The sequence below is a fragment of the Pipistrellus hanaki genome (genome assembly GCF_964339955.1).
Source record: "Pipistrellus hanaki genome assembly, chromosome: 11".
In the NCBI taxonomy this organism is placed as follows: Eukaryota; Metazoa; Chordata; class Mammalia; order Chiroptera; family Vespertilionidae; genus Pipistrellus; species Pipistrellus hanaki.
Window position 1 is genome coordinate 70,912,158 of NC_140513.1, and position 113,902 is coordinate 71,026,059.

A 113,902-nucleotide genomic window follows, 5' to 3' on the forward strand; every position below is an offset into this window, starting at 1 on the left:
ACCTCCCTTTCGCAATCTGTCAGAAAGCCAGTTTCGGCCTGATCGCCACAGGCCAGGCTGAGGGGCCCCACCTGCTGGAGGGACCCCACTCACTCTGCAGACACCCTTCAAACCATGGTGCCACCCCAGGTGCGCTGGCCAGGGATGGATGGCAGGAGGTTGGCTCCAGGGTGTGTCCAGCCCATCTCGCCCAGTCCTGCCCTGCCAGCCACCTTTTAATTAATTTCCTTTCAACGTGCATGAATCCGTGCACCGGGTCACAAGCAGAAATATACTTGGCCTGTGCCATTAAAGAGAGCCATAAACCAAAAGGTGTCTTGGTCTGAACAATTAAAGTGACCATACGTTAGGCCTTTAAAGTAGCCCTGACCTGAGTAGCTGGGAGGGCCATAGGTAGGGTCTCTCTGCTAACACAGCTGGGAGAGCTGTAAGATAAGTCATAGTGACTCCACCAGCTAGATAAGGAGGGGAGGAGGCGGGGACACCACGTGGGCTTTGAGCTGTGGAAACTAACTATGTGGCACAATGACCAACAACAAGGGGTCAGGTTCAGACAAAGAGCTGCAGGCTATTTAATGCCTCAAGACAAAGCAGCAGTGGTACCTACCCTTTCCAGGGGCCCCTCTGGCCGTCCAGGAAGGACAGAGTCTCAGGCTCAGAGTTTAGAATTAGGTGTTCGATGGAGTGTCTGCCTGCAATAAAGTTTCTGTACTTTTCACCTCTCACCTTTTGTCCATGGCTTCATTCTTCAATCCATCAGAACAAGAATCCAGGAATTCAGGGCATTCCAGCTCAATTTTCACATTTCACTATCTATGCTTTAAATACTTGACAGTAATATTTAAATGTTTTCTAACAAATTTGATCACAGTATGTGGCCCACATAAGTGCTCAGTTAAAACAATTGTGTCCCACAGAGAGCAGACTGATGGTTGTTAGAGAGGCGAGGAATTGGGGGGCTGGTGAAAAGGTGACAGGGTTAAGAAGTACCAATTGGTAGTTACAAAATACTCTTAGGGATGTAAAGTTCAACACGGAGTATCGCCAATCACATTGTAAGAACTATGTATTGTGCCAGGTGGGTGCTGGAAATGCCAGGGATGCTTTGTAAAGCATATGATTGTCCAACTGTTATTGGACAAAGTAGGGTTCTTTTGCCCACTGGGTGCTAGGGATGCAGTCCTTACCATTCCTTGAGAAAAATAATTGTTTGAGACTTGCACAGGAGAAGGAGTGACTTTGTTACGCCCAGACTTCGTGATCCCCAAGGACCACCATTCCGGCAGCATGGCGGAAGAGAGAGCAAACTTCGCCAAGCCCTGGGGTTTTACTCCGGTCAGTGGTGATGTCACTGCCTCGGCTGACCCTGATTGGTTGAGTGAGGGCTAGGGTTCAGTTACAAAATGGAGGAGTCAGGAGTTTGTCCTCGCCCCACCCTGCCCTCTCAACTTCTATTTGCGCGGAATTACACCCCCAGGTTCCCTAAGTCCCACTTCCTTAGTCAGGTCCTAGAAGCACAGCTGGGCTTCCAGCAAAGTCAGTGTCCAGAGCTTCTGCTCCATGGTGGGGCCGGGCCCGGGGTCCAGGTCAGCATCAGGCTAGTTACAGTCCATCAGTCCACTGTGTGCGGGGCCTGCGTGGGGACGAACACAGGAGAGCCCCACAGCTGAGAGGACACAGGTCCCAAGAGCAGCAAGAGGAACCAAGAGAGAATTCCTTTGCTCAGGGGATGAACATCCCCAATTTCCTGGGGCTTACCGTGACCACGCCCCTCTTGTTAATGGGAAAAAAAACATAGAAACCTGTAAAGAATTTTTGTGAGTTTATTTGAGCCTAACTGTCGACATATGCTGGGAAGCAGAACCTCAACGGATTGAGATAATGCTCCGGAGAATGGCGGGTTACGTTTCTATATTTATACATTGCAATCAAAGAAAAGGGACGTAGGTGAGTTACATGAAATTCATTGGTGATAGATTAGGGAGGTGGGACAGAGCGAAGCAGGGAAACCTCTGGGATAGGGTAAAAGGTGAAATAATGGACATGAGCTTCTTTCACAGAGATGGATACAGGATACTCTAACGTAATTAACAGTTGACAATGAACTTGATAACAATAACAATGAGGGAATGTCTCAAGGCCATTTGTTGTGCCCTGAGGGGTTGGGGTAAAAGGAAGTTACAAGTTACCCAGACATCTCACAGATGTGTTATCTTAGATGCAGGAAGACAGAGGGGCTCAGTAAAAGATCTAAGTTGATCTTTGTCAGGTGAAATATCTGGGACATGACTACCTACTATAACCTGTTAGATATTTAATTTTCAAATAATCTTTTGTGGTTATCTTAGGTCTCTGGTTTGCAAGACTGCCACGCAGGCCTCCCCTGAGCTGTCAGGTCAGCATGTGGCTCTTTTCTGTCACACTCTGGACGATGACTTTTGTTCCCAGGTGTGACTGACAGACTCATATCTTTCCTATGTCACCTGAACTTCACTGGGCATGCGCTAACTTCTCATCATTCAGTCCACTGGGGAGCATAAAGTGACAGCTTCCTGTGAAGCTGTCCACATGGCATGCCTAGAGCAGCTGGCCTTGCCTTTGTTCCTTTCCTGTTAGTAATAAACAGGTTAATTACAATGGCACCATAACCACTGTGTTGTATACTTAAAACTAATACAAAATAATATTGGATGTAAACTGTAATTAGAAAAAAACAATGGTGTCAGCAGGTGTCTACATTTAAATGATGGTCCTGGTGACATAAAGGAACAAATGGGCTCTTGCAGAATTTCCAGAAAGCCCATAGGTGATTGCAGCTCCAGAATCTGGGAGGTGGGGAGGGAGGAGCAGAGTCTGAGGAGGAGGAAAGGCGCTGAGATGTGCCTGGCGCCTTGTGTGACCAAGGCCAGGGAGAGCACCGCTCCTTTGGCTTGTCTGAGCACGGAGCCTGGGCTCCTATTTTTAAGGTATGAGGGAGGGCTGCAGCTAAATCAAAGGCCAGTTTCACCTGGCAGGCAATACCGTGAGTCATCAGGTACTGTTAGCTACATTCATTATCTATCTATCTATCTATCTATCTATATAAAAGCCTAATATGCAAAGTGTCCCCTAAGGAGTTTGACCAATCGGGAGTTTGATCACTCACTATGTCATTCACTGACCACCAGCAGGCAGCGGGGAACAGAGGAAGGCCCGGGCTGGCAGCCACTAGGGACCCTCCCCGTGCACAAATTTCATGCACTGGGCGTCTAGTGTAATTATAAACACTACATGTGGGATCCCTTAACACGACCCGCGTGGTTCAGGGCCCACTCAGGGTCCGGTTTCTGGAGAAGGCCGCACACTAAAATGAAACAACTGGAAAGAGTTAATTTGGGAGAATGGGGGCCAGGCAAAAAGTCTACCTCTAGCGGTAAGACTAACCCATGCTCTGGCCTTTTACCATTCCTTTTATTGAGATTCTGAGACAAAGACATCTCTTAGGCGGGAAGTTCCAACAACAGAAAATCAACAAGAATTTACATCTACATATGATCAACAAATTAAAGCCGCCTCAACCACCACTATCTCAACTAGATGATGAGTTAACAGCTCCAACCATTCGGAGCCATCAAGCCTGGCTAGCTCTTTTTACATTTTACCACCAGTGACTCAACTTAGAGTCAATGAATTAATAGCTCTGACCATTTAGAGCCATCAAGGTTGGCCAGCTCCCTTTACATTTTATTACCAGTGACAATGTTAGGTTTCGGTTCCCAGCCTGGGAACTGCAGGCCTGGGACCATGGATCTCATGTCCAAAGAATATATGGAAATCAAGAACGTGAAAAAAAAGAGCCACATGCTAACCTGACAAGCTCAGGGAAGGCCTGCCTGGCAGTCTTGCAAACCCAGAGACCTAAGATGGTTTGAAAATTAAATATCTAACAGGTTATAGTAGGTAGTCATGTCCCAGATATTCTCCCAAAGATCAGCTTCGATCTTTTTACTGAGCCCATTTGCCTTTTTGCCTCTAAGATAACATATCTGTGAGATGTCTGGGTAACTTGTAACTTCCCCTTTTCTGGAGCCCCTGGGGCACAACCAGATGTGGTGGGCGCCAGGACAGATGTCTCAAATTCCTTCTTTATCATGTTAATTGTTCCTGCCCTCACCTGAGTACACCTCCATCATTTTACTTTTTATCCAATCCCAGGGATTTCCCACCGTTTTGCTTTCTCCCGCCTCCTTACTCCATCACCAATGAATTTCACGTAACCCACCTATGTCCCTCCTTTGATTTCAGTGTATAAATAGAGAAATGTAACCTGCCATTCTTCGGAGCATTATCTCAGTCCGTTGAGGTTCTGCTTCCCGGCATATGTCGAAAGTTTGGCTCAAATAAACTCACAAAAAATTCTTTACATGTTTCAATGGTCTTTTCGTTAATAAACACAAATAGAATTATCCCTGTAAACATGAGTTTAAACTTTGTAGATGACCGAATTGCTCTGGTGTGCAGGTGGGCCCCGCATGGGGACCAGCATGGCCCCGTCAGCGTAGTGACGGCCATAATTCCCCTCGCATGGTGTGAACGCAGAGCCCAGGAAGGCCGTTGTCTCTGGAGCCCAAGAACAAGCCCTGGGAAGGCCGGTGGATGGGAAGGGGGAGTGGGGACCAGCTGAAATCCAGAGAGGGGCTGGCCCACCTCCCACTCACTTCCCACAGCCAGCCTCCAGGGAGTGGGTCATCCCAGATGGAGTTGTGCACCCGGCCCATGGAATGGGGAGCTGAGGAGGTCCCCAGGCTGAGCAGCCCAGGCCTGGCCACTGCCCCTCGGCGGTGAGGCCGGGACCAGCGAGTGCAGCGGTGTACACCTCTGTGCTTCCTGTTCGGCTCCCAAACAGTGTGGCCCACGCAACCCCACAGTGTGGAGAAGCTTAGCCCCAGGGGCTCCGTAGCATCCACATCACCCCACTCTAGGTCTCAGGAGCTCAGCCTAAGGCCCCTACCCACTCCACGGCACACCCACGGCCCAGGCCTGCAGAATCCACATCACAGCTCCCGTGGGGAAGACAGACTCCTGCCGGGGAGGGAAGAGGGCAGCGCCGCTTGCTCCGCTATGTCGGTGCTTCTGCTCAGTCTGGCTGCTTTTGGTTTTCCTGCAGAGTCATTTATAGCACAACAGATGTAGTTCTACATCATGGAGTGCTTTCTGCTCAAACCAAGGGTTCAGATAGTATCTCCTTCTAAATGTCTGATTTACTCTTGTATTTTGCTTCAATGATAGAAAATTTCACCTTAGTTTTTTGTTAAAACTCAATCTTTGCAAACATACTCTCTTTCCAACTGGGATTGGTTCTTTTGAATAAATACCAGCTCAGGGCTTGGCAAGCAAGCATGGCATGTTAGCGTTGGCACTGGGGAGGTTGTCTGTCTCCTAGGGATGGGACGGCATGCTGGGGCCGGCGGGGGCGTCTCGGGTTTATGATGTGAGACAAAGGCCTGATTGGAAAACACGTCTGAAGCCAGCCACGCAGAGTGTTCAGGGAAGAACCTCTCATTAGGCTTCTTCATAAAATCTTCCAAAACTGGACCATAAGCGTGGGCTACAGGCACTTGCGGGGATGCGATGCTTGCATTCAATGCAGACTGCTGGCTCTCTCCCGCCGGAAGCTAACAACACAGTCCTCCGGGGGGCGGTTAGTGCCTCCACCACCTGTGACAAAGGGTCTTCAACGAAGCGAGAGGCAGGCGCAGAGGCCCTCGCGGCACTGCGGGGAAGAAGCTGTCTGTCGCCAGAGGCGGGAAGGAAGTGGTCAGCGGGGTGGGACCTTCCACTGGCCTCTGTGAAGAATCCAGCTCTTGGTGGTCCCCACGGCCTTGGCTAACAGGAAGGGAGTCTGGACCACTGAGTTCCCCATCCCACGTCCAGCCAGCAGGTGAACTGGCAACTGAGGCGGTGAGGGTGAGGGGCCTGTGGTCCCTGGGCAGCTGGCTTGCCCTCACGCTGTCTGATCACTGCCTGAGCTTGCACAAACCTTCGCCTGTCTGTGTGTGGAGAGCACCCTTGGGTCCCCACACCGGTCAGATCCCGCTGCAGAAGGACACGAGCAGGGAGTGCATACATGGCCACCCTGACCCAGCTTCTGACCTGGAGAGCCAGGCCAGCACGCCTGCCTGCACACAGGTGTTGGGACACTCAAGTCCTGTGGTGTCAGGGACCCAGCTCCCCCTGCTGGCAGCCTCTGCTCCCACCCCCGGGAGTGCTCCCTGTGGGGAGGTTACACACACACACACACACACACACACACACCCGGGAGCTGAGCACACCATGGTTTTTATCGATGTAACACTTTCCTTTGGGGCATATTTGTCTTTTCTGACCGAACGTTAACTCGCACAGAAGCACAGCCGTCCTCGGTGCGGGCGGGTTCTAGATTTCACCCTGAATGAATGCAGGCATGCGGCCCACTCAGCTAACCACCATGGAGCCACAGCCAGACGGATGGCGCCTCTGCACCTTCTCTCAGCAGAACCTGCCCCGTGAAGGAGCAGCTGGCCACTGCGCACAGCCGCCGTCTCCGGCCGCCTCACGTGGGCGTGCAGTGGGGCTGTGTCCGCGTCTGTGCTCAGCCCGATGTGAAGGACAAACCCATCTGCTGCGTGGGGCGCTCCCTCTCCCGTTGCCAAGAAGTCCTTCTCTCTGAGCACACCGGAGTCCCTGCTCTCTTCCCTGGGCCCCTGGGCTTGTCCCTGGTTTGGGGAATATCCAGAAGGCGCCTGGGAGAGACTGTACATGTCTCCTGGCAAACAAGCGCACTTCACTGGTCACATACACGCCTAGAAGAGGGACCGCCAGGTCACAGGGCACGTGTTTCAGCTTTCACGGGCTGTAGTTTCCAACGCGGGCGCGCCGTGTCCCACTCCGGCCAGCGTGTCTGAGCACTCCATGGCTGCACCTCCTCACCCACACCCGGTATTTCCACCCGAGACGGTCCAGTGGGGGAGCATTGTCCCACTCAACTGACTGCGGCGCTATTTCCATGGCAGGTGACGGCCGTCCAGATCCGCTTCCCCTTTCTGGATGAGCAGACTCTCAGCGGTCAGCCACGCCCAGGCCCCCCTGGGAATTCCCTGCAGCCCTGAGTGGGTGCTAGTCAGAGGGCCGTGACAGGGCGGAGGGTGACGCATGCTGGTCTTGCCCTTGAACCCGTGAGCATGTCCTTCTGTCCGGCAGGGGCTGGGGGTAACGTCCGGTGGAGGACGCACAGCTGTCTCAGTGCTGGCCTCCTGTGTGTCTGGCGATCTTACACGGACACAAAGGAGCTGCACCTTGGTTAACCACAGTGTGTGTGGCCTCCTTACAGAGAAGGCTCTGTCATCACTCACCCGCTGGCTCAGTTCCACTCTGTGGGGTTGTTTTGTCTGCTCAACACCACCTGTGCACAGGGGCACCCTCACCCAGCCCCGGGTCCTGTGAGGGAGCAACGACCCCACCACAGCCTGGCCCGCGTCCCAGATCTGCTGGTCATGACTCCCAATCCCTGTCCAAGAGAACCGACTGAGGCCCGCAGTGCGGGGAGGAGGGCCTTTCCACAGGGCCCGCAGTGCGGGGAGGAGGGCCCTTCCACAGGGCCCGCAGTGCGGGGAGGGGCCTTCCACAGGGCCCGCAGTGCGGGGAGGAGGGGCCTTCCACAGGGCCCGCAGTGAGGGGAGGAGCCTTCCACAGAGCCCGCAGTGCGGGGAGGGGCCTTCCACAGGGCCCGCAGTGCGGGGAGGAGGGCCCTTCCACAGGGCCCGCAGTGCGGGGAGGAGGGCCCTTCCACAGGGCCCGCAGTGCGGGGAGGAGGGGCCTTCCACAGGGCCCACAGTGCGGGGAGGAGGGCCCTTCCACAGGACCCGCAGTGCGGGGAGGAGGGGCCTTCCACAGGACCCGCAGTGCGGGGAGGAGGGGCCTTCCACAGGGCCCGCAGTGCGGGGAGCAGCCTTCCACAGGGCCCGCAGTGTGGGGAGGAGGGGCCTTCCACAGGGCCCGCAGTGCGGGGAGGGGCCTTCCACAGGGCCCGCAGTGCGGGGGGGAGGGGCCTTCCACAGGGCCCGCAGTGCGGGGAGGAGGGGCCTTCCACAGGACCCGCAGTGCGGGGAGGGGCCTTCCACAGGGCCCGCAGTGCGGGGAGGAGGGGCCTTCCACAGGGCCCGCAGTGCGGGGAGGGGCCTTCCACAGGGCCCGCAGTGCGGGGTGGAGGGCCCTTCCACAGGACCCGCAGTGCGGGGAGGAGGGGCCTTCCACAGGGCCCGCAGTGCGGGGAGGAGCCCCTGTCATGGTTTTGGTTTCAGACTGCCCAGCCTTGTGGCACAAGTGAGTGAAATCCTAGCCATGCAGAACTAAGCCAATCAGAGAGGAAGGAGCAGAGAAGTCAGCAAGAGGAAGACCTAACAACAGCAGTTCAGTGCCCTGATCCAACTGTGCCTGCACCTCCAGGTGGGAGGAGCCAAGGTGGGAGCGAACTCTGTCACAGACGCCTGAGTTCTGTCTCCTTCATTAGAGCAATAAGCTTGTTGGGCCACTGCATACAGCCTTGTGCTGGGTGCTGGCACCCAAAGTCCCTTCCCTTCCAAATCTGATTCTTACCCAGGATGCATTTGGATACTCCACCCAGGTGGATGGGAGAATTACATGTCCCCCGAGTGACCTCTAACTACCATTAAGCTTTTCCTTCCAGCACCGAAGCAGGTGACAGGATGAGCCGGTCACGTGAGCCAGACATGCCCCTGCCCCAGCAGAAGTCACAGATGTTTTCACAGCTTGTCTTCAGACACCAGGCAGCTTGTCCTGACTCCAGATTTACTAGTCACCAGACCTGCTAGCGCATGTTGTTCAATATGTAAATAAAGCAAACATGTGACAGTTTAAGATATTTTGATAATGGGATTTCAGCATAATCGGTTTCCTTCCTAATCCTGTATTTTATATTATGCATGTAAAAGCATGACTCTGAAAAGAGGTCAGTAGACTTCACCGGGCACTAGAAGCTCACAATGAAGGCCATGCCGACCAGAGGGAGCGGGAGAGAGGAGAGCAGGGGCCCTGGTGAGGCCCCACAGCGGGAGGGCGGGCCGCTGTGCTGGGCTGGGCTGTGCTGGGCTGGAGAAGTGATGCCAGGGCTGAGCAGGGTCTGCAAGGCCTGAGGCCTTGGCAAAGGCAGGGGCACGGGAAGTGCGGCAGCTCTGGAGCAGGCAGCACGGGTGGCCTCTGGGGATGCCCGCTCCGCTTAAGCTAACAGGCAGCTGGGCAGCATGCCAGCATCCGCTCTGCCTCCCCCATAGCTCCAGCTCGGCTCCAGCCGGGGCACTGCTCAGCCCTCTGCAGCCTCTGCCTGCAGCCGGCTTCCCAGTAAGCGAGGGGGCTCGGTGAGTGCGCTGTGCGCTCTGCCACAGGGACGCCTAGGAGAGCGTGCGGAGACCGCCAGAGAGCCAGCTTAGGCCCCAGCTGGAAAACCAGCAGGAGCCGGACAACAGGCCAGCTCCCACTTCACCTGCCTGCCAGAACGGGGCTTGCAAGCAGAGAGCCCTGGCATCCACTGGGGCACCCAGACGCCTCCCTCTCCAGCTGGAGAGACTGCTCTGCCAGGGGCCTGGGGGAGCGAGGGCTGCGGGAGGCGGGCCTTTTCTGGGGAGGTGAGGGAGGGGCTGGGGGCTGCGGGAGGCGGGCCTTTTCTGGGGGGGGGGGTGAGAGAGGGGCTGGGGTTGCGGAAGGCGGGCCTTTTCTGGGGGGGTGAGGGAGGGGCTGGGGGCTGCGGGAGGCGGGCCTTTTCTGGGGGGGTGAGGGAGGGGCTGGGGGCTGTGGGAGGCGGGCCTTTTCTGGGGGAGGTGAGGGAGGGGCTGGGGGCTGCGGGAGGTGGGCCTTTTCTGGGGGGGTGAGGGCGGGGCTGGGGGCTGTGGGAGGCGGGCCTTTTCTGGGGGAGGTGAGGGAGGGGCTGGGGGCTGCGGGAGGTGGGCCTTTTCTGGGGGGGTGAGGGAGGGGCTGGGGGCTGTGGGAGGCGGGCCTTTTCTGGGGGAGGTGAGGGAGGGGCTGGGGGCTGCGGGAGGTGGGCCTTTTCTGGGGGGGTGAGGGAGGGGCTGGGGGCTGTGGGAGGCGGGCCTTTTCTGGGGGGGTGAGGGAGGGGCTGGGGGCTGCGGGAGGCGGGCCTTTTCTGGGGGGGGTGAGGGAGGAGCTGGGGGCTGCGGGAGGTGGGCCTTTTCTGGGGGGGGTGAGGGTGAGGGAGGGTCTGGGGGTTGCGGGAGGCGGGCCTTTTCTGGGGGGGGGTGAGGGCGGGGCTGGGGGCTGCGGGAGGTGGGCCTTTTCTGCGGTGGGGAGGGGGGTGCAGCCACAGCAGCACTCGCAGCGGCCCTGGTCCCACATGTTCAGAGCACTTCGTGGTCACCGTTGAAAGACATTCCCCAGATCTGGGAGGCACACGGGCCCCCAGGCCCTGCCTCACCCCGGAGCCCGTTTCTCCGGGGGCTGCTTCCCGTCGCCGTGCAGCCTGCTAAGTAAGCCCTGTCCTCCCTTTGCTCAGATGCCCGCTGTGGACAACCCAGAACGGCCACGCACACCACACGCTCACTGCACACGGAGGAGCGGAGGCCAGAACCAGGGTGCTCCCCGCCCCACCCGTCCACCGGGCGATGGTGGAAGCTGCGCCGCCCGTGCAGGCCCCGCTGCCACGCGTGTACCCGTCACAGGAATGGGGGCGGCCCCCAGCGGCCCCGGGAAGCTGGAGACTAACGGGTTCCTCCCGGTCCTTGGTGTTTCAAACTCTCCCTGGGGGAGCGGAGGGGGACACCAGCCCGCCGCCCGTGAGTGCGTGGGGGAGCGGAGTCCAGGCACGTGTTTAAATGCCCCGCAGTGGAGGGGGGAACGTGACAGGGAGAAGACACGGTCCCTCTGTGCCCGGTGGGGGGCGCAGGGCCTCCCAGAGCCCTCCCGGCCCCTGCAGGAGGGCACGGCAGGAGGGCATGGCCAGCCCCTCCTTGCCAGGCCGCCTGCTCTGAGCGGGCGCGGGCGCGGGGCTGCCGCCGGCGGGTTCTGAGAAAGCAGGCCTGGCCTCCGAGCAGAGGGCCCAGCCGCCAGCCCGCCGCGGGGCAGCCAGGCCTGCCCAGACGCTGGCCCTGAAGGACACTTCTCCGAGGATGCAGACAGACGTGCCAGAAGGGCTCCCGGTGGGCGGAGCTCTCATCTGACGCCCAGCCAGCCGTCCTCCGTCTGCCCTCCTGCCTCTCAGGTGATCCTTCTCCCAGACAGACCTGCAAACGCCTGGTCCACCACCCGTGCTGCGCACAGCCGTTTCCGGTGGAGGCTGCAGGGGCCAGTGACACGCCACGGCCTGCGGTGGCGGTCCTCACACACCGAGCACGGACCACGTTCCACACGGGAGGGTGCCGCCCGCCTGCCTTCGCCCCTCTGACAGCGGGCCCCTCGTTGGGGAACGGTGCGTTCAAACAGCGCTGCCCTGATCCTTGCCGCGGCATTTAACCCCCTGGGGGGACAGGCCCGCGGGCTCCTCCAGCTGGAAGGAAGCTCGGGGAGAACAGCACCACTTCCCGCACGGCGGGCCCCGTGGACTAAGGCATGTGGCTGACCTGGAGGCGACACCCCCTTCCCGGGAGCTGAGGGGGTGGGTCCCGGGCTCACCCTGGAAGCAGCAGAGCCAAGGCCAAGGGCAGTCAGCTCCCAGGAGGACCCGCCAGAGGGAGGAGGCGTTTCCATGCCTGTCTGCGCCTGTGCACTAGCTTAACCTCCGGGGCTTTTCTGGCCTGTGGTTCCCTGGCCCTGCAGCCCCAAGCCCTGGCTCTGCGGCTGGGGGGGTGGGGGGGGGCAGCACCGACAGGCAGGAGAGAACTGAGGCTCCGGGCCATCACTGACCGTGGGAACGCCTCCCGCAGCCCGCGGCCTTCAGGAAAGTGGCGGGCCGATAGCACGACCCCTGACCCTGACTCAGGCCAGTGTCCCTCAGGCCTGCCACAGGCAGCGTGGCCCAGCACCGCGGCCTCAGGAGGAAGCACGCAGCAGGGCCCACACCCAGGGGTTCGCGCACACCTGTAAAAGGTGGTGAGCGTGTGAACAGCTGGCAGAGGGCGCAGCGGCCTCGGGAAACCTAACAGGAGAAGGGCCTGCTGTGCTCACCAGAGAAAGTGCGGGGTGTGTGTGTGTGTGTGAACTGCTCTCACCCAGTCACATCTGATTGGAAGCAAACGCAGTGTCCTGGCTGCCCCGTGCTCTGTTCATGCTGTGCTGGAGGTTCTCGCAGAGCCTCCCAGGCCTGGGGTGTCCCACCTCAGGGACTGGGGGGCGGGGCTGGAGAGGGTGGGTACAGATGGGTTCCCAGTTCCAGGAGGGGCAAGCTTCCATCAGCAGGGGCAGGGAGGCAAGTAGGTACTTCATCAGAGTTAGTGCTGGACCAGCAGAGGCCTGGGGGGGGGGGGGGGCGCGAGGGGAGGGGTTTGGGGGGAAGTTAAGGTGAAGGGCAGGGAAGGGGTGGGAGGAGGGGAGGAAGGGGAGGGGAGGGAGGGGAGGGGTGGGAGGTGCAGGGAGGGAGGGGAGGGAGGTGCAGGGAGGGAGGGGAGGGAGGAGGAGGGGGGAGCCGGCGGGAGGGGAGGAAGGGGCGGCGGCAGGAAGGAGGAGCGGGGCGGAGCCTGCGCGCTCTCTGGCTCTCCCCGCCCCTCCTCTCCCGCCGCCCGCGCCCGGCACCGGCGCCTCCGCCTCCGCGGCCGCCATTCCTGCGCTCCCGGGCCGGCAGGTGCCAGGTAAGGGGGCGGCGGGGCGGCGGGGCGGGCGGGGCGGGCGGCGGCCCCGGTCCCGGTCCCTCCGGGCGGGGGCGCAGGTGGCGGCGGGCGGACGGGGCCGCGCTCCGGGCTCCGCGCTCCGGGCTCGGGAGGCCGCGCTGTGCGCCCGGATCGGAGGCCGCTGCCCGGCCGCTCGGCCCTGCGGCGGGCCGGCCCGGGGCGCCTCCCGGGCTCCGGCCTGTGGGTTCGGGCTGAGCGGTTCGGGGCTCTGGCCCGGTGGGTTTGGGTTCGGGTCGGGCGGTTCCACAGCTGCCCGGACCCCAGCCTGGAGGCCGCACCTGTTGCCGCCCGGTGAGCGCCCCGGGCTGAGTGTGTGTTGGGAGGGGGGGTGCAGACGTGGAGCAGAGCGGCCCGCCCCGTGTCTCGCTGGGTGCAGTGCGGGGTGGGTGCTGGGTGCAGTGTTGTGGTGGGTGCTGGGTGCAGTGTGGGGTGGGTGCTGGGTGCAGTGTGGGGTGGGTGCTGGGTGCAGTGTGGGGTGGGTGCTGGGTGCAGTGTTGTGGTGGGTGCTGGGTGCAGTGCGGGGTGGGTGCTGGGTGCAGTGTTGTGGTGGGTGCTGGGTGCAGTGTGGGGTGGGTGCTGGGTGCCGTGTGTGGTGGGTGCTGGGTGCAGTGTGGGGTGGGTGCTGGGTGCAGTGTGTGGTGGGCGCTGGGTGCAGTGTGGGGTGGGTGCTGGGTGCAGTGTGGGGTGGGTGCTGGGAGCCCCAGCAGGTGGCTCACCGACCAGGAGGCCTGCGGTGGCCGGCGCAGGCGGGCCTGCTGCCTGGAGGGGGTGCCGCCCGGAGGGGCTCTGCTCCGGGGGTGTAACCTCCAGGGCACCCAGCACCTCCAGGTCCTGCGGCCCGTGGGCCCTGCGGGCAGATCGCACCAGGGCCAGCAGCCTCCGCCTGCCTGAGCCTGCTCACCCACCGGGTGCCGCTGAGCGGGAGTCCCCAGGGGCGAGGTGACATGGGGCACGCCTGTCTGCCCGGCCCGGCAGGCTGCGGGCTGGCGGCCGCTGTGGGCGACGGTGTCTGAGTCCCAGAAACAGGCCTGCGGGGCCGCGTGGGGCCAGCGCCGGAGGAGATAATGCCCGATTGTCACTGGGACTGCTGGTGTCTGTGCGCGGCCTGCGGGCTGGAGAGGGGAGGGCGGCCTGCGGGCTGGAGAGGGGAGGGCGGCCTGCTCTGAGGACCGCTCCCTGTGCTGCCGGCAGCAAGGGCAGGAGGGAGGGGCTCACGGGCATTTCTGGGGCAAGAACTGCCCCCCTGGGGCCACGTGCCTAGGCTGCCGTGCTTGTAGCACACCCAGCAGGTGAATCAAATCAAGAAATTAAACCACTGGCTGAACGGAGGCCGCTCTGTGGGCCCCGCCCCCGGGGCCCCTCCCTGGCAGGGTGTGGCAGCACCGGAGCTGTTGTGGGAGGGGACCGACCCCTGTGATGGGCTCTGCCACGGTCCTGTGCCCTCTGAAATGAGTGCCCCTGCCCAGCCTCCCGGCCGGCACGGGGCCTGTGGGAAGATGGAACCTTGCAGAGATCTCTCCTCGGGGGACGGGGTCTGGTGGCCTGGCCAGAGCCCTGGGCTGAGGTGTGGGTGCAAGGCCAGCGACACAGTGTGCCTGGGGAAGAGAGCAGCCCCCACCTGCGGGCAGACTGAGGCTAGTTCTGCTCAGGTGCCGTCTCCACACCAGGCAGGGACCCAGGCTGGTGCTGGGGGTGCACGCTAATGGCCGGCTCCGAGGGGAGGGCGCACACAGCGCAATCAATAATGCATCGCACAGATCACTGGCTGTCTCTGCCTCCGGAGGGAGTCCACCCCCTACACCCAGGGTGTGACAGGCCAGGCCCCCACCCTCCCTCTGTGTCCCATTCGGTGATAGGGGAGGGTGGGTGGTAGGGGAGGGGTGGGCAGGCTGGGAGGCGGCGGGAGAGGCCTGCAGAGCCGCCTCCTGGCCTGAGCCTCCTGGCCCGGAGCTCATGGACCTGTCTGGGTGTCCCCGCGTCCCTGGACTCGGCCCTGCGGCTGCACAAGGGAGTTAGCCTCCTGCTGTTCATGATTCACAGCGACTCTCCGTCATGCTCAGGATGCTTGGTGAGAAGACTTCCCAGGAAGGTGAGGTGCAGGCAGGGCTCTGTGCTCTGCCCCCGGTGTTTCTGGGAGCAGCGTGGTGGCTGTTCCCTGCCCGGGCGAGCAGGGTGGTGGCGCTGTGTCAGGATGTACAAATGAATCCATCGTCGGTGGCTGTGGAGGGCTGTCCCTGAGAGAAAGCTTTGGTCCTTGAAATCCTCAGCTGGGACGGCTGGTCCTCCCTGACCGTCCACCATCCGCAGGGAGGATCGGGGAGAGGGACAGGCCCGGAAGTGACAGGCGTGGGGGAAGGTCCTCTCCCGTCTCCTGGCTGTCTGGAGCGAGTCCGGGCGAGAGCAGGCAGGCGGGTGGTTGCCCTGCACTCAGGAGGCAGACTCAGCCGTTTCCAGCCTGCCTGCCGGGGCTGCGCCCAGGCTGGGGGGCTTCCGCACGCCCGTCCAGGCCTCCGTGGGACCCGCGCCCGCTGAGCCCACTCCTCCGAGTGGTCCCTTCCAGCCGCCTGGCCCTCCTCCTGCAGGCCTGCCCGGCTTCCCGCCGCTGCCCGGCTCCCCCAGCGGCCAGGTGCTGTGTCCCGTCCTCAGCTGGGGTGAGTCTCCCTCTGGTGGGACGGGCTCCATTATTTGGCTTAAAATCTCAGGTGCTGCCATGAAAGCAGAGGCCGAGCCTCTCTGATCACTTCCTCGCAGCACGCTGGCCCCGCCGCTCTGACTGAGCGATTGGCCCCAGAATCACTCCTTTCGAAGATTATGGCAGTGAAGAGACAGTGGGCACCTGCTGGGCAAACGATGATTCTAAAGGACACTCACATTCCTCAGTGACAGCACTGTGGTTGTGAGAGATCTTTACCTTTTGGCTGTGGGTGCCGGAGTGTTTGCAGAGGAAATGGTGTTTTGTTTGGGATCCATCCACGTGTGGACGCTGTTGGGTCTGGTGAGGGTGCTGAGGGCTGGTTATGCCGTTCTGTCCACTTCCATTTGTTTCTCAAATTCTCCGTAATGAAACGTTACTATAATAATAACCTAAGGACCCACTTCCCGCCCACGGGAGAGCCCAGAGGTTTCTCCAAACCACGCGCAGACGCCCTCCTCTCGCCGGCGCGAAGCGACCCCGGGTCCCTGTGTGGGTCCTTCGCACAGAAGCTGGCCTGGAAGGTGACACACTAACGGAAGAGATAACTGCGGAGTGCCCGCTGCAGACTGTGGGGCGGGCACTGCTCCAGCCTCCAGGGACACAGCTCGGAGCAGAGGTGCCCGTTAGAGACGGGGCGAGGGACGGGTGTGTGGTGTGTGCCTGTGTGTTGGGGGAGGGGCAGGGAGTGGGCGGGGGAGGGGCAGGGAGTGGGCGGGGGAGGGGAGAAACCTATACTTTTCCCCTCATATGCATATCTGTTTGTTTTGTTTCTTATAAATGGAATTACTTTTGTAAGAAGGGTAATATAATATCCTGTTTTAAAATTCCAAATTTCTGTAGCTGAATTTAAACTTGTTTTAAACGGCTTTGGATTTGTAGGCTCCCCTCGGTGAGAGGTGACGCGCTCACAGGAGGCAGGGGCAGCGAGCAGGCTCCGGGAGCCCTGACCACACAGGCTCCGGATCTGCCCTCCGAGGTGGCAGGCCCAGGCCCCGAGTCCCACAGCGGGAGCCGCCCGCAGCGGGAGCGAGCAGGCCGGAGCTGCGGGCTCCGCTGCCGGGAGCCTGCTCCCCCTTCCCTGCTGTAGAGGGGGGTCACGGAACCGCAATCTGCACCAACAGGAAAAGCATGAACATGGTAAGGCCGCAAAGTAGCAGGTGCCTGGAGTTCCAGTGAGTGTTTTCTGGCCGGGAGTGCGCGTGGCTCTCCCCTCAGCACAGGGCGCTTGTCTGGCAGTGTGGGGGCTGGATGTGCCGCTGGGTTTTGTCAGGACCCGGCCGCCTGCAGCGGCCTCCACTCTCTCGTCCCGGGAGTTCTCAGTGTTGTGGGGCACTGTCCCCGGGGCCGGGGAGGCACAGCTGGGCCAGGCCCTGCGCCTGCACGCCGCTGTAGGACTCCGGGGCCTGGGCCTGCCACCTCGGAGGGCAGGACCGCGGAGCTGTGTGGTCAGGGCTCGGAGTACTGCCCCCTGCGGGCTCCTGGGAGCGCGTCACCTCACCGAGGGGAGTCTGAAGAGGAATGCCATTTAAAACCGGGCACAGGGGCTAGCCCAGCTGTGCCTCCCCCGCCACAGTGCTCAGCAACAACAACGAAGGCCGTGAGCCGCCCTGGAGGATGTGGGCGCACTCCGCTCCTGCTCCGGCTCGGCCTGAACCAGCTCTCTGAGGGGCTTGGGGGTCGGGCGGAAGCAGAGCCACCCAGGCAGCCAGGGGACTTGGCAGGCTCTGACCTTGTGCCCTTCGGGGGCCTCCCTGCCTTTCCATTAATGTTCACTGAGCACCAATGACAGCGAGAAACCAGGAGACAGAAGGCTGCCCTGTGGGAGCTCACGGTCAAGTTGAGGAGACGGACAACTCCAGAGAGAAATGTACTAGATCGTGTCACCTGCGAAGTCTTGGTGTCTGGAGAGAGAAAGTGTGGGGTCCAGACCAAGGGAGCCAAGAGTTGGGGGTGTCTGGGATTTGAGATCGGGTGGTGCAGGGGGCGGGGCCAGAGGGTGCAGTGGCCACCGGGTGTGGCGTGCGAGCGGAGCCGCCTGGGTGGCGGGAGCAGTAGGGGAGCAGGTGACCCTGAGATTCTTGGCTCAGACATCCCCAGGCAGAGAGTTCCAGAGGATGGCCGGCTCTCAGGCAGCGCCGGTAAGCTCCGTCACCGACCAGGAGGAGGCAGTGTGGGGCTCACCCACAAGGGAAAGGAGCTGGGAAAGCGGCCTGGGCGGGAGAAGCCGGACGGAGGGGTGTTTTCAAAGCTGTGCTTCAGACGCCAGGGAGGTGGGTGAGTCGAGGAGGAAAAGGGGTCGCAGGCTGGTGGGCCAGGGAGCAGGAGAAAGCCAGGGCATGTGTGTGAGCACCGCGGAAGGTGCCGGGGGAGGACTGCGGGCCAGGCCCAGTGCGGGGGGACTGAGAACTGGTGGCCTGTGCTTGGAGGGCACTGGGGACCTGCGGAGTGGTCGGGGGTGGGGTGGACCAAGACTTTATGAGAAGGGGAGGGCCTGATGGACAAAGGGAAGAAGGCGGTGGGAGGAGGGCCTGGCCAGGGTCCTCCCACCTAGGAGAGGAATAGGCGGATGGGAGGGGTGTCTGGGTCAGGCCTGCTGTCCCCCGCGAGCTGATTGGCTGAAGTGTCAGGCTGTTTCTCTGGGCCCAGAGGTCTGGAGGCAGGGGCGGGCCAGGGTGGCTGCGAATGGTTATGGGAGCCCTGAGCACAGTGGTGGGCACTCAGGGGTGGGCTCAGGGGTCCTGGAGGACCCAGTGTGCCAGGCCCCCGGGCAGGGGAGGTGCGGAGCCCTGAGCACAGTGGTGGGCACTCAGGGGTGGGCTCGGGGGCCCTGGAGGACCCAGCGTGCCAGGCCCTGGCAGGGGAGGTGCGGAGCCCTGAGCACAGTGGTGGGCACTCAGGGGTGGGCTCGGGGGTCCTGGAGGACCCAGCGTGCCAGGCCCCCGGGCAGGGGAGTTGCGGAGCCCTGAGCACAGTGGTGGCACTCAGGGGTGGGCTCGGGGGTCCTGGAGGACCCAGCGTGCCAGGCCCTGGCAGGGGAGGTGCCCTCCCTAAGGAGAGCACAGCGTGTGGGGAGGAGAGGGGCAGGCCCGCGGGGAGGGGTGGGAAGCGGGCTGAAGTGAGGCCTTGGCCTGCTGCCAGTGGGGCTGTGAACACCCCTTCTGCACGAGCCAGTCATTTCCTGCGTGAGGCTGCAGTCCCCGGCAAGGGCCAGGCTTTATCTCGACTCCTCCGACTTCATCCACACCCACTGAACCGAGGGAGGGAGCACTCCGGGTGGGGTCCCTGCCAGCGGCTCCGCGGGAGGAGCAGGTCCTCGCTCCTCCACAGCGCCCTTCCTGATCCGATCCGAACCCAGAACTTCCAGCCCCGGGCTTCCAGGGATTCCAGGGCACCGGGCGGGTGAGATCCCGGGCTGAGCACAGGAGGGCGAGGCGGGGCGGGCCTCACTCTGGGTTCCCCTAATAATCAGACTGTGATGCCGGTCTGTAAAGCAATGTTTCATCAGCCACTTTTATTGAGCTGTAATTCGCATACAATACAGGGACTTGCTTTACGTGTACTGTTCAGTGAGTTTTGAGGAATGCGTACAGCCGTGCACCTGCCGCCGTAACCGTGAGAGAGGCAGTGACAGACGCCGGCTGCAGGTCAGCTGCGCCGCGGCTCACCCAGCCATTTTTCGGCCGGCCACTTGGATTCTAGTGCACCAGCGCTGAGCCTTGGAGTCAGATTGTCCGTCCTGTGAGCCCTCCCAGATTCCCTCGGCCCCGCACTCACCTCCCCAGGGCCACTGATCTGTGGAGATTAGGTTATTGTAGGTGAGATTTGTTTCTTCAACAGTTTCCTACGTCCAGCTTCTTTCACTCACACGGTGTTCCTACACTCTTCCCTGTTGTTGAGCATATCTTGTCGATAAACTGTATTTCTTTTTCTTTTTTTATTTAAAAAAAATATTTTATTGATTTTGTACAGAGAGGAAGGGAGAGAGATAGAAAGCTGGAAACATCAATGAGAGAGTGTCATCGATCAGCTGCCTCTTGCACACCCCCCACTGGGGATATGCCTGCAACCAAGGTACATGCCCTTGACCGGAATCGAACCTGGGTCCCTTCAGTCCCCAAGCCGACGCTCTATCCATTGAGCCAAACCGGTCTCGGCTCTTTATTTTTTATTTTTTATTTTTTATTTCAGAGAGGAAGGGAGAGGGAGAATCATGGATTGGCTGCCTCCTGCACATCCCCTAAGGGGATTGAGCCCGCACCCCGGGCATGTGCCCTTGCTCAGAACTGAACCACAGGCCGACACTCTAGCCACTGAGCCAAACTGGCCAGGGCCTCTGTGTCTTTTCATTGCTGACGCCTGTATTGTTTCTGGGTGTGCGATGGCTTTTTGATTCGTTCACCTGTTGGTGGGTGTTTGGATTGCTTCCTGTTCAGTGTTGTGAGTGTAAGTGCTGTGAGCTACAAGCCAACTGGGAAGGACAAATAGCCAGCTAACTGAGAAAGGATGCTTCACATTGTTAGTCACTGGGAACATGTAACTCAGAACCACGGTGAGAGACCACGTCCCACGTCCCACGTCCCACGTCCCACGTCCCAGAATGACGTTTATTAAAAAAAAAAAAAAGGAACTAAGTGTTGGTGAGCACACGGGGACGTCGGAGCCTCCTGCACTGCTGGGGCGAACATAAATGGTCCAGCGACTTTGGAAACCCCTGAGAGGCTCCTCCAGAAGCACAGCCTGGGGCCCTGTGCCCCAGCAGCCCCTCAGGGGCATCTGCGCCAAAGAACTGAAGACAGATATTCAGATAAACCCTTCGCACAAGCAGGCACGGCAGCACCATTAACACCAGCCAGAAGCCGGAAGGACGTGACAGCTGCCTCATGGCCCTCCCTGGGCGCCGGGCCCGCCGGCGTGGCCCGCCAGGCAGTGAACACCACTTGGCCGAACAGGCACGGGGCACTGGCACACCTACAGCCGGTGGCCCTGAGCACGTGCCGGGCGAAAACACATAGCTACGATTTAATTTGTATGAAATGTCCAGAACAGGCAAATTCAGAGACCGAAAGCAGGCTGCCAGCGTTAGGAGGAGGGACATTGGGAGGCTGCTTACTAGGCACAGGGTTTCCTTTCCAGGTGATGAAAATGTTCTAGCAATAGACCGTGGTGGTGGCTGTGTAACATTGGGGATGTACTCAGAGTCACCGATTATACACTTAAATCAGGGGTCCTCAAACTTTTTAAAGTGGGGGCCAGATCACGGTCCCTCAGAGAGCTGGAGGGCCGGACTATATGAACTACTAATTCCTACTGTAACACCTCGGCTGCGCTCACTGCCCAAAAAACCTGGCGGGCAGGATCAGACTCCCCTGGGGGCCGCATGTGGCCCACGGGCCGTAGTTTGAAGACCCCTGTCTTAAATGGTTGAGATGGTCAATCTTACGTGCTTCTCATCACAATAGAAATGACCTGTGCACCTGTGTGCAAAGCTTAGGTGGACATGCGTTTCCTTTTCTCGCCAGCCCCTCCCAGGAGGCGGGTTGTGTGGGAGCTGCCTATGTAACTCCCAAGAAACTGCGAACTGGTTTCCACAGCCGACGTATCGATTTCCCCGCTGCTCATGTGTGAGGGCAGCTGCTCACCTCGCCAACACTCGCTGTCGTCAGCCGTTAATTTTAGCTGTTCTAGTGGACATGCTATGGTGCTGTATCGTTGAGGTCTAGTGGAGGGTCTTTTCCTGTGTTTATTAGCTGTTTGTATATATCCCTTTAAGTATCTGATAAATCTTCCCCTGTCTTTAAATTGGGCTGTCTTCTTATGTTTGAGTTGTAAGTGTTGTTCACAGTCTGAATTCAAATCTTTTGCCAGATATTTTTGTGGCAGGCATATTCTCTGAGTCTCTGGCTTGCCTTTTTAGTTTTATTAACGCTATCTTTTTTTTTTTTTAATATATATATTTTATTGATTTTTTACAGAGAGGAAGAGAGAGGGATAGAGAGTTAGAAACATCAATGAGAGAGAGTCATTGATTGGCTGCCTCCTGCACACCCCCTACTGGGGATGTGCCTGCAACCAAGGTACATGCCCTTGACCGGAATCGAACCTGGGACCCTTCAGTCCGCAGGCTGACGCTCTATCCACTGAGCCAAACCGGTTTCGGCATTAACGCTATCTTTTTTTTTTTTTTTTTTTTTTTTTAATGTATTTTATTGATTTTTTTACAGAGAGGAAGGGAGAGAGATAGAGAGCTAGAAATGTCGATGAGAGAGAAACATCGACCAGCTGCCTCTTGCACACCCCCTACCAGGGATGTGCCCGCAACCAATGTACATGCCCTGACAGGAATCGAACCTGGGACCTTTCAGTCCACAGACCGACGCTCTACCGCTGAGCCAAACCGGCTTTGGCATTAACGCTATCTTTTAAGGACAGACTAATTCTGACTGAATCCAGTTTTATCAACTGTTTTCAGTAGATGGTGCGTTTTGTGCCCGTTTAAGAAATCCTGGCCTAACACATAGTCTTAGTTTCCTGTTTCTTCCTGAAAATGTTTGCTTTCACATTTAGATCTGATATCTACTGTGATTGATGTTTACTGCGGAGCTAAGGATTCAGGTTCGTGTTTTGCCTACGGGCACCTTTATGAAGGAGACTCCTTCCCCGTTACCCCTCTCGGCGGGTTTGGAAGGGAGTGTCTGTGGCGTTGTTTGGGGACTCGGTCTGGTCCACACGCGTACTCCCCGTCAGCCCCCACCACGCCTCTTCAGGGCGGTTGCTTTATCATAACTTGGAGTGGGGATGTGTGAGCTCGCAGCTCTGCCTCGTTTTTAGTTATTGTCTGTTCTAGATCCTTTGCATTTCCTTACACATTTAATACCAGCTGGTCGGCTTCTGCAGGAGGGCCCGCTGGTTCTGACCGGCCTGGCGTTCACTCCTGAGCTCGGTGTGGAGAGCGCTGACTGCCAGCAGCGGAGTCTCAGCAGTGAGCGGGCTGTCCGCCGCCATTCCCCGTCACGCCTCCTGGCGTGTGCAGTGGGCGGCGTACAGGTCGCACACAGTCTTATCACATTTACTCATACGTATTTTATGTTTTGAATGTTATTATAAATGGATATAATGTATGTTTGTTTTCCAAGTTATATTGCTACTGTATAGAAATATAATCGATTTTTATTTTTTTTTATTTTATTTATTTTCTTTTAAAATATATTTTATTGATTTTTTACAGAGAGGAAGGGAGATAGATAGAGAGCTAGAAACATCGATGAGAGAGAAACATCGGACCAGCTGCCTCTTGCACACCCCCTACCAGGGATGTGCCCTCAACCAACGTACATGCCCTTGACCGGAATCGAACCTGGGACCTTTCAGTCCGCAGACCGACGCTCTACCACTGAGCCAAACCGGTTTCGGCTATAATCGATTTTTAAATATTGTTGCTTATGTGACCTTTCTAAATTCATTTATTTGTGTGAGACAGTTATGAATAGGGACTGTTTTACTAATTTCTTTCCAATTCCAATGCTTTTTATTTCTTTTTCTTCTTTTATCTCATTGTCCAGGATTTTCTATTCACTGTTTAACAGAAGTGGTAATCGACATTCTTACCTGTTTCCGGCCTTAGGAAGAAAAATCCTAATGTTTTTATGTTTTTTTCATTAAATAAGATGTTAGGTGAATGTTTTATACAGATGCCTTTGATGGGGTTGAGGAAGTTTTCTGAAAGTTCTTATTATTAATGGACATTGAATCTTGTCATACACTTTTTCTTTAACTATTGAGATGTTCATACGGTTTTTCATAAATGTTGATTGATTTTTGAATGTTAGACAACCTTGTGTTCCTGGCACAGCCACCCTTAGGAGAGAGAGAGACAGTGAGACAGAGACACACACATCGCTTTGTTGTGCCACTTATTCACGCATTCAGCGGTGAGTCCTGTGTGTGCCCGCCTGGCCACTGAACCACAGCCTGTGCATCGGAGCGAAGCTTGCACCAGCTGAGCTACCGCTTGGATTCTCTTCTTGTGACATTTCTTTCTGCTTTGGTATCGGGGTAATGTTGGCCCCCACAATGATTTAGGAAGTGTTCCCTCTCCGTTTATTTATTTATTTATTTTTAAAGAGTTTGTGTAGTCTGGTATTGATTCTTCCTTAAATGTTTGCTAGAATTCGCTCGTGAAGCCATGTGGGGTCTTCTATGGGGAGGCTTTTACTGAGGAATTCCTTTTCTTGACGTAGGACTGCTAAGATTTACTGTTTCTTGAGTCAGTCCTCATGATTTGTGTGCTTCAAGGAATCTGTCCATTTCATCTGTTATCAAACTTGTTAGCGTGAAGTTGTTCATAATATTTCTTTATTATCCTTTTAATGTCTGTAGGAACTGTGATCACACTTCCCTCTCGTTTTTGAGCCTGGGGTCCTTTAAAAACAGCAAAGCAAATCCCCGGTTTCTCCCCACGCGCGCCCCGTTACCAATGCACCTCCGGGAAGTGCATCAGTGGTTCTGACAAGCAGCTTGGGCCAGAGTTGAGAGCCTTTGAGGTGGAGCAGGAGGGAAATACCCCGTTCCTGGTGGTCCAGGCAGGTCTCCCCAAGGGGAGAAGCAGAGGAAAGAGGCGGAGGAGGCTGTGGGCCCTCAGGCTGAACGCGGGCTCTGTCTGGAGAAGGCCGGCTGGTGGTGGCACTCACACAGGCTGTGGTTGGACTTGTGCCTATAGAGGGTGTTGACTTAATGCTTACATGGACGTGGAGTGAGCTCGAGACGGGAAGGGCAGCAGGTGGGCTGGTGACCAGTCCTAGGACGCCACATCATACCTCGTAGACTTCCTTCGTGCGGGATTGTTTGTTTTCAAGTCAGATGTAATGAGGTATAATTTGTATAAAGAGCAATTCACCCTTTTAAATGGCCCGTTCTAGTCATGTAACCACCACCAAATCAAGATACGGGAAATCTCCACATTCCTGTGTGCCCCTCCAGAGCCAGATCCTTTCCCCAACCCCTAGGCCACGGCTCTGAGCCTACTTCTTCAGTCAGCCTTACTGCCCAAGTGTCTGAATGGTAACCAGCACGGTCAGGCCCTGCTCAGACGTGACGGTGCCTCTGGAGTTGGGCGGCAGGGATGGAGCCGGGGGCTATTATAGGAAAGGATGATGGCGGAGGGCATGGTGCCCTCGTTGTAAGTGGTGTGTTTCTGCCTTTTCTGGAGTCCTAACCATAACCCTGTCATTTCTCCTGGTGAGGAGGCCAGGCATGCTGTGAGCCCAGGGCTGTGGCTTGAAGCCTGCAGAAAGGCACGCTTTCCAGCTCATAGCATCTGGCAGGCACACTGAGCGTGGCCACGGGCCAGGGCATTTTAAATATTTTAAACGTGTGTGGACCATTGGCCATTTTGGGATCAACATCTAGAATTTTGCCCTGAGGAATCATGGATGTAAAGGAGCATCCAATAGAGACTGGTAGGAACGATGGAAGTACGAAAGGCTGGCCACAGACAGCAGCTGAAGTACTGGAGAGAGATCTCAGCTGGGGGGGTTGCCACTGAGAACCCTGGTCTAATCCCCAAGCTGGGCCCCCAGCAGAGAGCACCAGAACTGACAAAGGTGCCCACTAAACCTCTCTGGCTGTGAAAAGCAGCAGTGTTGCTGTCTGCCAGGGAGACACGGCTGAGAATGCAGGCACCCTCTTAAAGGGCCAATGCACAAAATTGTCTGTGCAGCCACTCACCTTGGGCTCCAGCAAAGGGAGGGCAGAATGGACTGGAGCTATGTGAGCAGAAGCCAGGGCTAGTGGCTGTGGGGTTAGAGCTCAGAAGGCAGACACTCCGGTTTCCATCTTTCTCAGGAAGACCTTTGTTTTCCAGGCAGTTTCACCTGGAAGGGCAGATAGTTCACCCACCCTCTTGGGAAACACTTTGCCCCATGTTCTAGAGTCGTGGTCGGCAAACTGTGGCTCACAAACCACATGCAGCTCTTTGGTCCCTTGAGTGTGGCTCTTCCACAAAATACCACGGCCTGGGCTAGTCTATTTTGAAGAAGTGGCTTTAGAAGAAGATCAAGTTAAAAAAATTTGGCTCACGAGAAATTTCAATCGTTGCCCTGTTGATATTTGGCTCTGTTGACTAATGAGTTTGCCGACCAGTGGTCTAGAGTTTCTGAGGCCCATTAAGAAACAGAATAACAATTAGCCTCCAGGCAGGAGCAATTGTCCATCTTTTTGGAAAACCTCTCACCACACTTGTGGACGATTGCCTGAGGGCTACTCAAGACTGAACCCAGACAATCTGCAGGCAGAGGCTGGTCTCTGGAGGCTTTGTGTTTTTGCTGATCTAATTCGTCAGAATCAGCGTTGGATATTGTCCTTCACTAGAGATTGAGAGGCACAGTAGAACTACATAATACATAGTCACAAACTCAAATAGGCAGCCAAAATGGGGAGACAAAAAAACCAAATGAAAGACAAAGAAAATTCTCCAGAAGAAGAGATAAATGAAATAGAGAAATGAAATTTATCTGATATAGAGTTCAGAATGGTGATGGTAAAGATGCTCAACAGCATGAAGATATAGCAACTATAAGAAAAGAACAGTTGGAAATAAAGAATGAATAGCACTAATAAAGAACACATTGGAAGGAATACAAAGCAGATTAGGGGAAGCTGAGGATCAGATCGGTGAGTTAGAAGAAGGGTAGAAAAATTCATGCAATCAAAGAACCAAAAAAGAAAAAACAACAACAATTGAACAGGAGGACAGCTTAAGGGACAACGTGAAATGTAACAATATTCACATAATATATATGCCAGAAGGGGAAGAAAGTGAGCAAGGGATAGAGAATGTGTTTGAAAAAGTAATGGTAGAAAACTTCCCTAACCTGGTGAAGGGAAAAAATCACACAAGTTCAGGAGGCACAGAGAGTCCCAAGTAAGAAGAACCCAAACAGGCCCACAACCAGACACATCATAATTAAAATGTCAAAAAAATTAAGCCAAAGGAGAGTCTCTTAAAGGCAGCAAGAGAAAAGCAATTTGTTACCTACAAAGGAGCTCCCATAAGGCTGTCAAATGATTTCTCATCAGAAACTACAGGCCAGAAGGGAATGGCATGAAGTACTCAAGGTAATGGAAAACAAAGATCTGAAACCAAGATTACTGTATCTAGAAAGACTGTCATTCAAAAATATTTAGTGAAATAAAGAGATTCCCAGACACACAAAAAAAGGATAAAGGAGTTTATCACCACCAAACCAGCACTGCAAAGAATACTGAAAGGACTGCTATAATAACAAGAAGAAATAGAGAAACATAGACACACAGAATTAAAATGGCAATAAATAAGTACCTATCAATAATAACCTAAAATGTAATTACAAAAGGCATAGGATAGCTAAATGGATAATATATGTGCTGTCTATAAGAGACCTACCTCAGGACAAAAGACTCATGGAAGATGAGAGTAAAAGGATGGAGGGAAAAATTTCCATGCAAATGGAAACACAAAAAAAGCTGGGGTATCAATACTCATACTAGTATCTGACAAAATAGACTTCAAAAGGATGACCATCACAAGAAACAGCAAAGGTCACTACATAATACTAAAGGGATTGATCCAGCAAGGTAAACATATATTCACTCATTATAGGAGCACCTAAATATAAAAAAACAAACAAACAAACAAACAAACAAAAAAACCTTATAGAGGACTTGAAGGAAGAGATCGACAACAATACAGTCATTGTAGGGGACTTGAACACCCCGCTGACCTCAGCGGATAGATATTCTAGACAAAAAATTAAGGAAACAGTGACTCTAGAGGACACACTGGATCAGATGGATTTAATTGACATTTATAGAACATTTCACCCCCAAGTTGCAGAATATACGTTCCTCTCAACTGCTCATGAGTCATTCACAAAGGTAGACCACATGTTAGGACACAAGTTCAGGAAGATGGAAATCATATCAAGCATCTTCTCAGGTCATAGTGGAATGAAATTAGAAATCAACTACAGTAAAAACACCTCAAAACATTCATACATGTGGCAGATAAATAGCATGTTATTAAAGAATGAATGGTTACCAATGAGAGTAAGAAAGAAATCAGAAACTTCCTGGAAACAAATGAAAATGAACACACAACAACCCAAAATCTCTGGGACACAGCAAAAGCAGTCCCGAGAGGGAAGTTCATAGCACAACAGGCCTACCTAAAAAAAATAAGAAAAGTCAGCAATAAACTATTTAACCCTACAACCTAAAGAATTAGAAAGAGAGCAATAAGAAAAGCCCAGAGTAAGTGGAAGGAATGAAATATTATACACTGAGTGGCCAGATTATTATGATCTCTGAATGCATGATAATCTGGGCACTCAGTTTATGTGTGTGTGAGTGTGTGTGTGTGTGTATGCATGAATTTATGCATGGGTGGGGTCAACCTGCTTGGCCAGGGAGAGGGGACATGGATGGTTGGCCAGCCTGCCTGCTGGTCAAACTACTGTTCGAGGAGACAATTTGCATATTAGCCTTTTATTATATAGGATATACACTGAGTGCCAGATTATTATGCATTCAGAGATCATAATAATCTGACCACTCAGTGAGGATTAGAGCAGAAATAAATGACACAGAGACAAAAATACAGTACAAAAAATCAATGAAACCAAGAGCTGGCCTAGACCAGTTTGGCTCAATGGATAGAGCGTCGGCTTGGGGACTGAAGGGTCCCGGGTTCGATTCCTGTCAAGGGCATGTACCTTGGTTGCGGGCATATCCCCAGTAGGGGGTGTGCAAGAGGCAACTGATCGATGACTCTCTCATCAATGTTTCTAACTCTCTATCTCTCTCCCTTCCTCTCTCTACAAAATCAATAAAATATATATTAAAAAATAAAAATAAAAAAAAATGTTTAAAAAAAAAAACAAACAACAACAACAACAAAAAAAAAAAACCAAGAGCTGGTTCTTTGAAAAGATAAACAAGATTGATGAACTGTTAGCCAGACTCATCAAGAAACAGAGCACTAAAATAAATAACGTCAGAAACAAAAGGGAGAAGTAACCATTGACTCCACAGAAGTACAAAGGATCGTAAGAAAATACTATGAACAACTATGTGCCAATAAGCTGGACAACGAGGATAAAATGAACAAATTCCTAGAAAAATACAGTCTCCCAAAACTGAACCAGGAAGAATCAGAAAACCTGAATAGGCCACTGACAACTGATGAAATAGAAGCAGTAATAAAACTCCCAGCATAAAAGCCCTGGTCCGGATGTCTTCACAGGGGAATTTTGCCAAACATTCAAAGAATAACTAACACCCATCCTCCTCAAACTATTCCATAAAATCTAAGAGGAAGGAACACTTCCAAGCTCTTTATATGAGGCTAGCATTGTCCTGATTCCAAAACCAAATAAAGACACTACAAAGAAAGAGAATTACAGGCCAATATCCCTGATGAAAATACTAAAATCAACAAATTTTTAGCAAATCGGGTCATAGTGTATGGTCATATTAAAATGACCATACACTATGACCAAGGATGCAAGCCTGGTACAATATTTGCAAATTAATAAACGTGATACATCACATAAGCAAATTGGAAGACAAAAATCACATGATCGTATCAATGGATGCAGAAAAAGCATTTGACAAAATCCAATACCCATCCTATATAATAAAAGAGTAATATGCAAATTGACCATCACTCCAACACACAAAATGGCTGCCCCCATGTGGACACAAGATGGCTGTCACAAGATGATCTGCAGGGGAGGACAATTAGAAGAGACCAGGCCTGCAGGGGAGGGAAGTTGGGGGTGACCAGGCCTGCAGGGGAGGGCATTTGGGGGCAATCAAGCCTGCAGGGGAAGGCAGTTAGGAGTGACAAGGCTGGCAAAGGAGGGAAATTGGGGGAAACCAGGCCTTCAAGGGAGGGCAGTTTGGGGAGACCAGACCAGCAGGGGAGAGCAGTTAGGGGTGATGAGGCTGGCAGGGGAGGGCAGTTAAAGGTGACCAGGTTGGCAGGAGAGGGAAGTTGGGGGGTACCAGGCCAGAAGGGGAGGGAAATTAGGGGTGACCAGGCTGACAGGCAGTTAGGAGTGACCAGGTCAGCGGGGGAGGGCATTTTGGGGGAACCAGGTTGGCAGAGGAGAGCAGTTAGGGGTAGCCAGGCTGGCAGGGGAGGGCTGTGTGTGTGTGTGTGGGGGGGGGCAGGCCAGCAGGGGAGGGCAGTTGGGGGAACCAGGCCGGCAGGGAACAGTTAGGCATCAATCAAGCTGGCAGGGGAGTGGTTAGGGGGTGACCAGGCTGGCAGGCAGAAACGGTTAGTGGCAGGCAGATGAGCAGTTGAGAGCCAGCAGTCCTGAATCTGGCCTAAACAGGCAGTCAGACATCCCTCGAGGGGTCCCATATTGGAGAGGGTACAAACTGGGCTGAGGGACACACACCCCTGTGTACGAATTTCATTCACTTGGCCTCTAGTTTTTTTTTATAAAAACTTTCAGCAAAGTGGGAATAGAGGGAGCATACTTCAACATAATAATGGCCATATATGACAAACCTAAAGCCAACATCGTACTATGGGCAAGGCAAAAATGAAAACCATTTCCCCTAAGAACAGGAACAAGACAGGATGTCCGCTTTTACAACTCCTGTTCTACGTAACACTGGAAGTCCTAGCCATAGCAATCAGACAAGAAGAAGAAATAAAGACATCCAAAGTGGAAAGGAGGAAGTAAAACTCATTATTCACAGATGACATGATATTGTACCTAGAACATTCTAAAAACTCCACCAAAAAACTACTACTTCAATAGATTTAATAAATGCATTTCACAACGTAGCAGGATACAAAATCAACACCCCAAAAAATCAGTGCCTTTTTTATACACTAGTAATGAATTCTGAGAATGAGAAACTAAGAAAACAATCCCATTTACCATTGCAACAAAAAAATTAAGATACCTTCCAATAAACTTAACCCAGGAGATAAAAGCCTTGTATTGGACAAACTACAGGACGTTGGAAAAAGAGATAGAGGAAGATATAAACAAGTGGAAGAATATACTGTGTTCATGGATTGGTAGAATCAACATCATTAAAATGTCCATACTATCCAAAGCAATCTATAGATTCAGTGCAATTCCTATTTAAATACCAACAGCATACTTCACAGATCTAGAACAAATAATCCAAAAATTTACATGGAACAAAAAAATGACCTCCAAATAGCCTCAGCAATCTTGAGAAAAAAGAATAAAGTGGGAGGGATCATAATACCAGATATCAAGTTATACCATAATCAAAACAGCCTGGTATTGGCACAAGAACAGACACGAGCCCAGTGGAACACAGAGCGCCCAGAAATGGACCCCGCTATTATGCTCTGTTTATATTTGACAGAGGAGGCAGAGCCCACGGTGGAGTCAATAGTCTCTTCAGTAAAAGGTGTTTATTGAGTAAGTGGTGGAAAATTAGATACATGCAAAATAATGAAACTCCCTTCTTACCCCATACACAAGAACAAACTCAGAATGGGTAAGAGACTTACATGTCAGCCATGAAACCATAAAAACCCTGGGAGAAGCCACAGGTAGCAGTCTCAGCCATCTCGGCTATGGATACACCACCTCGGGCCAAGGACGCTAAGGGAGCCGCAGGGAGCGTGCACCTGAGGGGCAGGGACCCAGCTCAGCGCGCCGCCGGCTCCCGCTGCCCTCCTCCCACGCTGCCCACCGCCACCCCTTCGCCCACCTGGCAGTGCCCCTGTGCTTCCTGTTCCGTTTGGAGACGCTGGGGGAGGTCACCCCACCCGACGGCCTGCCCGGCCCCGCTCCTCCATGTCGTCTTCCGTGACCTCCACCCTCAGGGAGGTGTTCGCACACGCTGCAGGGACACGCACAGAGTCTGGCTCTGCTCACCAGCGGAGCCCAGCCATGGGGCGCCAGCCCCCCCCCCTGCAGGCGGGCACGTGGCAGCCACCCGTGGCACCTGGGCAGCAGTAGAGCAGCCTGGGGGAGGCTGGTGGCGGGCAGGGCTGGCAGGCCTTCGCCGTGGCCAGGATGTATTCCCCCCGCGGGCTTTACCAGCAGGAAAATGGGGCCAGCGCTGCCCTGTGGAGGGAGTCAGAGGGGACATGGTGGGAACTCGCTGCGGTTTGATAATTCTGCACTGACTCACTCGGGGAGGCAGGAAGGGCCTCTCTCTCTCTGGGAGTTTTATCTCTGCGGGTGGGGCCTTTCAGTCACATTTCTGCAACAATACTCGTGGAATCTTCAGTGTGAACAGGAAGTCAGACGTGCCGACTCACCCTTCCTCTATTTTTAATGGCGTTTTCATTGTTTAGAGAATAAACAGAACCGAGTAGAAGCCTGGGTCCGAGGTATGTCTGTGCTCTGATTGCCGTGTTTCTCGGGTGTTCTCCGTGCAGTCTGGACACGTGTGTACGTGACAGGACATGTTCATGTGGATGCTGCTTTCCCCAAGGCGTGGTGCCACCCTGGAGGGCTTGCAGCTTGCTTTCCTCGCTGGGCACTGTGCACAGACAGGCGTGCCTCGTGTGCTGGGCACAGCCCCGTGAGGGCTGCTGCCACAGAGGGCGCGTGCCCGCCCGAGCCCCTCAGCCGCGGGGGCTTTGGGTGTCTCCCCAGCCTGTCACAGCCCTGACCTTTTCCTTGGTGTGCCTCCGGGAATGTTTCTGTAAAACGGCGTTTGGGGGTTGGAACGTTGGAGTTGAGGTGTGTGCGTGTTCAGTTTGCCCCGCGGGCTGGGCTGTGGAGGGCGGCAGGTGCCGCTGCACGGCGCCGGTGAGTGGCCCTCCGGTGTGATCAGGAGCGGGAGGGCACAGGCCGGCCCTGGGGCCCCATCACTTGTTTGTGTGCATTGTCGCTCGTATTTCCCCCAAAGCACCTGTCCTTGGCTTCGCCCTCCATAGTTACTATAAACCAGGGGTTCCTCTTTCACTAATTTTATTGATTTGAAGAATTTCTTGCATTTTAGAATGTTCTAAAAATAGGCTTTCCTTTTGCGAACACTCATTTTAGGGTTTTTAAAATTATCTGTGAGTTTTTAAATAGGCATGAGGGACCTCTGACTGAAGACCAGGGGGCTGTCACCTGCTTCCTGGGGCTGGGGGGGGGGGTAGGGCTGGGGGTCTCCTGAGGGGCAGCCCTTCAGTGACCGGCGCTCAGACGGCCCTGCACAGCCCGTGGCGGCCCCTGGGAGTGGAGGGCTGGAGAAGGGACTGGTGAGATTGGCAGCCGACTGTGTGTGTGTGTGTGTGTGTACACGTGTGTGCACTGCATGTGTGTGCACACACAGCTCCAGTTCTGCATTACCAAAGGCTTCCGTGGACTGACTGAGAAGTTTGCCGTGAGGAGGCTTCCAGAACTATCCTCATTAAGTCTTCACCGGTTTTTAGCTGATCGGTAAAACTTGGTCCACTCCCTCCGCCGCTCACCGGTCTGGCATGGTGACTGGGTGTGATTCCAGAACGTTTCCCGGGAGTGTCTGTGCCCGCGGTGGCGTGTCGCAGTACTGCCCGTCCTGGCCTTCCCGGGGACCCTCCTGGGTGCCCGTGCTCTGAGGGGGGCTTCTCTGCAGCGAGGGCCAGGGTCTGCTCGCAGCCCAGGCTGCGGCCTCTCCTCTCGGAAGCTGCGTCCCTGGTTGTATGAGTCACGTGGCGGGAGGCGGGGAGGTCTGCAGTCCGCAGGCACCTGCACACTTACCGCCTGTGGTGTAAATGTTAATGTCACTCCCAGAAGCCTCTGGAGTGATGTTTGACCAACCCCTGGGCACGAGATGACGGGGAATTAGCCCGCGTGCCGATCACCACGCCAATGCCTGACCCTGGCCGCAGGCGAGGGCGCGGGGCGTGAGGGTGGGCGTGGCCGCTCCCCGAGAGGGAGGGCTCTGGCTGGTCCTGGAGGCCGCGGGCCGGCCTGTGCCCCCCACCCCCGCGCTGGGACTGCAGCTGCGTTCCCGTCGCCCCACCCGGTAGGCTGGGCCTCTGGGCGAGCCGGTCCTCCCTCCAGAGATCCCTCTCCTTGCTCCACGCGCCAGAGGTGTTAGTGAGCAGAACGCTGTGTCCGTCTCCCTCTGTCTTTCCATCCTGGCCTTGCACCAGGTCTGCCTTGTGAGCCGCTGGCGTCCTGTCCGCCTGGCGCTGCGCTCGGCCGGGGGAGCGGGCCGTGCTGGGGCGGCGGGCTCGCCCTTGCGGGTGGAAACGGGTCTCGTGGGTCAGCGACGAAGCGGAGAGGCCTCCAGCAGCGTGTCTGAGGGCAGCGACGCGTGGCCGAGCGGCTGCGTGCACGGGGCGTGGAGCAGTCCCAGGGCTGGGAGGTCCCGTGTGGCTGGCAGAGCGGGCGGGTGGGGGACATGCGTGTGAGGCTGTGACTCGGAGAGCATCGGTTTCTGGGCCTGAAGCAGCTCTAGCCTCCCTGCTGGCTGAGCGCAGAGGGCACCTGGCCGCAGGCCTGACCTGGCCGCCCTCGCCCTGCCCGGCCGGCGGGGCCTCCGGTTTCTGAGAAGAGCGAGGCCTGGCTGCCTGGTGTTCGCCCTCCGTCCGGTCCGGTCCTCCCGTGAGGCTCTGCGGCACCCGCGCCTGAAGCCTAGGCGCCGTTGGCATCCAGAGCTGCTTTGCTGGTGGCCTGGCGCTGGAGGCGGGCCCGCTGACAAGGCGTGCCAGGGCAGGGTGGCAGCGCCAGGCCCGCTGCTCTCAGGAGTGCCACTGCCCAGGCTGCACTGCGGGCAGCCAGGCCTCCAGGCCGAGCCCTGCGCCCGGGCACAGGCCCGGGCCGGGGTGTCTGGCTCACAGCGGGAAGGCGTGGCCAAGAGGAGCACGCAGGTGAAGCACGCATCCTCTGACTCCCTCCCGGAGGGACACGGGCCTGTCAGGGACCCGGTCTTCAGCCAGGGTGGCCTTGGAGCCACAAAACTGGAGATAACGAAGTCCACATAGTTTTTAAAAAACGGCACCTGGAAAGTCCGGCGGTTTGAGGCCTACGCACAGGGGAGAAAGGGCAGCGAGTTTCAATGTTTACAGCTCGCTTACTCGGTTCCTCACCTGTGCACACGGGCATGTTGCTAGGAGTTCAGGACAGGGAGACATTCGGGTGGGTTTATATTTTACTAGTCGCCCTGCGCGGGAATCCGTGCCAGCAGCTCACTGCCGCTCCCCTGTAGCTCCCCTGCCCGCCCTCCTGGAGCTCCCTCCACCCCCCACCCCCTCCCATAGCTACTGCCCTGCCCTCTCCTGGAGCTCTCTGCCAGCTGCCCTGCCCTCTATCCCCCCACCCCCTCCCATAGCTACGGCCCCGCCCTCTCCTGGAGCTCTCTGCCAGCTGCCCTGCCCTCTATCCCCCCACCCCCTCCCATAGCTACGGCCCCGCCCTCTCCTGGAGCTCTCTGCCTTCAGCTTGTAGATTGCTGCCCCACCCTCCCACGGTCTGTGATCCAGTCTCACGCGGTCAGCGTAAGGACCATTTGCATATTACATCTTTATTATATAGGATTTGTCCAGCATAATCTTTGTGATGTTCTTATTTGGATTAAAATGCCAGTGATTGCTTGACTCAACCAGCAACACGAAGTTTAAACGAAGGTTAATTGCTGCCAAGATGCGTGGGGTGGCAGGGCTGGCGAGGGAGGGATGTGTTTGTCTTTGGAGTCTGTGGATGCCAGCTGTCTAGACTGAGTCTGCATGTGGACATCCCTGGGGCTGGGGCTGTGGGCAGCCGGGGGCAGGAGGTGGGAGGATGTGTGCCCAGGAGCTGGTGCCCATCTGTCCTCAGAGCGGCTGAAACGCCTCTGAATTGGGAGTGGACAGTGCAGCGCCGGACCCACAAGCACGGCGGGGGTCACTTCCTTCTCTGGGGAGCCCTCAGGGAGGGAGGAGGAGGTGGGTCCACACCCCCGGCACTGATCGTCTGGCCCAGCGACCCCGTGGCCCTCTGAGCCTGTGGTCTGAGGCTCTGGCTGCTCGGGGACGGCTCCATCTGCAAGCTGTGCCCCAGCCCAGGATGCACCTTACACCGTGGTCCCTCTCCTACCACGTGCTTCTTGGAAAGCCCGGGGTGGACGGCTGCGCCCGGCGCCGCTCCGCGCTGGCCGGGGACGGGCGGCCGCCCTGCGGCACGGCCAGGTGCCGGGACGTCCGCTCTGGGACACGCGGGCCAGCCCGGCTCAGCCAGTGCGAGCCGCAGCCCAGGGCTTTGGTTTCTCACTTTCAGAACTCCCCTTTGTTGTATTGTTTTTATACAAATAGAGTTTGTACACTACTTTTCTGATGAGGAATAAAGGCGTTGGTTGTGGTAAGATATGCATAACGTAAAACCAGCACATAGCTCAGGGCATTGAGCCACTCACACTGCTGTGTGCCCACCCGCCCGCCCTCTCCGGAGCTGGTCTTCATCCAGACTGAGCCAGCCCTGAGGGGAGCCACACACCCACACACACACACACACACACACACACACCCCTCCCCCAGTGAATCACACAGAATTGGTCCTTTTGTGATGGGCTAAAAGTAAGGTGACCAGACGTCCCGCTTTTGGCGGGACAGTCCCGATTTTTAATAATTTCTTTCCAAAAATTGGGACTTTTTAAAAACGCCGCTGGACGCTGGACAAATTGTTAAAAATTGGGACTGTCCCGCCAAAAGCGGGAAGTCTGGTCACCTTAGCTAAAAGTAAAGATTTTTTTTAAACATTTCAATCCAGTTGGTGTAGTCCTCTTACTCTTCTTTCCTTCGATTTAAATGTGCACACAGAGAAATGCCTGTGTTGGGGCGCAGGTCCTTGAGTGTAACGCAGGCATGGATCTGGGAGCCACCTGCACGGTCAGGACATTCTGTCCCCCAGAGTGCTGTGCGCCTGTATGTCCCCCGCTACACGGGGAGGGCAGAGCAGGTGCACAGTGGCGTGTGGGAAAGATTACAGTCTGTAATGATAAAGCGTAACATGCTAGTTAGACTGGACGTCCTCCGGACGAAGCCAGGCTGCGAGGGAAGCCCGGGTCCCGGTGCCAGAGGGAAGCCGTGCCGGCCGCGGGGGGCGGGGGCCTGCCCGTGTGTGAATTCTGTGCATCGGGCCTCTAGTAGGAATGAGCAGTAAGACAAGAACACTCACCACTGTACACCTGCTTCTGCCTGCCCGCACGCTGCTGCCCCTCTGTCCCCAAGGTTACCTTTTCAAGACAGTCCTGTAGATGGCGTCTTTCCAGGTGGCCTCTCACTTGGCATCATGCTTTCAGGGCTCAAGTAGTTGGTTCTTTTGACCTGAGTAGTGTGTCACTCTACACAGTAAAGCTGCCGTAAACACCCCAGGTGGGCTTGCTGGGCCGCACGGTATGTGGGTGCATGTTTAACCTTATAAGAAAGCGCCACAAGTCCACCATGTTCCTGGATTGGCTGTCCTGGGTCACATCATCACCAACGACGTCAGCTACACGTCACATTAGTGAGGGTTCTACTTTTAGCTATTTAATGTGTGTGCAGTGTCTCGTTGAGAGTTTAATTTGCATTTCCTGGTGGCTAATCACGTTAAATATCTTCTCATGTGCTTATTTGCCACCATTTATCCACGTTGGTTAAACATCTGCCCAGGCCTTTTCCTCGTATTTTAGTTGGTGGTTTATTTCCTTCCTGTTGAGTCTCTCGCATTTTTTGTACGTTGAATGCAAGTTCTTCGTCAGGCTTGTGGTTTGCAGACATTCTCTCTGCCTGTGGCTGGCTTCCTTCTCACAGCGGGCTCTCACGGAGGGCAGGTCTGGCGGCGAGCTGCTCCGTTCGCCGCTCCCCCGCGCTGTCAGAGCGCCGGCCGGCGCCACGCCTCACCCAGGGCACGCCCCTGAGAAGAGCTTTCTCCTTCAGCGTGTTCCTCAGCGCATCCTTACGGGCTAATTTTTACACAGGCAATCGTGTTGTCTGGGAAAGGCTGCTTTATCGCTCCTTGCTAACCTGTATGCTGTTGATACCTTCTTCTTTCTTCACTCAGTAGCCAGGCCTTCAGTGCAGTAGCAGGGAGGGGTCTGGTTTCCGGGAAGGCCCCCAGTCCCCTACCACTGAGACCCTGTCGGCTGTGGGGTTTCCATGGACGTGGGCTCCTCTGTTCCTAGTTCGCTGAGAGTTTTTATCATACGTAAGTGGATGCCAATGGTTTTCAAATGCTTTTTCTTCAGAAATCGATAGGCTCCTGTGTGTTTTTAGTCTTTAAACCAGTGGTGCTCCACCTTTCTAATGCCGCGGCCCTTTAACACAGCTCCTCATGTTGTGGTATCTGTGTTTTCCGATGGTCTCAGGCTCTACAGCAGCCGTTTTCTCCAACCACAGGTTGAGAACCGCTAGCAGGGTCGCCTAAGACCATTGGAAAACACAGATATTTACATTACGGTTCATTAACAGTAGCAAAATTACAGTATGAAGTAGCAACGAAAATAATTTTATCTTTGGGGGTCACCACCACATGAGCAGCTGTATTAAAGGGTTTCAGCATTAACAAGGTTTAGAACCACTGCTTTAAACTATTGATATGTGGATTGTATGTATTGATTGTTGCAGGTTGCACATTTGCCTTGCATTCTGGGATAAACCCCTTTGGTTGCGGGATAACATCCTATATAAAAAAAAAGTCAAACATGCAAATCAACTGAACGGCAGTGCGACCAGTTGCTATGACATACACTGACCACCAGGGGGCAGATGCTCAACACAGGAGCTGGTAGTGCACTCCCACAGCAGGAGCGCCTCTCAGCTGACAGATGGGCGCCAGATGTCAGGCTCATGGCTGGCGAGCACAGCTGAGGCGGCGTAGGCCTCTCCTGCGGACACTTCCCCTGCGCACCTGAGGGTGGTGGAGGCAGGTGCAGTGGGGCTGGGATGAGCAGGATTGGTATGGTGCCCGGTCTGGGCTCGGGCTCCCCCTGGCGGCATGCAGCTTTGTGCGCTACTTTGTCCTGTGCCGATCAGCGTGGACAGCAGGCTGGAGCCTGACAAGCAAGGCCGGGCTGTGGCGGTGCAGGGGTCCACTGATCCCCGCAGGCCAGGCCGAGGGACCTCCAGTGCATGAATCGCGCACCGGGCCTCTAGTGTGCATATCCGTATATATCAGTCACCGGCCGCTGTGTAGGTGTGCTGTTGAGGATTTTGGTCTGTTCAGAGGCGTGTTGGTCTGGTGCGGGCTCCGTGGCTTTGCTGTCAGGGCGGTGCGGGCCACGGTGAAGCTGGGAAACATTTCCCTCCTGTTTTCTGTGTAGAATTGTCAGTTCTGTGTTCGGCAGAGTTTGCTGGCAGAGCCGTCTGGCCCGGGATCTCCTTTCCAGAAGGTTTTTGGCGGTGAACTGGGTGTCTTTAATCAGAGGTTGCTCAGGCTATCGGTTTCCTCCTGGGGGCGGGGCGGGGGTTGGGGAAACCGGGCGTTCCCTCTGAGGTTTCGGCTGCACTCCGTGGTGGCAGCGTCTGCTGTCTGCGGTGGGCGCCCTCCCGAAACGGAGTGGGAATGAGCAGCCCCGGTTTGAAGGCAGCCTCTGGCGCGGTGGCCGGCACCGCCAAGGGCACGGCCTGAGGCCGGATCCCAGGGCTCTCGGAGGTCCCCGGGGAGCACAGATGAGACGTGTTAGAGCAGCATTAGGGCGCCCAGCCGCCAGGGCAGCGTTCGGTGCCCAGCGAGGGAAGCTGATCCGAGCAGCCGGTGCCTGCCGGAAGGAAGCATCGGGTTGCGCCAGGGACCGTCCCGCACAGGAGACTCCCTGAGGTGGGAGAGGGCCGCCCGTCCGTGCTGTCTGAGCGCCGTGTCCCAGTGTTCCCGCGGCGGCGGGCAGCACCGATGCTCTCCGTCCGGCTGCCATCAGGCCACACGCTGCCCGCCTCCTGGCGCTGGGTAAGCCGAGGTGGGTGGGCGTTTGCCTGGTGGACTGAGGGTGGACGAGGTCAGTGTGTTGTCTGACACGTTGTCCCCCGCGGCGTGAGCCCTGATGGAGGCGTGTGGGAGCGGCGGGTGGCGGTGGCTTCCTAGCTGAGCGGGTGTGGTAACAGCACCAGCCTGTCTCATACCAGCACACATGCCGCCGTGTGGTGGCCGGACGCAGCTCCGCGTCCTGGGAGGTGGCGGGACGGGCCTCCGGGGGCCCCGCACCGGCGCGGAGGCACCTTGCTGTCTGAGCCATTCTCAGTAAGCGCGTGGCTGCCCTGTTAGAAAAGCGTGTCACCGGGCTTTGGAACGGAGAGGGGTGTGAGCAATGGACGGAGAGCAGGTTTTCCAACAGGAGGGGGAGGGAATACCTGTTTGGGGAGCGTGTCCTGTGTGAGCCCTGGCCGTGTGCACGTGGTGTCCAGGCGATGGGGCACCGGATGGCAGCCTGGCACAGGACGGGAGGGGAAGGATCGGGCGGGTTTGGACGCAGCCTTCGGAGCAGTGACCGCGGTGTGACTGCTGCCATCTCACCGTCCCGCGCGGCTCAGTCTCAGCGCTGCTCGTCCGCCACAGGCCAGGCTGTGCGGCGTGGCTGGTGGGACAGCTCAGGGGAGGTTGCCAGGTGCGGACAGCTCAAGTGGTGAGGATGATTCTATCCATGGGCTGAGGGCTGTGCTCCCTACGGGACATCCTTGCAGCAATGGATAAGACTCGTGACCTTCCTAGGTCCAGAAAGAAGGGAAATTCAAGCCCGCCTTCCAGTGAGCGAGATTGGGGTCCGTCCTCCCAGGCCTCTCCGTCCGCGTCTCCTGCGGGCCCGGTTCTGGGGTGAGTGCTGCCTGGAACTGCAGGTCACCGGTTCTGGGGCCTCAGGAGCCGGCAGCCAGGCTGGGGGGCGGGAGGGCCTGGAGCAGCTCGCCCAGGAAGACCAGGAGGCGGGCGAGGCGAGGCCTCGGGACCATTCTCGGAGGGCTGCCAGCCGTGACAGCCTGCAGTGCAATCATGCAGTTCCCTGGTAGGAGATGGGTGACTTTTTGGTTTCTGTTCTGATCGCTTGTAGAAGGGTAACAAACCCTCCGGAGCTCCCGGCTTACAGCCTGGCAGTCACAGAGTAACCAGAGGAGCTCCCGGCTTACGGCCTGGCAGTCACAGAGTAACCAGAGGAGCTCCCGGCTTACGGCCTGGCAGTCACAGAGTAACCAGAGGCAGCAGGAGCAGGAGGGTGAGGCGTCCTTGTAGAAGGTCACAGATTGGAGCTCACAAGTGTCATTGTCATGTGAACCGAGTGAGGACCCCATGGCCGGGCGGTCACAGCCCCCTCCCTCACACGGAAGCAGCTCAGCTGACCACGCTGACAGTGGGGCCCGTAGACCGCGGAGGGCCGAGCGTGTGGGCCTGGCCAGTCACACTGACCGCAGCAAGGGGCGCGGCTGGGCTGGCGAGGAGCTCCGCGCCACGTGACTGACCTGGGCCCTGGGAGGTTCCCTGAGTGTGCCCCTGCGGACGGAGCACGTGCTCTCAGCGGGCACCGAGCCCTTCCTCCTGAGTCTCGCCCCTCCCTCCGGGGTTTGGAGTGAGCGGCTTCCAGCGGAGGTTAGAGCCTCCGGAGCTCTGAGGGCGGCACATGGACAGCCTTGCGCAGTTGCGTCTGCCTTACCTTTCCTGGGTCAGGGGAAGCGCCTCCTGCTCCGCCTGCTGTTGGGGTCCCGTGAGAACACCCCGGCCGCCGCTCCTGCAGAGGAGGCTGTCCGCCTCAGAGCGGGCAGGCAGCGCCTCTGCAGCTGGGGGAGCGGGAAGGCGCGGGCCTGAGGCCTGGGCAGGGTCCGGGGCACATGGTCCTGCAGAGCCCTGCCCGCCTCCTGGAGGGAGAGCGTCTCTGGGGCCGTGGGCTCAGGACACGAGTCGGTATGTGGGCCCAGGAGCAGCTGTGACAGGGATGCTCTGCGCTACACCTCGAACCCGTCCCTGTTTGTACCGACCCTGATCTGGTGAGACCTGCAGGAGGCGGAAGTCACAGGTCACCTGTCCATCAGGCCTTCGCTGGTTGGTGTTGGGGCTTGAAGTCGTGTGTGACCACTTGTCAAATGAAGACAGACAGGGCTCCGTATCAGAAGGCCCTGTGGGGAGGGGCCCTACCAGGCGTGTGGCTGTGAGCTCGCCCCGAGGTGAGTCGGCACCGGGTTCCCTCCGTGGGTGTGGGCAGGCCCCGGCGGGGCAGGGGGCCAGCGCACAGCGAAGGGCAGTCACCGAGGACGTGCCCGGGCCGGTCTGTTCCCAGGGCGTCCGAGCTCGGGCCGGTGGTGGGGCAGGTTCTGGGTGGGAGTGAAGTGGAACCAGAGTTTGGGTAACTAGCATTTTGTCCCCGTTGGCCTCGGGATGTGCCGTTCCGCTCCTGCCTGAGGAGGCACAGGGAGAACTTGGGTGGTCTGCTCATGCCCTGGTCCGTGGTAGGCAAACTGCGGCTCACTTGCCACATGCGGGCTCTTTGGCCCCTTGAGTGTGGCTCTTCCACAGAATACCAGGTGCGGGCGCACACGTACAGTACGACTGAAACTTCGTGGCCCATGTGCCAAAGTCGGTTTTCGGCTCTCAAAAGAAATTTCAGTCGTTGTACTGTTGATATTTGGCTCTGTTGACCTATGAGTTTGCCGACCACTGCCCTAGGTGCAGGGGGGAGGGCCGTGAGGCCGTCCCCGTCACTGCAGTGAGCCTTTTCTGGAGCCCAGGGGCCGGGATGTCCTGCTGCCCCTGCAGGGCCAGGTCCCGCCCAGGCTGCCCCGCAGTCTGAGGCAGTGCAGCCGAGCTGCCGCGTGGCTGCCCTGGGTGGTCCTCGTGCTCCCACCACCGCCGTCCTGAAGCCTCAGCTGGGCCCCCTGGCCAGGCCTGTCCCGGGCGCCCCCTCCAGGAGGGCCCTTCTCCGGGAGGTGGCATTGGAGCGGGCTGTGATGCCGGGAAGGACCCGCAGCACACAGGAGCAGTTCTGGGGGCTGCTGGGGGCGCCGGGCCCTGTTGGGGTCCTGGGGTGCTGGCCGGGAGTCTGCGGAGGGAGGAAGGGCCCCGTCCAGGCTCCTCGCCCTCGCTGGGCGGTGTCAGAGCTTCGGGCCAGTCAGACCCTCACAAATCCTGGTGCCTGTGTGGTTCCTGCGGCCGTGCGGCTCCCTTTGACCCGCCCCGCCCCCTCTTCCTCTCTGATCGGGGTTTTACAACGTACTTGCTGCTGAAATAGCTCGGACAGCAGCTTCTCTGACTGCAGCTCCGGCTCGGCCACTGAGGCAGCTGGTGTGAGCAGGTGTCTGTGCTCTGACTCAGCCATCGGAGCTGCGAGCTCCGAGCCGGAGGCTCCCCGGGCCCCTGAGCTCCCACTCCGCATCCATGTCACAGGAACTGGGCCAGGAGGGCGTACGGATGGAACCAGGGTGCAGACACCCTCACTCCCAGTTCGCGCAGGTGTGGCCTGGCGTGCCTGGCCAGGTGAGCTGCACCCTGTGACTTGGCCTGTTAGGTGGTCAGGTGGCCCAGCCGTCCAGCGGGGGCTGTGGGCAGGAGTAGGAGGGGTTCTGGCTCCACGGGCCTCACTCACCGCCTCGGACCCTGTGTCAGCAGGCCGGCCGCGGAGGCGTGGGTCCGGGCAGCAGTCTGCCTGCGGGTCTGCCCGCGGTGTGGGCTTAGAGCTGGCTCCCGAGTGGGCCTTGTGGCACGGAGGACGGTGCCTCGGGTGGCGAGGGTGAAAGGCCCCCAGGGCAGTGCTGGGTTTGAGCCCGTGACTGGTGCCCAGGGCCGGCGGCGGCCTCCCGGGTGGCGGGGAGGGGTAGGTGCTGCGGGACGGGACCGCTGCCATGCCAGCGTGAGCACAGGCTGAGCCTCCTCGGTCCTCCGCCTCTGCCTTCGCTGCTGCCTCTGCGCGGGGTCAGCGGCCAGGGGGTCGAGCTCAGTGCCATAGCTGCAGCTGCTGCGAGGGCGTCAGACGTCAGCTGGGTTGGCAGTCCTGACGGAGCGTCCCCGTGCCCGCAGCGGCTCGGGACACACAGGCCTCCTCCAGCTTCCACGGCGTCTGAGAGGAGGGCAGAGGGAGCGGCCTCCTGGTTTGGGTGGGGTGGGGGCCGCAGTGAGGCCGTAGCTTCCGGAAGAGAAGGGGAAGCGGCAGGCCGTTCCCGGTAGCTCTGGGTGCAGTGGTGGGGGGAGGGGTGTCTGTGTGAGAGTGCCCTGTGCCTGTCGGTCACGCCCGGAGCTGGGAGGGACTCGGCCCCTCGAGGAGGAGGCCCAGGAGGGATCTGCTCTCGCTGTGATCCGCCCCCCAGAGGGAGGGGGTGTTTGGAGTTCCGTGCGGGTCAGAAGCTCCGGTGGCTTTCCCTCTCCCGATGTGAGGAATGTGCGTGCACACGGCGATTTAAAACCAAGTGCTTGGGGATAAATGTGTTCCGGAACTGGCAGCCACGCGGGGACCGCCCCTGCCGCCGCCCACGCAGCGGCGTCCACGGGGGGCGGCGTCCACGGAGGGAGGGCGGTGCCCACGGAGGGCGGCGCCCACGGAGGGCCACGGGAGGGCGGCGTCCACGGAGGGCCACGGGGGGCGGCGCCCACGGAGGGCCACGGAGGGCGGCGTCCACGGAGGGCGGCGTCCGGCTCTGGTGAGGACGAGTGGCTCGCGTGCCGCCGCCACAGCGAGTGGCTGTCGTGGGCCTGCGTGTCCTTCCGAATCACAGGGTGCGGTGCCCCCCGCCAGGCCGCCACCTGCTGAGCTCCACGGTCTCCCAGGACGGTTCACGCGGCCGTGTGTCTGCGGAGCCAGAGCCACAGGATGGAGTTAGGCCTCCCTGCACCTTCTCAGGCCCACGTCCTGGAGCCCGGACCCCTGTGCGGAGGGCCCCCTGCAGGAAGGGCGCGGCTGCGAGCGGTGGCCTGCAGCGGCCTCAGCCGGGCTTGTGCCCGCGCTGCCCACCGTAGGCAGCGTGCCGTGTCCTCGGCGAATGGCCGCCAGGGCCTGGCAGAGCTGCAGGTGTGAGTAGGCGGCACTGGGAGGAGTTTATGGCTTCCGCCTGTGCCAGGACCTGGGCGGCTGCCAGGTCTCACCACTGGTGAGGGGTCTGAGCTGAGCCGTGAAGATGGCATGGGGCACTGAACGCTCGCGACGTGTGGATGTAAAGCCCGTGTCACCCTCACGCCGCTCTGTGTGATGGATGAGCCAACACCGTCCACGGCCTCCGGTCCGGATGGTGTGACGAGAGCCGCAGCCGGGCACAGCAGGAGCCCCCATGGCCGCAGAGGACAGAGCCCGGCAGGCCCTGGGACAGACCCGTCGGCGGGAGCCGGGCACGGAGGAGCCTGGACGCGGGAGGAGGGCTGCCGTCCGGGACCGCGGTCCCTACAGTCGGCAGCTGGGCTGGTTGGGCCCATTTGCCATGACGGGAGCTGCCACAGCTGGACCTGCCCCGGCTCCGCGTCCGAGCCTCTGGCATTGCCGCAGCTGGTGGCGCCGCCGTGGTGTGTGCCGCCCACGGCTGAGGCTGCCGCCAGCCTGGCGGGGCCGCCGTGTGGCACGCGAGGGCAACACGAGGCAGCAGGCGGCCTCGGGACCGGCCACCCTTCGTGCTCGATCCTCACGTGAGGGAAAGCAGCGCTGTGGCTTCGTGTTGGGCGAAACGCAATATGTTTTGACTTCCCCTTTGTTTTTACTCTCCGACTGGCTTCCAGGAAGAACTGAAATCTCGCCTGGGACTCGCATGTGCGGCTCCGCAGGTGCTTCTGCTGGGAACGAAAGCAGGCGGTCCTCCGTGCTCTCTGCCTGATCGCCCCTTCCCTCCAGGCCGGCCCTGGGTCCCTTCCCTCCAGCCCTGGGCCCCTTCCCTCCAGCCCTGAGCCCCTTCCCTCCTGCCAGGCCCTGGGTGGGGTGGGGTGGGGAGGCTGATGGAGCACACACACCAGCTCTGAGCCCACCTGCAAGCCCCCAGGCACTGCTGCTCTCTTCCACGTCCACAGACAGCTGCTACCTGACAGCCGGCCTTGTCGGACGGGGTGCCCTGCTCGGATGATTCTCTCTGCTGGGGGTGGGGGTGCCTCCCCGGATGACTCCCCTTCTCCGGCACCCGTCACCTGCTTTCTGTGAGCGTCGTGCGGTCTGCAGCCCGGCGTTCCTGCGGCGGGGCCTGCACGTGCCGGTGGCCGGAGCCTGCATGGCCAGGCCTTGTCCATGGAGAGCAGGCTCCACCCGTTAACCCTCTGCTGCCCCGTGCAGCTGCTTCCCGGGCCTGCTGTGGGCGCACCGTGGGCACGTGGGAGGCCTGGCAGGCACCGCAGCCCCTATTTATAGCCACAAAGGCCGTTTTTCTCCGCAGGGAGCGGCATGGCGCTGCTGTCATCACCGGGAGCCCGGGAGCGAGCTCCATCGGACGGCGTTCTGGCGCCCGCAGCGCGTCTTCACCCCGTGCAGCAGCCCGGTCTGGTCTGCCCTGCTGCCCTCTGGCTGCAGTGCGGAGCCAGGCGGCCTCAGGCCCCCGCGCCCTCCCCCTGGCATGCTCTGGGCACGGGGCCTCCACAGGAAAGCAGTTTCTAGCGGCCTGGAAGACAGCTGTCAGTGGATGAGTAAGTCAGATGCAGGGAGTGAGAGGTGAGGGTGCAAATGAGAGAACCAGTGGAGAAGGGGCAGCAGAAGGCCCTGCGGGGAGGGGCAGTGACTGAGGACAAGCAGGAGCCGGCTGGGTTTGGGAGGAGCATCAGGTAGAAGGCATGGCCGGTGCAAAGGCCCAGCTGTCAGGTAGCAGCTGTCTGTGGACGTGGAAGACAGCAGCAGTGCCTGGGGGCTTGCAGGTGGGCTCAGAGCTGGTGTGTGTGCTCCATCGGCCTCCCCACCCCATCCCACCCCACCCAGGGCCGGGCAGGAGGGAAGGGGCCCAGGGCTGGCCTGGAGGGAAGGGACCGGGCAGAGAGCACTGAGGACCGCCTGCTTTCGCTCCCAGCAGAAGCACCTCTTGGTGCTCCGTGCAGTCCAGGTTTGGACGGGACTGCAGGCTCCTGGGAGAATGGACCTGGGAGGTGCGGGGAGCCTGTGCAGAGCTGCGAAGGGGTGCAGGAGGGGGTGCGGGCCTGGGTGCCGCAGCGGGAGGAGAGCCCTTTGGGTGTTTATTAGGAGGCGGAGCCCGGGGACTTGCTGCCACAGGGGGTCTGAGTTGGCGGGGGGGGGGGGGGGGGGGGGCGTTGAGCCTGGGTTTGGCTGAGCGCCTGGAAGGGTGAGGATCCGCATTCAGACCAGCTCCCGGGTTGTCGGGGAGGCCTCCAGTGGGGCAGCAGGGCCTGGGGCACGTGGCCTGTGGCCGGGAGGAGGCCTTAGGACTGGAGACATTGGAGGACCAGCCCAGGCGAGTCCCTGCCGGGGCATGAGCCACCAGAGGGCAGATGGCGGCCCCTCCCCGGGAACAGGCCTCGTTAGGTGAGTGAGGCCGCTGTGAGGACAGAGGGGCGCAGCCCCCGAGCCTCTGCCGAGCTTGCAGGGACGAGGACGAAGGCGTACGGGGTGGGGAGGGGGAGGTTCGCGTGGCTGCCAGGCGGCTCGGGGTGAGGACAGCCTTGGACGGGTGGAGACTGACGGTGGCAGCAGGGAAGGAGAGGATGCAGCGGCCCTCAGGGACACGGGTCTTGGGGTGCGCCCCACTAAACCCTGTGGGTACCCCTGAGTAGCAGGCGCTCAGGCAGCCGGAGGCCGGGGTCAGAGTGTGGGCGCGCAGAGCCCCCATGCCGGAGGACTCACACACACGGTGTGGGGAGCGGGAGTGGGTTTGGGAAGGGGGCACCGCCCTCCTCCCATGCCCGCCTCAGAAGGACACTGCCCGCCTTCGCCGCGCCCTCCCGCTGCCTCGCGGAAAGGCATGGAGGCCCAGGGTCAGGACGCCCCCACCTTGGCGTCAAGGGGGACACTCGTTTTTGCAGGAAAATGCTGTGGACAGCAAAGGTTACCCCGAGAGACCCCGTGTGTTCACTACAGAGACAGGACCACGTGTGTCACCTTCTTGGCCACATTGGGCAAGGGCCTCGGTGAGGGATCTTGAGACGGGGAGGTGATGGGGAGTTACGGGATGGGCCCCAAATGCCACCACAGGTGCCCCTGGAGCGGGAGCAGGCGGAGAGTGAGATGAGGAGAAGGTGATGGGAAGACGAAGTAGAGGTTAGAGTGGTGTGGGCGAGGAGGTTGGTTTTATGTGTCAGCTTGACTGGGCACAGGTGCCCAGATACCCGGTCAGACACGATCTGGTGTGTCTGTGAGGGTGCTTCTGGAGGAGGTCAGCATTGGAGTCTGTGGGCGGAGTAAGCAGATGTCCTCCCTCCTGTGGGGGGCCGCATCCCATCAGTGGACGGCCGATCGAGCAGGAGAGCCGAGGCGGGGAGCGTTACTCCGTCTGTCCTGCTGCCTGTGAGCTGGCCCGTGGGTCCTCCTGCCTCAGACCTGGGCTCCAGCCGGGATTTGCACCATTAGCTGCCCCGAGTCTGCAGTTTGCTCACTGCAGATGCCAAGGCTTGCCGGCCTCCGTGATCACATGATCTGATTCATTAGAGTAAATCTTTCTATTTAACGGACCATCAGTGGATCCAGGCTGCCTGTCACTACTTCAGCCCATTCAGCAGAGCCTTAATTCCGGTGATCCCGGCAGCACGGAGAGCAGCCGGTCAGCCACGTAAGCCTGCTCCACACCCTGTGTCAGCCGCTGCTTATAGTGGGCAGAAGGGTGACGATTGAATAGGGACGTAGGCAAAAGGGGTCAGGAGGGGTGTGCCAGGGGCAGCTTACAGGCAGTGCAGGCGGGGGGTTTGCAAAGGGCTGTGGGTGTGCAGAGGGCTGAGGGTCTTCAAAGGACTGGCGTCTCTGGTTTTGCCACAAGGTTGTCAGTCTCTCCGTGACCGTGGCAGATGGCCGCACGTCCAGGTGAGCTCCCAGGTCCACGTGCACTCCCAGCAGGTCAGCGTGTGCCTGTGAGCAGAACCAGAGAGTCACGGTTAACAGAGCAGGAAGAATGTGTCTTACGTTATAGCTGGTCCCCGGATTCTGTTTCTGCCCTGACCTCCGTACCCACACCCCCTTGACTCTGTTCCACTGGGGTCCTGGCCAATGACAGGGCCAGAAGCCAGGAGTGCCGCCGCCCCGCAGCTGGAAGAGGCCTCGGAGGGCGTTCAGGGCGCTGCGACCGCCGGCCCGGACTGGAGGGGTGGCCGCTGTTCCCGCCCCCCTGGTGGCCACTCCGCAGCACGGCCACAGCCTCCGGCGTCGCCAGCCGCGGCATGAGGCCGCTCTTCCGTGCCCGTGACTGTGGCCGGGGCACCTGTTTACGGGCGCTGCCAGAACGGTTCCGGAAAGATCTAAGCGCTGGCCTTTCCCTACGTGGATCCTGCTCCCAGCTCGCCCTGGGAGGCGCCCTCTCCCCGGCACGCGTCTCCGGCGTCCTGGGCGTCCGGTCTCCACTGCGAGGTCCCTCGCGGTTTGCGTTCCTCGTCCGTGGCTCGCCTGCGTGTGTTCCCGGACCGCTTCTCTCAGAATGTCTCCACTCACCATGCCAGCGGCCGTCGGTTGGGAAATGGATGGCTCTCTTGAGCCTCGAGGTCGCCTAGAGTGCTGTGTCGTGTGGAGTCAGACCCGAGGGAGGGAGGTCCGGTGCGGTCTCCTGGGCCGGCACTGCTGCTCGGAGCCGCTCTGCGGAGCACGAGCTCCGCTCTGGAGGACGTGTCTCGGGGCGCCGGTCCTCGGGCTTCTCGCTGCAGCCGCCACAGCGGCCGGAGGGCGGCCCGGAAGGGGCCGCGTCTCTGTGGCTGCAGGAAGTTCCGAGCCTCCTGTACGTGCCCTCTGGCTTCGTGTTTCACGCTCCCGGCAGAGAAGGATGGGGGGGCACACGGTGGCAGGTGTGTGACGGGGAGAGAGGACGACACTGCACAGCTCGGCCTGGGCCCCTCGGACAGGGTGCTCTGCTCCGCGCATGGTGGGCGTGCAGATGTGGCGGGTGCATGTAGCCTTGGCATGTGCAGGTGTTGCTGTTGCAGGTGCCCGTGTCTGACCTTGGCTGCCCTCAGGAGCTCACACCTGAACACTGACTCAGGCTCCCTGGGTGGCAGCCCCCTTGTCTGCTAGTGTCCTCTGTGTCCCCCAAATGCCCTCTGTGTCCCCCAAATGCCCTCTTTGCCCGAGCTCCCACTGTGCTGCCCAAGCTGGACTGGCCCCACCCACGCTGAGAGCCAGTGAGGTCAGGTTCCCCTCTGGCCTTGCCCTGCCCACGCTGCAGGGGGGGGATGTGGTGGTAGGGGGGTGTCCCTGGAGGCGCACACACTCAGCCACACCGGGGACTGACAGCTAACAGCCTCAGGGGGCGGGGCGGGGTGGGCGGGGTGGGCGGGTCCTGCCAGCCTGGGCTGTCCATCATCTGTCCCCAGCAGGTGGCCCCGCCTGTGCAGGCGGCAGTGATGGACGGGTGGGTCCAGGAGGCACTTGGCAGAGCAGGCTCACCTGTTCACCTGTCTCACCGACACCCGTGTGACACCCCTGCCCCTGCCATCCCCCCAGGTGGTTCCCGCCGTGTGTGGGTGCTGCCATCTCCTTGCTGTGCCTCCCCTCAGGCCCTGCCGGTGACCGTGGACTGAACCCTGTGTGATGGTCCCTGGGCTCGGCCCACTTAGGGAGGACAGACGTGCCAGCGGGCAGCGGGCAGCGGAGAGAAGAGGCGCCGTAGCCAGCACGGCTTCCTGTTTTGGTTTCCCTGCGCCAGCTGTGCTGGGAGCTCGGCGGGAAGCACTCGGCACCCTCTGCCAAGGGCGACGGGGCGCTGCACTCCTCCGCCTTCAGGCTGCACTGCCGCTCCCAGGGCCCGTGGCTGCTCAGGCTGCAGCCGAGCCGGGGGAGCGGGGCAGCTCACCGCTTTCTCCCTGGAGCCCTGAGGCCTGGGTCCCTTCTTCCTGCCGGCTCCGAGCCCCTTTCTGAGGCACAGCAGCACCTCCACCCACCCTCCTCCTCCCCTGCTCCTCCTCCCCCTCCCCTGCCTTCCCCGCCCCCCGCCCCTGGCCCTGCCCGGCTGGCCCTGCCCTGCTGCCCTGAATGCGCCACACAGGAGGACCGTCAGCCACGTCTGGCACAGCCTGCCACTGAAAGGGACAGAATGGGGCCAGCCTGTCCCGAGCCCAGGGAGGCTCACTGCGGGGCCTTGTCCACTCTGAACAGAGCCTTGTCCGGCCGATGGCCCCACTGCCCGGGCCTGGCTGCACGGCCCCGCCAGGCCGTGCCGGAGTCCCAGGCGTAGGATAGGCACGGAGCAGCGAGGTCCTACGAGGAGAGATGGCCGGGCAGGCCAGCCTGCCTGCGCGCCGTCGTCCCCGTGGCCGGAGATCAGCATGGCCAGCAGGGAGGTGAGGCCCGGGCCCGGCCGCAGGGGTGTGGCCAGAGGCCCGGCGTTGCTTGTTTTCTTTGCAGGTGGTATCATGTGTTGTTTTTACTAGAAAAATCCAGGGGAACCTACAGACCAGCGGGCACTGCTGGAGAAGTCGGTGTGAGTTCTGTCCGAGTGCTTGAGGTGGGGACCTCATCACCCTCCAGCGACGGAATCGCCGCCACTGGCCAGGACCCCGCACCAGCGCGTGGTTCGGGAGTAATAAGTGTTTCCTTCCTGTTCACACGACAGCTTTTCTCTCCCAGTTCTCCGGGCTCAGTGCACAGGCTGTGAGGAAGCAAGCAGGCGTCCTTCTGTCCCCAGCCCCGTCCCCAGGACCAGGGCGTGTCCGGGAGCTGTCTGTGGGCAGTGGCCGGCGGGGCGGCGGGGCTGAGGCCGGCTGCCCTGGCCTGGGCTGCTCGGGCCTTTCCTGGGCAGCGACGGCAGCCCAGCGACGTGGCGGCTGCCGCGGGGGCAGCCTTCCTTCTTGTCTGGATTGCTCCCATCGCGGTTTCTCCGTGCCCTGCACTCCGGGAGGAAGCAGGCGGGGCGGTGGGGTGCACCCTCCGGCGAGGCGGGTGGGGTGGGGTTGTGGGACCGACGGCTTCGTTTAAAGGGGCAGGTGTGCTCGCCGCGGTCCCTCTGGCCCGTGGTTCGCAGTGAGGTGTGTGCCGGGCAGCCCATGCGTGTCCGTGGGAGCGGGTGGTGCTGTGCGCGGTTCCTCGGGAAAGGCCGGTGAGTGAGGAAGAAACCGCACAGAGACGTGCAGCCCGCCTCTCGGCCGCCGCCGGGAGGGGCTCCTGAAAGAAAGAGCAGAGCCGTGGGCCGGGCTCTGAACAGGGGTGCTTGTGATCCTTCCCAAATTGGGGTAAAATTTGCATCTGAATGAGCAATCTAATCAAGTGCCATGGAATGTTCTGGTTTCCTTGTTGTCTCCTGTCTCTGTTCACGGTGATTTGCATTTTATCCAGCCAGCATTTTGAAGTCAGTGCTACTCAGGTTGCCTTCAAACCCGCTCCCAGCACGGTTTCTCGCTGTGCCCGGAGGGGCAGCGTCTCCTGCCGGCCCTCCCCGCACGGGGCTCGGACTCCTCCAGCTCACGCCCGCAGGAGCAGCAGGTTTTGTTTGGACTTCCCTGGACGAGACATCATGCTACATCAGTTACTGCTCAGCATCAGGGCGTCGGGAGCCGCCTGACAATCTGTCTGTTGTAAGAACATGAATCAGCACCGGCCCACACCGAGCCGCGTCCCTGAACGCAGCAGGGCCAGCGAGGGGCCTGCAGGAGGCAGAGCAGCGACGCCCGTCCCGGAGCCTCCGGGAGCGGCTCTCTCCCTGGCAGAGGCCGGGGCAGGCGGTCCCGGGTCTCGCGGGAGGCGGGGAGGATTGCCTGTGGGCCTGGAACCAAAAACGGCCGTGTCTGAGCCCGAGCTCACTGTCCGTGAAACTGAAGAGTGAAGTCACAGACACACGGTCCAGACCTGGAACAGGGCAGCGGGGTTCCCGGAGCAGCCAGGCCAGGCTCCCTCCCCTGTGACAGCGGAGCCGTTCCCAGCCCAGCCAACAGGCTGTGAGCCCGTGTGGAGCCCGCGGCCATAGCCACGTGGGCGGGGGAAGTGCATCTTCTGCCACCAGCCGAGAACCCAGCGCCGGGAGAGGGCAGGGAAGTGGGTGTGCTTTATATAGGCCGGTATACTAGAGGCACGACATTCATGCCCGGTGGGTCCCTAGGCTTGGGCGGCCATCAGGGCCGGGTGGGGCCTTCCTTTGTTCTGTGCCGCCTCCTGGTGGTCAGCACACGTCATAGCGTGCAATCGAACTCCTGGTCTGCAGGTCGAACTCCTGAGGGGACACTTTGCATATTAGCCATATATGCTTGTTAGTTCCTGATTGGTCCTTTCAAAGAATGTTGCCTTAGTGACATCCTTGGGATTGGTTTATATGCCTTACAGCCCTGTAATTGATTATCTGCAAGCTGCCTGTCTTAGCAACATTCATACATTTTAAATCTCATGCCTCTCACACACACCCTCTTCCCCTCCCTGTTGGGGCGTCTTACTAACTCTGCCGAGTTGGGTTCCTGGGCTAGTTTTTCTCCACCCTGGCCGCCATCCCTGACCACCCAGCCCCTCTGCCTCCGCACTGCGGGTGGGGGGGGAGGGCGGCGGGGGGCAGTGCTGCTGGTGTGGGAGGAGCTTTCCCGCCCCTCCCGCAGGTGGTCAGCGGGCCTGTACCGGAAACCGACACGAGAGAGAGGGCCGCCATGCCTGTGTAACGTTGTCCCTGCTCGGGCCGCCCAGGAGACAGTGGAAAGGCTGCTGCTGTGTCATTGTGACGGGGGCGGGGCTTGGGCCGGGCAGGCACCTGGGCAGGTGGCTGGGAGACGTGGTGGGAAGGGTGGTGTGTAGGTTTGCGTGCGGACCTCTCGCTCGCGTGTGTGTGCGTGTGTGTGAGTGTGTGTCTCACCTTCACAAAGCCAGCAGGCAGCCTGCACATGGCGGGGCAGGGAGCTTTCTGTCTGGTTGCCTGCAGCTCAGAAGACCCTCTGCAGTGTGGCCTGTGCCGTGCGGGGCCTTGCAGGAGGAGGAATGCAGGCCGCGGAGAAGCGAGAGCCAGGTCCCCCCAGGGCCTCCTGAGGGAGCTCCGCCATCTCTGGGGCTGGAGCCCCACGTCTGGCCTCCAGAGTTCAGATAATAAGTGTGTGTTGTTTTAAGCCACTGAGTTTGTGCTGCTTTGTACGGCAGCCGACGGAAACTCACAAGGACCATTAAGCTGTGGTCTTGTGCTCAGGGAGCTTCAGGACGGCTTAGAGAGACACACAGTGAGGCCCCTGGGCAGGGGGTGCAGATGGAGGGGGACTCGCAGCTGCAGGCGCTCAGGCTTAGCTGTGTGCCAGTCAGCGGGGGCGGGGCGGGGCGGGCGTGTGCCCCGCACAGGCCGCCTGCTGCCCCTGGCAGGTCTGGGAGGAGCCTGTGTCACACCCTCGGGGCGAGGCCTGGCGTCCTGTGGCGGGCGTGGCCGCGTGCTCTCAGCCACGGGAGGTGGCTCGCTCTCAGGAGGAGCTGCTACCATTGGCCTGGAGGGTACTTTTCGGGTAAAGACCGTCCTGGACCCTGTGCTGAGGACAGAGCTCCCAGCACACTGGTCCATGAAGGTTCTAGAAGGGGAGCAAGCTGCTGTCACCCCAGTGCTGCCTCAGACACCCCGGCCGCCGCCGGCCGCCCGCCTGCTCCGTGTGCACCGGCCTGTGGCGCTCCTGTCAGCCGGGAGGACACGGGCGTGGGAGGTCCCACACGCCGGTGCTTTCCTGTTGTGGCCGCTCTGTGCACCCTGAGGGGCCCGAGGGTGGTGCCGCTGAAGCTGGGCCAGTGGTGAGGCTGTGGGCCGCCGTGGCGGGTGGCTGGCAGGGCAGCGGCGGCAGCGTGGTGAGGGATGTTCCCTTCCCTGCGGCGGGAGTGGCACTGCGCGGTGTGTCCAGACCCCGTTCTGGTTATCCCTCATTCACCCACTGGGTGACGCTGTGGCTCCCACCTTTTGATGCTGCGGATGCTGCTGCTGTGAACGTGGGTGTGAGGTCTGAGGCTGCGGTTCCTGGGGGCAGCTGCCTGGAGGTGGGGTCCGTGGATCCTGTGGCCGCTCAGCACTCACCACGTGGAGGAGCCACTGGGCTGTGCCCACGGCGGCGGCTGCACCATTTACCCCGCCCCCGCAGGGCGGCCGGGCTCCTGGCTCCGCCGCCGCCGTGTTCCGTGCTGTGACAGCAGCCTCCTCAGGGTGGGTGCTTGTCTGTGTCTGAGCCTCCGTTTGGAAACACTCACATCCCGTGTGGCTGCTCACCATCCTCTGAGCGCTGCGCGTCTGGTTTGGATCTGCGCGTCCCAGGGGCATCTCACGCTGGTCGGTGGCCAGCATTGAGGGGAAGCACGTGGAAGTCTCAGCCCGATGCCCGGCCACGGCCAGGGGGTGAGGCCAGAGTGACCTTGGCCTGTGACCTCACCCACTGGGCCCGGCCTGGCCGCCGCCTGGTGTGGCCACTGCTTCAGGACGTGGCTGAAGGAGGGTCAGGGTGCTGATCCCCCAGGACCTTCAGGATGAGAGTCTGGGCTGGATGGGTGCCCCCCGCGTGCTCTCCGGGACCTCGGCCTGCTGCCCAGCGCCGCCGTCACGGTCCCTGCGTGAGGAGCGTGCAGGCGCCGGGCCCGGCCACGCCTGCTCCACGCTGACTGGCCCCCTGGCCTCTGTGCATGCGTGTGCATGTGTGGGTGTGTGAGTACAGTGATGTGTGCGTGTGCATGTGTGTGTGGTGTGTGTGATATATGCATTGTGGTGTATGTGTGCATTGTGTGATGTGTTTTGTTGTGCATGTGTGTAATGTGTGTGCACATGTGATGTGTGTGTGCACGTGCTATGTTTGTGTGTGCATGCTGTCATGGGCGCATGCGTTGTGTTCACATGCACGTGTGATGTACGTGTGTGTGGGTTTGTGGGTGGTTGTGTGTGCACACGTGTGTGAAGCCCTTTGTGTCTGCATCTGCCGGCGCGTGTCACGGCCTCCGGGAGGGGTCGCAGTGCTTCTTCCCAGCTCCGGCCCGGGGGCGGCTCGGGGCTCCCGGGGGCTCGGCCTGGCAGCTGCAGGGAGGTCCGAGGTGGACCAGCCCAGTTCCCTGGGTCCTTCCCTCGTTTGAGCAGGAAGTGAACCCCTCGTCACCCCAGCACCGTGCTCCTGCGGGAAGGACTGTCCCCGGAGCCGAGACCTGCGAGGAGGCTGAGCCGGGGGGGGGGGGCTGAGCCCGGGGGAGCTCACAGCAGAAGAGGGAGCAGGGAGGACCCTCGCTGTGCTCAGGCGGGGTGCTGGGGGGCGCAGCCGGCCCTCTTCCTGCTCAGCCTGGCGGGGGGGAGGGGGGGTAGAGCCGAGCCTGGTGGGACAGGACACACCGTGGTTGGGTGCAGTTGCTCAGGTTTGGGGTGACATTTGCAGGCTTTGTGCTTCCGGGTTCACCTGTCTCTCTTATCTGTTCCTCTTACTGTTGTCATCAGGAAGGAGTGCTGGAGGGCAGCCACTCGCGGGTCCTCATGCCTCAGCCTCACTAAGGTCTGGTGTCCCCTCCGGCTGCGGGGTCCCCTCCCTCCCTCCCTCCCTCCCTCCCTCCCTCCCTCCCTCCCTCCCTCCGGCTGTGGGGTCCCCTCCCTCCCTCCGGCTGCGGGGTCCCCTCCCTCCCTCCCTCCCTCCGGCTGCGGGGTCCCCTCCCTCCGGCTGCGGGGTCCCCTCGGACTGCGGGTGTCCAGGGCCGCCGGGGGTCCCGCCTGGCTATCCCGGCGCGGCACGGACTGCTGTCTGCCGGTGCCACCTGGTTCTGTGTTGTCTGCGCACAGCCCTGTGTGCACCTGCGTGCTGTGCTCAGACGCTGTGCTCAGTGCCGGGGGGCGGGGGCGGGGCCAGGCTGCGGCAGGCGTTCAGGACCAGAGTGAGAGGGGCAGGCGAGGCCAGCGGGGCGGGGACGAGGTGACGGGGCAGGTGCCCTGGCCGGCGTCCCTCTCTGTCGTTTCTTCGGGGAAAGTCCTGCGGAAAAGCACTGTAGGCCCGGACGGTGTGTGACGACTAGTTGGGGCTCTGTGGCGGCTGCTCTGGGGAGGCCAGGCGTTGCTCACACTGGCATCGCGAGCGGGCGAGGAGCAGCCCACGCTCCAGGTCTGCTCCGTCGTGCGGCGCAGACGCCGGGGCAGCGGCTGAGGAGCTGGCCTGGTCCCCTCTGACTGGTGTCTGGGTCGGACCCTGGCCAGCAGGCGCACGGGCGGGGCGAAGGGGGTGCCCTGCGGGGCCAGAGCCTGCTGGAGACCTGGGAGTGCGGGGCCTGTCGGCTGAGGGGGCCTCGGGCTGCCTTCCCTCCTTGTGGGGTGGCCTGGGGATCAGGAAGGCCCAAGAGAGAATCTGGGGAAACTGCTGGTATCTGGGGACAACAGGATTGTTTTGTAAGGAGAATACTGGGAGGGGGGAGAAAAGAGAAAAAGCTGAAAATCATTTTCTAAAGGGAAGAAATAGAGGACGTGGAGTGTCCGAGAGGGTGTTTGAGGATGCCCCGAAGCCCCGCCCGGCTGAGCGCTGCGCCCCGCGCCCTCTCCCGCCTCTGACGGGGCCTCCGGTGCTCCCCGGGGGCAGGACGAGGGAGGGTGCTGGGTGCTCGGAGCGTGTGCCCCCGGGGCAGCCCTTCGGGGCCAGTGGTCCTGACGGTGTGCCTGAGTGAGCTCCGCTCCCTGCCCGTCTCCCGGCGCTGGAAGCACGCTGTGACCTCCGGCCTCCGTGCTGGCAGGAGGCGCCCGGGGGCTGTGCTCGCAGCCTTCCCCGGGCGGCGTTATGTGAGCGGCCAGGCAGCTGCCCGCGAACGTTCGGCTGACTTCCCCGTGAACCCGGCTGCTGAGCCTGCACAGCGCGGCCGGCCGGGCAGGCTCTTCCGGAAGGCCCGCTGGTCCCCGCCCGGCCCCGCCCTCCGGCCCTGCGCCCTCACTGTGCCCGCCCTCACTGTGCCCCTGGAGACGGAGGACCCGGAGGAGGCGGGTGCGGTGCGGGCTCTGTGGGAGGGGCCGGCGGGCAGGCCAGCAGCTGGTGCAGGTGCTTCGAGTCCAGGTTTGCAAGCGCAGAGTTCCGCAGAAGCATGCCAGCTCTGAGGTTTTGTGGGGCATGTCCTTGCTTCTGAGTAGTCCCCCTCCCCGGGGCTAGATGTTTCTAGAACCTCCCGCCATTTGCGGGCCTGTCCCGGGCCGCTGGGTGAGCAGCCCCCTCCCACGCCGGCCAGAGGGCAGCAGCACCTTCGGAAACGTCCTGGCAGGCGCCTCCATCCGTGTTCGGTGAGGGCTCGCCGTCATTTACGGTTTGCGTTTGTCGTCGTCCAAGGAGCCCGCTGGGAGTGGAGGCCGGGAGGCCTGGGCCCTGCCTCCTCTGTTTGCGCTGCGCTCCTGTGGATTCTCCCCTCTGGGAGCTCTGTGCACGCCGCAGGGAAGTGAGTGGTGTGCAGGCTTGCCCGGCTGCTGGGCGGTGCTGCGTGTGCCTGACAGGGCCTCCAGACTTCCGGAGCACGTCCCAACCACACAGTCCCTGGGCTCCCCGGAGCAGGCTGGAGAATCTGGTAAGAAACTGGGAACTGACCCACATGTGTTACCTGCCTGGTGGTCCCGACGTCAGGTCCCCCACACAGGAAGGCAAGCACTGGGACAGCTCCCGGCCCCCAGGAGCTGGGAGCAGGCCCTGGCCAGGCAGTGGGTTTGGACACTGACTCCTCTGCGGGTGTGACTTCTGGCAGTTCCTAAGCCTGGTGTTCGTGTCTGGGAAGCGGGGATGATGATGAGTGGTTCCTGGATCATCAAGTTGCTACAAGAGCCTCTGAGAGGAGTCAGCAATCCCCGTGCCGCTGGGTGACCTGACTCACTCTTCCCGCCCGGGAGGCTCTGCTGCAGTGACGGGAAGTCCGTGCTCCCTGCATGTGTCCGTGACGGCGTGTCCGTGACGGCAGGTCCGTGCTCCCTGCATGTGTCCGTGACGGCAGGTCCATGCTCCCTGCATGTGTCCGAGACGGGAGGTCCGTGCTCCCTGCATGTGTCCGTGACGGCAGGTCCGTGCTCCCTGCATGTGTCCGTGATGGCAGGTCCGTGCTCCCTGCATGTGTCCGTGATGGCAGGTCCGTGCTCCCTGCATGTGTCCGTGACGGCAGGTCCGTGCTCCCTGCATGTGTCCGTGATGGCAGGTCCGTGCTCCCTGCATGTGTCCGTGACGGCAGGTCCGTGCTCCCTGCATGTGTCCGTGACGGGAGGTCCGTGCTCCCTGCATGTGTCCGGTGACGGCAGGTCCGTGCTCCCTGCATGTGTCCGGTGACGGCAGGTCCGTGCTCCCTGCATGTGTCTGTGACGGGAGGTCCGTGCTCCCTGCATGTGTCCGGTGATGGCAGGTCCGTGCTCCCTGTATGTGTCCGGTGACAGGAGGTCCGTGCTCCCTGCATGTGTCCGTGATGGCAGGTCCGTGCTCCCTGTATGTGTCCGGTGACGGGAGGTCCGTGCTCCCTGCATGTGTCCGGTGATGGCAGGTCCGTGCTCCCTGCATGTGTCCGGTGATGGCAGGTCCGTGCTCCCTGTATGTGTCCGGTGACGGGAGGTCCGTGCTCCCTGCATGTGTCCGGTGACGGCAGGTCCGTGCTCCCTGCATGTGTCCGGTGATGGCAGGTCCGTGCTCCCTGTATGTGTCCGGTGATGGCAGGTCCGTGCTCCCTGCATGTGTCCATGATGGCAGGTCCGTGCTCCCTGCATGTGTCCGTGACGGCAGGTCCGTGTTCCCTAGATGGCCCAATGATGGGGAGTCCGTGCTGCCTGGATTATCTCTGGAGCTCACAGGGCTGAGTGAGGCCAGGCCTGCAGGAAGCAGAGAGGCAGGGTTGGGTGGGGGAGTGGCTCCTTTTGGGTGCAGGCACTTCCTGCATCCCGGTCAGGTGGCCAGGTGCCTGGTCTTTGTCTCGGAAGGCACTGGCTGTGCCCTGGCTGTGTGCTTCCTGGGCTGAGACAGGGAGACGTGCACCCAGGTCCCTGCATGTCCTCCTGCCGACCCTCCCGGCTGCAGATCAGCTCCCCGGCCCGGAGCTCCTGGCGGTCAGGTAGGGGCATGGAGGGAGGGAAGTAGCAGGGAGAGGCACTGACCGCTGGCAAGGCCAGACGTAAGGACGAGCATCCTGCTTTTCCTGGCCACCCCCAGTGGGCCCGGTCCCATCCCATTCTGGGTGGCGCTTCCTCTCCAGGGTGTCCACCACCCCCTCCTGACATCAGGCTGGTGTGCGTGCTGTCAGGTCCCAGTGCAGGCTGGGTCCCAGTGCTGGAGCAGTGCATCCTGGAGGGTGGAGGTGGAGGGCAGACAGGGCTGAGAGCTCTTTGCCTCAGTGTCTTCCTGTCTGAAACAAAGGCAGGGCTGAGGGTTCGAGGATCGCTGAGCGACACGAGCGCCTGTGCCTGGCCGAGGACTCGCTGTCCCTGCAGCCGGCGCCCACCTGGGCGGCCCGGCACGGCCTGCCCACCCGCAGACCGGCCACGCCCTGCCTGTGCGCGTGCCGGGCTCGGGCCTCAGCAGGGACGTGACTGGTGGCCTTGGTTGGCACTGAGTGTGGGGCCCCGAGGGAAGCGAGACAGTGGGCGGCCCCATCCTGAGCCCGTGACCGCGAGCAGCATAAGGAAGTGCCCTTGCAGGAAGTAGTGCCCCCGGTTCCGTCTCGGCCTCGTCCTGCCACATGGTCCCCGGGAACGTCCTCCGTGGACGGTGTGGGCTGCTGCGGCCTGGCCGTGGTTCAGAGGCAGCAGTCTCGGCTACGAGGGGCCCAGCGGCACCAGGGGCCGCGCCGGTTCCCGGAGGTCGCCGTGGCGTCCGATACAGGTGTGTGCCGATAGCCTGTGCACCAGACAGGAGCGGCCCGCGTCTGACATCGTCTGAGCTGGGACGCTCTTTGTCTTGCCGGGAGGGAGTGACCGGGGGCCTGGCCTGTGGGTTCTGGCCACGTCCCGGGGAGGCTGGATGGAGCGCGAGGCTGGTGCTGGCACCTGCTGAGTAGTTGTAAGGAATTACCGGAGATGAAGACACAGAGAGTGGTGTTTTGTGGTTTTGAGACTAAAAAACCCTGTCTCCGGCCCGGGCTTGTCGAGGCTCCGCGGCCACCGGGGGGACTTCCTGGTCCGTCCGCAGCCGGGCGGGGGCTGGGGCCGAGCCGCAGGAGGAGGCCGGTCCCGCGGCCCAGCTGTGGCCACCGGAGGGGGAGGTCACCTGGGGCGCAGGCGCTGCCACAGGCGGCCGCAGTGCAGTCCCGCACGGCCCGGCTTCCAGATGGCTCTGGGCAGACGGACGCCGTCACCACCTGGCAAACAGGAGGAGGAAGGAGCCTCCGTTTCTGAAGCGCCTGCCGTGGGGCCGGACCTCCTCCTCTCTGCCGTGAGCTCCCGGCGAAGGAGGTGGGGCTGCCGGGCACCAGGCCCACCAGCGGGAAGCGCCGTGGAGACAAGTGCACAGGGAGGGTGCCTGCCCTGCCCCCAGGCCCCGCCCCAGAGCCCAGGTGGCCTGCAGGCAACTGCAAGACCCTGGCGGCGAGTCTCAGCCGGAAGTGGCTCTCACGGTCCCGGGGTCTCCACTGGACAGCAGCCCCTCATGGGTCTCATCAGGCTGCAGGGCCCAGGTGCTGAGAAAGCCGCTCTCCCCTCCTCCACTGGTCCCTGTTGGGAGGTGGCCGTGGCCGTGAGATTCCGGTCAGACCTCTTTCTGCACTGGGGAGTGTCGCGTGTGTCAGAGGGCCGTGGTGTGGCTGCGTTTCCCCACACCACTGCAGCGAGCCCCCTTCTGTAGCACGTGGGCTCAGCCGCACAGCTCTCTCCCCGGGAATTTCTCTCAGAGACGGGGGGTGGGGGGGGGGCTGGGGAGGTGGATAGCTTAGAAAGTGGTGGGGGTTAAGGGAGTGGTTCAGGAGGTGGAATACCTGGGGAAGAGGAGGGGCTGAGGGAGTAGCTGGAGAGGTGGAGTGGCGAGGGAACAGGGGGGCTGAGAGGTAGAGGGGCAGAGGGAATAGTTGGAGGAGGATGAAGGCTGAGGGAGTAGCTGGGGGCGGTGGATGGTCTGGGGGAGTATCTGGGGGCGGTGGAGAGGCAGTGACCTGTTTTAGGTCACACAGCTGGGAAGGGGCAGACCCGGACCTAAACCGGGCAGGCTGGCCTCAGAGCCCCCCTCTGGCCAGGACCCTAGGCTGCCTCCCCTGTTAGGGAGAATAAACACAGACTGAATTAGAGCATTGAATTGACTTGAAATAAGTACAGAATGTGTTCGTGCTACATGGCTTGATTGTGCTTTATAGCAGACAGCCTGTGTGTATGCCTTTTCAAAAACAGCCCCACTGACTGGGAAAGCTGAGAGGAGGCTGCGTGAACGTCGTCCGGGAAGTTGTAGGACAAACCCCAGAGCAGGGAGCGGAGCGGTCGCTGACCAGTCCGGGTTCGGAGCCTGTCCCCGGGGACCGAGCCTCGCCACCGTCCCCGGCGACCCTGGTGACCCCAGTCTCTGCGTTAGGCTCTGCATCTGGACGGAAAAGCTTCGTGGCTGTTCTGCGGTGGCTAAAATCCGTCTTAAAATGAATCCTACATTGTAAATGGGCAATGATCTGAACTCCAGCGTTGTCAGGTTTCATCGGACATCACGCAGCCATGAAATCGTGCGTGGGAGCCTGGGCAGTGGGTGGTGTCGCATCAGACGGCAGGAGCTCCGCACAGTTCACGCAGGTCCCGCCCGGCTCCCGCCTCCGTCCGCAGTGAGTGCCGGCTTCCATCCTGGGCTCAGGTGTCTGTTCTGCTCCGTGTGCTCCTGCCTCCCCAGGGCCTGTGCACCACACGTTGTCCCCGCCCCCTGGAGGTGGTCGTGAGTGAACACACTGTTCCAGTTATTTAGAAGGAGAAGTCCCAACAGAACCGCAGAAGGGCCAGAAATGGTGTTGTCTGTCTGCTGTTAAAACTTCCATTGTGGCCGGGACCGGTTTGGCTCAGTGGATAGAGAGTCAGCCTGGGGACTGAAGGGTCCCGGGTTCGATTCCGGTCAAGGGCATGTACCTTGGTTGCAGGCACATCCCCAGTGGGGGGTGTGCAGGAGGCAGCTGATCGATGATTCTCTCTCATCGATGTTTCTAGCTCTCTATCCCTCTCTCTTCCTCTCTGTGAAAAATCAATAAAATATATTTTAAAAAAAACAACAAAAACTTCCATTGTGGCCAAAACCGGTTTGGCTCAATGGATAGAGCGTCGGCCTGCGGACTGAGAGGTCCCGGGTTCGATTCCAGTCAAGGGCATGTACATTGGTTGCAGGCACATCCCCAATGGGGGGTGTGTAGGTGGCAGCTTATCAATGATTCTCTCTCATTGATGTTTCTGGCTCTCTATCCCTCTCTTTTCCTCTCTGTAAAAAATCAATAAAATAAAATTTTAAAAAAAGAATAGGGGAAAAAAAAAACTTCCATTGTGATGAAATCCATGTCATAAACTTAAAAATGACAATTAAATTTATAAATATCCTATATAATAAAAGCCTAATATGCTAAGTGCCCGACCGTTTGTCCAACTATTCAACCGTTTGACCAGTCGTTATGACATGCACTGACCACCAGGGTTAGCTTGCTGCTGGGGTCTGGCCAGTTGGGACTGGGTAAGATGGGACGGACATGCCCTGGAACCCTCCTGCGGTCCCTTCTCGGCCGGCCAATCTCCCGCAGTCCCTCCCCAGCCTCTAAAATAGTTCTTCTCATTAATTTCCTTTCAGTGTGCATGAATCCTTGTACCAGGCCTCTCATTAATAATAAAGTTATAAAAGCCCCTTTTTTTGAAATTGTCAGAAATGTGTTCTCTGTATTTTCCAAGTTTTTTTTCACTTAAAGTATCTTACTTTTAATATCAGGTTGAAAATAACTTATTTAGGAAACCGTGTGCTTAAGGCAAGAGTTCAGATACCCTGTCTCCCCGAAAATAAGACAGTGTCTTATATTAATTTTTTATCCCAAAGTTGCGCTAGGTCTTATTTTCAGGGGATGTCTTATCTTTCCATGCGCTAGGTCTTATTTTCGGAGGATGTCTTATTTTCGGGGAAACACGGTAGTACTAAAACATGCAAACAGTAAAAAACGAAGCACACTCCAACTCCAGACCAGAGCCACTGTCGGCGGCAGCAGGCCCAGGTTAGATTGCGACCTCGTCACTTGGTGCCTTTGAAGGGTGGGCTTGCACAGAAGGTCACACCACGTGCCTGTGCAAATGGAGCACACTGTAACCGCTGAGGCACTGGACATCCTTCCATCCCAGGGGCTGCTGTATTCTTTTTAACAGTACGTGGTATTCTAACCTAGGATGTGCCACAATTCATACATAAAAAATGTGCTCATCTGTGAGAGGCCCCGTGCATGAATTTGTGCATGGGTGGGGTCCGGCCGGCCCGCCCCATCCCAATTGGGCCCATCAGGCTGGGCGGGTTGAGGGGAGGGGCCAAAGGCGGTTGGCCAGCTGGCCCCGCCTGCTTGTCGAACTCCCAGTTGAGGGGAGAATTTGCATACTAACCTTTTACTAATAGGATTATACATGTGTGTGTGTGTGTGTGTGTGTGTGTCTACACACATACACATCCCCACACACAGAAATGGCCTCTAGTTGTTCCAGTTTTCCGTGAACTTGGGTATCTTACACGCGTGTGGAGTATGTCCCCCCTGGTCCCTGGCAGAGAATGGCTGGGGCAGAGGCTCCTGCTGGCGTTGCCCAGGCCGCCAGGATGTGCCCGGGCAGGGAGCCTCTCTCTGCGCACCGATGGCGGCTGTCTCGTGCCGCCTTCAAGGTAGGGTGGCATCTGAAGGAAGGTCCAGCTCAGCCACACAGGCCAGCGGGGTAGAGTGTCAGCTGGCTCTGAGGATCTCCGTTTCCCTGACGGGGCCCTGTGTGCGGTCTGGGCTGGGAGGTTGGACAGAAGGGGCCTGAGGCCTCCCGGTCCATAATGCAGTGTGCCCGTGGGCTTGGGGGCTCTGGGCACTGAGCTCGAGCTACCGTGGGTGAGGGCCTGGTGGAGCCCCAAGAGGGGTTAAGGTGTGGCAGCCAATCCTGCTTTATACCCTGCGGAGCCGGCTTAGCAAGGGCGGGCAGGTTCCTGGCAGGGCTGCAGGCCAGAGGCTGCGGTGAGCTCCTCACAGGCCCCCCGGTGCTCAGAACAGCAGGTGTCTTGGCCACTGTTATCATGCCCACTTTCTGGATGAGGAAATTGGCACAGAGAGGCCCGTGAACTTCCCCAAGGACACACAGCTGGTCAGGGGAAGCCAGGCCCATACCCCAGGTCATTCCCACCCTGGGCCTTCTCTGCCTGCGAAAGCGAAGACCTGGCTGCTGCGGGTAAGGCGCCTGCAGAGGGGAGGCCCTGCAGAGCTCGGGAAAGGTGCCCAGAAGGCAAAGGCCCGCTCACCTGGCTGTGCTGCCGGGAGTGGCCGCCAGCGTGGGCGTTGAGGCTCCCACGCTCCCTGCTGACAGAGGCATGTTTCTCAACCTGGAGGGAGAAACACTTATTTCCTGGTTTAATTTCATTCCTTTGTTTTGCAAATGGACCTTGCATTCTGTCCTAGACACCAGGCTAAGTTAGGAACAGCCTGGTGAAAGCTACGTGGTGGTAGTTGTGTGAGAAATGTGTACTTTGCAGTCTTTAGTTGGAGAGAGAACTAATTATAGCTCGTGGTTACCTTGAGGAGGAAGAAGATTGTGCTGATGAAGGCTGCAGACAGTGGGCCGAGGCCTCTGTGGTCGGTTGAGGCCGGAAGTGTGTATTTGCACCCCGAACCACGGGGCCAGGGCTGCTTGGCCGGGGGAGGCATGGGGACTTGCTCGGAGGAGGAACGGGGTGCGGGGCTGGTGCTGAGTGAGGCTGAGAGTGCCAGCCCCTAACCTGCCGCCGTGGGTGCGTGCCGGGACATTTTGGTGAACTGGGTGCGTGCTTGTCCAGCCGCCAGCCAGCAGCTGGCTTTTCCTGTGAGAGCGGCCCAGGCTCGCTGACCTTCCGAAGAGACGGTTCCTCTGTGATTCTTGGTATTGGTGTTGTCTACCTTCACCTCTTCTCTGGCGTGAACCACCCTTCTTCCCACAGTGTTTCCGGCCGCCCCGGCGGGGGACAGGAAACCATGGTTTCTCAGGTTCCCACGTGTCCACCCACTAAGCCAGCGCCTCCACAGCGGAGAAACAGGAGACGGGCTTCCTGTGCTCCGTGTGCTCCGTGTGCTGTGTGTGCTACATGTGCTGTGTGTGCTCTTTGTGCTCTGGGTGCTGTGTGCTCCGTGTGCTGTGTGTGCTGCGTGTGCTCCATGTGCTCTGTGTGCTGTGTGTGCTCTTTGTGCTCTGGGTGCTGTGTGCTCCGTGTGCTGTGTGTGCTGCATGTGCTGTGTGTGCTCTTTGTGCTCTGGGTGCTGTGTGCTCCATGTGCTGCCTGTGCTGCCTGTGCTCGATGTGCTATGTGTGGTGTGTGCTCCAAGTGCTGTGTGGGCTCTGTGTGCTATGTGTGCTCCATGTGCTCCGTGTGCTGTGTGTGCTCCATGTGCTCCATGTGCTCCTTGTGCTGTGTGACAGGGCCTCGTCTAGACAGCCCTGCTTGCCCAGGCGGGAGGCTGCTTTGCTGACACGTGGCTCAGAAGCAGCCTCCTGCAGGGTGCCAGGCAGGTCCTGGCGAGTCCTAACCATTCCCACCTGCCTCTTCGGGGTCTCATTTGCTGACCTGAGGTGTTTGCTCAGGATTCAGGGAGCATGTCAGGCCCCGGTGACCCAGGAAATTGTGTGCTGTGGGTGGTGTGTAAGAGTGGGGACCCCCTACTTCTCTGCTGTCTTCAGGGAAATGGCAAGGATTGCAGAAGCTCTTAAACCAGTGGTTCACCTTCCTGATGCCGCGGCCCTTTAATCCAGCTCCTCATGTTGTGGTGACCCCAACCACATTATTTTCGTTGCTTCTTCATAACTGTAATTTTGCTACTGTTATGAATCGTAATGTAAACATCTGTGTTTTCCGATGGTCTTAGGCTACCCTGCTAGTGGTTCTCAACCGCTGCTGTAGAGCCTAATCCCATCGGAAAACAGATATTTACATTACGATTCATAACAGTAGCAAAGTTACAGTTACGATTGCAACGAAAATAATGTTATGGTTGGGGGTCACCACCACATGAGGAGCTGGATTAAAGGGTCTCGGCATTAGGAAGGTTGAGAACCACTGTCTTAAGGAAAAGAAGGTGATGCTCCAACTACAAAAAACTCTGGAGTTTGATTCTGAAGTTTAAAAAATCTGTAGGATCGTTTGCTGCCACAGACAGTGTCCCCGCCGCCAGGCGTCTGACCCTGCAGGGGCGCGGGGACCACCAACAAACACCAGGAAACTCGCTGCTCAGTGTGAGACCCTCCGGTCCAGACAGCAGCGCAGCGGGAGGTGGGACTAGCAGGCTCAGGAAGTCCCCTCCTCCTCAACATTGTGTGCGTGTCCTGCTTCCTCCTGCTTCGGCTCCGCCTTTTGGTGTCAGGGAGGCTGAGTGCTGCGGCTGGCTCTGCAGCCACCGGCCCTGCAGCCCGAGGAAGGTCAGGACTTCCTTTTCTGATGAGTGACTGGACCGCGGCTCAGCGCTGAGTGGCGGCCATCAGCCATGGGGGACCAGCTCCTCTACCCGGTGAGCAGCGACTCGCGTGTCTGTCCGTGGGTGATTGCACACTCATGCCCTCCTGCTCGCACGAATGCCACCCTGATCCCGGGTCCGAGTCGGCTGCCAGGGGCCCAGCAGTTGGAAAGAACCACAGGTTTCCTTTCTGTGGCATTTCAGAACGGGTGCTGAGTTTATGTGACAGACAATTTGAGTGTTTAATGTTCTTGTTTCCCATTTTTTCCAGAGCAGAGCTTTCTGAAGACTTCCTCCTAGAGACGACTGGGAAGTTTCGAGACCCCAGACACAGGTACAGTCACTTTTTCTCAGGCTGTGTCCAGTGAGTCAGAGGTGACATCGGGGGAAGTCTCGCTGAGGGTCAGCAGCACGTTGGCTGTTGGTCACAGCGCGCTCTGGGGGCAAGGCCCCCCGGCCGCCGGGCCTGGAGCGGAGGGGGAGCCCGAGGGCAGTGGATGCCGGCGCTGGGCCTCGGCATCGCCTGCTTTTCTCCCTCCGACCGCGCCCCCCGGCCTGTGCCCCTGCTCTCCGAGCCGGAGCCCGGGTTAGCCCTGAAGGGCACCTTCTCTTCGGGGCACGGGGGTCGTCTGTGAGGCCAGGGCAGGAGGAGGGTTCTCAGGGTCACCCGGACGGGGGTCGTTTGTGACTGGTTTTCATTCTGGTCAGGTGATACCTGGTCAGCCATGTGTGTTCGGTTTTGGAGGGAAGAGAAATGCCAGTTTAATTTGTAAAAACGGGAGGAAAGCCCCACGGGGCCGTCCCGCCACAGGGCGGGTATTGGCCGTGCCCGTTTGGTAGGCGGGTGAGCGAGATGCACTTTACTTCCGGCACGTGGCACTGTCAGGTGGCCGGTCACAGACACCCGCCTTCTGTTACCGCCTGGTGTGCTGGTCGCTGCATTAGCTAGGAGTTCCCATTTGTGATCCAGGGCTTTTTCCTGTTTTCTCCCCGATCACTTGTCTCTGGATCTTGCGTGCCACGCCTGTTAGCTTACAGGCCAGGAGGGTCCCGCTGCCCCGGGAATGCCCTTCTCAGCACCTGCCCGTCATCACTGCTGGTCGATTCATGGCCGAGCGGTCAGTGTGTGTCCGTCCCTCACCTGCTGCCCCCTGACCCTTCCCAGCTCCGCTCAGCACTCACGCACACGTGTGCCAGGTCGGGTGAGGGTCTGGTTGAGGTGTGGCTGGAGGGAGCAGGTGTCCGGGACAGAGTCCGGGCTTTTCTGCAGAGTGGGTCCGGCCCCTCCAGGGCAGGGCACGTCCCGCGCCGCCGGCGTGCTGCTCCGCGCGGTTCTGCGGAGACGGCAGCTGGGACAGCAAGCTCGTGGTGGGGCCTCTGACCCAGCCCCTGACACCCATCCTGGTTCCCGGGCGAGCCCATTTCTTGGCGGTGGTGACGTCAGCACCTTAGCCAGGGCCGGGCGGGTGGGGAACGGTGTGGGGACAGGCTGGGTGGCATCAGGAGGGCCTGGCGGCTGCGTCACTCTGTGCTCCCCGCTGGGAGGGGAAGAGTGGCCGGGTGCCCTCCGTGTCCCACCTCGTGGCCGGGGAAAGAGGGCTCAGCGTCAGGTTTGTGTGTAAAGCCCATGGACAAGAAGCCGTTGCGGCTGCCCACGCAGTGCCCACGCTGTCACCCAGATCCCCTCTCACGGTCCCTGGGAATCTGGTGAGGGCGCCGTCAGCACTGGCTGGCATCCTGCTGCTCACAGGAGCACTGACGCTCCTGGGTGGTCCTGGGTGGTCCCCTCTGTGACCCCCCTGTCCCGGGCAGCTGGTCCAGGAAGGGAAGCCACGCCCAAGCGGGGTGACAGACCCCAGACAGCACCTGCAGTCCACGGTCACATCTGATCACACCAGATCATAATTTGTATGCTGATCAGAATAGAGTGCATGCATACCACACATGTGTGTAGACATGTGTGCATGTGTGCACAGATGAACCCATACATGAATGTACACGAGTACACACAAGCGCAGGTACTCAAATACACACGCCATGCCTATTCAAAAGGAAATAAACACAGAAACTCGTATACATGCATGTGTGTGCGCAGACATGTGTGTATGCCATCTGGTGAATTAGCCCTTTCCCTTGCTGCTTGCTGTTTGCTGGGTGCGTATTTTCCCCGCCACCGCCCCTGGCGTGCTCCACGGCCATTTTGGTGGGAAGCTGCCCTGTGACCGGCAGAGATGGCTCAGAGCGCCTCGGGCCTGCGTTCCTGGCATCGAAGGTGGATCGTGCCCTCCCCGTGAGCCAGTACCGTTTGGGGTAGGCAATGGGGTGACGTGTGACCTGTCCTCCTGGTGGGCCCGTCTCGTGTTAAAGGCAGGACAGCACACGGGAAGGCGGAGTGCTAGAGCTGACGCAGCTCCCAAACTTCCTCCCGCTGTGCCCACGAATACGAGGTCTGTGCCCCGGTGCTTGCCTCCGAGGTGGCGGCGTGTGCGTGGAGGTGTGGACTGTGCTCTGCTCAGAGTTTCAAATTATACAAAACCATCGTTCTTGGCTGAAAATAGAAGAGATCCAGCCCTTCCTAAGTCATAAGCAACCGAGCAGCCCCACGCCGGCCCTCCTGCCGGGGGTGGTGTTTAAAGCCTGTGGGGAGGAGAGGCCATCAGGAGTCCGGCACCCGCTGATGAGGCGTGTGGCCAGAGCGGGATGGGGCGCAGAGAGAACTCTGCCTCTGGGTGGGAGCGCCCAGGGAAAGGCGACTGAGGAAAACATGTTCTCTCTCCTAAACCATGTGGGCAGCCCATGGGGCGGCAGACCCTGCCTCCACCAGCACCCGGGGCTTTGGTCAGGGCTGCTCTGCAGCCGGAAGCTGTGGTCGGCCAGTCATCCGGTTCCTGCGGGCGTGGGGCCCGCAGGCCGTGCGGACGGCGCTTCCGTCCCGGGAGCCTCTGCCTCTGCTCCCACGAGCCACTGCCTCCCCGCTGCACAGAGCCTGAGCGTGTGTTTCTCTAACAGTTCAGTCCATTTTTACCGGCCCCATCAGGACACGTGATTTTTTCATGGAAAATTTTTAATTGGTTTTATCTTTATCGATTTCTGGGAGGAAGGGAGAGGAAGAAAGAGATAGAACATCAATGAGAAGAGAGAATCATTGATCGCCTGCCTCCTGCATGCCCCACCCTGGAGATGGAGCCCACAGCCTGGACATGTGCCCTGACCGGGAGTCGAACCGTGACCTCCTGGTTCAGGGTCGACACTCAGCCCCTGGGCCACCCGGCCGCCAAGCATGTGATGTAAAGTGAAGAAGTTTACACCGTTGTGAGAAAAGAGCGCCTCCTCCCGTCTAGTTCCTTTGTCCCTGGACTTCCTGCCTCGGCACTTCTCCACAGGTGTTTGCTCAGAGCTGCCGGGCGCCCAGGGTTCCTTAGCTGGCCACGCCCATCCCAGGCACCGCAGACTGACAGTGAAGATGGCGGCCTGGCGCGGGCACAGAACGCCATCGGTGCCCCTGGCAGCGAGAACGGGAGCAGGGTGGGGTCGGAGGCGAGGAGGGGTCGGGCGGAGGTGGGCGCTGCTTAGATGGCGTGGTGGTGCTGGCAGGGCCTGGGATGGCCGAGGCGGCACTGCCGCTGCCCGAGCTCCAGGCGTCTCTGCTCAGGCCGCCGCGGAGCCTGTGTCTGCGCTGTTAACGAAAAAACCATTGAAACCTGTAAAGAATTTTTTTTTTATGAGTTTATTTGAGCCAAAACTGTCGACATATGCTGGGAAGCAGAACCTCAACAGATTGAGATAATGCTCCGAAGAATGGCGGCTTACATTTCTCTATTTATACACCGAAATCAAAGGAGGGACATAGGTGGGTTACATGAAATTCATTGGTGACGGAGTAAGGAGGCAGGAGAAAGCAAAGCGGTGGGAAACTCCTGGGATTGGATAAAAAGTAAAATGATGGACGTGTACTCAGGTGAGTGCAGGAACAATTAACATGATAACGAAGGAATTTGAGGCATCTGTCCTGGCCCCCACCACATTTGGTTGTTCCCCAGGGGCTCCGGAAAAAGGGAAGTTACAAGTTACCCAGACATCTCATAGATATGTTATCTTAGAGGCAAACAGGCAAATGGGCTCAGTAAAAAGATCAAAGTTGATCTTTGGGAAAATATCTGGGACATGACTACCTACTATAACCTGTTAGATATTTAATTTTCAAACCATCTTTTGTGGTTATCTTAGGTCTCTGGGTTTGCAAGACTGCCACGCAGGCCTTCCCTGAGCTTGTCAGGTTAGCATGTGGCTCTTTTCTTTCACAGCGCCGTGTGTGCGGAGTCTGTGCGCCGTGTGTGCGGGTTCCGCGGAGTCTGTGCGCTGTGTGTGCGGAGTCTGTGCGCCGTGTATGCGGGTTCCGCGGAGTCTGTGCGCCGTGTGTGGGGTTCCGCGGAGTCTGTGCGCCGTTTGTGCGGAGTCTGTGCGCCGTGTGTGCGGGTTTCGCGGAGTCTGTGCGCCGTGTGTGGGGTTCCGCGGAGTCTGTGCGCCGTGTGTGCGGGTTCCGCGGAGTCTGTGCGCCGTGTGTGCGGAGTCTGTGCGCCGTGTGTGGGGTTCCGCGGAGTCTGTGCGCCGTGTGTGGGGTTCCGCGGAGTCTGTGCGCCGTGTGTGGGGTTCCGCGGAGTCTGTGCGCCGTGTGTGGGGTTCCGCGGAGTCTGTGCGCCGTGTGTGCGGAGTCTGTGCGCCGTGTGTGCGGGTTCCGCGGAGTCTGTGCGCCGTGTGTGGGGTTCCTGCGGGCATTCCGCCCTCGGACACGGGTCGCTAACGAGCCCTCACGTTGGAAGCGCAGCACGGTGCGGGAGACTCACCGGGCGGCTTCTGGAGCCCCTGGTGCCTCACTCGCCTGCAAAGCGCAGGACGGCAGGTCCCCGCCCAAGGCCGGGAGAGCCCCTCTGCAGAGGACAGCCTCGGCCACGTCCCGCCTCTCTCCTCCTGCGCGGCGTCTGAGTGCGGTCACGCCTGGCTGTGGTGTGGGGTGCACAGGCCCTGTCTGTGGTAGTTGTGTTGGTGCACAGCCCAGGAGCCGGGCGGCACTGCAGGACTTGAAAAGCCGGTAATGCCTCTCTGGCCCTTTTGGGGAAGGGGTGCCGCCCCCAGGATGTGCCAGTTGCTGTGGAGAGTGGTCAGGATGGGGAAAGAAGCCGGGGCCTGGCGGGGGGCCTCCAGGCCGGGAGGAGGAAGTGCAGAGGGGGCTGGCGAGGCCGGCGGGAGCAGAGGAGGCGTGGGGTGCCCCCGGCTCCCCAGTGGCAAGCACCAGCAGCGAAAGTCCCCATGAGTGCTTCCCTCGTGAAGCAGAGCTGAGCCCCGTGTCCACGTGTAAAAATAAAGAGAAGAAAGACCTAGTAAGCCCGCTGCTGGGCTTTTCGGGCCAGACAGGGACGCTGAGAGCGTAGGGGAGCAGAAAGGTCACTTCCGGTGGGAGGGGGGAAGGGCCCTGGAGGACTTCCTGGAGGCAGTGGCTTGAATGGGTGAACAGAAGCCAAAATTTCTCCCAGACGCTCTGGACGTTTGGGTTGGCCTGGTGTGTGTGTGTGTGGGGGGGGGGGGAGTCAGCCTGGACTAGTGCTGTGTGTGGATGGTGTGGGGCCTCTGTGGGGAGCGAGTGAGGAAGCTGGCTGCCCCGTGGCTGTCGCTGAGGCGTGGCCAAGTCCAGAGCCTGGCGGTGATGCTGGGTGAGGGGACAGACTGGCGTGGGTTGGCTTGGGGTGGGAGGAAGAGAAGGGGGAGGTGACGGCCAGCTCCCGGGCCTCCGCCGGGGGACGGGGGCTGCCCCCCCATCTGGGAAGAGGGGCGTGGTGAGGAGGGGAGCAGGGTGGGCCGTGCAGTCCCGGGGCAGTGTGTCTATGAGTGAGGGTGGCTCTGCGGTGACTGAACGTGCTTCCCGCTGTGCCGGGCAAGGGGCCGCCTCTGCTCGGCGCTGTGGGGTTGGAGCTCCTTCCTGAGAAGCCAGGGGTCCCTCTCTGAGTGCCACTGGGGTCCCGGGGGGCCATGGGGCAAACCCCCCGGATGGCCTTCTCGCTGGCCTGTGGCTCACTGCAGGGAACCTCGCAGACAGCTGGGGGGCAGGTGGCGTGTGGGTGGAGGAGGCGGGGACCCCAGCCCCACAGGCCGTGCTCTCAGGGAGGTGCTTCTCAGTGACGGCAGCCCAGGACCTCTGCTGCAGGGCTGGGGGATGGACCCCACCCCGAGGGCGAGGTCACAGCAGCCGTGTGTGCACTCCACACTGCAGCCTCCGCTGCCCCTCACTCTCCACGCGGCTGTCGTTCTGGGAAGCACACGGGACCTGGGAAGCCGGAGTCTCCGAGGAAACAGAAACTCTGTTCCTCCCATCGCGTGAGCTGGGCAGCCAGGCAGCATCTGTCCGTCTGCACCTCTGTCTGTCCTGCCTTCCTGGCAGCTCAGGGCGGGAAGCACTGACTCCTGCAGCTTGGCTTTGCTCCAGGGCACCTGGGGTGCGGTGTCCGTCCCCCCCGGAGCTCTCTGAGACCCCGCAGAGGAGCCCGCAGGTGGGGGCTGGGAGACACTGAGCACAGACATCAGGCACCATGGCCCCGCGTCCTGACTGCAGCCCTTTTGTTCTCTTCCAGATTTCTCCAGAAGGTCGGAAAGAAGCCCGCTGCTCAAGAACAGGAGGCTCGTGACGTTTGCAGAGGCGAGAGCCACCTGACCCCCCAAGCGTGCTGAGAAATGTGGGTCCTCAGGGGTCACGGTGCCCGTCAGCTCCAGGCAGTGCTGCGGGTCAGGGCCCCGGGGCTGTGAGTGACCCCCGGACACTCGCCGCGGCCTCGCCGCCCACAGGCATCGCTGCGGAAGCCTGCCGCCCCGCCAGGAGGATGTGTGCCCGCGCCGGGGGGCCGCTCACCGCCCTCGCCGTGGTGTTTGGGGCAGCGGTGGCGTTTGCACCCATCCCTAGGATCACCTGGGAGCACACAGGTGAGGGCAGAAGTGCAGCAGGTGCCGACGGCGTCTGTCATGGTGCCCACGTGTGTGCCCACATGTGCACACCGCTGGCCGCTGGCCCTGCGCTCTGGCCCTGGTGTGTGAGCAGGCGGCCTGCACGCTGTGGTGGGAGATGCTTCGGCAGTTGGGAACGCTCATGGCCTTGCAGGGCCGGCTGACCTGGTCTCTAAGCCAGGGCCTGAAGGAAGCCCGCCGCGTGCCTGCTGGCAGTCAGTGCCCAAGGCCCGGGCACCAGCCACACTGGGTCCTGTTTGGGGATGTTAACTGCGTGCAGCTGAGCTCTGGCCAGTGGTCCCCATTTGCTGTTTACTGGGTTCTTTTGCATTTATTTCCTCTTGGGAGCTGTGTCTGGGGACCGGGACCCCAGCTTTCCAGGTGCACGGCTGAGCGAGGGGAGCCCCAGGGCTCCGGGCAGCAGGGGTGGGGGGCCTCCATCCGTGTGCGCGGTCTCCACACGGTCTCAGAGGGCAGGAGGCGGGAACTCCTAGCTCAGGAGTGACACCAGAGCATGATGGCGCAGAAAGCCACGCTGAGAACACTCACATTGGCGCTGGGGAGGGTGAGAAGCCGCTCCTGAGGAAACAGTGTTACCTGGTGGCCAGCCTGCCTTCCTCCCGCTCCACACAGCCTCTGCTCAGCGGGCCTCGCAGGCGCGAGTGCCGGTTCTCCCGGAGTTAGCGGTGTGTGCTGTTGTCCCTGGCCAATGCTTGGTTAGGGATATGTGCATTGAAGTAGATTTTATTAAAGGTAGATCTTTTTGTTTTTAAGAAAAAGAAAATCCTAAATACAATAGTTAAATTCTGTATGCACCTAACCAGAGGTTAGCGTTTGGCGGGGGAAGGAGCTGCGTGGTCAGCAGCGTGAGGGGCCTGGCCCGTCGTCCCCGGAGGTCGCCGGCCATGGCGCCAGGCCGTGCTGCAGCGGTCACTCCCCCAGCACTCGCCCACGTCGAGGGCATGCTCCTGGGGGTGACGCTGCCTGAGGCTCGGGGGCGTGGTTTGGGACTCACACCTTGGGCTTCAGGGAGCCAGACCCGCCCTGCTCAGCGCCTGGCTCGGGCCTCTCCGGGGTCCACGCTCCTGGTGGCCGCCCCGCGGTCTGCTCCGCCCAGAGGTGCCTGAGCCCGGGCTGGCGGCCGGCCCCGGGGCAGCGGGTCCACGCCGGCCCTCCAGGTGGCACACCTGAGTGAGAAGGTGCTCAGAAACTCCTAACGCGCCCGCTCTCCCCAGAGGTGCAGCTGGCGCGGTTCCACCAGCCGGGCATCTTCAACTACTCGGCCCTGCTGCTGAGCGCGGACGCGGACACCCTGTACGTGGGCGCCCGGGAGGCCGTGTTTGCCGTGGACGCTCTCAACGTCTCCCAGAAGCGGCACGAGGTAGGCCCGGGCACCTGCCCCTGCGGTCCAGGCCGCAGCCCCTCCTGCTGTTTCCTCCAATCGCACACAGCTCCCCCGGGCACAGGCCCTCTCCGGCCGTGCCGCCCCCTGCGCGCCTCACAGACTCCCGTCCGTGGGCCGCGGGCCCTGCCATCCGGAAGCTTCCTTCCTGCTGTGTCCACACAGCCCCGGCTCAGGGGTCCCCCACATCCTCACCAGGAACCACCCCTTCAGCTGGGTGTCTGAAGGTCTTATAGGCACCGTCGTCAGGCTGCACAGGAGCAGAGGGAGTGCTGAGACAGACCCCACCCCAGCCCCCCACCCTGCTCCAGGGCAGGGCTGGCCCGTCCTCCCCACGTCCCCACCCGCCACTCGCTCCACGAGGCTTTGAAGCAAAACCCAGACACAGAGTCTTCATCTTCTAAGTGTCTCCCTGGGCATCTCCTACAGGAAGGACTCCTTTTTCCCAAAAATAACCGAAATACCACGATCACAGCCAAACAGCAGTGCTGTCGCGTAACCTGTTCAGCTCCACAGACGCGCTCATGGTGACGTTTGTTCGGTTTGAGCCAGTGGTGACCAGGCCGCCGTGCCCGGCGCTCTGTCCTCGGCCCGTTCCCGGCCGCCCGGGGCCCCCTGGCTGGCAGAGCCACCGCAGGCGCTCCTCCGGCCTCCACCACTGCAGCCAGAGCTCCTGTGCGCCCGGGATTGAGAAACGGGATTTCCAGCCCCCTCTCCATTTGTGACCAGGAATGGCCTCTGAAGGGGAAATGGCCTGGCCCGTGTGGCTCTGAGGTTGAGCATCAACCCGGGAGCTCCACCCGTAGGGGTGCATGCCGGAGGCAGCCGATCGATGATATTCCTCTCTCGTCGATGTTTCTGTCTATCTTTCTCCCGTACCCTCTCTCTCTAAAAAAAGAATTAATAAATAAAGAGGACATGCCTGTCGCCAGCTAGTCCTGTCTTTCTACAGGAAGACCGTGAGTTTTTGTTGGTTTTTCAGGGTAACCCTAACGTGTTTGAAGTCCTTGATCATCGGCATTCCTTTGGGACCTCACTTGAGGCCCAGACAGCCCCCTCCAGACCAGGGCAGCCTCTGGCCTGAGAGGCCATAGTGTTGGGGTACCTTTCTCAGGCTCAGACACCAAGGTGCCAGGTCCCGTGTGTGTACTTCCTGCTCCACAGCTCTCCCTGTATGTTCTGTTTTGTTTTGTCCTAATCTCCACATCTAGCCTGGCCCGGTCTCTGTTAGACACGCAATGGAGCTTCTGGCCACTGCCCTTCGCAGATGAGGTGCAGTGTGCCCCCGGTGCCGGGCCGAGCAGCCTCGCTCTGCGTGGCTTCGCCGTGGCCCCGGAGCGAGGGAGAGGCCTCTGGGCCTCAGGTCTCCGGCCTCTCCGCAGAGGAGGAAAAAGCAGAAGCCACACCCGTGAGCCAGGTCACATCCCACCTTCCTGCGTCCCGTAGACAGTGATGAAGTTGCCTGCGTCCTCATTGCTGAAGGAAGCTGCTGTTGGAAATGGACTGGGTCCTGCTCCCTGTGTCCGAGGGCTCCGTTTCTGCGGGGACCCATGGCTATTAGCTCTGCCCCGGACGGGACGCCCGCCCGCTTCGGGGCCGGGACGGCGGCTGATTCCCTGGGGAAATACGTACATTTGGCATCAATCCTGGAATAGCACTCGGGGAGGTGGGGCCACTGGGGAAAGGAGAGGCGGGTGGGAGCCCTCGGTCCTGGCTCTGCATCTGGAGGGCCAGGGACCCTGCTCGCCGGCAGCCTGGTGAGAGAGGCAGGAGCCGGCCCGGCGCGGCTGCCGGCCTGTGAGCCGTGCCGACCGATCTGCCGAGCGGACAGGGAAGCAGCGCAGGAGTCTCTGTAGCGGAGAAGAGAAACCTCCTTGGAAGCGCCTCCAGTCTGCCTTGTTGATAAGTGTAATCACCACGTCCAGTGGTGCAGGGTCTGCTGCTGCTGGCAGTGAGTAACGGGCCTGGGAGGGCCTCCAGGCCGCGCGGACTGGGAGCCGGCCTCGTCCGCTCCTGCCTCTCATGCCATCTCGGATTTCTGTGTCGGAGGCGTCGGCCCTGCCGTGTGGCTTCATAAACGGCATTCTGTGTCAGCGTCGGCCTCTGGACGGCTGTGCCCTCAGTGACTCCCCTTCCCCCACAGGCGTACTGGAAGGTCTCGGAAGATAAGCAAGCCAGATGCGCAGAAAAGGGGAAGTCCAAACAGGTACCTTTTTTTTTTTTGCTGCAGAAGCCCAGGTGAGTTCTGGCCGCTGACCCTGCTGCTCTGAATGCAGCCTGGGCCTTGAGTCAGGTCTCTCACGGCTCACCCACCCCTCTGTTCCTCAGAAGCAAACAGAGTGGGGTTTGAGTTTAACTGACTGAAATTACTCTTAGGGCCTGAGACTTGGGCTGTGGGAAGGATTTCTGGTGCCGGGGGTTGCCATAGGATTCCTGGATTGGGGCCCCTCTCACCCCTGGGGATCTGCCCTCTCCAGGGGCGCCGCACCTCCGTGTGCTGGCCGTGCGGGAGCTCGGGCGTGCTCTGTGTCCGTCGCTCTGGTTACCCGCCCACCGGAGCTGGGCAGGCGTCAGTCTCGGGGTCTCAGAGCCCCATCTGCTGTGGTAGTTGGTGAGCCGGTTATGGTAAATTTCAGCAGTTGTTGGCTATTTTCAAAATGAAACTTTTTAAATAAAAAGACCAGTATTTTTTTCATAAACATTTTTAGCAAATGCTGGGTGCTATCACTAAAGTCGCCGTGACTAAAGCTGCTTCGGGAAACGAGGGGCAGTGCGGGCCCCGTGGTGACACCGGCCGTCCCTGGGCGTTGTCTTCAGGCTGAATTGCCGCGGAGCCTGCCCACCGGCCGCCGGCCAGGTCACTCCCGCGCAGGCCGGAGGCACGAATTACTCCAACCAGATCTAAGGCCGTCGCCGCAGAGCAGCTTCCCCCAGGGGCATAATTTCAGCCGAGAGCACACACAGCCCCAGCACATGGCACTGAAATAGCGAGTGGGTTCCTAAGTGGCCCCGGCTTCCCTGCGGCCTTTCTAATGTGGGCCAGGCTCGGAGCCCTCCGCGGGCCAGCCTCTCCCCTGGCCGGGCAGCTGGACACAGCCCAACCCTAAGCACCGGTTCCAGTTTCACGGGTTGGGGCGGGAGGGTGGGGCCCCAGAGAGGAGGGCGGAGGACCTGCTCAGCGTGCCCTGCAGGCCTGGCACCAGCGCGTGGTCTGCTCAGTGGGCATACCGCTGTTCTGTGGGGTCAGCTCCACTGCTGCGTGCCAGCTCTCTCCTCTGGATACAAATCAGTGCTGCAGGGCCGCCTCCTGGCCCTGGCCGCGGCTGCGGGCCTGCAGAGAAGCACTCGGTCCAGCGGCAGGAGGCTCTCCCGGGGGGCGGGTCTCTGCCTGCTCTGCCTCAGCTGCAGGGCGGGGCCGGTGAGAAGGCACAGCCAGCGCACGGGCAGAGCTGCGTGTCGGGGAGCCCGGGGCGGCACCTCTGGGTTCCGAGCTTGGGAGTGCACGGTGCCACCAGTGCGATGTGGGGGGCGTCCGGAGGGAGCTGGTGGCGGTTAACGGGGCGTTTTTCTTTCTTGTAGACCGAATGTCTCAACTACATCCGAGTGCTCCAGCCGCTTGGCACCACTGCCCTTTACGTGTGTGGGACCAATGCCTTCCAGCCGGCCTGTGACCACCTGGTGAGCCCGGCCCGGCAGCGTTACCGAGAGCGGGGCTCCGGCAGCCGAGGGGCTGCCTTCCAGCTGGCGGCTCTGACTCCAGGCTCTGCCTCCTCTGTCTGCAGACCGTCATGGCGGGGGTGCGGGCAGGGCCCTGACTGGCCCTGAGGGTGTGGGAGCCGGGAGCGGGCGCCGTCCCTGGCGTGCGCTCCCTCGGGGCCTGGACGGCGCGTCTGGAAGCAGTGCCGGCAGAGCGGCCTCGGTGACGGTGCGGACGTCCGGTGACACTTCCTTCCATTCGCCTGCAGGACCTGGCGTCCTTTCGGTTCCTGGGGAGACACGACGACGGCAAAGGAAGGTGTCCCTTCGACCCGGCGCAGAGCTACACGTCGGTGATGGTTGGTGAGTCGGTGCCCGTCGCCGGCAGGGCTGTGCCGACACGCCGGGCTCACAGGACGCGGCGCCTCTCCTCCTCGGGTCCCTGCGTCCCCTCCAGAGCCTGTGCTCAGAGGGCGCCACGTCTCTGTAGGGCCTCTGCTCGGCGCCTGAACGTATTGCCTGGGCTGTTCCTGCTGTGTGCGCTCTGAGGGGAGAGGGCTGTGGCTGAGCCGGTGGGACTCGCACGGAGGCGGGAGGCCCTGGCCCACGTGCGCCCTCCGTCCCTGAGCTGCTTCCTGCCCCGGGAATCCCGGGTTCATAAAGCGCAGTTGGACCAGGAGCCTGAGACTCGGTGCGGGGAGGGCGGAGGAGAGCGAGGTGCTGAGCGCCCGCCCCGCGCTGACGCCCTCCTCTCTCCGGGCCCAGACGGGGAGCTGTACTCCGGGACGTCCTACAACTTCCTGGGCAGCGAGCCCATCATCTCCCGGAACTCCTCCCACAGTCCTCTGAGGACGGAGTACGCCATACCTTGGCTCAACGGTAAGCGGCGGGTCCCCACGGGCGTGTCCACTAAGCAGCCGCCTCGCCGGGACTGCCCTAGACACTGCATCTCTAGAACCTTCTTCCGGCTCCGCCTCACGTGGGCCCCGCGCGCTCGTCACTGGTGCGCGGGCGCCCCGAGCCACGTAAGGCCGCCTCCTCCCCGTCCCCCGGGGCATGCAGCGGCTTCCGTGGAGCGGGCTCTGAGGGCGGGGAGCTCAGGCGGCGATCGGCCTGGGATGGGATGGGAACATGTCACCTCGGGCAGCACGTGTCCACGTCACCTTCGTGGAGCAGATAGCTCAGGCCACTCACGAGGCCTTTCTCGTGGGCGCCAGCCAGCAGCCTGGGCCCTGAGCCTCCTGGACCCTCAGCCGGACTTGCAGCGGGGCGGTCTGAGGGCCGGCAGCGGCTCCTCTGCGGGCGGCAGGGCAGCGGAGCGCGGGGCCGGCCCTGCGGGCGGGAGTTAGTCTGAGGCTCGAGCTGTTTAACCAGCAAATGCACCTCTGCTCAGGGGTCTCCGCACGTGGGGACGGTCTGGCTGCCGGGCCCGGGCTGCCTGCCAGGTGGAAGGCCCAGCCTGCGTTCTGGGGTGGGTCCGGCGAGATGCTTCAGAACCACAGCCAGGGCACTCGAGGCCGAGAAGGGCGAGATGGGCACCCCATCGCTCCAGACCCTGCAGTGTGCTTGGGCAAGACATGCACCTCCATGTCTTGTAGGGACACATGTGCAGGGACATGTCCGGGTCCCTCTGTGTGTGCGGGGCCGTGCCGGGACCTGTGTGTGCGGGGCCGTGCCAGGACCCTCTGTGCGGGGCCGTGCCAGGACCCTCTGTGCGGGGCCGTGCCGGGACCTGTGTGTGCGGGGCCGTGCCGGGACCTGTGTGTGCGGGGCCGTGCCGGGACCTGTGTGTGCGGGGCTGTGCCGGGACCTGTGTGTGCGGGGCCGTGCCGGGACCTGTGTGTGCGGGGCCGTGCCGGGACCTGTGTGTGCGGGGCCGTGCCAGGACCTGTGTGTGCGGGGCCGTGCCGGACCCTCTGTGTGGGGCCGTGCCGGGACCTGTGTGTGTGTGCGGGGCCGTGCCGGGACCTGTGTGTGCGGGGCCGTGCCGGGACCTGTGTGTGCGGGGCCGTGCCGGGACCTGTGTGTGCGGGGCCGTGCCGGGACCTGTGTGTGCGGGGCCGTGCCGGGACCTGTGTGTGCGGGGCCGTGCCGGGACCTGTGTGTGCGGGGCCGTGCCGGACCCTCTGTGTGGGGCCGTGCCGGGACCTGTGTGTGTGTGCGGGGCCGTGCCGGGACCTGTGTGTGCGGGGCCGTGCCGGGACCTGTGTGTGCGGGGCCGTGCCGGGACCTGTGTGTGCGGGGCCGTGCCGGGACCTGTGTGTGCGGGGCCGTGCCGGGCCCTCTGTGCGGGGCCGTGCCGGGACCTGTGTGTGCGGGGCCGTGCCGGGACCTGTGTGTGCGGGGCCGTGCCGGGACCTGTGTGTGCGTGCGGGGCCGTGCCGGGACCTGTGTGTGCGGGGCCGTGCTGGGACCTGTGTGTGCGGGGCCGTGCCGGGACCTGTGTGTGCGGGGCCGTGCCGGGACCTGTGTGTGCGGGGCCGTGCCGGGACCTGTGTGTGCGTGCGGGGCCGTGCCGGGACCTGTGTGTGCGGGGCCGTGCCGGGACCTGTGTGTGCGGGGCCGTGCCGGGACCTGTGTGTGCGGGGCCGTGCCGGGACCTGTGTGTGCGGGGCCGTGCCGGGCCCTCTGTGCGGGGCCGTGCCGGACCCTCTGTGCGGGGCCGTGCCGGGACCTGTGTGTGCGGGGCCGTGCCGGGACCTGTGTGTGCGGGGCCGTGTCGGGACCTGTGTGTGTGTGCGGGGCCGTGCCGGGACCTGTGTGTGCGGGGCCGTGCTGGGACCTGTGTGTGCGGGGCCGTGCCGGGACCTGTGTGTGCGGGGCCGTGTCGGGACCTGTGTGTGCGGGGCCGTGCCGGGACCTGTGTGTGCGGGGCCGTGCCAGGACCTGTGTGTGCGGGGCCGTGCCGGACCCTCTGTGCGGGGCCGTGCCGGGACCTGTGTGTGCGGGGCCGTGCCGGGACCTGTGTGTGCGGGGCCGTGCCAGGACCTGTGTGTGTGCGGGGCCGTGCCAGGACCTGTGTGTGCGGGGCCGTGCCGGGACCTGTGTGTGCGGGGCCGTGCCGGGACCTGTGTGTGTGTGCGGGGCCGTGCCGGGACCTGTGTGTGCGGGGCCGGCTCCCCGTGTTGGGGAATAACCGGGCGGTCTCTCCCCCCAGAGCCCAGCTTCGTCCACGCCGAGGTGCTGGGCGGGAGTGTGGACGGCGCGGCGGGCGGGGACGACCGGGTGTACTTCTTCTTCACGGAGGTGTCCGTGGAGTTCGAGTTCCTCTCCAAGCTGCTGATCCCCCGGGTGGCGCGGGTGTGCAAGGTGAGCCGCTCCCGTTTCTCCTGGCTCCACCCGTGGCACGCGCCTCGCCCGGCCCCGCTCCCCTCGGTGCTGGCCTCCTGCTCAGAGGGTCTGCCCGGCGCCCGGCCCCCGCCTCCCCGGAGCGGAAGCTGTTGTCAGCGCGGCACGGGCTGGGGACCGGGGCTTCCCTCGGGGTGACGGGCGGGCCGTGTCACTGCGTCCACATAGGTCATTCCCTCCGCACCGCGTTTCTGGCTCGGGCCTGCTCTCCGGGCCGTGGCCGCAGGTGCGATGTGCGATGGTCCCTGACGTGTTTATGGAGAGCCTGGCGGGCCCAAAGCTCCTGAGCGGAGACCTGGGGGTCGGGAGGGAGAGCAGACCTGTCTCCCTTGAGGAGCATTTGGGGAAGACCAGACCATCACCACTGGCCTAGGGCGACTGGGGTGCCAGTGCGCGGCTGCTCCAGGCGCAGGCCCCTCGTGGGCGGCCACGGGCGGGCAGGCCGTGCGCGGGGCCACGGCCGCCGAGCGTGCGCAGCTCCAGCACCGTGCGGCGGCCGCGGCGGCTTTCCCCAGCGGTGGGTCCTGTGGTTGGGGGACCCTCGACCTGAGCTCGCGGGCTGTGTGCAGAGGCTCCTTCGGGCGCCCGCCGGGGTGGGTCTGCGCGTCTGCCATGCGTCTGGTTGCAGGGGGACCAGGGCGGCCTGCGGACCCTGCAGAAGAAGTGGACGACCTTCCTGAAGGCCCGGCTGCTCTGCGGCCGGCCCGATGGCAGCCTCTTCTTCAACGTGCTGCGCTCCGTGTTCGTGCTCCGGGCCCCGGACCTGCAGGAGCCCGTGCTCTACGGGGTCTTCACCCCGCAGCTGTGAGTGCCGGCGAGGGGCGGGCCCTTCACGCGCGCGTGCCCCCCCCCCCCCCCCCCCCGCCGCAGGCGGTGACTCGGCCCTCTCCCCAGGAACAACGTGGGGCTGTCAGCCGTGTGCGCCTACAGCCTGTCCGCGGCCGAGGAGGTCTTCGCCCGCGGGAAGTACATGCAGAGCGCCACCGTGGAGCAGTCCCACACCAAGTGGGTGCGCTACAGCGGGCCCGTGCCCTCGCCCAGGCCCGGGGCGGTGAGTGAGGGCTGGCCATGGCGCCTGGGGTGGGGCAGCCGGGCCGGGCCTCGCGGGGTTCGAGTGTGTCTCCGCGGAGTTCGAGTGTGTCTCCGCGGAGTTCGAGTGTGTCTCCGCGGAGTTCGAGTGTGTCTCCGCGGAGTTCGAGTGTGTCTCCGCGGAGTTCGAGTGTGTCTCCGCGGAGTTCGAGTGTGTCTCCGCGGGGTTTGAGTGTGTCTCCGTAGGAGCAGGCATCCCCCTGGGACTGGGCAGGGCCACAGGCACGCTGTCCTCCTCCTGTGTCCCGTCCTCAGCACACGTGTGCCCGCTGTTGCTGCCCACACGGGAGTCTCCTCCGGCTGCAGGGGTGTTCTGTGGCATTCGCTGTGCGAACTGTAGTCATGTCTGTCTCACTTTCTGTTTCCAACACACAATTTCTTGGCAGAGAGAGGAGCTGTGCAATCCGTTCACTAATATGAATCACGTGTTGTCTCTTAAAAGTGGTGCATTTTATGTAGAAACCAGTTTCTAGATGGATTCAGTAGTGTCCGTCTGTCCTGTGTCCCGGCGTGGAGCTGCCCGGGCCTGGGGCTGCCCCGCGTGGGGGTGCCCGGGCGTGGGGGTGCCCGGCGTGGGGGTGCCCGGGCGTGGGGGTGCCCGGCGTGGGGGTGCCCGGCGTGGGGGTGCCTGGGCGTGGGGGTGCCCGGCGTGGGGGTGCCCGGCGTGGGGGTGCCCAGCGTGGGGGTGCCTGGGCGTGGGGGTGCCCGGCGTGGGGGTGCCCTGCGTGTGGGTTCCCGGGCATGGGGGTGCCCGGTGTGGGGGTGCCCGGGCGTGGGGGTGCCTGGGCTGTGGCTCCGTGGACTGCCTTCCCCCCGACACCAGCTGCTGTGTCCTCAGCACCTTGTTCGGTAAAGCATGCTCACTGGGGACCCCGGTCTTGGCCTGTGCACACCAGGGGCTGGACACGCCTGTGCCTTCGTGCTGGTGGGACGTGGACCATGTTAGCACGTCTCTCACCAGTCTGCTCTTCTGACAGGAGAGCTGTCACATAACAAGTGTTTCTCTTCTAACTTCAAAACCTTGGTCCTTTTTTCCTTGACAAATAGGAAGATTGCCCCCCTGGTGATGTACCGTGAAACGTAATTGTATCTTGTGGGTAAAAGACAGTTGCACTCTGCACGCCACAGCTGAGTTCACATTCAGGCACCGGCCACCTTGGTTCCCCGTTTTTAAGAACTCGCTGAGGAGTTCCTAGTTCCGCACCTCCCGGCCGGCCTGTGCGTGGCCCCGTGCGCCGCGGTGACGCCGGTCTGTCCCCGCAGTGCATCGACCGCGAGGCGCGGGCCGCCAACTTCTCCAGCTCGCTCAGCCTGCCCGACAAGACGCTGCAGTTCGTCAAAGACCACCCTCTGATGGACGACTCCGTGACCCCGACGGGCAGCGGGCCCAGGCTGGTCAAAAGCGGGGTGAACTACACCCAGATCGTGGTGGACAGGACCCGGGCCCTGGACGGGGCTGCCTACGACGTCATGTTCCTCAGCACAGGTGGGCGGGCTCGTCACCCGGGGGTCCCGCTGCCCTGCGCCCGGTGCCCTGGGCAGTGTGCCGCTCTGAGAAGTCGCCACCGGGGCTTCGGGTCCCTGACCTCAGACCCCTGGCCCCGGTGAGAAACGCAGGTCCTGGCGCGGACCTGGAAGTCAGGTCTGGTAAGTCAGTCTGGGCCGGAGCCACGGAGCGGGGTCGGAGCGGGCATCTCCTCCCGCCTGTCCTGACCGCAGGGGCACTGCTCCCGGAGCCGGGCTGGGAGGCCGGTGCTGCGGTCTGGGTGCTTCCCGCCGTGCCTCTGAGCAGCGGGAAGGGGCCGCCGTGCAGGACGGCGCCCAGAGGGCGGGCGGGCCTGGAAACCGCGGCAGGCTGGTCGGATGGCACCCTGTGGGCCGTGCTGGTAAGGGTGCTGGCATCAACCACGAGCCCCTAGTTTATTCATAAAACACTGGGACTAAGCGGTCCCACTGGCTCCTGTGGTTCATTCTGCCGTGGCTTTTCCTTCTCCGTTTCTAATGCAAAGGCCCGGCCTGGGCTAAGGGAGGAGCAGAGAGGCGGAGGGCGTGTTGTCACTGACCGGGGCTCCGACCTTGCAGACCGGGGCGCCCTGCATAAGGCCGTCAGCCTGGAGGGCGACGTCCATGTCATCGAGGAGACGCAGCTCTTCCCGGACCGAGAGCCAGTGCAGACCCTGCTGCTGTCCGCCCAGAAGGTGACGGGACTGCGGGGCGGGGGCAGCCTCGCGTCTCGGGGTCCCTGAGCTGTTGGGGGACAGTGACCTCGCATCTTGGGGTCCCTGGGCTGTTGGGGGACAGTGACCTCGCATCTTGGGGTCCCTGGGCTGTTGGGGGGCAGTGACCTCGTGTCTCGGGGTCCCTGGGCTGGGCAGGAGCATTGACCTCGTGTCTCAGGGTCCCTGGGCTGTTGGGGGGCAGTGACCTCGTGTCTCGGGGTCCCTGGGCTGTTGGGGGGCAGTGACCACGTGTGTCGGGGTCCCTGGGCTGTTGGGGGGCAGTGACCTCGTGTCTCAGGGTCCCTGGGCTGGGCAGGAGCATTGACCTCGTGTCTCAGGGTCCCTGGGCTGTTGGGGGGCAGTGACCTCGTGTCTCGGGGTCCCTGGGCTGTTGGGGGGCAGTGACCACGTGTGTCGGGGTCCCTGGGCTGTTGGGGGGCAGTGACCTCGTGTCTCAGGGTCCCTGGGCTGGGCAGGGGCCGTGACCTCGTGTCTCGGGGTCACTGGGCTGGGCAGGGGCCGTGACCTCGTGTCTCGGGGTCCCTGGGCTGGGCAGGAGCCGTGACCTCGTGTCTCGGGGTCCCTGGGCTGGGCAGGGGCCGTGACCTCGTGTCTCGGGGTCCCTGGGCTGGGCAGGGGCCGTGACCTCGTGTCTCGGGGTCCCTGGGCTGGGCCAGAGGCCCTTTGTCCATCTCGCCCAGAGGAGCCACCTTGGGCCCTCACAGTCCTCTGCTCCGTGGGGTCGGGACAGAGAGGGGGCAGTCTGGGGAGATTAACTTTCTCCTGAAAGCTGGCAGAGCCTTGCTGGGTTGTTGGGGCACCACAGGATGTGTATGCGGTGCTTGCTGGCTGCAACAAAAACACTTCCGTGTCGGAGCGTGCGGGAGAGACCCGCAGTACCGCCCCGCCCCCGACGGCACGGACCCTGCGTCCGGTCAGCAGGCCTCTCCTGGAGAGGGTCAGGGCTGTGCGGCTCAGGGCGCGGCTCCGTCCTGCCGTGCCCCGGCATGTGGCCATCGCGAGCCAGCGTGAGCTCCTGCAGAGCCTGGTGCTGGGCACGGAGCTTGCAGGTCGTGGCATTTCCCTTTCATGTCCCAGGCCTTCCTTTGAGTTTCCTTCAGCCAATTACAAAAGCAAAGCCAGTTATTAGCAGTCGGGCTGAGCAGAAGCAGCCGGGGCTGGGCTTGCTCTGGTGTCCCCCGCAGAGGCGGGAGGTGTGCCCACCTCATGGCTGGAGTGGGGCTGTGGGCAGCACAGAGGGGGCCGAGCACCGGGTCGCCCGGTCCAAGCCCAGCCCCAGCCCCAGGCGCCTGACTGTGAGCCTGAGCCGGCCCGTCCTGCCTCAGTTCCCCCGTGTGCACAATGGGGACAGCAGACGTATGTAGAGCAGCCTGGCCTAGCCCCACACTGTGCCTCTGGCCGAGGACCTCACTTCTGTGGGTATCCCCACGCGGTGACCCCAGGGTTAATGCTGGAAACGGGGCGGCCGTGTGTCCTGTCCCCCTGGCTGCAGGTACATGCTCGCTTGAGCCGTCTCCTTCCTGCTCTGTGGCCAGCACTCAGTGTGACTGCACCCCAGCACACCCCCAGCGGCCCTCCCTGTCCAGCCCTCTGTGATTCACTCTGCCTGGCACCTGGTGGGAGTCTCCGGCCAGCTTGTGGCCAGGCCACTGCGCCCACTCCCCCTCCGCTCCAAACGGGGCCGCTGGCCTTGGTGAAAGGAGACCCAGAAGCCATCCTGGCAGCCACATGCTGCTCGGGCTGGGCGGCCCCCGGGGGACCTCCACGTTGGTGAGCGTCTGTAGTCACCCAGTGCACACAGGCGTGGGAACTGGCTCTGCTCTGCTCCTCAGTGTTGTTCAGGGGCCCGGGCCTGCATCTGAAACCAAGGCCTCCGGGCGCTGGGACGCTGATCCGTAGCTGGGGGAAGGGCGGGGGCAGATGTGGGTGGCTATGGGTCAGTCCTGTGCTCGTGGGTCTGAGGTTGTGCCCCGTGGTCTCGGGACTGTAGGGAGCCTGGTGTGGCCGGCTGGGCTCTCCCAGGGGCGCTGACGGGCGAGAGATGCGCCCTGCTGGTGGTGGGGTGACAGTGGTACCTGGATGTGAGGGGGGGTCTCGGCCGAGGCGTGTGCTCTGCGTTGGCAGGTTCTGCTCGAACCGGGCGCTTGCTCGCACTGTCACACCTGCACGCAGGTCACTGGGCGAGGGGCTGCTCCTCCAGGAAGCACTGGCCACGGGCCCCTGAGGCTGGAGGAGGTGCCGTGGCCCGCCGGGCGCTGGCTCCGGCCCGCGTCCTCATCCGTTTGCACCCACAGGGCAGACGCTTCGTCTATGCCGGCTCCAACTCGGGCGTGGTGCAGGCCCCCGTGGCCTTCTGCGGGAAGCACAGCACCTGTGAGGACTGCGTGCTGGCCCGGGACCCCTACTGCGCCTGGAGCCCGGCCCCGGCGGCCTGCGTGGCCCTGCACCAGACCGAGAGCCCCGGCAGGTACGGCGAGGGGAGGCGCGTGCAGGGCGCCCGCCGCCCGGGGCCCGCGCCCACTCTGCCCTTGTCTTGCAGGGCCCTGATCCAGGACATGGGCGGCGAGGTGTCCGCGTGCCCCGGTGAGTTGCTCGTTCTCTCTGCTCCTCAGGAATGGCTTCTCGTAACCATCTCACGGTGCTTTGGGCTGTGGCGTCTGTGCATTCTCCTTTTCTGGCAGACCCGTGGCCATCTCTGGGCCTCCTGTTGGGGGAGGGTGGGTGCGGCCCAGAGGGTGTGTGTCCCAGGGCGCTGTCTGCACACGGGGAGGATGGTCCTCCAGCCGCCATGGCCAGGCGGGGGCGTTCCCGGGGGCAGCCCGGCTGCGGCCCGGAAGGCAGGTTGGGAGGAGGCGTGCCAGGCTGCGGTGTGCGGTGGCCAGGCCGCGCCAGGCCGCGTTCAGGCGCCCCCTCCTACCCCCCCCCCCCCCCGCGTCCTCCCGGGAAGCCAGGGTGCGAGAGGGTCTCTGCTGCCAGAGGAGCCTCTGCCTCCGCCCGGGGCTGCTCTTTGCTTTTTGCTCATGCATGTCTTCATCTCCTCCGTCTGGAAGCGTCCACGTCCTCCTGTGGGTGGGACTCTCGTGTCCTCTGTGCGTGCTGGCTGTTTTGAAGAGGAGTCGTGGGAGCAGGGTTGTTGACACGGTGCACGTTTATTTTGATGTTCCAGATAAAAGTAAGGAAAGCTCCCGGCAGCATTTTTTCCAGCCTGGCGGCACCGCAGAGCTCACATGCTCCCCGAAGTCCAACCTGGCGCGGGTGGTGTGGAGGTTCCGGAGCGGCGTGCTCAGGGCCGAGGGCCCCAAGTACGGCCTGGTGGGCGGGACCCTGCTCATCTTCAACCTGTCGGAAGGGGACAGCGGGGCGTACCAGTGCCTGTCGGAGGAGAGGGTCAGGAACAAGACGGTCTCGCGGGTGACGGCCAGGCACGTGCTGGAGGTCAGGACGGAGCCCCGGGCCCCGGGGGCCTCCTCCTCGCCGGCCCCCCGCACGGAAGGTGCCGGGATCCCCCCCGACGCGTCCGCGGGGCCCGTCCGAGGCTCCTCTCCCCGGACCCCGGCGGGGCGGCTCGCCACACCCTCCGGCCCGGCGCCCACCGGCGCGTCCTGCGAGCCGAAGGCCGTCATCCACACTGTGCCCCAGGTGCAGTCGGAGAAGACCCTGTACCTCCAGGCCGGCAACGACCGCCTCCTCCTGTCCCTCTTCCTGCTCTGCTTCGTGCTCTGCCTCGGCCTCCTCGCCTACAACTGCTACAAGGGCTTCCTGCCGGGCCGCTGCCTCGGGGTGCGCTCCGCGCTGCTGGGCAAGAAGCAGCCGGCCCCCGACTTCGCCGACTGCGAGCAGAGCGTGAAGGAGACGCTGGTGGAGCCGGGCAGCTTCTCCCAGCAGAACGGGGGGCAGCCCCGGCCGGCGCCCGACACCGGCTACGAGACCGAGCAGGACACCACGGCCAGCAGGGCGCCCACCGACAGGGAGGACTCGCAGAGGATCGACGAGCTCCCGGGCAGGGACAAGCCCTTCGACGTCAAGTGCGAGCTGAAGTTCGCCGACTCGGACGCGGACGCGGACTGAGCTGCCGCGGGGTCCCGTGTCCCGTGCTGCCGGCGGCCGTCCTCGGCCACCCTCGGTCTTGTGTCTTTTCTCGTGGGGTGAACTCGTGACCTGGTTTCTCTCTGTGCTTTCGGAAAGCGGTGGGCGTCCCGCGGGGCCTCCTGGTCAGTCGGTCGGGGGGCCGGAGACGTGCCCGCAGGCGGGGCGGGGCCGGGCCGCACCCAGCGTCACCTGGGAACGCAGCCCTGAGCGGCCCGTCCGGGAGGGAAGGGTGTGGTTGGCGGAGGGGCCGGGGTCGCCTGTTGTCCGGGTCCGCACGAAGCTCTTCTTCCACCTGACTGTTGGGTTTTGCTTTGAGTTGAAGTGTTGGGTCATTTACTTTTTAAGTCGCTAAAGCAGATGTCTCAATATTTAGAAGATGCGCATCTTCTGGTTTTGTTGTACGTTAGGGTAGGCTGTGGCTTCCGTTGCTGGAGATTCTCAGGGATAAACTTACTTTTGCTAAAGCGTTCTTGCTGCTTTTCGAAATGCAGACAAGGCCGCCTCCTGAGCACAGTGACTTTTTAAACATTCCTCGCGGGAGGCGTCCTTTGGGCAGAGTTTCTTTCTGCTCCGTTTTTCTCGTTTTAAGTCTTGAAGAGGAGCAGGCGCGGAGGATTGCCCCGTGGCCCCCGCAGGGTTTTGAGCGAGGGCGGTGGCCCCCGGGAGAGCTGGGCTGGCCCGCAGCTCGGGGCTGTTTCACGGCCCCTGGCCACAGCCTCCTGTCCCGTGGAGTCCGATCATCCGAACGGCGGTTTCCTTTGGCTTCCACTCCACACCTTTCCGCGTGGCCGACCTGAGCATCCACGGCCGGAGAGAGCGGGAGGGCGGGCGCGCCCACGTGCTGGGCCGGGGCGGCCGCCGCGTCTTCAGGGCGGGCGGGCAGGCGGGCGGGCGGGCGGTTTAACAGCACGGACCTCGCGGTCCACCTCCCTGTCCACACGCCCACGCGAGGCGACGTTTCCGTGGCCGAGAGCAGTAACTGGATGTCTGTGTCCCGTGCGGACAGTGCGATAGGGTTCCACTGTGTTGGTGTAAACATTTGTGTTTTATAAGATTTACTTTGTTTTTATTTTTCTACTTTGAAATGTATACATTTGAAAAGTAACCGAATAAATGAGAAGCTTATACCTGCTGTGGGCACGTGATTTGCTGAGGCCGTGCGGGCGCAGGTGGGTCTCCCGGCCCCTCCTGGAGCAGCCTGGCGGGCAGGACCCCGTGGGCGCGTCTTTTCTAACCGTGTTTCCCGTCTCTGCATGCGGTGCTGCTCGTGACGACGCCTGCCTCAGCGCCCTCTCTTTTCTGTCCTCTGTCTCGCAGCCTCGTCTCCTATGCCCTCCCCTCCTCCGGGGTCCTCCCTGTCCTGTCTGGGCCCCGGCTCATCTTCCTCCCCCCGAAGCCCCTGGCCGGCCTCGGGCTCTGGGCCCGACGGCCGCCCACGGGTCACCTTGCTGCCGCCCCTCCTCAGCGACCAGGCCCAGCGCGTGCCCGCCATGGGCGCCTTCCACCTCTTCTGCCAGGCCACAGGTGAGTGGGTGCCCGCCGGGGGGGGGGGGGGGGGAGGGGCCCTCCGGCTGCACCTCCCGACAGCCCCGGCGAGCAGCCTCGGCGAGCCTCACGGTCAGCATGTAGCTGTGCCTCTGGACAGCCGGGCGGCCAGCCGGCTTCTCCGCAGAGACGCGTGTCAGCTGCGCGAGCCCCGCGGCAGGGTTCCGCCACCCCTGCTCGCTCTGCCCGCTGGCCCGGGAGCCGCCCGGAGAGGGGGTAGCTGTGCATCAGCCAAACTGGTCTGTGGCAGCGATGGTCAGCCTTGTCCATCTCATACATAAAACTAATGACTGAAGTTCTGTGCCACTATAAAATACTTTTCCCACTTGGACAAAAAAAAGAAAAAGACAGGTGTGATTGTGATCATTCCCACCGATGGTTGTCATTTTCTGTCTGACAAAATCAGAGAGAGGCGGTCGGTACCCTGACTCAGTGCCGCTAGCTGCCAGACTTCCGCGGCGCGTCGGCTGACATCTGGTCTGGGGTCGCTTCTGTGTCTGAAGGCAGTGTGGGTGTGAGGCATGCGGGTATTTTAGGAATTAAGCTCCGGGCCTCTGGAGTGGGGATTGTGTCAGCGACTTGCTTGATGGTGTTCACAGGTGGGAAAGACGGCCCAGCGGGCGCCCTCGGACCAGGAGGCTCACAGGCAGCATGGGGGTGGGCACAGCTCGCCACCCTGGAGCGGGTCCCAGGTCTGGGTAGTGCCTAGCAGCCCGGTCTCCCATGTGTGGGCGTCTGAATAGCCACAGAAGAGTCGTCACAGGCTGAGAGGAGGAATGAAACAAAGCCTGGTTTGTTTAGTTTTTAGATTTAAAAAAAAAAAATACGTTTTTATTGGTTTTATAGAGAGAGAAAGGGAGAGAGAAACATCGATGTGAGAGGAGCATCAGTCAGCTGCCTCCACGCCCCCTGGTTGGGATCGAGCCCACCATGAGCATGGGCCCTGACTGGGAATCGAACCGGGCCCTCATGGTGCTTGGGTGGACTCTTAGTCCACTGAGCCACACCGGCCGGCCATTCAGTTTGTGAGATTGTAAATAAACATGAAGCCACTAAGAATGTCAGGCTGCCGCCTGTGTCCCGCTGGGTGGGCACCCAAGCCTTGGCTTACCCTCCCTCTGCTCGGGGCCAGCCCATGGCCGCTGGCGCTCTGCGCAGGCCAGGAGGTGGGCAGGGGAAGTTGCCTGAGAGCCAGAGGTGGTGGAGCCAGACCACGGGGGGTCCACGTGACCCGGTCTGCCCCATGCGAGGCCAGGCCTGCGAGCTGCCCCGGCCGCTCCCGCAGTGACTCCCTGGAGGCTGCGGGAACCGCTCCCGCCCTCAGCCCGTCCCCACAGGCGCAGGGGGAAGGGGAAGACGGTGACCTGGGAGGACAGACACAGGTGAGCATGGAGCCACGCACTTCCACGGGCGAGCACTCGGCGTGTCACATGTTTGCTGGTGTGTACACACGTGGTCGTGCACAGCCTCTGGGCGAGGAGAGGAGGGGCCCTGGGAGCGCAGATTGCGAGACGGCTCAGAACAGAAGCCCTCTGGTGTTTCAGACGTGCGTGTTGGGAGTTTAGTGCAGAGCTAGGGAGGGGCTGGGGCCGAGGGAGGGAACGGCCCCTGGACAGCCGACGCGGAGAGGGAGGCTCACCCAGGCAGCCCTCGCTCCCGCGGGCCGTCCCGCACTGGGCTCGGGCTGCCGAGGGGTCCGGGAGCCGCTCCCACCCTGCCAGCCCCTCCTGGGCAGGACCTGGGGGGCCGTGGTGCACAGCGGGAGGAGCTGAGGGGTGGCACCGGGCACCATGACCAGGGAGCCGAGGCCCCGCTCCCTGTGCTCCAGTGGGGCACTGTTCGCTCAGAGGCGCGTGCCCACCTGGGCTCCCTTGTTTCCCGCGCCACACCTGAGGCAGGGCATCCTGGATGGACCGCCTTCCCGGGAGCTGGCCGTGTCCTGTCCACCTGGAGGGGGTGCTTGTTAGGTTCTATTCAGGATCAAACCACACATCTCTCACACTCACACACATACCCCCTACACACCACACACACGCATGCAATAAACATTGTACGCATCTCACATACACAAGCCACACACGCACACACCACACATGTGTGCGCCATAAACACTGCACACATCTCATGCATATTCCACACATATACACACCACGCATACTACACACGCCATAAACACTGCACACATCTCACACACACACCCCATACACATACACATGCCACACATACTGCACACAACACACACATGCCATAAACACTGCATATGCCACACACACCACACATACTACACACGTCACACATATACCACAAACATGCACCATAGTCACACATGCCACACAAATATACAATACACTCACATATCACACACGCAGTGCACACATCACATGCATTGTTACATCCCACATACACGTGTCGTGTACATGTATGCATGCCACGCTATACACACTGTGTACATCTCACACACACACATTAGGTAGCATTTTACATGCAGGTGTGGAGGCCCTCTATGTATTAACCACGGTGTCAGCATCGGAGCCTTTAGCCACACGGTCAGAGGGCAGCAGGAAGGCGGGGCTCATGAGGGGACTTCCTGGTCCCCAAGCTCTGGTGGAGGTGGTGTGTGTGCTGGGGCTCCTGGAAGGCCCAGGCTGAGCTGTGGGGGTAGTTGGCTCATGAGTTGGCGAGTCAGCCCTCCACCTTGCTGGCTGGCTGGGTGGGTGTCCCACCACCTGGCTGGCCTTGGTGCTGAGCGAGCCTGATGGGGTGGCTCTCCCAGAAGCGCTCTCGTCTCTGGAGTGATGATCCACATTCCTAATGGCAAAGCGGGTGACCCGGGTCCCTGGAGGCCTCCTGCCATCTCAGCGTCACCCCCAGGAGGTCCCCCACGGAGCTGGGGCCGGCAGGCGCCCACCGCACCCTCACAGGTGGGCTCGGGCCCCGGGAGCTCGGACCTGGGTGTGCTCTCAGCGGGTCCCAGGCAGCGTGGTGACGGGCTCGAGACACTCCGAGGCGGTGAGCAGTGCAGCCAGGGCACTGGAGACCGAGAGCCTTCCCTTCCCGCGGGGCTGCGACCTCTGGCCTCTGGGCTCCGGGGCCTGCAGGGAGTGTGTGGGGTCCACATGGGGGTCCAGGGTGCACGCAGCCCTGTGCTCTGAGTGCCCTCCAGGGGGTGCTGGCAGGGCCCTGGGCACGGGAATGGGAGGTGGCTAGCTCGCTGGCCGCTGGCCTCGGGGTCAGAGTGGACCACGTGCACAGGCCCCTGAGGACTTGCTGCCGGGCGGCCCCTGGGGGATGGCCCAGCACTGAGTGGCTCTCATCGCATCCCCTCCATTCAGGCTCTCGGGCCCCCAACCTCCAGGATGGTGTCCCCTCCTCAGGGAGAGGCATGGCTCCCAGGCTCTGGTTTTGTCAAAAAGAATCAGCTCCAGCCGTAACCGGTTTGGCTCAGTGGTAGAGCGTCGGTCTGCGGACTGAAGGGTCCCAGGTTCGATTCCGGTCAAGCGCATGTACATTGGTTTCAGGCACATATCCGGTGGGGGGTGTGCAGGAGGCAGCTGGTCAGTGTTTCTCTCTATCCCTAATTCTCTATCCCTCTCCCTTTCTCTCTGTGAAACATCAATAAAATATAAAAAAATACAAAAGAATCAGCTCTGACCCACTGCTCTCCTCAGACAATGGGAGAGCGGGGGAGCCGGGGCAGGAAGGCCCTGGCCCTGAGGGCTGGAGACGGCCAGCTCCACCCCCGCGGCCGCTCCGGAGCCGGGGCCCCGCACGCTGAGCTTCCAGGGAGCGGCCCTGTGGCCACGTGGTTCGGGCGCCTGGGTCCCCACCGTGTCCCGGGGTGGGGCCTGCTGACCGTTCTAACCTCACTTTCCCTCTCTCTCTGATTTCCTCTGCATTCAGAATGAGTTGGATAGTTTTTAAAGAATAAATGGACCGTAAGTACTTCGCTAACCTGTCAGTGTCTTGCTGCGATTACCACAGTTACAGACTGTCCAGTGGGCTCAGGGGGCTCGCACTGTCCACACCCAGGGCGGGGCTGGGAGTCTGCGCCTCGCCCGTGCGGCTGGGCGCTGAGTCCGCTCAGCCACCACTGCCTCGCCGGCGCTGCTCCGCGGAGCCTTCCGGAAGCTGCTGCCCCATCCTGTCAGCAGGCAGTGCTGGGAGTGAGGAAGGAGACGGGCCTTTAGAACTGACTCCAGTGTCCATAGTCTCTCGACCGCAGCGCCTCACGAGAATCAGTCCCTGAAGTTACCCCCCACGGTGCCCGGCGGCCGGGGGCCGGCAGCGGGCTGGGCGGCCGCCGTGGGACGGGTCTGTGCTGTCCCGTGTGAGCATGAGCGTGTGCGGGGGCAGCAAGTGCATGCGGTCCACCCGTGCGTGCGCACGATGCGCGTGTGCGGAGAGAGCTGCCTGTAGGCAGAGAACAAACCACACACAGCTACAGGGCCGGAGTCAAGCCTTGAGGGTCCAGCACGGAGCATACGCCCGGGGCTGCCCGTGGCGACGGCCAGGGCCACGCATAGGACTTGGTTGCATCCAGAATTTCCCTCCGAGTCAGCACATCTCTTTTTCCTCTATCACATTTTATTTTTATTATAAAAGCATTGTTTGTTTTTTTGCTGTGAATTTAGAAACTCTGGGAAAGCATAAAGAGCAAAATCTAAATGACCTAAAATTAAACCATCCAGAGGTGGCCACAGGCAGCATTAGAGCACTTTTAGGCCTTTTCTCTGTGCATGTGTGAGAATGTGTCTACACACATGTACATGCACACGTTTACCCTTTCATGTACATGTGTGCACACACACAAGCACATGTATTCTTTCATTGAACATCTTGTCAGTTTGCCTCTGTTGCTAAATCGATTTCTTAAGTGTGATTCCTCGGCACGGATGGCCCCCTGGCGGCGCTTCCCAGCGTCCCGCTCACAGGCACACGCCTTCCTCCCCCCGCGGCCCGGCATCGTCTCGGAATCGCTCCCAGGAGTGCCTGGCCGGCTCTGCCTGCCGGGAGGAAGTCTGAGCCTGTCCCTGGAGGATTGCTGAGGAAGGGACTGGCCTGTGGAGCTGGGGAGCCATCGGAAGGAATCTCGGTTAGAATAGAAGTCCCCCTCTTTCTAACGGCCCAGCACCTGCTGGTCTCTGCCCCCCACCCCACCCTCCCGATACAGTGCGCGCCCCTGGCCCGTGTGTGGCGGGGACGCTCCCACACGCCCGCGCGCACACACGCCCGTACACTCACGCCCGCACGCCTGCTGCCGTCTGTGCTGGCAGGTTGGTCCTCAGCTCGGATGTGTCTGCCCAGGGCTCTCTGGCCACCGCAGGCAGGCGCGGCCCTCCCTCTGCTGGCCGCCCTGCATGAAGCGGTTTATTCCACCCTGTCCAGGTCGGTGGGAAGAACCTGGCCTTTGAAAGCAGAGTCTCAGGTAGTGGGGTGGTCACGCTGGCAGCGCTGGGCTGGGTGGTCCCGCAGCCCACCCACCTGCAGGGTGTCCCTGGTCCATGCTTCGGGTGCCTGGGGCCCAGGCAGAGTGAGGGAGCAGCAGGGTGCACAGCGCAGCCTGGCCCGGCCCTGGTGCCGTGACAGGAGCAGCAGGGACAGGCCGCAGGAGTCCGGCCCGTCGCTCCCCTCGCTGTGCTGCCTGCTCCAGGTCTGCACCGCGGCGGGGCCATGCTGGCTCTCCCGGGCACAGTCCCTGGGGTCCTGGCCCAGTGGCCTGCGGCAGGGAGCAGGGTCCCCCCTCCACACAGCCCGCGGCCCGGGCTCATCTGCTCTTTGGGGAGAGGAGGTGGCTGGGCTGCTCCGGCGCTGGGCAGAGCCGGTCCTGCTTCAGGCTCTCTGCCCCTGCCTTCCCGCTCACCATCCTCCCTCAGCACCACTGGACATCTGCCCCTGGGCCCGCCCAAGGCAGGGAGACTGGGAGCTAAGTCCCTGACCAGCAGCGAGGGCCAGGGTGGGAGAAAGGCCCGTTCTCCACTGCCCTCGAGTCCTCCAGGCCCTCGGTGGCCTCAGCCCCTCCCGGCGCCCCAGGAGCTCCTGGGCAGCTGCTCCCACTCCCTCCTCAGGCCCAGCCAGGCCCTGGGAGGGCAGGCTCTGGGCTTTGTGGCGGGGACAGGGTGTGGCCTGAGGAGGCCCCTTTGGCAACAGGGCTGGGGGGAGGGGGAGCGCAGGGTGAAAGTTCCCAGGCCCAGAACCCCCTGTTCGGAACAGACGCCGCCCTGTGCCACACCCCGCACTGCCCCGGGCTCACAGCCGGGAGAAGGGGCGGCCCTGATGGCCGAGGCCGCGCTCTGGGGACACGCTGTACAGGTGCATCTGAGAAGGACGTCTGGGGGCTGAGCAGCAGGGCCCCTGGGCAGAGGGCACGGCCTGTTCCTTCGGGGTCACGGGGACCACAGGGCCTGCCCTGCACCCTGCTCCAGGCCAGGTTGGGGCTGAGCGGCCCGCTGTCCTCACTCAGTGCGGCTGGGACTGCAGAGCCTGGCCTGAGCAGCCCGACCCTCCCCGCCCCAGGCCGGCCCTGGGCCCTGGGTCCCGGACACGGAGCTGGCTGTGTGCCCCCAGGTCCCGCGGACGCGCATGTTGTCTGGGAGAAGAACGGGCGGGAGCTGGAGGTGTGTGTGCCCGTGCAGACCCTCGCGCTGCCTGGCGGCGGGGCCCACGTGCTCAGCTGGCTGCAGGACGCCGTGCGGGAGAGCACCGAGTACCGCTGCTCCGTCCGCTCCTGGGCCGGGAGCCAGGCCTCCGGCGTGCGGGTCGCCGTGCTGGAGCCCGGTAAGCCCCCGCCCCGCGGCTCTCCTGGGCGGTGCCTCCCTCACGGCACCGTGTCTGCCCCGGCCTGGCGCTGCCTTCCAGCCCGGCTTTCCCAGGAACGATGAGAGTCCGTTTTCACGGCGCCCCCAGCCCCCTCGGAGTGTGGCGTTCCCGGAGGCCGAGCCCAGGCGGCCCTTCCTGTACTTCGGTTTCCCGCGCGGACTGTGCTGAGCTCCGCCAGCGCGGGTCTGACCGTCACTTCCACACCGGGCTCTGCGGTGTTTGCAGTCCCTGCCCCGCAGTCACACGGGGTCGTCCTCCGCCTCCCGGACTGCTCCAGGGCCCAGGGCGACTGGGCTCCCCTCCAACGGCCCTGTCTGGCCCTGTCCGGCCCGGGCACTGCGGGGTCCGGCTGCCCTCAGCCACCAGGAGCGTGTCTGCAGAGCCCGTGCTGTCCCGTGGCCACGCCGAGTTTGGCAGGCAGGCATTCTGTCTAAGACACGCGTGGGAGAGAGCTCACAGGCACAGCCCGAGGAGCTGGCGGTCTCCCCGTGCCTTCCTGCGTGTGCGGGAGGCGGGCAGGCGTGTGCTGGACGCTCCTGCGTGTGCGGGAGACGGGCAGGCGTGTGCTAGAGGCTCCTGCGTGTGCGGGAGGCGGGCAGGCGTGTGCGGGAGGCGGGCAGGCGTGTGTGGGTGGGGGACAGCTCCGTGTGCGGTGTGTCCCTCCTGCTGTGCGGGAGGCGGCCTGCAGCTCGGAGTCCAGGGCGTAGGGCGCGCCCGGCCCTCCAGTCTGCTCGGGGGTGAGCTCCGCTCCTGCCAGAGGCTCGGGTTCTCGGGCCGTTTCTGAAACCGGCGGCGTGTTGTCCAAAGCAGCGACGCAGCCCGTGTTCGTTTGCGAGGAGCGCCGGCTCCGGGCGGTGCTCTGCCAGCCACTGTCGCTGCTGCACCCTCAGGCCCAGCCCTGGCGGCCGCACAGCCGCCCCGGCGATGTCCGTCCTGCCCCTCCTGCGGGGCAGCGCGGCTCAGTTGAGCTGGCTTCGGGGCCGAACCCTCCTCCCCGGCCCACCGCCCCGGGCCCAGTCTCTCCTCGTCCCAAGGGGTGTGGGCGGTGAGCCGCGCTGCCTGTGCAGTGCCGGTGAGGGGGGCAGGCCGTGCACGGGGCTGGTGGCCTGGGAAGGTGGCGATACTGGCTGAAGAAGCTCCCAGGGCAGGAAGGTGGGGCCTCGGGGGTGAAGGCCTACCCAGGCCACTGGCTTCAGGCTGCTCCGTCAGCAGCGGGCCTGCCCAGCCGAGCCCTGGAGCCCCTTCTCTCTTGCAGAGGTGACCCCCCAGGAGAAGTGGACCAGAGAGCTGGCCACCTGGAGGGCTGTGGCCGGGGAGCACGGCCGCCTGATGCAGAGCTGGAGGAAGGCGTGGGTACGTGGTTGGGGCCCGCTCTGCCTGGGGTGGGGCCCTCACAGGAGACTGAAGTCAGGCGGACCGGAGGACGTGGTGCAGAGGCCTCTGGTTGGCCGTGCCCCGTGCCACCCCCACCTCCCGGGCAGGTGGGATGTCGGGTGCTGGCCAGAGCAGGCGGGCAGGCGTGTGCGGGCGGCTCCTGGGTGTGCGGAAGGTGGGCAGGCGTGTGTAGGAGGCTGGGGTCTGCTGGGCGGACCCCTCCCAGCGCCCGGACGGCAGACAGGCATTCCGAGGCTGGCCCTGCAAGACCCCAGTGGCGGCCTGGCCCTTCCTGGCCCCACCTCAGGGCCAGACCTGATGGATCCCAGAGCAGAGCCGTCAGCTGTGAGTTCAAACCCCAGCTCTCACGGTGCCCTGGGTTAAAGCTGCCCAGTCCCTCCTTGCTGCCCGCAGGCTGCTTCCCCGCAGGGTCCCTCCTAGCCCAGGGGGAGCACACAGGACAGGAGACTGAGACTGTCTGTGGGGAAGGGAGTGAGGGACGTGAGGCCGCTGTTCTGCCAGGAATTCAAAGATGTTCTTCTTCCAGGAGAGCTGTAACAAGGACACCTTTTAGCCACCAGGGGGCAGTGCCGCCCGGTGCCACCGCCTGGCCCGTGGAGAGGCCCTGGGCCGCGGCTGTCACCTCGCCTGCTCCCTGCAGGGGCACCGGAGCGGAAGAGCCCGGCGGGAGGAGTGTGCGCAGCCGGATTCCTTTTTACCCAGGTGCTCACCTGGACAGAGGGCTATGGCAGAAGCAGGAGACCGGGCCGAACGGCTGCCAAGAGAAACTGGTGAAGAGCAGCATGTGGCCTGGCCGGCGTGGCTCAGCGGTTGACCTATGAACCAGGAGGCCACGGTTCAATTCCCAGTCAGGGCTCAGGCCCAGGTTACAGGCTTGATCCCCAGTGTGGGGCCTGCAGGCGGCAGCCGATACATGCCTCTCATCATTGGTGTTTCTCTCTCTCCCTCTCCCTTCCTCTCTGAAACCCATAAAAATATATGTTTAAAACAAAGACAGCGGCAGCAGCAAGTGACGGCTCTCCCAGCTCTCCCTCCCTCGTGACCTGAGTCACCCGATGCAGGCGGCCCACAAGGAGGCTGGGCAGCACAGCCCCTCCTGCCGGCACAGGCCTGCGTCCCCCTCCCGCCAGCCCCTCGCCCAGGGGAAGGCGGCCTTCACCTCAGTGTCGCCGAGGCCCCGAGGCCGCCTGGGACAGGCGGTGCCGTCCTCCCTGAGCTCGGGAGGTTTCCCTGAGGCTCCGCGTGCCAGTGCAGCGGCCGGTGTGGGGTCTCCGGGCGTGTGCTTCCTGCACGGCGGGAGCTGGGACCCTCCGCGCACAGAGGTGAGGGCTCAGGCCCGCTCGGCCTGCAGCCGCGGGCTCGGGGAGGAGGACAGTGCCGCCGGCGTGCCGCCTGAGAGAGCCAGCCGGAAGCAAGCCCGCGCTCGTCCCCCGTGGCGGCGGCTCCCCCAGGAAACGGCTCCCCGCCAGGGAGCTGGTGATCTGCATTTCCTAACCCCCCTCGCCACCAGCCCCCAGCCCACCTGGCAGCCATCCATTTGCTCTCTGTAACTATGCGTTTGTTTGGTTTGTTCATTTATTTTTATTTTAGATTCCACATAGAAATGAAATCACATGGTATCTGTCTTTGTCTGACTTATTTCACTTAGCACAATAACCTGTAGGTCTGTCCATGTTGTTGAAAATGGCAAGATTTCATTCTTTTCTTTAAACGTCAGATTTATTAAGGTATAATTTACACACAGTAAAGTACAACTGGAGGAGTTTTAACAAATGCACGGTGTTCAGCCATCACCAGACTGGATAAAATACTCCATCACTCCAAGGCCCATCAGGCCACTCGCTGGCAGGCTCCCTCCAGGCACTGTGGCCCCCAGCCCGGCACAGCCCCAGCCCGGCACAGCCCCAGCCCGGCACAGCCCCAGCCCGGCACAGCCCCAGCCCGGCACAGCGGCCCCCAGCCCGGCACAGCCCCAGCCCGGCGCAGCCCCAGCCCGGCGCAGCCCCAGCCCGGCACAGCCCCAGCCCGGCACAGCCCCAGCCCGGGACCTGGGCTCAGCCCTCTAACCCAGCAAACAGATGCAGCGGGAACGGGCTGTGATGAAGCCCGGTGGGGAGGAGCCGGCAGGGGACCCGGTGGCCAGGTCCTGGGAGACTTTAAAGGGCCCGTTTCCCGGCTGCTGCTTTTCCACTTTCTTGGTTGAATCCAATATCCATGGGATTTAAGCCATTTCATCCTTTAAGGGAATAAGTTCCAAATAAGGCTGTTTATATGGAGGGGGAAAAAATGTTTTGCACAAACATACTCCTATCACAAGTCTAGTAAATGTCTGATTCTTATAAATGATTTCCTAGGCCCTTGGTCAGCAAACTGGCTCGCGAGCCACATACGGCTCTTTGGCCCCTTGAGTGTGGCTCTTCCACAAAATACCACAGCCTGGGTGAGTCTATTTGGAAGAAGTGGCTTTAGAAGACGTTTAAATTTAAAAAATTTGGCTCTCACGAGAAATTTCAATCGTTGTCCTGTTGATATTTGGCTCTGCTGACTAATGAGTTTGCCGACAACTGCCCTAGGCTAAAGAAACACTGCCCTGTAACAATGCTAGTCTTGTAAAGCCCACACACTTTGAGTACTTTAAGCTTCTGAAAAAGTGTTAGTTTTGCTAACAAAAATGACAAAATAATGAAATATACAGAATATGTTCTGTTCTCCTCTATTCATTTCTTGAGTTAAAATAATACAGCCCTGGCCAGGTAGCTCAGGTTACAGCATCATCATGATATGCCAAGGCCACAGTTCAATCCCCAGTTGCCTGGACTGACTAGCAGACCTTGAGCGACGGACGAACAGATCACTCTGTGAAAGAGAAGGCTAAGGGGCTGTTTTGCTTTCGGAACAAAGGTGCCTCGATAGCCTGCCTCCTTAGGCTGTCATTATCTGTGGGATACGATCGGCAGGGTAAGCATCCTTGAGAAGACACGTGTCCTTTCAGCAAGGACATTTCCAAATCTAAACAAACATTCTAGCGAAACACACGAGGGGCCCGTGCTTGTTTGGAAAAGCCAAGGCAGGAGCTGCCGCCTTCGGCAAGGTCCCGCAGAGGCCTCTGACCTTTCAGAGATTCCTCCTCACAGGCTTTCCAGCCAAGTCCCATGCTCCCCACACCCAGTCAGGGCACGTGCAAGAGTCAACCAGTGAATGCATAAAGTGAAGCAACAAATCCATTTCTCTCTTCTTCTCTATAAAACCAATAAATTTATTTTTTTCATTTTAAATAATAAAAAACATCATAAAAAATACGTTTGGCAAATGGATCCCCTAAAATATCTTCTCAGCTACTTGGAGCACTTTTTATGGCTCTATCTAGTGTATCTATGTCTGGCTGCTCTAGACTGAAGAATAAAACACATCTACACAAAAAGGTAGCATTAGGTGTGAATTCCCTGGGGTACAACAGTCGTGGTTCAGGTGAAAGCACTGTCCTGTGATGTTTGAAATTTAAATAACTTTTATTTAAATTATAAACACAAATCTTAGAACTGTATTAGTAGCTGGCAGTCAGACACCCTTAGCGCTGCCACAGAGGCAGGAGAGGGTCTCACCACTGCCACTGTGCTCACCAGCGATGAGTCTGGCTCAGGGCTTCTGGCTGAGCAGCACTCCACTTGTAGGAGTGCACTGACCACCAGGGGGCAGCTCCTGCATTGAACGTCTGCCTCCTGGTGGTCAATGCATGTCATAGCGACCAGTTGGTCTGCTGTTCCGTCGATTTGCATATTAGCCTTTTATTATATAGGATGTATTCAGAGTAAACATTTGGTGACAGAAGAGACTTTTGTTGTTGTTGTTAATCCTCACATAAGGGTATTTTCCCATTGATTTTTAGAGAAAGGAGGGAGGACAGAGAGAGAGAAACATTGATGTGAGAGAGAAACATAATTGATTGCTGGGGCTGGGGTTCGAGCCTGCCACCAAGATGCCTCTCGACGAGGCCCTTCAGCAGCTCCAGCCCCTTTTCCAGAGGGAGCCCTGGACCAGGGGCACACGTCAAACATGGTGGTGGAGTCACAGTGATGCAATGTGGATAGAGGTGAAGGGAGGAGGAGGTGGAGCTGGCATAGGAGTCAAAGGATCAGAATGAGCAGAATAACAGCAGCTGAGTAAAATCCCATTGTATATAGCACCACGTCATTTCTATCCATTCGTCCATCAATGGATTCTTAGGCTGCTTCCACATCTTGGCTATCCTATATAGTAAAAGCCTAATGTGCAAATCAACCAAACAACCAGCAGAACAACTGGTTGCTATGATGCGCACTAATCACCAGGGAGCAGATGCTCAACGCAGGAGCTGCCCTCAGGCCCCAGACCAGCCAAGGCTGGTGCTAGTGGAGCCCCCTAATCATCCCCACAGATCGGTCCTGATTGCTGGCCTAGGCCTGGGAACCCTACCTGTGCACAAATTTCATGCACCAGGCCTCTAGTTGTAAATATTGCTGACATGAACGAGGTGTGTATATATCTTTTCCAATTATTGTTTTTTTTTTTTCTTAGAATAACCAGAAGTAGAATTGCTGGGTCATAGGATAGTTCTCTTTTTAATTCTTGGAGGATACTCCATAGTGGCTGCACTGAAACCAAAGGATCCCAGGTTCGGCTGCCTGCTGCAAAGAAAGCAGCACACCCGAGGCAGGTGACGATGGAGAGGAAAGGGGTTTATTTGAGTGTCCACATCTCAAGAAGATGGGAGACTTTTCCCCATCCTCAAAAATCCACCTTAAGATGGAGAGAGAGGGAAAGCAGGGGGAGGGGCTATGGACATGAAGGCAGAGTCCTGGCTATCCCCAATATGGATTCTCAAGGTCAGCATCCTTGAGTTGGTCATCTGTGCCTGGGCAGTCAGCAATAACAATGGCCTTGAAGGTCAGGTTGCTCCTTAGGTTCACACAGAAACCGAAACTCCTGAATGTAAAACACAAAAATTTTAACATGCAAGCTCTTGTTCTGAGAGAAAAACCAGTTAGAGTAACAAGCTGGGTTTAACATATACTGAGATCAATATGGGTAGCTTTATATAGATAGAGTGTATTCATTCCATTTCTGCACCAATTTAAAATTCCCCAAATCCCAAGGGCCTTTTCTAAACCTCCTCAACAATACTTGCTTTTTGTTGGTTTATTGATAACTAGAGGCCGGATGCATGAAGATTCGTGCAAGAATAGGCCTTCCTTCCCCTGGCTGCCTTTCCGCCTTCAGCCTGGGCCAGAGCAGCCTTCTGCCTCTCGCCTTGTTGCATCAATTTGCATATTTCCTCATTATTGGCTGTGGGTGCCTCCATCTTTGTTGCAGTTACGGTCAATTTGCCTATTCCATCTTTATTTCATAGGATACCCATCCTGACAGGTGTGAGGTGATTAGCTTGTTTTTTTTTGTTTGTTTGTTTTTTCTGATGACTTAATTTAATAGGTCGGGACACTGTCGGGGAGGGAGGAAGCAGTGGGTGCGGCACCACGTCCGAGGCGCGGGGCAGTAGTGTCATGACCTCACTCGGCCGCGGAGTTTGCATAGGTGGCATCCCCTCCATGCAAGGTGCTCAGTCCCCAAGGCTTGGGCCTGGAAATCTGATTAGTGTTGTGCCTTCCACTGGACATGGACCTTTAAAGATCGTCTTCCTATGTCGTCACAAAGGGAAACGGTCACCACGGCCTAGGGATGGGCCCAGAGGCCCCTGGCCCGACGCTCTGGTTGCTGCACGACTCAACTATTGGAACTGCCTTCCCCTCATCTCAAAACCGGGCTCTGGACATTTCCAAACTCAGCGGAGCTTTGAGAAAATGCCTCATTCTGTCTGGTCCGGCCAAAGCCGCCTGTCCACCTCCCACCGGGCGTGCCTCCAGGCTCGGGACTCTCATTAGGTTTTGATTTGCATTTCCCTGGTGATTACTGATATTGAGCATCATTTTCTGTCAGTTGGCCATCATTATGTTTTCTTTGGAAAAAGGTCTATTCAGGTCCTCTGCACATTTTCATTTTTGGCTTTTAATATACATTTAATTTTCATGGTTGCCGGTAATGCAAATATCCCCCACCCTTACTCCCTTAACTTCCCTTTGCCCATTTTTTTAAAAGTCAATCTTTATTGTTCATATTATTACAAAGGTTCCTCATTTCTTCCCCCCTCCACCAGGTTCCACCCCACCATCCGCCCCCTCCCCATCCTCCATTGTCCTCATCCATAGGTGCACAGTTTATGTTCAGTCTCTTCCTCCCTCCCTTTCCCCGATAGTAAATCCCTTTTCAGATAGTAAATCAGTTACTTAGCATTTTCTCATATCAATAATACCTCCACATGCCCAATGATACACTTCACACAAAAGACATTTCCAAATAGATCAACCAGCCTCATCCAGGCCCCACCCAAGGCACTCACAGAGCAACACCCCAGCGCTATACTAACTCAACATATCCAGATCTAAGCCTTCATCACTTGATTCAGCAGATCCTCAAGTTCCCGCAAAAGTTTCCAGCCTTGTCTGAGAGGAAGCCATAGAGCAGGGGCAGGTGAGGAGCGAGCTGTTCCGGGCCTGGCTGCTCCGGGACTGGCCTCTGTTGCTCTGGTTCATTCCACAACCAGCTGCTCCTGGTCTGGTCACTGCCGCTCCCAACCTAGTTGCTCTGGACTTGGCTGCTGCTGCTCCAGGCCTGGCTGCACCCGACCCGGCTGCTCTGGGCCCAGCTGCTCTGGGCTGGCCACTCCGGGCCTGGCCGTTCCCAGCCTGGCAGCTGCTGCTCCGGGCCTGGCCGCACCCGACCCGGCTGCTCTGGGCCCGGCTGCCCCGGGCCTGGCCGCTCCCAGCCTGGCAGCCGCTGCTCCGGGCCTAGCCACTCCCAGCTTGGCAGCTGCTGCTCCAGGCCTGGCCGCACCAGACCCAGCTGCTCTGGGCCTGGCCACTCCCAGCCTGGCAGCTGCTGCTCCAGGCCTGGCCGCTCCGGGCCTGGTCGCTCCCAGCCTGGAAGCTGCTGCTCCGGGCCTGGCCGCACCCGACCCGGCTGCTCTGGGCCCGGCTGCCCCGGGCCTGGCCGCTCCGAGCCTGGCCGCTCCTGGCCTGGATGCTCCGGGCTTGGCTACTGCTGTTCTGGGGCTGGCTGCTCCCAACCCGGCTGCTCTGGGCCCGGCTTCTCCAGGCCCGGCCACTCCGGGTCTGGGTGTTCCTGGACTGGCCACCCTGGGCTTGGCTGCCTCCGCCTCAGGCCTGGCTGCCACTGCCCCAGGTCTGGCTGCTCCAGTGCTGGCTGTTGATGCTCTGGTTCTGGCTGCTGCTGCTCTGGGGCCTGGCCATTGCTGCTCCAGGCCCGGCTGCCACTGCCTTGTGCCTGGCCACTCTAGGCCTGGCCGCCTCCATTCCAACATTCTGTCCTTTTTTTTTTTTTTTTTTTTTTTTTTTTTTTAAACGCATTTATGTTGCAATGTTGGCTGGTGAGTTGAGTTCTGACTTAGTCTTTAATTTTTCAGGATCTTTGTATTCTTTCTCAAGTAATTTTACTATCTTTTGCTCTCACTTGATTTCTTCACATTGAGAACTTCTTTGGTTTCTTCCTCCTTGTCCTGGGAGCTCAGCAGGTTGGCCTGTGGCACCCCTTTGTTCTCCGTGGGCTCTTGCGCTGCTTCAGCCCGTTGCCGGGGTTGGCGCAGCCCAGGAAGCAGCTCCCGGCCTTGGCTCCATTGCCCGTGCTCAGCGGTTGAAGGCTCAGGCGGGGGTCCCGTCGTCCGGTTCCTTGCTGGTGCCCGGCTGGCCGGTGTCCGGCAGGGGCTCCTGCTCCTTGTCGCGTTCCTCCAGTCTGGAGCTTTTTATTCTCCTTCCCACTAGGGGAGTCTAGGATCAGAGTCAACAGACTGTCCTCTGCGGGCAGTGTGCGCGACTCCAGGGTCTCCGCTTTTCACAGCTCCCCCAGGACTCCACCTCACAGCCCCGTCTCCCTCTGCTTGAGCCTGGATCCCCAGGGATTGGCCTAGAGCTGGAGTTCAGGGCAGTCAGGAGTGGGGCTCAGCACCGCTGGAGATTTTGTTTCTTCCCGCCAGGGCAATCCAGCATCAGAGTCAACATTCTGTCCTCTGCATGCATTGTGCGCGTCTGCGCACAGTGTGCGCGACTCTGGGGGCTCCGCTTTTCGCCGCTCCCCCGGGACTCCGCCTCACAGTCCTGTCTCCCCCTGCCTGAGCCTGGGTCCCCAGGGTCTGGCCTAGGACTGGGGTTCAGAGCAGTCGAAACTGGGGCCCAACATGGCCGGGGCTCCTGTTTCCTTCCCTCCAGGGTAATCCCACATCAGAGTCAACATTCCTTCCCTTGCAAGCAATGTGCGCAACTCCGGGGGCTCAGCCTTTCGCCGCTCTCCCAGGACTCCACCTCACAGCCCCATCTCCCTCTGCTTGAGCTTGGGACCCCAGGGATTGGCCTAGAACTGGGGTTCAGAGCAGTCTGGACTGAGGCTCAGCGCCCCCGGAGGCTTCGTTTCTTCTGGCTAGGGTAATCCAGCATCAGAGTCAACATTCAGTCCTCTGCGAGCAATGTGCGCACGACTCCAGGGGCCCTGCTTTTCGCTGCTCGCCTGGGATTCCGCCTCACAGCCCCGTCTCCCCCTGCCGGAGCCTGGGTCCCCAGGGTCTGACCCATAACTGGGGTTCAGCGCTGCCGGTTCGGGGGTTCAGCCCAGGCTGGGGGTTTTATTTCCTTCCTGCTAGGGAACGCCAGGCAGCACCTAGCCCTCTCCTCCTCTCCGGCTGCGACCTCTCTGCGTGCCTGCATGCGGGCGTGCAGCATGTCTCTGTACCTTAGGCTTTTTTTTCAGCTCCTCTGATTTTCCTTCTGGTTTTCTCTTTCCTTCTTGTTGTAGAATTTTCAGTCAGTCGACTACCTGTAGCTCTGGGCGATGTCCACTCTACATTTTAGTTGTATTCCATTGAAATTGTTGTGTGCTGCTGTGGTTAGGTATCTACCCGAGCAGCCATCTTGGATCCTCTCCTGCCCATTTTTAAATCAGATTATTTTTATAATGTTGAGCTATATGAGTTCTTCATATATTTTGAATATAAATATCTTATCAAATATCATTTGTAAATATCTTCTCCCATGCAGTAGGTTGCCTTTTAGCTTTGTTGATGGTTTCCTTTGCTGTGCAAAGCTTTTTAGTTTGATGGAAGTCCCATTTGTTTGTTTGCTCTTGTTGTCTTTGCCCTAGGAGAAATATCCAAAAAAAAAAAAAATTATTGCTAAGGTAAATGTCAGAGTTTATTGTCTATGTTTTCTTCTAGGAGCTTAGTGGTTTCAGTCCTTATATTTAAGTCTCTAATCTATTGAGTTTATTTTTGTATATAATGTAAGAAAGGGTATAATTTCATTTTTTGCATTTATCTGTCCAGTTTACCCAGCACAATTTAAAAATATATATATTTTATTGATTTTTTTACAGAGAGGAAGAGAGAGTGATAGAGCTAGAAACATCGATGAGAGAGAATCATTGATCAGCTGCCTCCTGCACACCTCCCACTGTGGATGTGCCTGCAACCAAGCTACACGCCCCTGACCGGAATCGAACCTGGGACCCTTCAGTCCGCAGACTGACATTCTATCCACTGAGCCAAATCGGTTTCGGCCCCAGCACAATTTTTGAAGACTGTATTTGTCCCATTTTATATTCTTCTTTTTCATAGATTAATTGACCATATACACTGAGTGGCCATATTATTATGACCACCTGACGTTTGTAGGTAAATTAGACGTACACTGCATCATATGGGATATGGAGGCCAAAGGCCTGTTCGAACACCTTTGTTGTCTGCAGTTACCAAGATAAAACATTTCAAATTCACACAGGAACACAAGGATTGGACAGTCGAGCATTGGGAAAAGGGCATGTGGTCCAATGAATCACGTTTCCAGTTGCATCATGCAGATGGCAGAGTGAAAATTTCACGGAAAAAGCATGAAAGCATGCATCCCACATGCATGAGTACAACCCTTCAAGTTGGTGGGGCAGTGTTATGGTTTGGGGCATGTTTTCTTGGCATGATTTGGGCCCTTTAATTCGTGTGGAACGTCTGAATAGCACAACACACCTAAGTATCGTTGCTGATCATGTTCATCCTATCATGTTGATGGCGTATCCCAATGGAGATGGCTTCTTCCAACAAGACAATGCTCCATGACGCGGTGCTCATACTGTGCAGGAGCGGCTTCAAGAACATGAGGGAGACTTTCCCTTGCTTAGGTGGCCCCACAATCACCAGATCTCAATCCAATGGAGCATTTGTGGGACGAAGTTAAAGAGCCATCAGGCAGCAGGTTCCACAACCATCACATCTCACAGAACTGGACAGTGTCATTCATCAGACATGGTGTCAGATTCCTCACATCACCTTTCAACATCTTGTGAGATCAGTGCCAAGAAGAATTGCCACAGTACTGAAGGCAAAACGTGGCCCAACGAAGTACTGATGGAGTGGTCATAATAATCTGGCCACTCAGTGTAGGGTTTATTTCTGGGGTTCTTATTCTAGTCCAATAATCTATGTGTCTGTTTTTATGCCAGTACCATGTTATTTTGATTACTATAGCCTCTATTTTCAAGTCTATTTTGTCTGATATAATTATTGGTACTCCAACTTTTGTTTCCATTTGCATGAAATATCTTTGCTCATCCCTTATTTTCAGTTTGTGTGTCTATCTGGAGTAGGTCTCTTTTAGGTAGCATATGTTCAAGTCTTAATTTTTATTTTGTGTTTGATTGAGTCAGTCACCCTATATCTTTTGATTGGAGCACTTAATCCCTTTACATTTAAAGTAATTATTTATAGGTATGCAGTTATAAGCATAGGTATAAGCAACACAGTGATCTGTATTGATCATACTTGTTTTCTAATTGTTTTTGTATTTCTTCTATTTCTTTTATATTCTCTTGCTCTTTTCTCTTGTATGTTGATGACTTACTATATTATGTTTAGATTCGTTTTTAAATTTCTTTTGTCTCTTAGAGATTTCTGGTTAGCATGTACTATATATATACCAAGTTATATTTATAGCAGTCTATTTAAGTTGATTTTCTCTTAAGATTGAACACAGTCTAAATCATCAATTTTTTAAAATATATTTTATTGATTTTTTTTACAGAGAGGAAGAGAGAAATAGAGAGCTAGAAACGTCGATGAGAGAGAAACATCGACCAGCTGCCTCCTGCACACACCCCCACCGGGGATGTGCCCGAAACCAATGTACATACCCCTGACCGGAATCGAACCTGGGACCTTTCAGTCTGCAGACCGACGCTCTACCACTGAGCCAAACCAGTTTCGGCTAAAATCACCAATTTTTACTCATCAACACACATTCATGTTTTTATCACTTTCTTTTATCTCTTTTGTGTGTATCCCTTAATCTATTGTTGTAAGTATAAATGATTTTCCCCTACTTTTGTCTTCAACCTTTCTATCACTGCTTTTATTGTTTGCGAAAAAATATTTTTTATATTTTTATTCATATTTTTAATCTTTACTTTTCTACTTAAAATCCCTTTAACATTCTTGTAGTATTGATTTAGTGATGATAAACTCCTGCTATTTCTTTCTTGCCTGGGAAACTCCTTTGATTCTAATTTTAGCCTTACTGGGTAGAGCAATCTTTGTTGTAAGTTTTACCTTTCATCACTTAGAATATTTCATGCCATTCCCTTCTGGCCTTCAATTTCTATGTTGGAAAATCAGCTGATTATCTTATGGGAGCTCCCTTGTCAGTAACTGTTTGCTTTTCTCTTGCTGCTTTTAAGATTCTGTCTTTAACTTTTGGCATTTTAATCATGTGTCTTAGAGTGGGCCTTTTTTAGTTCATCTTGCTTGGGACTCTGTATTTCCTGCATTTGTATGTTTTCTTTGTCAAGTGAGATAAGTTTTCAGTCATTATCTCTTCAAATAGGATTTCAATCTTTTTTACTCTTCTTCTTCTGGGACCCCTATTATGTGAATGTTGTTACACCTGATGTCCCAAAGTTCCCTTAAACTATCTCATTTTAAAAATTGTTTTTTTTTCTTTTTGCTGTCCAATTGAATGTGTTCTGCTACCTTACCTTCCTCTGCCTCATCTAGTGCAGTGTCCGAAAACTTCAGCTCGGGAGCCCCTTCCACAAAATGCCACGTGTGGGTGCACACGTACAGTGCAACTGAAACTTTGTGGCCCATGTACAGAAGTCGGTTTTCGGCTCTCAGAAATTTCAATTGTTGTACTGTTGATATTTGGCTCTTTTGACTGAGTATGCCAACCTCTGATCTACTGTATTCTTCATTTCAGTAATTATATTCTTCTGTTCTTTTTTATGTTTTCTATCTCATTTTGTTTTCTATCTCTTTGTTGAGGTTCTCGGAATTCATCTATTCTCCCATAGGTCAAGGAGCATTCTTTTAACCAGTTTTGAACTCTTTATCTTACCTCCATTTTATTATTATTTTGTGTGTGTGGTGGGGGAGGGACGAGGTTCCTAGAGTTTTGTCCTTTGGGACATGTTTTTTTTCCTCATTTTGGCTGACTTCCTGTGTTTGTTTCTTTATATTAGGTAGATCTTCTACATCTCTCAGACTTGACAGGGTAACCTTATGGATGTGTTACGTAGGGCTCAGGGGCAGTCTTCCTGGTCACCTGACCAGATACTTCAGGGGTGTCTCGTGTAGGTTGTGTTGGGCCTCCTCTTGTGGTTGGGCCTTGACTGCTGCTGCTGGCACATCGGTGGGTAGGGCCGAGTCTCAGGCAGACTGGCTGTGGAGGCTGGCTATGACTATAGGGGGGCAGCTCTTGTGCGGGGTGACCCCATGGAGGAGGATTCCTTTTATTGGAGCTTCTGACGTCAGCCAAAGCTGCCTTCCAGCGTGTCAGCTGTGGAACTGGTGGATGGGGCTCTGGTACCACTTATACCAGACTTGGGGGTTGCTTGGTATAAGCAACACAGTGATCTGTATTGATTTCCACTTATTTTAGGCTTAGAGATGCTTGAGAGAGGCTATGCTAAGAACCAAGGCCAGGTGCCATTTGTGCCAGGCTTCGGATTCTTTGGTGGGCATTGTGATGTGAGATGAGGCCAGCTGCCACTTGGCTTTTGGTTGCTTAGTTGGAGATATGTTACAGGCAAAGACTGGCTACCACTTATGCCAGGTTTCAGGTCAACTGTTGGGAGTTACTGTGCAAGTTGAGACTCGTCACCACTTGTGCTGGGCTTGGGGCCCCTTGCCAGGAGGCACAGTGCATACTGAGGTTGGCCGGTGCTTGTACAGGATTTGTGGACCTTTGGCAAAGTCTCGCACAAGTCTAGTAGGGCATCTGCCACGTGTGTGTGGGGCTTGTAGACATTTGAGAAAAGCTACAGCACAAGACCAGAGCACTGTGTGGTTTGCCAATTTGGGGAAAGTCCACAGCACAAGCTGGAGTGAGCTGCTTTTGTGACGTAGCCACCAGAAAAGGCTTGGGCAAGGCAAGCAGGTTGGGGAGAAGGTCTCAGGGAATCACCAGTGAAGGATGAACAGTATGAACCAGGTTAGTGGAGAGCTCAGATTTGGTGCCCACCTGTACCTGGCCAGCTGGGTGGGAAGAGCTCAACAAAGGAATAGCACCTGCCAGTACTTCTAACCTCAGAGGTTCCCAATCCCCGCCTCCGGCCACTGTCTTGGAGTATGTCAATTTAGTTTCTCCCCGTAGGTCCCTGGCACTTTTCAAGCCGCTGCCCCTGCACCGGTGCTTAGGGGAAGTGAGTCTATGAGCATGGGTCTATGCGTGTGCACTTTAGGAGCAGCACCTCATTCTCTAGCAGCTTTTTTTTTGTGGTTTTCACAGCCAGAAATTAAGGGGACTTCTTTCAGGCTGTGGTGCTGTGCAGGGCTAACTGGTACGGGAGTGGACCTCTGGCTCCTCTGAGGGAGCCCCTGCAGCAGAGGCACCCTGCCTGGTTCTCAGTCAGCGCGATGTGTGTAGGAACTCCCCAGTCCACATTGCCAAGCCATTACCAGTCTCAACGTGGTTCTTGATATCCTCAATTATAAGACTTCTGTTCAGCTAGTCTTCAAGTGGTTGTTAGTAATGACAGTTCTATAATTTAGTTGTAATTTTGATCATAGGAGGAGGCAATCTCAGAGTTTGCCTACTCTGCCATCTTGACCAGAAGTCTACTTCTTATTTAATTTATCAGCAGGTTCACAATTCTAGGCTGCTCAGTGCAGCTAAAATGCTATCTCATTTTCTCACAAAATAATTTTTGCACCTTTATTCTCAAATAATCTCGTTTTCAAATTACTCTCAAATAATCTTGTCCAGTT

The 113,902-nt window shown here is 59.9% G+C and overlaps 1 protein-coding gene across 9 annotated transcripts; it reads left to right on the forward strand.

Moving 5' to 3' along the window:
- The first annotated feature begins 12,669 nt into the window (after positions 1–12,669).
- On the forward strand, positions 12,670–101,175 carry SEMA4D (semaphorin 4D). 9 transcript variants are annotated; one of them, XM_084899066.1, is made up of 19 exons: positions 12,670–12,767; positions 67,220–67,282; positions 73,572–73,917; positions 75,174–75,319; positions 77,484–77,546; positions 78,920–79,018; positions 79,306–79,399; positions 79,802–79,915; positions 82,194–82,345; positions 83,013–83,188; positions 83,279–83,435; positions 84,737–84,959; positions 85,556–85,671; positions 88,008–88,180; positions 88,253–88,296; positions 91,120–91,326; positions 97,912–98,121; positions 99,419–99,516; positions 100,085–101,175. In XM_084899066.1, exons 3-19 carry the CDS (start codon positions 73,818–73,820, stop codon positions 100,109–100,111), a joined length of 2,199 nt encoding a protein of 732 aa, XP_084755192.1. In that variant the 5' UTR covers positions 12,670–12,767; positions 67,220–67,282; positions 73,572–73,817; the 3' UTR covers positions 100,112–101,175. The 9 variants fall into 9 exon arrangements, with proteins under 9 accessions (XP_084755192.1, XP_084755191.1, XP_084755193.1 ...); XM_084899065.1 differs by having other exon boundaries at positions 100,261–101,175; XM_084899067.1 differs by lacking the exon at positions 97,912–98,121 and having other exon boundaries at positions 12,671–12,767.
- Positions 101,176–113,902: the final 12,727 nt, after the last annotated feature.

What these genes read in the sequence shown, in the direction of transcription:
- SEMA4D (XM_084899059.1), top strand. Translation starts at nt 73,818, where the DNA reads ATGTGTGCCCGCGCCGGGGGGCCGCTCACCGCCCTCGCCGTGGTGTTT. An exon ending in AGCCGGCCTGTGACCACCTG is followed by an intron (nt 79,019 to 79,305) that starts GTGAGCCCGGCC and finishes ATTCGCCTGCAG; the next exon opens with GACCTGGCGTCCTTTCGGTT. An exon ending in CCTCGCCCAGGCCCGGGGCG is followed by an intron (nt 83,436 to 84,736) that starts GTGAGTGAGGGC and finishes CTGTCCCCGCAG; the next exon opens with TGCATCGACCGCGAGGCGCG.